We start from the raw sequence: 127,919 nt of genomic DNA on the forward strand, positions 1-127,919 counted from the left end.
AAACAGGTGCATAGCCAGGATTTTTAGTGTTGGGGGGAGGGGGGTATCTATCAATAAAGTGTAAACAATTTCTCTTGGGTAAGGCTTCCTAGCACGCAGTGTTTCTCAAGTTTATCTCAAGGGTCTTTTCTCTCACGGAATACTCTTATCACAACCTTTTCTTACTTCATCGACATAATGTTCAATTCCGGATATGTTTGTAGTCTCATTCTGACTTCTAGCATCCTTCCGTTAAAAAAATTAAATTCGTTGCGGGCTTCAAACTCGCTGTACTGACATTCTATGATCAAAGGGGATATTGTTTAGCTTCTTCCTATCTTTAGGAGTCACATTTCTAGACAGAACGGACAATATAGTTTGATTCCAGTCCTGCCAGAGCTGCATGTAAGTCCGTAGTTCATTGTAAATTTACCAACTGTAAAATTCGTCGTTTGCATGTTTCAACTTGCACTGTATCTGAAATTAATTTAAATTCTAACAATAAATTAGAACGCAAGATGCCTTTTTGTTTTTCCTTCACATTTATTTGGTGGATAAGATTTTATCCGAACTCTATCATCCGGATAACTTTAATCGCTGAATAACTTTAATTCGGGCGTTGTGCAACCGAATCACGCCACTCGGATACGTTTTATCCGCTGGAGAAGGATTTAACCGGTGGATAAGGTTTATCCAAGCTTTGTGCAACCGGCCCCTGAAATCTACACACCATTGTCATCAACAGATACCACAGATAGGTATGCTAAGGTACTAGTTTCCACCAGAGGGTGAAGGAATTCACCAGGCCTGCTCTGTACTGTGAGCTCAAAGAGTGCCCTAAATGTCACACTTTTGTACCGCAAGTGAGACATGTTTCTGTTGTCTTTCTGTACCTGATTTGTTCCAATTTTACATCAGGAGTACTAAAACTACAGAAAGTATTTATTTGCATACTTTTGATGCCCTCTACCAATCAACTATACAAGTTTTATTAGAACGGCAATATAGAGGACAAAAACAAGCCAATGAATTGAGTAGGGGAATGTGAGAATACGTTTCTCAGTTGCATTTCATCAAAGACTGGTTTCATTGTCTTTCGACAACCTAAAAGTTTGTGCTTATAATCTGCCCAATATACGCCTGGTGCTGGTATAATTTGTCATTCTCTTTCATTGCCAATTTAGAACGTGTAGAACAAACTTAATTTAATAATAATTAATTCAGATACTTGTATGTCTGGTTGAACCCACAAAAGCATGCAAATATATTAAAACAAGTCCATAGGTTCCTTACACTGCAATAGCATAATGAAACTATCAGAAAAAAACTGGCAAATTTAATTTGGTTTGTGTTATTTTTAGCTCATTACACTCTCTGTAGCACAGAGACACTGGGGACATGTACTCCCTATTCTTTTTTTCTTAATGTTTCTGCTCCCCTCCAGTTTTAAGGCCTTCTACAGGTCTCCCCTAGAGTAAAATCTTTTTTCAAGACTATATTCTCACAATTTAAACATGTATACCTACATAACCTATTAGTCAACAATGGAACAAAACTAAACCAGCTGCATGAGGAAACCTCCATTTAATAGTTTTAATCCCTAGAAGCAATTTCAACAAATATGGGTGGTCAGAAAATCTGATCAATTAAATATCGAGTTGTTATGTTATGTACCTAGTTTAAATACAAATTTTTCTTAAGTTTCAAAGTTCCATTGAAAAAAAGATGACAATTTCACTGAGGTTTGACAGTTTTAGTTTAATAGTGTGATCAGAAAAGCTGACAGTATTTGTACCAGCAATTTTGAAAAGACAATATTTCAGATTTTGGCTTTTTAAAGGAGCACCTACACATTTGTATCCAGAAATGTGACCACCTGATCTGACCTGAGACGAAAAAGTGTACTTGTCTGACTGACCAAAGGTCATATCTATGCAGCCAGTGCTGAAAAACGCAAGACTAGTTCCAGTACCGCGCGGTTAAGCCAGCCTTTTGGTTTTGAAATGGCACTTAAGCACTGTCATCTATGCATTATTTCAAAATGGTTTCTTCCCTGTTTAAACTTGACCCTTACAGCCGCATTTTCACCAGTTTACTTCCAGAGGCCCGAAACCTCAACTGACAAAATACAAAAGAATATTAGAATCCGCGCTATTAAACAGACACCAGTCACATCCTTGAAGAAACTCCCAATAGACACACTGCCACTGCCTTTATTTTGATCATCGGAGATTGTTACATACTCAACCGGAAGTAAACTGGTGAAGATGCGGCTTTAAAATCCTTTTTGAACCAACAAGCTCCCTTTTTTATTCTTTATCTTGTTCAAAATGCCACAAACAGATTTTTACTGACAAAGGCTGATGTTGTACTGTGTTGTTTTGAAGTTGTACCCACTGTGTAAACTAAAAATATCAGCAAGAACTACAATGATTTTGAGCATTCAGTGAACACAGGCTGCCGGGATTCCTTTACAAAACTTCATTTTTGTTATTTAAGGCAACTCTAAGATTGTTTCCAGTCACACCATCTTACTTCAAGCATTAATCTATTAGCCCAGCAAAGAGCTTAAAATGCAATTTCATTTGAAAGAAAGCCAAAAAGCAATAAACAGGCTGGGGTTTGTCTACGAGTGTTCACAGCATACTCGAAATTGCAGGAGCAATGTTCATTGCTTCAAAGGTAAATCAAATCCTAGGTAGAACTTGCCTTATGCAACATCTGAGAGCCTAAAGCCACCCTCAACTACCCTCCACAATTGTTCCTCTTCCTCGTCATCTACACCCTCAGCAACTATTCCAGCATTCTCCAGGCGCTCACTAGTCTCTTTTTCCTTATTACCCATCAGAGATTCAGTCTTTCTCCATTGCTGGCACTCCTCGTCACTGCTGTCACACCGAGTGCAGTCACCTTGGTTATGCAGCCTCTTGGAAACAAAATGGAACTTAGAAAGTGTGTTGTGGGTGGGGCAAAACTAGCACATATTTATATGTTGTGGGCTTTGTAAAAACGCTGTTCTTTTCATGACTCAAAATGCAAATTCATGCAAATGTAGCAAGTCAATTGTTTTGTGTTCATTTGTATGTACAGTGGAATTCCCCACTAATTTGAACTGATTTTTGCATCCCTTCAGAGTTTGAGTTAGCGGGGTTCTAGTGTATTTGCAGCTGTCATGAAAACAAGGTTCCCTTGAACCTAATTTAATTTTGAATCATTTTTACTCTGCTAACTCGAATTCCCTGCTAACTCGAACTGATTTTTGCTTCCCTTCAGAGTTTGAGTTAGCAGGGTTCTACTGCATTTGCATCTGTGTATGAAAACAAACAGGATTTGTTCAAGAGTTACCAAGGGTTCAGGTTGTAGTCAAGTGTAATACTTCAGGAGGAGTTCCAGAAAAAGGTGTGGGGAGGGGAGTAAAGGTTTCATGAAAGGGGGTGGGGATTCATTGTTCGTCTGTGGATTACTTATATTTCTTGTCATTTTTAAGCAAAATATCTAATAGGCCCGTTAGCCCCACCCCAGATCTGTCCCTGCACTTTAATAAAACAGGTACATTCTAAACCCACTTACCACATCTGTGATCTCCCTCTGTTCGACACCAATAACAGAAGTGCTGTCCGAATAAGAATTGTTTCCATCCACACTATCAACCACTATCGATGGGGCGTCCACTACATGCTCACTATCCACTTCAATAGACTGAACATCTACTTTATCGTTCTCTTTGTCCATCTCTATACCATGTCCATTCTTTTCACTAAGATTCTGTTGCACTTCTTTTCCATTCACGTGGACTTGGGTCTTAGTCTCTGAAATTTTCACTCTAACTTTGACAACAGTGTCATCAGAACAAGTGTCTGTTTCAGCTTTTGGCTTTGTGCTCTCGCTTTGAACTCCTATTGTCTTTAAGATGTTCTCAGCACTATCAATAGGCCGCATAAGGCCAGGGGAGGGGGCCACTTCTTCATCGTCTTCGTGGTTAGAGTCGCCATCTACGGATGAAGTGGGAGTTGCAGACTCTGGTTTCGACAATTCTTGATGGGGACTGCTTGACCGGACTTTCTGTAGAATCTCACTCACTTTACGTTTGGTGCTTTCTACATCCATGTCATTTAATTCCTATAGAGATAAAAACATATATCATACACAAGATAAGTATGTTTCCACAGAAAACCCATCCTACTAGAGAAAGGCCTTTCCAATACTCTAAAAAAAAATTATGAATGGTATTGTCTAAAACAATTGAGGCCACTGTACAGAGCATCTTAGAGAAGAAGGTAAACAATGGAAGGGAACAATGCCATGCATAAATCTGTCAGAGTAGTATGGGAATTCATACTATGAAAACTAAGGTGTTTTTGAGAAATGGCGGGAGCATAGCCAGGGCTTCCCCTTCTAGTAGCCAAAAATACAATACATATGAGGCATTATCTAAAATACAGGAGAAAATGAAAGGGCCTTGAAAAGGCCCTTGAAAGGGCCTTTTGGCCCCCCTCCTGTTGGTGAGCTAATAAATGCACAAGAGGACTCACACCAGCTTATAAACTCAAAGCACATGCTGAGGCTTTTGTAATGCAAACGGTATAGCTCCTTGTTTCTTTACTATGTTTTTTTTTCAAACAGAACTTGCATCGCAGATACAGTGTCTATTTGAAGGTGATAGCCATCAAGTGCAGCATTTATTCTGAGGAAGTAACCTTGCAGCGCATGCACATTGTTCTGAAGCGGATCTAGGGCGACAGCCCCCTACCATATTTTTCAGATATTTGGTTTAAAAATAAGAAAATTCAATCCTCAAGATATATGATAGATAAATGCATCTGGCCCCCCTTTCAGGTAACCCCATCTGGCCCCCCTTTTTGGAACTCCTGGATCCGCCCCCTGTTGTTTGATGGAATACAGCAACCCACCTGTGTTGGACTAGTCAAGGGCTCTGCCTCACTACCAGGAGATCCTGTCCGACCATGCCTCGTACGGCTCATGATCTGTTCGACACGCTGTATGAAGAAGTCAGAGAGGAGTGATCAGATTTAACAGTATTCTCCCTCTACTTTGACTGAATATTGGTTATGTTTAGTTTATAAACATGGGTAGATCTAGGGGGTGGACTGAGCAGAGGGCGAGAGATTTTGCTTACGAAGGATACCCTCCACCCAATTTCCTAAAATTTTTATTGGCCCCCTCCTGGATCAGCCCCTGATAAAAACAAGAATACACTGAGCCACAAATAGTTAACGATACCATAGACCCAAATGGCTTTATTTCGGGTGAATTTTTTATTATGCCATCCTATGACAGGCACACTCTAGATGTTAGCAAGAAAAAACACCAAAATCTTAAATACTCCGCCACATATTCAAGAAAAAACGAATTCGAGCGAGTGTTGCGTTATTCTTGAACGCATCAACAATCCCATAAAATTCTTGTTACTTAGCTCAAAGTCCCACAATCAACATCAGGGGGACTTAGTTTTACGGCTTTTCCATCTAATTAGCATACTAGCACGACTAGCGCTATGACATTTGAGCGCAGGGTTTTCCTGCTGCATGTAGAGCGTGCAATGTGATTGGTGGCAAACGCGGCTCTATTTGCTCTTCGTCTGTCATTACTGTCATGCTGCCCCTAATGTTTACACAACTACAATCCCCGGTATCTCGCAATCAAATTTCACCCCAACTTACTCTAAATATGTGAATAAAAGGTACACTTCTAACCGCCCAATTCCTGCGCAACATGGCAAGCGTCTAGTATAGATATTGTTCTGTCACACTGTGCTGCGGATAATCAATAGCTTTTTTCGCTACAGATATAGTTAGCATGTTTAGCCAAAGAAGCAAAATTATTCCACGCCTAATTTTGAGCCTTGATTATTAATCAACGAGGCTGTGTGACGTCAAATGTAGACAGGGTTTGTCAGTTCAGTAGATGACAAATGATATAAAGCAGATCCCGGAAGTTTACAAGCTTTTGGTGTGTATAAATAATTCGCATTTAAAAGTGGTCGATTTCGCACTTCGGACCAGACAAAAGCACTCAAAATAAAGTGTGTATAAAAAATGATTATTTTAGGAGGAAAGTGCAATCATTAAAGCTTTAAATTGATATATAGTTTCTTGGCATTTGCTTTAATCCGACACGGGCACGAGCAATTTTGCCGGGGTAAATACCACATGGGTCTACGGTAACCTTAAAATCTACAAAGTTCTTATAGATTAGAAAAGCTTTTGTCAGCCACATCTTAATAATTTTTAAACATCTAATATTGGAAAGCAAATGTTGAAGAAAAAAAAAATCTAAAAACAAAGTTTTTTAATTTTTTTACCAAAAGCAAATGAAATGCATTAAGCTTCAGCTTTGCTAAACAACCAATGAGAATTTGAACAGAGACTAAATTAAAGCCCATAGATCCGACTTGCATGATGCGTGGTTTTGAAACCCTATGCAAATGAGATGTTCATCTCAGTAAGTGAATTAAATCCGCTTGAATCACAATGAATTCCAATCCATCCTATAACTAAAACAGCTCAGTTATATTTTTAAAGTATCAAAAGATACAGGGAAAGTTGTATTTTGAAAAATGATGCAAGTTTTGTAAAGTCAGTAAGTTGGACACTGTGCAATCTACAGTTATATAGATTATAAGGAGATCCCTGCAAAAATAATACCTAAAACTTGTGAAAGTGTTTTACTCATTGATACATGTCATCAACAAAAAAAAATAAGAACTAAATCAATGTTGCCTTTTAAATTTTAAATTCAACCTATAACACCCAAATGTAACTAATGGATAAAAATTGATAATCAAAAGGCAATTGATAAAATTGATGATTGATATCAATCATTGGTAACAAATGATACTCAATGAAATTGTTTCCTTTATCAATTGTTATTATTTGAATTGATATGTATAAAGCTCCAAAGTATTTTAAACAGCAAGTTGTTAACTCTTTGCCAGTATTTTATCTTTACACAAATTCCAGCTCTAAATTACTTGTTGATTTATATCAATTAAATTGACTTGATTATCAATTGTCATCAATAAGATTACTTAACAATTTCTATCAATAAGAATTTTTATTATCAATTGTTATTCAGTTTCTATCAACTGTTAACAATTTTTCAATTAGACTCACCCAAATTTTGATTACCAATTTCATCATTTCTTTTTGAAAATTGATAATCTTAGTAAAAAGGGGACTTGCACTAAGAGATCGCTGTTTGGGTGGCAAACTAGCGCGGGCTTCGGCTTTTAGCGGCAAAATAACAGCAACAAAAAGCAAATTGTTCAGAGCTTTAAAAAAAAGCCAGAATTTTTTTTCAGAAAGGGTTTAGTTCAATTTAAAGATTTTTTTCGTCATTCTCTGGTGTGACGGGCATAGTGATTTCTAATATTTTTGTTTGATTATTTTGGCTTGAATTTGCCACCCAGAAAGGTCATGTGATCTCTTAGCCCAGTTACTCTATTGATATCAATCATTAGCAATAGGGGATGCTTAGAGATCACGTGACCTTTTTGGGTGGCTAATTCAAAACAAGATGATCAAACAAAAAAAAATTCAGAAATTACTTTACCCGTCACACCAGAGAACGACGAAGAAATAAAATCTTTAAATGAAACTAAACACTTTCTGAAAAAAGTGCTGAATAAGTTGCTTTTCTTTTGCTGTTATTTTGCCTGAGCGCAGGCTAGTTTGCCACCCAAACAGTCACATAATCCCTTAGCACAAGTCCTTTATTGATGCCAATGACCAATTAGTTACATTATGTTTGGTATAACCTAACTTAAACTCAGTAAAAGTTTTATTATTATGTCATGAGTTTCTAGTTATAAACAAATAAAGTTGTAATGTATATATAACCGGAATTCAAGAAATTTAATTCATCCTCAGAGACAAGCAATTATCATTATCTAAACGCAAAGGAATTTCTAGTCACAAAAAATCCAAAATAATTTAACATTCATATAAAAATAGCTTATAAATCAGAAACCAATCTATAAAAAAATAGTCTATCATTGCATTCACTATACAGCAGGGTAAATTTAGAAGTAAGCACAGGTTTAAAAATCAAAATACTCATTCTAGCAAAACACAATTCTGTCTAGACATTGCTTGAATCTCAAGGTCATCTTGCCCTACATGTGATCACAGTTATGTTAATCTGAAGCGAGTGATGGCCAATTAATGACCAGCCCACTACTTTGTAGTTAAGATAGGTTTAACTCAGGGTTAACTGCTCCTTAACTCTGTGGAGATAATATGTGTTTATAGTTGAATACTATACAGTCAACATCAAGTAAGATATTTGAGCCTAGGCTTAAGGTAAATAAATTATAATTGAAACATCCAAAGACTAAATTAGCTAAAGTCAAAACATCAGGAAATGTATAGTGAGCAGTGAAATAAAACAGTTTCCCTTTTTGATACTTAACTACTGAATTTACTAAAAATCGATAAAACAAAGAACCTATAGCATCGGGACACATAACAAAAACAGCAGGAGATGCTGAGGTGCTAATATTATGTTTTATAACATTCTTTTAAGCTTCATGCAGGGTTTTTGCAAGTATCGTTCATGGGGTAACTGCTGAGAAAGCCACAGGGCAAAATATCAATCACAGCATGTTGTCTACTGAGTGAACAAAGTGAATTTGACTGTAAAAACAAGAAGGCTGTGCAATAGAAATATCAGGAAATGGGTCACATAATTGTCTAAAAGTTTCAATAGAATAAGCAGATGACAAACAAAAAGAATTATCTTGAAGGGGATACATACATGAAAGTATAGCGATATCATGCTTTTACCACTGATATATTGCAAAAAAGAAAAAAAAAACACAGCAAAGACCTAAAAAATCTGTTATTACAAACATTAGACAAAAACATTAAAATAAACAGATTAGGGAGCCAATCACTCTCCTTGCAGCTGAAAAGGTGTTTTATTAAAAGGCCACGGATTCAGATTTCTAGTAGATGGCATAGATTTGCACATCTAGTAGCCATATGACTATTTTCTTCATTTTTTTCTTACTTATGCTGACTAGTTTGATTACTCTTTTTTCAAGAGATAAAACATGGAAAGTCTTAAGACTAAGTAGGGTAGTAAACTGAACTTTATTGGTGCAATAATAATCAAAATACTAAGAAAGCCAAAAACTCCAGAGACACTCTACTCTGGGCAAGATATGTAGAATCTCAGACCGTTTCTTTTTTAATGAAGAGATACCCGTGCCTTTCTAACCGACTAAACGTACTAAAGACAGATAGAGAACTACAGAGAAGAGATACCCGTGCCTTACTAACTGACTAACGTACTAAAGACAGATAGAGAACTACAGAGAAGAGATACCCGTGCCTTACTAACTGACTAACGTACTAAGGACAGATAGAGAACTACAGAGAAGAGATATCCGTGTCATACTAGCTAACTAAAAAGAGGAAAATCCAGAGAAAAAAAAAACTAGGAGTGAGGATAAGAATTAAAAAAGGAATCTTGTGGCAACTGGATCAACCAGGCCCTTCTGAATGAAAATAACACCATTGAAGAAAAGCTGAAGACCTGATTACACATAATACCATCATAAGCTGAATTATATACAATATTCAGAACATAAATTTTGCCATGTATTTTTATCTTTTTACTGGAGTTGAGGGCATCTATCTTACATAAATTAGATCTATAATGGAATAACAGATATTCTTTCTCTAGAGACATTCTTGATAAAATGTCTATGCTATTGAAATACTAAAAGTTGGAGGTTTATAAAAACAACAACATTTGGTTGGGCCAAGAGCCTCTGGTAAAACTTTGGCCTAACTTTACATCTTTTTTATTCTCTGACAAAAAAAAGATATCTTTGCTTTATATGAGTTCTCACGCCAATGCAATGAATGATTATGGTCTATTTCTACTTCTTAGAGATTTAAATATGCTGTAAGTGTTTACAAATACTTAAAAGTGAAGAGATCTGGGTTTGTTATTGGATCAAAATGTACCATGGGGGCTGTCACATCTCAAAAGGATTAAAATTTAACAGGGCTGTTGTTGATTTACACATTTTAAGGTTTAGAAAACTTATGTAAAACTAGGACTGCTTAATTTTGAAGATAATACTAGAGTTTCCCAAAGGAAAGGCATATACAGTATCAGAACACTAAAATTCAAAATACTACTTCAGGAATAATGCATTCATCTGATTTTGGTTACCAAAATCAAAAGTCTGTCACAAAAATACATTAAAATCAATTCTTATCCTTCTTTGTTGTTATTGTTTCTACCAGCATTTATACTTATGGTTCTATTTTTATAGCAAAATAAAACTTATTCTTATTTTGTAGAGCTGACAATAGAATCCTTAAAGTCAGCTGGACAAATATGTAAATCATAAAAAAATATAAATATGTAAAAAGTAAAACTTAAACTGAAAATGTAAGTTTAGCAGAGAGAGGATGTGTGGATCTCATACAAAAATCTGGTATGGTGGTCTGAGTATTATATCTTACCCTTCGCCTCTCTTGGCGCTCGATCTCCTCCTGTTTACGCCTTTCTTCATCCTCAATTGCTTTCTTCTCTGCTTCCTCGCGAGCTATTCTTTCCTGTTCTTCACGCTCCTTGCGTTCCTCCTCTTTCATCCTTTGTTCCTCAGCTAACCTTTCCGCTTCCTCACGATCGTGTCTTTCCTTCTCTTCCATGGCCTTCTGCATTCTTTCCTCTTCCTGTTGCCGTAGTAACTCGGCTAGTTCTCTTTGCCTTTCTTCTTCCTTTCTCATTTCTTCAGCCAACCTCTTTTCCTCTTCTTCTTTGCATTTCCTCTCCTCTTCTGCTTTTTCTTTATCTAACTTAGCCTGTCTCTCTGCCTCCTCTCTTGCCTTTTTACGCCGTTCTGCTAAAGCCTGCTTAGCAGTGGCCTCATCTAACATACCAGCCTTAGGCTTGGGTGCTTCTTTAGCATGCTTTTTAGGTGAATGCAAAGTAGAGCGTTCCAGTCCGATGTTGTGCAATGCACTTGTTGATTGTGCCTTTTTCACAGTTCTAGTCCCAGGAGCCAAAGAGTCACAACTTTTAGCAGTAGATGGTCTGGAATGATTATATAATGAGGATGGCCTTGATTTAGAGTTTGATGCTGACGTAGGTCTTAATAAATTACCTGAACTAGACCTACGTGAAGCTGAATCCAAATTAGTAGTTGAAGTGGCCTTTCCTAAGGATGCTTTACTCCTTGTTGTAGATGGCGTTGCTGATGGTGAATGCTTTGGACTTGACTCGGACGATAAACTTGAACTAGAATGTCCAGGACTTTTCACTGGACTAGGTGTTCTCCCACTAGTTTGCCCTGCCCCTAGATTTGCACTTGCTTTTAATGGCTTAGGCAGTCCAGTCGGCCTGGATTGTGCACTGGAAGGTCTAGAAGTAGGGACAATTGGCAACTTTCTCCCAGTTCCTGGGCGCTGTTTAGCAGTTTGATCCTTCAAAGTTTCCCATTTTAACTTTTCCTCCGCCTCTTTCTGCCGTTTTCTCTCCTCAAATGCAAGCCGCCGTTCCTCGTTTTTACGTTTTCTCTCCTCCGCCTGTTTCTCTCGCATTTGCTTTACCTTATCCTGTCGTTGCTGCAGAGACATATCTAAATTCTCCACTGATGCAGACCTGGTGCGTGAATTCGACTGTTTTGAAGCACTACTTGGCCTTGCATTTGACGTTTGTGTTATCGAATCGGTAGAGCTTGCAAGAGACGAACGACCGGGTCGACTTGATTTTGGGCTACTTGTTGAAGAAGTCCCTGCTATAAGAACAACAACACCAAAAATTACGCCTTTATCTACATCATACTAGGAAATTTTACCTAATACAATACGGCCTGGTTAAGGTTGTGCATAATCTACCTTTCTTAGCACGGAAAGAATCCATCGACATTGCTGCCGGTTTAGTGTTTTTTGCTTCCTCCGACATAGCAACTTGCTTAGGTGTGCCGTATACCTATCGAGGAAATTCGACCCAAAATTTCATTCGCATTTGGAAACCCTGGGTAAATTATTTATGCCATATGATTGCTAGCTATTCCCAGGGACCTTTCGTGTCATTTCTGGGTTGCTGTAGTGATTTTCTGACACCAAAAACATGCATTGACTGCGGCTCGGCAATAGCTAGGAATTTTGAATGAATTTTCTTTTCTGCGGTAATATACTGCTCAACTTCCTCACAGCCAATCAAAACTCAGGAAATCTATCATGTGATTCCGTAAACAAGACTGCTGTGCATAAAGATCGCGGTATCTAACTTTCTCAGACGCCATTTTGCACTTGTTGCCTGAGAAACAAAACTATTTTTGCTGTTAAAATTGTTTTCCGAATCTCCAGTAAGTTTGACCTTTTATAGCCTTTCATTTACATTACTTTCCATGCCTTAGCTTTTCGCAGACGTAAATTTACCTTATTAAATGCACAATATATAATGTCACAATTCAACCAATAATCGTGTCCGATTTGGTCACAAGGACACTTTGCCGCTGGAGCTCGCAGGCTCATTTGTCTGACTACCATTTTGAATTTACGTTCGAAGCGCGTGTGAAAGATTTTCTTAAATTTGTCAAGTTTGAAATTGTTTATTGTTTCTATGCGCTGAAAAGAATCTACGCGGAGACATGGAGACAATTTTGGAGCAGCAGAGACGTCTCCATGAAGAACGGGAAAGGCTAGAAGACGCAATGTCTCAGGAAATACTACACAAAATCAGCAGGAAAGCAACCGTGAGTACTTAAATGTTTAGATAACTGTTGGTATTATAAAAGTTTGGGGGATTTGTCAGCGATATCTGGTGGTCTGGTGATCGTTTCTGGCCATATTGACTTTTCCTGTCCAAATGAACCCCATATATGCACCGCAAAGGACACGACATGGTCAGTCAATCAGAAGGCTGTTGTAATGCCATAATTTCCAAATAAACTAGTGAGCAATTCAAGCACAACGGTAAAGTCATAAGTAAAACGTGGCATAATAACAGGAATGTTATAGTATGTTTGAGAATGGCCTGTTATGATGGCTTTGAACAAGCCTGCAAGTTTGATTCATACTTAAAGAGTGTCGATCAACCAGGACTCTTTTGTTATTGTAAATAGTTATAAATACAAAGTTTTATTCGCAAGGAAACTTCTAAATAATTATCTACGAATGAAGTCTAATTAGTTATTGACGATATTTGATTGAAAGTATCTTGGTTACATGCTTGAATTTAGCCAATAGAAATGGATGTTTTGAGTCACTTGGCATAAAATGGCGGTGTGTTTGACTTTCTTTGATAAAAGACTGATTGCCATTTATTAAAAATACTGCTGGGTGGACCGAAATTAATTGGCTTTCAATTTAATTGGAAGTGGGGGGTTGCCAGGTTCTCCCCCCCCAGTTGCCCCCCTCCCCACCCCCCCAGTGTCTTGACCCCTGCTACTGATTTTTGGTGGCTGACATCTGTATTGCAAGGAAATCAAAATAAGTAATTTATTATTTATTTTTTTTCATCATATACATGCACAAGGTTTTCTTTACAAGGAAATCAAAATAAGTAGTTTATTATTATTATTTTTTTCATCATATACATGCACAAGGTTTTCTTTACATTTGCAACTAATTCCAAATATCATTTCAGGGCAAAGAGCAGATCAATGCTGACCATAGAACACGTAATTTGCTAGAGGTAAGTACATGCTTGTTAAAAATTGTGGGTGTTTTGAGGATCAATCAAGTACTTCCTTTTCACCCTCACCAAACTCATTCCTTTTATGATGACAATTGTGATCAGCTTCTTTTAATATGTAATGTTTTTAGGTTTTGATACATCTTGTTTTCTTTTTTAAGAGGTCAGTCATTGCAGCAGAGTCAATGGCAAACTTGTATGAAGACCAAGATGGGTAAGTCCTGGCAAATTAACCAGCCAGAAATCAATTAGGGAGGCAATTATTATGTTTGATGAGCCAGAGAATCAGTCACAGGTCAAGCAGGCAATCACTCAGCCAGTTGTTTTCTAATCATCTTACACAATTCTAATGACATGGTTTAAGCCGCATTGTTACCAGTTTACTTTCGGTCCATCACGTTACAATCCCTGATGATTTTTAATGAAAAATGTGAAAAAAGTTTCAAAATTGTAAATTAAAGTGGGTCTATTGGAAGTTTCTTTGAGGATGTAACTGATAATTTAGAGCAGATGGCCTGATAAATAGTGCGGACTCAAATAGATTCTTTTGTCTCTTGTCAGTTGAGGTTTTCATTGACTCACATCAGTTTATTATCTGTGTTTTATCTCATCTTTTTATTATCTCTTTCTCTCCCATCAGTTTATTATCCTCTGTATCTCTTCTTATCTGTTTATTATCTGCTTCTCTTCTTACCTGTTTATTATCTGTGTCTCTTATCTGTTTATTATCTGTCTCTTTTCACCAGTCTGAGGAAGGAAGAGGTATCATCCCTCTCAGGTCCCAATGAGTTTGCTGAGTTCTACAGCAGGCTGCGGAGTCTAAAAGAGTACCATCGCAAATACCCTAATGAGGTTAGTTTAACTTAAGAAGAAGTCTTTCAAATTGTTTTACACCCATGAGGATATCAGATAGCTGCACTTCTTAAATTAAGTATAGTTTTAGATAAATTATACATAATCTTCTAAGAATGTTATTTTCTTCCACAATTTTATCGTATACTATGTATATTATCAGGGTCAAGAGCCTACAGGGATAACAAGTCATCTCATGCCCTGTTTTGCCTTGTTTGCATATTATAAAGTTAACTTTGTTTGTATGCAAGACACACCTAGGCAAAACAGAATCATCATTTGATGCTGCTGCTTTATCATTTGATGACAGGAATCCCTGCTTTATCAATCTAAACTGTTCCGACTTTATCATTATTTTCTTTTTTTAAAGAATTTATAGACAATTCCTTGATGCAGTACCTTCTCTATCCCTTTTTTGCTTGAAATGCCAGTTGCATTCTCGTTGACTATTGACTTGGTCCTACATTTTCTTCTGCATTGTTTGTGATTGTTTATATGCATTGTTTGTGATTGCTTATGCATTGTTTGTGATTGCTCATGCATTGTTTATGATTGCTTATGCATTATTTATGATTGCTTATCCATTGTTTGTGATTGCTTTCAGGTAGCTGAGCCCATGCAGATGGAATTTCTTCGAATGAAAGAGAACAGAGAAAACAACATTGAGGATAATTTACGTGAGAAAAATATTCTACTTACTAATGTTGAAAGCGATATTTGTACTTTTAATACCAAAGCCATGGCAGCCATGTCACGTCACACTGTAATTAATACAAATACGTCACACTTAAAATTGTACATAAATAATGTATGTTGTTGTGTTTTTTTTTTGTTGTTATATGTTTTACACGGTGTACTTTTTCAAATTTAGCGCTGGTAGAGTTCACCGATGAAGAGGGTTATGGCAAGTACTTGGATCTCCATGAAGTCTATGACAAGTACCTCAACCTTAAGGGAATTGAGGTAAATTCTCAAGACAACGTGTGGGAATCATGAGGAAATAAGGTCTATGGGGAGGGGTGAGGTGGTTTAATTAATAATAATACTCGTTTATTAGTCCTCTCGTAGCCTTAAATGCTAAATTACATGATTCCAATATCAAATATAATAAATAATGATTAATTGATACAATATAATAAATATAAAGGTAGTATGGGCAGTCAGATAGCCAAGGTCAGCGCGTGTTTGTTTGTGAAAAGTTGCCAAATCTATTGGTACGAGTGTTACCATGTTCCTATACAGTCCTTTGACAAAAGGTTGTCGTGAACTGGCTTGGCGACTAAGCAACAAGCCCGCATGTAAGCATGGGTAAAAACCACTGAAGCGCTTAGCTGCACATATCAGTCACCGCATCGGCTTGAAGATATGTGGTAGCTAATATATGAGCTACAACTGTATACTCTTGTATTCCCTTAAGGATTGTTCCAATGTCTTTTTCGTTTGTTTTGTATTTTGTAGAAAATCGACTACTTGACATACTTAGACACCTTTGATCGACTTTTTGATATCCCAAAAGACAAGAAAAACATGGATTATAAAAGGTATTGTTGAGTACAATTTTTTTTCAATATTTTCCTTGATAAAGTGGTAGTTGAAGCAAACATAATTATGAGTAGCACCCACTTATTAATGTTGGAGTTATCCCTTTAAAAATCCCCCTTCCATGTATACTTCATTTTGTCAGTAGCAAGGTTATTCTATATTCCCTTATCCCTTATTAAACTGAATAAGCTTTGGATCAGATTGAGAAGGCATCTTTGAAGGCATTTTTTATAAACAACTCAAAACAGTGCATTTGACATCGCATTTTGCACTGCGAAATTGTCTAGATACCTTGATGATAGTGGGATGACGTTTTACTAATGATTATTGTGTTTTGTTTTAGATATCTAGAGTCCCTTCTTGATTACCTATATGGATTCTGTGAGCGTGTTCAGCCCCTTTATGATCTTACCAAGGTAAAAACAAAAACAATCAGTGGTACAGAAATCTTGTTCAGTTGGGAGCGAATTTCTAAACCCAAACATTATTTCTCTGAATGACTCTAAATCCCTAAACTTTCTCTCACAAACACATTTTAAAACTCTCCCACGTGACTAGTCCACACATCCAAATGTCAATCAACATTGATGTCAAATCGTCAAATGACATTGATGTCGTTTATAATACAACAAAATATACAATTTTCATTTCTCACACTCGAACAGTGTCCATGTGACAGTTAGCTGTGTGAATCCTCCTGACACAATTCCTGAAGACTTAGCAATGACGGACTAACAATTTCCCAAAGGGATGGGTTTTTTTTTATTGAGGTGAACATGTTTTTTTTTTCTAACATTTCAAACTGAGAGGGGGGGACGGCCTCTTTTGACCCTCCCCCTGGATCTGCTCTCCTTCAAAGCCTGCTGTTTTGTTGACAATGATTGATTAATAGATTCTAACTTACAGTCATGTTGTATGTCCTCTGTGAATTTTTAGGAACTCTCCAAGGTGGGGGAAGAGTTTGAAGGGCAGTGGGCTCAAGGAAACTTTCCCGGATGGCAAGTAAGTAGTGTGAAGAGAACAAAAAAAAAAATGTAAATTAGACATGCTTATTGATGCTATATAAACTCATAACTAACAAAAAGGGACTTAACGATCTCGTCAAAAGCTACATCACTTTAGATTGTTTTTTTTTTCAACAATACAATGCCATGTTTCACAGATAACTGAGAAAATACTGAACCACAACATTTTTTGGCCAGGGGGCATAGATTTTGGTAAAATACATCATAAACTTCTGTTAGTTGAATTCCTTTACAATTTGATTTGATTATTCCTAAAAAAGTAAATGCAGCTGAGATGCTGAGCCTTAAAAATGCACTATAAACACAGCTCTGTTTTGCAGTGCTGAAGAAGTCACCTTGAATAGTTTTTTAATTCAATCCATTCTACAATGAAAGTGGCTTCTTTGTATTACTGAAGCATGAAACAATATGGATAAGGATGTTTTCTAAAGGTATTATACTTTATTTTTTTACTTCTTGTTGTTTCAGAAAGATGCAAGCAGCGCCCTTGCTCACACAGGAGCGCATCTCGACCTGTCAGCTTTCTCATCGCCTGAGGTACATGCAGTAACTTCATATAAGTTATTCTCATAAAATAATGTTTTTCTTAAAAAGTTAGAATGTATTTGCTGTCCCAAAAAATCTGGTTGGCTAAGGGTTTATATTTAACCTAGGAACCTTTCAATTTAATCACTTAGTAAGTAAGCCATGTGCCAAAGGTGTCGTTGGTGGATTTTTCAAACCCACTCTGTTTCAGCTTGGCTGATCTTATTAATATTTTCCCCTCTGCATTTGCATGTGCAGAGAGTATATGGTTATAGTCCATTCCATTTTTCATTATAATAACAATGATAAGTGCTTGGCTGTTGCTGAAGTGAAGTGTTTGTCCGTTTTGTAGGAGCTGGCATCATTAGGTCTTGACCGGCTCAAGCAAGCTTTGCAGGCCTTAGGGCTCAAGTGTGGAGGGTGAGTACAGTAGAACTAGACACAGAAATAATTGAGTTGAAACATGTAATGCAGGCCTGCAGCCAGGATGTTGAGCAGGGTGGTTCATTTTTCCATTTAATCGGACCAAATTTCCGGTATATCCCTCTATGTTATTAATAGGGTACTTTTTAATAAAGGGTCGATAATAATCAAGATAATTATTATAAAAAGATTTTTATAGTCATTTTAAAGACATATTGATGTGCACTGTATGTCTCCAGCCAAACGTTATATATTTTTGTTTGCTCCGAGCGGACCTTCAAGCTGGGTGGGGGCTCACAAACCTAATTTAAAAAAATGATAATACATTTCTTACTGCGATGAGGTGTGAAATGCATGCACAGGCCTTTGAAAACGCTTCTGCAAGCCCACAAGTGGCATCGTGGCATCCTCAAATGATTAAGGTGTATGCCACTAGGAAAAAAATGCCATGGTAAATGTCATTTGTGAATTATCAATCATGGCAAAGTGCTGTCAGTGCAAACAACAATTAATGGTGATATGAAATGGCAGTTCTACAACTGAATAAAACCATGGATCTCATTTTGTTCCTACCAAATTCTGAAAAGATATGTGCAAATGTCAACAATACACACAATTAATGGTCAAAGCAAATAGAGCCTCCTCAAAGAAGGCGAATCCTTCCACCATTCTATGTCTATTCTCCCGAACAAATACCAAGTCACACAAAGCATCAATTGTCTTTGGCTAATTGAAGACTTAATCTTAGATTATTATTGATTCATTCATTCATCCATCCGTCCGTCCGCCCATTCATCCATTCATTTATTTAGGCAAATAAACCATTGCATTTTCAATTGTAAACAAAAACCAAGTAGCTGTTGATCAACATTCTTTCAATGCCTCTTTTCCTTGTTCTAGAACCCTTGAGGAGAGGGCCCAGAGACTGTTTTCGACCAAGGGTGTCCCCTTGGAAAAACTTGACCCCTCAGTATTTGCCAAGTCAAGAGCAGGCAAAGGAAGGTATGTATAAACTCTGTAATGCTGTTCACCAGCATGCATTTTCTCTGCCCTCCAAACCACATGGTGGCACAGGCCTTGTCAAATCCTAATGATTACATACTCACATGGTCAACTCCATCTATGAAATATTTACCAAATCAAATTTTCAAGGCCTGGCAGGGAGATAGCTATGACCTCTTTCCTTACTTCCCAGCTATGGCCGGTTATGAATGTTCCTTTTTTTTTTCTTGCAGGGAAAGCTCAGAGCGACAGAAAGATATTGCATCTTATGAAGCTCAAGTCTACCACCTCAGTGAATTACTAGGGGTATGTATAATGTTTTGGGCTGATAAATTTGTATCAGACATTTCGGATGCTAGAAAGTATTTGCATGTTTTTTTTTTACAAGCTTTTGAAAAGGAATTGCATAACATACTAAATTAGAACTTTCGTCAACGCCTTCATTTGTCAACACTTTTAAAGTTGACTGAATGAATGTTCAAGGTGTGTTGGATGGAATTAAACTGTTTGCTGAATAGAAACTGGTTATAGTTTCCATAAGTCAACAATTGTAAGTGAAAAAAAGTGAAGAAAGTGAGGTAACAATACAAAAAAAAATATTTTTTTCCCAGGAACAAAGACAAGCCACAAGAGAAAATGTAGAGAGGAAACAAGCTAGAACTTCAGATGAATTAGAGGTGATTGTTTTATTGATTGACTTGACATAGATAGATATTATTGATATTAATGATCATGATTTTATGATGGTAGTGGTTGTGATGAGGATAGTGGTTATAAATGATGCAGTGGTGATAGTGTTGGCGGCGATAGTGGTTTTGGTTATGGTGGCCTTGATGATGGTATTGGTAACGATGATAATGAGGGGTGGTGGTGGGGGTGGTGGTGGTGGGGGTGGTGGTGGTGGGGGTGGTGGTGGTGGGGGTGGTGGTGGTGGGGGTGGTGGTGGTGGGGGTGGTGGTGGTGGGGGTGGTGGTGGGGGTGGTGGTGGGGGTGGTGGTGGGGGTGGTGGTGGGGGTGGGGGTGGGGGTGGGGGTGGTGGTGGTGGTGGTGGTGGTGGTGGTGGTGGTGGTGGTGGTGGTGGTGGTGATAATGATGGTGATGGTGATAATGATGGTGATGGTGGTGGTGGTGGTGGTGGTGATAATGATGGTGATGGTGATAATGATGGTGATGGTGATAATGATGATGTTAGTGATGGTGATAATGATGATGTTAGTGATGGTGATAATGATGATGTTAGTGATGGTGATAATGATGATGTTAGTGATGGTGATAATGATGATGTTAGTGATGGTGATAATGATGATGTTAGTGATGGTGATAATGATGATGTTAGTGATGGTGATAATGATGATGTTAGTGATGGTGATAATGATGATGTTAGTGATGGTGATAATGATGATGTTAGTGATGGTGATAATGATGATGTTAGTGATGGTGATAATGATGATGTTAGTGATGGTGATGGTTATGATGATGTTAGTGATGGTGATGGTTATGATGATGGCTCAATATCTGCTTCCTAGGAAGAGGAAGAACAGGATGTAGGCCATGATTCAGATTCTGATGATGAGGAAACGGTGCTCTACAACCCTAAAAATCTTCCGTTAGGCTGGGATGGAAAGGTAACCATCTTACAAAATGTGAAACACTGGCCCTCTTACTAATACTACTTAAGAATATATTAGTATAAAGTTACACGGAATACTTGTGTAGCTTGCATAACTGGTGGTTTTCTTGGGTTAATAGGCAGTCCTCATTTTTTAAGACTATATTCCTTTTTGTTAGCTACAAATGCTTTTTAGTGCCAAATTTCAAAAAATTGCCCCACTTCGAATTACCCCTAACCCCCTTTCCGTAAGGCTTAAAATATTGAATTAGTGCTCTCCTTCAAATAAGCACCCCTCTTTAGCACTAGAAAGAGTTATTTTTTTTTTAATATCTATCAACCAAAGACGTGGGCTGAACTATTTATGTATGATTGTCTTGCTTGTTATGATTTCTGACCCTCGCTTTGGCCCTTAGCCCATCCCTTACTGGTTATATAAACTCCATGGCTTGAATATCAGCTACACATGTGAGATCTGTGGCAAGTTTACTTACAGGTATGTGGTGCTGGAGAAAAACTTACTATGAGTATATCTGTGTATAATGTACGTGTATGTACGAATGCACAATGTACGTGTATGTACGAATGCATAATGTACGTGTATGTACGAATGCATAATGTACGTGTGTATGTACGAATGCATAATGTACGTGTGTATGTACGAATGCATAATGTACGTGTGTATGTACGAATGCATAATGTACGTGTGTATGTACGAATGCATAATGTACGTGTGTATGTACGAATGCATAATGTACGTGTGTATGTACGAATGCATAATGTACGTGTGTATGTACGAATGCATAATGTACGTGTGTATGTACGAATGCATAATGTACGTGTGTATGTACGAATGCATAATGTACGTGTGTATGTACGAATGCATAATGTACGTGTGTATGTACGAATGCATATTGTACGTGTGTATGTACGAATGCATAATGTACGTGTGTATGTACGAATGCATATTGTACGTGTGTATGTACGAATGCATAATGTACGTGTGTATGTACGAATGCATAATGTACGTGTGTATGTACGAATGCATATTGTACGTGTGTATGTACGAATGCATAATGTACGTGTATGTATGTACGAATGCATGTGCATGTGTATGCGTTTATGCATAATGTATATGTGTATGCATCTATGCATAATGTATGTGTATGTATTTATGCATAATGTATGTGTATGAACGATTGCATAATGTATGTGTAAGTGTAAATGTGTAATGTATGTGTATGTATAATGTATATCTACTGCGTAAGACAGCCTCCCCTGTTTTTCCGTCCCATTTGGAGGTATGGCAAGTTGTGAGAATAACAATTTTATATGTGTGTAGTGTAAAGTAACATCGAGAGAGTGGATGGAGCAATCAAAAATAGACCAACAAACATTGGTCTTATTTCTTTTTTCAAGAATCCGTTCACAATATATTTGTACCTGCGTAGCGTCATTAATTTCCCAATCACTACCCGTTTGGTTTCATTTATCTACTGCAATTTAAACGCCAATTTCTAAGCCAGAAATAAGGTTCTATATTGATGCTTACCTTGGATTTCTTGCTAAAAACGACGCGTTCTCGTCGTCGTGGTCTTTGCTCAAGTCCCATAATCACTTTATCTTAGCAGAGGAGCGTCGCAAAGTATATTTTTCCACATTTCACTCGGCATCATTTCACAGCCACTCACGCAGGGAAATAGATAATAGGGGACATCTGTTGATCTGTTGTTATTCATTATACGTATTTGGTTATTTATATTACAGGGGTCCCAAGGCATTCCAGCGGCATTTCGCTGTAAGTACTGTAGAACATGTTCAACTTTATACAGCGGCGTAGCCAGGGTTTTTAACAGGAGGGGGCCCAGAAGGCCTCTTTTAGGCATTGTCTCTTGTGTTTAGATAATATCTCATACATTTGCTGTATTTTTGGCTGCTGGAAGGGGGGGGGGGGGGGCCTGGCGGGCCCTGGGCCAACCCCCTGCCAACGCCCCTGTTATACCAATTGCGCTCAACTCGATTTTATTGTAATTACTTGAATACAATTCTACGAAAATCATTGAATTTCTACTAATACAAGGGGTTTATCAGAACTCTAGTCTGTTACTGAGAGTAGGCCCGATCTTCCTATTTCCCGGAATTTCATTATCTTGGAATTGGCCAAAATACAGTGTTGCTAAGAAAAATGGGAACTTGAAATGTTCCAGTACTGGAAGAATCAACCATCCTTGGAATTTCTAATTCCCTCCGTAGGCGAATCTTTTCTGGCTTCAAACATTTCCAAGTAGCCTTTCGCTGATAAGTCTTTTACCAACGACTTCTTTGTTTTGTGTTCTCAGGAGTGGCGACACGCACACGGTATGCGATGTCTGGGAATCCCCAACACCGCTCACTTTGCCAACGTCACTTTGATCGAGGACGCCGTCGCACGTGAGTATTATAATGCACGCGCGAATTGCATTGTGGCATAACGGTATGTGCGGGGTTGATTCGCGGAACCCCCCCCCCCCCCCCCCCCAAAAAAAAAAAAAAAAAACAACTATGATAAATTGATGAAACAAGTCGCTAGTGGGAAGGTGACAAACAAACCAAAAGCGTGAGATTGCTTGCACACCCGTATTAAAGCCGCATTGTCACCAGTTCACTTCCGGTCGATTACGTAGCAATCTCCGATGATTTTTAACGAAAAACGCGAAAAATATTTCAAAATATTGAAAGCAGTGTGTCTATTGGAAGTTTCTTCGAGGATGTGATCGAGAATTTACAGCGGATAGCCTGTTAAATATCTCGGAATCTAATAGATTCTTTTGTCTTTTAATGGTTGAGGTTTGCGTCGCACCTCCGGAAGTAAACTGTTGACAATGCGGCTTTAAGCGATCGTCCGTTTCTTGAGCCTTGAAATCTCTATGTGTACAGCGGGAAGTACCCTGCGTAGCAATTACTTCCGTGGTTTGGAGATGAAAGTGTAACAGAGCGAAAAATAAGGAGGGAGCAAACATTTTTTTGCGAATTTTAACTCACTGATATATTCGATGACTGGTATGATTGTGTTTGCTCGCAGTATGGCAGAAGCTGAAGTCCAGCAAGGCCAGAGAAAGATGGCTACCGGAACAAGAGGTTGGTGTTTTATTGCTCAGGAAAAGTAAGCCCACCAAATAATTTTTTGGCAATCACTTGCAAGCACCCCGCTTTCTCGTGCTATAGAGTCAAGCGATTTGTATTTTAAACACCCAAGCACATTTGAATTATTTTTTGGCGTGGTTGAAAACATGTTGTGAAAATCGCTTGAGCAATGATACGAAGTGCGACGTACGCTTTCGTGGCCAGGGCCGGGTTGCTAGATAACAGGTTAATGCTAACCTAGGGATTATTCCCCTTTTTATCCAATGAAATTTTAGTTTAGCCATATTAATCCCTGCTTTTCTGCTTCCGAGCAACCGGCCCCAGCAAAAACAAAGTTCGAAGAAAAAGAAAGTTAGCATGCGAGAATCACTATTGATTGACAAAACCTTCAAAGCTAGGCAGATTCCGTTGTGCTGATGTGATCTGAAATATTTCTTTACCAAGCTGGTTGACTTGTGACATTGTTGCCAATCAGATGGCACGTTTCTCGCGTCCTAATTAGCTTAATTCACAAACTATCAATGTGGCCACGGTAGCGCGCGTCGTATCAGATAGCACGTTTCTCGCATTCTTATTGGCTTACTTCACAAACTATCAATGTGGCCACGGTAGCGCGCGTCGTATCAGATAGCACGTTCCTCGCATTCTTATTGGCTCAATTCACAAACTATCAATGTGGCCACGGTGGCGCGCGTCGTATCAGATAGCACGTTCCTCGCATTCTTATTGGCTTAATTCACAAACTATCAATGTGGCCACGGTAGCGCGCGTCGTATCAGATAGCACGTTTCTCGCATTCTTATTGGCTTACTTCACAAACTATCAAGGTGGCCACGGTAGCGCGCGTCGCACCTCATTTGAACACTGCAAATTATGGAATGCGAACACGCCTTAAAATGCGAGCATGATAAGCCTAATACGAGCTACGAGCACTTTGAATTCTGAGGGGGGATGTACGCCTACCTGTAGCCTCGCTTGAGGAAGGCTCATCTCCCTGTAGCCGCTTAGCCGCTTACTCGTGATCACTCGCGAGACAAATCCCCTCCGGAGGGGGGGGGGGGGGGGGATACTAGCCAATATCCATCGGACGTATCTTTTAGGATGTAAATTTGGAGCCTTTGGGTATCTTTTAAGGGGTAAAATGAGAATTCGCAAATTTTTCATTTTACCTTTGTATGTTGTAGGGTGCTTTTATAGCTATCGCTCATCTAACTTGTAGCTCATGAAAGAGCGTTAAAACGTGTCAATCGGTGATTTTAGATCACTAACCATCGAAAAAATCACACAACCCACGGTATCTTTTAGGGGGTAGATTCATGCCTAACCACGCCCACTTTAGTATCATTTTGGGTTAAAATATAGCCAAACCACACCCACTTTAGTTTTTTTTTTTTTTTTTTTTGGGGGGGGGGGGGTAGGTTGATTAAAAATAAAAAATAAAAACGAGGATCCCTGTCCCTTTGATATCGGAGTACCCGGAGTATCCTCTATTTGTTTCGATTGAGCGATTAAAGCTCGCTTTTTTTGAGTTGCCCCAAGTCGCCTTCTTTGATATTCTCTAAAAAGAGCGCCCGATCTAATGGGTGTTTATCTCAGTAAGCGAAGCAAACAAAAATGGTTTCGCGGCGAGGTCAGCAAAAGCCGAAAAGACGCTAAAATAAAGTGTCATCAGGTAGTTTTCTTATTTCCCCCACCGTGTATTCTTTCATATATTTTATCTGATGCTATAAGAGTCAGTTCAACGAGCGACAACAACAAATATGACACGATCACTCATGTCACAATTTGATTGTTTGACAGGAAGAGTTCGAGGACTCGGCTGGCAACGTCGTCAACAAGAAAACGTACGAAGATCTTAGTCGACAGGGCTTGCTCTGAATGACGGGAACATGTCACACAACACCATCGACGACGTCGCATCCTTCAAACACCAAACACGCCTCGCAGACATCAAAACTGGCGTTCAAAATTTTATTCCGCTTTTCCTTTTTACGTGACAGACGGTTATATCTTAAGCTGTATTTACACCAAAACCATGTTTAGTTAAACAAGGTTTTTCTTTGCCTGATAACTTGCCAAGTTTCTCATTGTGTTGAATTCTTATACTAGCTTAATGATCGCTTAGTAACATGTACAGCACAGCCTATTCAGTTTTGTTCTTGGTTCTCTCCACTCTTGGGAGTTGAGATTTAAACCAGTTCAATTAAACCACCTTAAAACTGGTGCTGGTGTGAATGCGGTATTACTGTGATTTGTCACACAATCTTATTTCTCACTCTAGTGCTCGTGTTGCGTGACTGTGACAATGCTGAAGGTTCCATGCCATGTATTATTGTATGTGAGTTTATCTTGTATTTTACTTAATAAAGGCCTCACCTTCCATAATGGCTCAAACAATTTCCAGTTGTGGGAGGAGAGCGCTCTCAGATTTTAGACTTTAGACACTTGTAGTGTTAGCATCCGCTATTAAATGAAAAAACGGGAAGTTCCGCCGCTAACAGTAAAAGACACCGATAATTTGATATCTTGCGGGTGGATATTCACAAAACCAATTCTAGCAAACCATTCAAAGAAAAAAAACCCGCACACCTCGCTTGGGATTTCGTCCCTTAGGCTTCGGAGATTACCGTAAAACCGTAATGCACCAGTCAATTGAAACCACGGCGCCCCGACCCCGGGACATAGCGGGGAAATTAACATTCATCTGATGTTAAATGCCCGTTACTTTCCCGGCTACCGGAGCCTGTGACGCTGTTAAAACCCCCGGTTCATGGCCCTGGTGTTTTCCGATAACGTCCCACTATAGAAAGCCATACTTCAATTGTACACAGGAACAGCGGAGCATGTTGAAAAGTAGGGGGCTGACGATTGAGTTGTTTAGTCTTTCTATCTATGATTTTTTTTTCTAAGCGGTGCGGCCTCCCCCTCCTCCCAGCCCCTCCCCCTCCGCGGTGCCTAAGAATAACTCCGCTTACCTACAGACGCAACTTACGGTAAAGCGTTAATTCACCGCCCCCTTTCCCGGACTGTTGAGGGCTTCTGTTAAATCCCCCCCCCCCCCCCCCCCCCCCCCCGGTGGATTAAAGGTGTTAAATCCCCCGCGTGACCGCGTTATTTCCCTGGTATGCCCCGGGGGTCGGGGGGCCGGGCTGTCAATTGACTGGTCCATAAAGAGTTAGTAAATATTATAAACCTCTATACATCTTTAGCGGACAAAAATTCTCTACACGGGCAGTCCAAAACAAAGCGTCTTATCCTATTTGCGTGTATAGTTTACTCTTCTCGATAAAATTTGTTATGTGAGTCTACAAACGAAATCCGGCAAAAGAGCCGATTGATTGACGACTGATGTCTATACAAAGGACGTCCGGTCTCGGCTATTGAATTTCCAAATGTCGTAAGTTAATTAGATTAGCGCCTGGACAGTACGGGGCGGAATTGGGAATACCATTGGTACCAGAAAACTGCCTAACGTCGGCAGTAAATACATAGCATACCGCCTTATGCTGTGAAGCTTTTAAGGTCAAGAGTTTGTCTCTCGCAAGAGTGTTTATGCCTCGAGAGCGTTTTAAAGTGTCTCGATTGGGATTTCAAATGGAGTTTGGTCGACGCATGAAAGGAGATAAAGGCAAGAAGACGAGAGAACTGATGTACACGCACGTAAACAAAGCCAACAGCAATGCCTCTCATCTCCTCTCTAATCAACTCGAACGTCTGGAAGATCAGAAACGAAAGGCTCAGGCTAGGATGGAAGCGGAAACAGCGAGAATTCGACGGCTCAGCTTGCCTAACCTGAGCGTGGTACCAGAACACACAACGTCTTTACCCGGGTCACCAGTTACAAGTCCACATGTAACAAGACGCTATCAGAGTGACGCCCACCGCCTTTCTTTGCCCCTAGCGAGACACGGAACACGATCGCTTCCCTGCTCTCCGCTGACAAGTCCTCAAGCAGTGAGACGCCGCCATAGTGGCTTCAGTAGGTTCTCTCTATCAAGTGCACAACCCGCTCAAATTGATGTTAATAACAATGGCATGCTCAGCCCAAGAACAGTTACTCTTGAGGAGATAACTGTGGTTGATCGAGGAAAAGTGTATATAAAAGCAGGCATCAGTCCGAGAATACTTCGCAGGTCGATGTCACAGACTGTGAGGTCAATTAAAAAACATGTACCCACAGGGGGTAGGGTGAGGAATTTGACTGTGGGGGGTGTTGTGAATAACTCATTGTCTCCTCCTGTCACATTGGATAGCTTGGAAACAAGGCTGAAAATGTTCAACGCTAAACTTGAAGAGTTTAAAAATAGAAAGTCAAGTGATGAGGAAAACAAAATTGCAGAGAATGCTGATAATGGCGATGATGAAGATGATGTTTTCCAGGAAGAACAAGAAGCCCCAAGGCGTGTCCCCAGCGTGCGAACCCAGTCTCTACCCTGCCTGCTTCCAAGTGTAAGCTACTTTAGGGTCCTTGACAGGTCCACCCACTCAGAGAAGCCTACTGGGTTGTTTGATGAGATGAAGAGCTGTACCTATCTACGCATCCCACCACATGCCCAAAAGGGCACTCTTGCACCCATGAGCATCAAAGAAGTGTTCAAAAGTTAAGAATTCAACACTTACAGTACAACACACTTTAGTGTGGCCATAATCCTGATCTGTGCGCGCACCCCCCCCCCCCCCCCTTGACCAAAACTTGGGTCATTCCTTATTAAGGAATTAAATACTATGATTTTTCCATATGATACCTGTGACTGCGCCCCCACCCCCTCTAGGCCAATCCTGGATAAAACTTGGTAAATGTGACCATAGCAAGGGCGGTAGGAACAGAGTTTAAAAATACCTTCTAGCTTGGCTGAAATGTGCCTTGTTTTATTAGTCAGGCACGTTTTGGCTAGCCTATCAGGGGCAGTTCATGCGCCATGGGGTAGCTGCTCAGATTACGCAACGAAACTTGACCAGGTTTTTCTAGTCAAACATGGATAGCATGTTGCAAACAACATTTCAGCCAAATTAGAGGGAATTATCAAACTCTGTTCCTACCGCCCTTGCCGTAGTAGCACGCTTTGCAATATTAATACCCTGAGGGGGAGGAGAGATTTTGAATCTGGGCCAGCATGAGAGGCACTCGCCTCCCTAAAAAAATTGATGTTAGTGTTTCACAATTGAAAAGTATTGGATAAAAAAGCTGCTTTTAATGGATTTATCATCCAGTGGCTAGCTTTGCCTCTGTAAATTTTGATTCAGGCTACAGGCCTGTTCCCTTCAGTGAAAAAATTATTTTGCTGCCCCCTCCCCCCTTCAAAACCCCCAGGATTTCAGTAGGGTTCATGAGAACATTCATACTCCCCCCCCCCCCCCCCCCAGTTTATTTAATGGACACTCCCTGCCATCTGAACCTACGACAAGTTTTTGTAATGGATAATGATAAATCTTAAAGAAATTATAAGGTTATTTTATTTGTTATATAGTTAGACGAATGTTCTGTGACTGTTCAAGAAAACACACAGAGCATGATTCAGACAACAATCCAACATTTATAGGGGGTGGGGGTATTTTGCCCTGCCTAATCTATAAACTCCATTTTTTGCTGATTGCAAGAATACCATGATCATAACTGTATTGTCATTTTATCACAAGTATATCTGAAACACCAAAAATCTTGTTTTATTGTACATTATAAAATACACTAGATAGTTATAATAATAAAACATCAATACTTGAATGTAAATAACATCATTTGCAATAAAAAAAACTAAATTAAAAATCAGGAGAGTCGCTCTGGTATCGTATTGGTTGATTTGATAAATGTGCGCTTCACTTCACTGTTTGCATATAGACCTGACTCCTCATGCCAAGTGTTGTTACCATGGCGACGATAATCATCAACATCTGTGAATTGAGAGTGGCACTTTCTCCACAGAGGGGACATGTCAGGCTCTGGTGGTGGCGTCTTATGAGAAAAATAAATTACATAAGAAAAGATTTGACAACACAAGAGAATATATCCAACCCAATTTATGATTCTTACTAAGATTTTCATCATAGGGAACATAGCTAGAATTTGTCGACAATGGGTGGTCGTGGCTTCCTTGTAGTTGTAGTTAAATACCAAGATGTGTCTACTCACCTTTGCAGGTTCATAATGATGAGGGGAGGTGTAGTCTACTTTGTAAGTGGTGTCTAAGTATCTACACAAAGAGGAATAGATAAATATGAGTATAATCAAATAAGGAATTGTCTTTTTGTTCAGCAATTTGTGATTTAGAGGATTAGCTAGAACAGTAGCTTCTGTTCACTGAGATATTTTCGGCCAAGAAGCAAGGAGTCAGACTTAGCTTGTCACAAAACTGGGAGACTCTATCATCTTGAGTTGGCAGGTATGTACTTTCCTACTGACCTTTTATCATGGTTTGGAGGATGTCTTGGAAGAACACTCCCAAATCCTCTATCTGGAGCTCCTGTGTCCCTGAAAACAATATCACAACTGGAATAAGTTTCACTGACACACACACATATATTCTATATATATATATGATAGAGAGAGAAAGGGAGAGATGGCAAATTGTCTATTTTAACACCATACACTATTTCTTGGACTTTCAATTGACTTTTTCTTGGAATTTATTAGATTAACATTCTGAGTCTCCATCTGGAATTTCTTTCCATAACGTCACAAAAAACCTTTTGAACACCACAAAACAAAGCTAACATAATACCTGTTAAAGTTGGTGTTATAGTAAGAAGACATGTCAACCATTTGACGGCGAGTATCCCGTGTCTGGAAATCTGACTTGAGCTTGACTGCCTGTTCCATCTGGTCATGACTAGAAGTTTTTGGCAGCGACTGGAAATGTTACAAAAAACGTGACAAAAATCATTGGGATAGGTCAATGTCTTCTTTGGCATTTGAGATGAAAATTATTTCTTCTAGATTGGGCAAACTCTCAAACCCCTAGCGTCACAACATGGTAGTCTAGGTGAATGCCTTATCTCCAGATCGACCAACCCATCTTTCTTACCCACGGAGATACTGTAAATTTCGGGAAACAAGACAGTATGATGTACATTATGCCAATATATGTCTCAATCTAGATGTCAAAAAGTCGGCTCTGAGAGAACTCTTGCAACAACATTGCATCTAATGTTTAAAACTTTAAGTCTAAAAGTCTAGCTAGTCCATCCCTGATATAAACCTCTCGTTTTCCTGATTTCTTCTGCCCATCTCTCGTTTTCCTGATTTCGTCTGCCCTTTCCATGCTTCAAGAATAACAGCACCGTATCCTGGATTTTAAGCCATTTTCCCTTCAGTATTTCATTCTACTGCACGCTGCTCTTCTATGTTCTTTCATTTACTTACCCCGTCAGTTACGTCTCCGATCCTTTTGTAGGTCGAATTGTGGAGGTTTCTCTTTTCCGGTAAATAATCCTTGATGTCATATGTTTTAGGCTCTGCTTCCCTTGCTTGGTGCCTGTGCCACAAAAAGAAACATGAATCAAACGTTTACGAAAAGCCTCAACAAAGGTTATCGCCATTATATCTCGAAAGTAAACAACAGAGTAGCTAGAGGTAAACCTACCAGTTGGAAACTAAAGCTGGTCTACTGTAGTCCATGTGATCTGAGCGAAGAAATAGGGATCCTTTACGCTCGGTTCCATCTGGAATATAAGGATTTGTTTTCCCGGACATTGCAAAAATTGCGCTAAAAGCTTGTGAACAGTAAAATCAACGCAACACTAAGAAGGCTTTTGCTGTGAGAGGGTTTTCGAATTTGATTACATTGCGTCCATGACAACGCCTCGATCTCATGTTATCGGAGAGACCGCTGATAGAGACCGCGGATTCAAACATGGCAAACGTGCTGGAAAATCATTTGATGCACAAATAATGTTCTATTGAAGATGAACGGTTCTCGAAGCGCCAAGCATTTAAAACACCTACGAGCTGGCCGGGCCTGCCTCCAAAATGAGAAATATGGCGATGCTTTGGCTCATTTTGTCTTTCTTGGAAATGTCGCTCCCTCGTGGAAGCCCGATATGGAGTCTGACTTTCTGATAGCTTTGTGCAAATGGGTCGACGTTTTGCAATCGCATAAAGAAGTTGGTAAAATAATGACTTGTTTCCAGCAAGCTTTGCAGCTTTACCCAAACAACGAGACTCTGTTGACTAACATCGGCGCGACCCTTCTCAAACTCGGTCTAACGGATGAAGCAGCCTGCATGTTCAGACGCGCAATTCAGCTAAATCCTTCAAGCACAATTGCGAGAGAAGGCCTAGAGAGCGTAGCAAGTGCCCTTGTTGAGCGTTGGCACTTTCGCATGTTAAACGACCGACAGCGCAATCTTGCCTACAAGAAAGCTATCAGTAATGCTGTCTCTAATGGCTGTGATATTGTGCTAGACATTGGAAGCGGATCAGGTATACTGAGTATGTTTGCTGTCCAGGCTGGGGCCAAAAAGGTCTACGCATGTGAGATGTCAAAGACAATGTATGAGCTATCCAAAGATGTATTACTAGGCAATCAGATGGAAAGTTTTATTGAGGTTATACATAAGAAGTCAACTGATTTGCTCATTGGCAAAGACTTACCAGGGAGGGTCTCGTTAGTATGTACAGAAACGTTAGATTGTGGGCTGTTAGGTGAGGGAATCCTGAAGACGATTTCTCATGCATGGGAGGCTCTGCTTCAGGAAAAGAAAAGCATTACATCAACGGAGCAACAGATAGATGGGGTTGTCAGGACTTCAGGTATATCTCCTATGGTCATACCTAGAGGTGCAAAACTGTATGGTCAGGTCATAGAGTCTTCAGACATTAGACATCAGAGCTATTGTCGTCCAAATGTTGCAGGCTTTAATGTGAGAATTGTAAAAGTTATTGGTGGTGAGCAGCTAGAACAAGAAAACACTCACTTGGACCAAGAGGCTATAGAACCCTACACCACAGAATGCCTGGACTCACTGCAAGGGGGTTACAAGCCCCTCACTGAGCCATTTGTTATAACAGAATATGACTTTACTAAACCAAGTACACTGTGCTCAGAGCGCAAACCTCAAGTCATAGTCCCAGTGTCTCAGCCAGGAAATATGGATGCAATTGCAGTGTGGTTTGACTTACACTTAGATGAGACTACAACCATAAGTACTGCACCAGGTAAAGGCTCTCTGTGCTGGGAACAAGCTGTGTTTCCTGTTTATCCTCATCATTTGCCTGGGAAAATGGTGGAGACAGATAATGAATGGCTTGTAAGTGTTGATAAGGGGCAGTCTATTGTTATCAAAGGTAGACTGAATGAAGAGTTTGTAAGCCTTCAGTGCACCAGTATTGAGCCTTCAAATACCAGAAAAGGCAGTTGTGTTGGGGTATTAAACTCAAGGGCTGAGGTCACAGCTATGGAAATCGAGGGAGGCGAGTCTCTGTTAGATTCAAATGTAAAGACCGAAGTGATGGTTGATCAGAGAGGTTGTCTAGCCATTATCCCCCCTCCTCTTATGCTTAAAGCAAATGATGATATCTACCATACAACATGGCGAGATGCCATTGATAGATCAATCAAAGAAATTCTTAAGCAAGGAAATGGGTGCAAAGTAGTCTGCCTGTCTCATGGGGGACTCCAACTACAAGCTCTTGTTGCTGCGCGAGCTGGTGCAACAGAGATCATACTTCCTCATTCTACTAACTGCCTTGCAACAAAGGCCATTAGTGTTGCCAATGGGATCCCTGATAAAGTATTTTATGGTGACATGGAGCTAGAGGATATTGCAACAAGGGGCCAGTCATGGGATTTGCTACTAACTGATCTAGTGGAGCCATCTGGTGTGCTTCAGCCACAAGCTGTTGAAGATATTGTGTTCTCCAAAGGCTGCTTGCTAAGAAAAGATATGAGCATGGTGATCCCTAGTGTGATAACTGTCTACTGCATGTTCATTGAGTCACCAGCTCTGATGAACATTTGCAAGGTTGTTAGTGATGAGAACACTTTAGGGTTAAAGATAACTGATTACATGAATGCTTTTCATGTTTCCACCCAAGTGAATGTAGAGCTCTCATCTCTGCCGTATACACGACTCTCAGAGGAATTCACTCTCTTCACTCTTGATTTCATGAAGCCATCCCAGAAAGATGAGGACTTACTTCAGATGTTAGAGCTGAGTTCTAAACACAAGGTGAAGATAACAAATGATGGAGTTATCCAAGCTCTCCCGTATTGGTTCAACATGGCACTGGATGGTTCCCACACATTGTCCACATATAGCAGGGGTTACCCTGGCTCACACTGGCGACAAGCAGTGTGTGTCGTTACCAAACCAATCAAAGTCTCTAAAGGTGATGAGGTAGTTGTAGAGGTTATGCTAAAAGGAAGCTGCATATCGCTTGTGGTAACCAAGCCCAGTGCTCAGTGATACCACAAACAAGAATTGACATATTTTTGTACAAGTTTAATCAAATATTTGTAAAAAAAAAAACATCACTTTTGCATTTGCATGGGATTATGAACCCATAACCTCGAACCCAGGGGTACCCTGCTAACAGAGCTTTCTTCCGTTTTTTTTCTGCCGGTTCTCTTATTAGTGTCTCGTTTGTAAAATGAGATCAGAATAGAGACGCAACATGGATTAGTGAACTGATAAAAAATAAAAAAAAAACAGGAAGAAAGCTCTGCTAACAGGGTACCCCAGGTGTTACTCAGACTTGCTCACCAGGGAGGTCTTGCATATTTTCTGTAATGAAATCTCAACCATATATTTTTTATTTTTATTATTTTATTATATATGTAGAAGTTCAGTCACATTGTTATTTACTTGATACTTGAGAAAGTTTATTCAAACTAAAAATCAGGTGGGTGGGGTGACATTTTGAGGGATTGAAAATTTTTAGCATGGGTACCGTGAATGATCTAATAAACTCCTTAGTTCTGAAAAGCCTGCTTGCAGGCAGTACTCTGTGTTATTATTGCGAAAAACGCTCTCCGTTTGGTGATCGGGGGCCATCTTGTATTTTAAGCTGCATGGTTCCTGGGGCGAGCGCAAAAACGGACGCAGGGTAGGGGGGGAACCACATGGCTTAAAATACAAGATGGCGCCTGATCACTGAACGGAGAGGGTTTTCCGCGATAATAACACCAAGTACTGCATGCAAGCAGGCTAGAAAAACCCCTATCTTTAATGAACCCTGCCCCTAAGCTTAAAAATTTGTAATGAACACCCTTCTCTAATAAATGCCCCCCATACACTCCCTCCCAGCTTAAAAAAAGTGACAGGAATTTCGGTAATATAAATCAAATTTAATCTGAGTTTGGCTTCTACTGGGTGATACTTATGTCGAGAAACGCTTGCTATGCAGGCTATAATATAGGTGATCCGATTCATAAAGAACGCCCCTTTCTAATAAACGCCTCCTATCTATTGAACACCCCCCTTGGACCATCGAAATCATTTACATTAGGAGGGTGCTGCCAGACCCCACCCCTGCCAATAGGTATCCTAGTTTTTATTTGGTGCCATATACACAGATGTATGCTACAGTCCCAAAATTGCAGATCAACCAAAGGCTGAGTAAATGAGTTTGTTAAGCCAAATTCTGATAGTAAATCATGAAATTCCCTAAATTTGATTGAATGTGCCTTGTTTTGCAATGCGCTGTATGTCGGGCTACAGACAATCCCCGATTTTCTAGTCAAAACCTAACAATACATCTTGCCTGTGCACCCACACTCTCAGCAACTACTGGCTTTCCACATGTATGTTAAGTTATAGCTAGCCCTCCAGTGATATACAAATGAGTTTTATTAACTCAGGTATGTATAATCAAGTAGAAAGTAATGATGCAGAACAGTTATTAGTGTATCACATAGTGCAGCATGCCTTCTCACACAACTAGATTCTTTGTAACAAGCAGTTGAGCCCCCTCCCCTATTGCATCATCGATACCAAGAACGGCTTCATGGGTGTAGCCAGGAGGGTGGCCAAGGCCCCCCTTCTAGCAGCCAAAAATACAATAAATGTAAGAGACAACTAAAATACAGGAGAAAATGCCTTGAAAAGGCCTTTTGGGTCCCCCCCTGTTAAATATCCTGGCTATGTCGCTGGGCTTCTCATGAGAACTGGTGGCAATGCTATTACCAGTTAACCCTAAAAAACCAAGGCACCTTAGCCAAGTACCAGAGCCTCATACATCTATCAATTACCTACAAGCCCAGCTCAATGCTACAATAACTGTGCACAAGAAGATAGTTCATAAAATCTTGCTAGCTACGTTTAGGGCTCTGGAAGCAGGGCCCAGCACCATACATCTGAAAGCATGCAATTCCCCTCTCAGTAAATCAATCACAACAATTGCTCCAATATTTCAATTTATTCCACAAAAGCTACAAGGGCATCTCAGTAGCCATAGCCTGCAAGCGTCTTGTTGACAGACTTGAGCTCATCGGCCTTGTTGAGCTCAGCAGTTTGCTTGAGCTTCTGGACTTTCTTCTTGTGTTCGAAGTACAGTTTAGATTTTGCCTTGCGCTTCTCTTCAAGAGTCTCCAGGATGTCCTGAGAAAAACAAACAGAGGTTAGAACTTGTGGTACTACTGGGTAGATAGTACTTCTATGGTACTAGTCTCGGTTCTTGAGTGGGCTCAGGTGTATGATAAAATGAATAAAATGTACTGCAAATGCCTGTTTCAGAACTCTGGGTGCTTATTTCATTTTTCAGTTATAAAAAGAGACAACATACCTGGTATTTCCATCCGACCTCGTGTGATAGTCTTCCAAGGACACAGAACTAGAAAAAAAACAGGGACAACACTCAGTGTATTGAATAGGGACTATGGAATACACAGATGACAACAAGGATGACAATGGAAATAATTATTTTCAATTATTTTGAGAATTAATTTAAGAACTCAAAGGCATCACATGAAAATCATTTTGCCACATAGATTTTGACAGTCCCCTGATAAACTATAATTAGGAAATCTAAGTTTAATGGTATGGCAAGAACATGAGCAATTGGAATATAAATTTGTATTATTCTGTTAACTTTTGTTTCCAGTTAATATTTGTCAGTTTCTTAAATGCAAACAAAGCAACACCACCATGTTTACCTTGCGTCCAGGCTTCAACCTGATGACCTTGAGAGCCGATGGAACCACCATACGCTTTTCCTGCAGATACAAAACACTGCCATCAGGACACTACACAATACTAGATAATGGCTTAATTATTTATTAAAGCACCCTTCATAAAATGAAAACAGGTGTTTGGGCATTACAGGAGTAAACGGTTTATAGCCCTCTTCATAAAATGCCTATCAATCCGGCACTAAACACCCGTCTAAATGAACACTGAAATGTTAAAGTGTATACCATATATCATATAATAATGCCAACATTATATCTAATAACAGGGCCCATTTACCTGCATAATACATAACATGGTACATTATAAATGGCACATGATGAGTGTTACACAGTTTGCTTGTTCGGTGTAAAAAGTTAGCTGGTTAATTATTACTTGAAATTACTGTATAATCAGCACATATTTCTGGCACAACAGGTGTCCATTGTGGAAACGTTTAAACTATGCAGAGAGGCACCTTTAGGATAGGAAAAAAATGCATAGTAATTCATTAATAGTCGTACGAGTGACTAGTTTACCTTGTCGTATGGGGGAGGGACACCATCAAACACCTTCATACGGTTCATGGCCTCAGTGCCTTTCTTTGTCTTGTGGGGGATCATGCCTTCAGAACATCAACATTAAGGTTACAACTATCAGCCACATCAGTAGAATGTTGCTACAAATATTACTATAAACATAAAGTTTCATGTATAGTTTTATAGCAATAAAAATCAATGGTGGTCAAAGCAAGTTTAAAGTTTTACTTTTTGCCCAGGCATTTTAAACATTTTCCCTGTATCTAAGTGGCCAAACAAAGTCAAAATATAAAAGAAACATCATGTGTGCAGTATTCAGCATTTTTTTTTATCATCTAGTAAAAAATTAGAACTAAAATAAACACAAATTCTAATGCCTGCCGAATAACTTATCTCTTTTGGGTTCTTTCAACTCAAGTAAGAGTTTTTATAAAGAGATTTTGACCACAAAACAGAAATGCTTACTGTAGCAACCACTCTCTTTATATAGTGATCATGGTTAACTGTTATTACATGCTTACCACGGACTGTTCTCCAGAATATTCTGCTGGGTGCCCTGAAGTGGAACGGGCCATGAGAGGGCTTTGTGTTGGTTCGCTTCCGCAAGAAGTCAAGGTACTTCACTGTCAATGTGTAAAATATATTTAAAGTTAGCTAGCCAATTTGTAAGGTCTCATAGAAATAAAAAAATAACATTTAAGAATTCGCTGTAAGCTAAAAAGAACAATCTTAAATTACAAATTTCTAACATAGTAAACAAAAAAAATGTTTATTTTGAACAGAGAAATGAAGCCTGTTATAAAATTTGTACAACCATAACCCAAGTCATTCCCCCCTCTGCAAATATCCCAATTCTCTGACTCTTTTTCTTTCTGGGGGGGGGGGGGGGAGGGGGGTTAATGCTGGACATGTAATTTTGGGTATGAAAGTTATACTTACGTTTGTTTCTGTAGAAGTTTCCACTGATGCAGATTTTTTCACATCTGACAACAACAACACGCTGACCTACATAAACAGAAAATTGTCATGAATAAGCATTTTAAAATGCATATATCAGAGGTTACTGTGTTACAATTATAGAGACAAAGGGTTTATTCTTGAAACAACAACAACAAACTATAATGAAAAGCATGTATAGAAGCACAATTCAAGAAAAAATCACCCATTAGCCTCTGAACTTTCTAAAACTACCTACATAAAATCAAATTGAACATCCCATTTGGTGAGAGAGAATTTGTATCAGGCTATGGAAACAATAACACAGGGGCGGTAAGGGCGGTCCTTGCACGTTTCACAAGTTTCAAAAATCGTAAATCACATTTCACGATACACTGACGACAAGGATCAGTCTTTACTTGGAAATCACAATTCACAATTTTTAAAGAGCAAAGATCACGATTCACGCTGATCAAATTTCGCCAATCACGAATCATGGTTTTCAATTTGTCCTTTTCATGATTTACGATTAACAAGAAAGGCCATTCAAGGATAACAAAAATAACCATTACTACCCCTGATACAGGCCATAGATACTGGTCTACATCACCTATGCAAGTGGCAATACAAGCTACAGACCTGACAGGATGCTCTTGGCTACGGTTGAGGCTAGCCGACCGAGCAAGTGGCCTGCGCCATCAATAACAATTTGCTGAAAAGAGAAATTAAAATTAGGAACCAATTAGATGACAAGCTTTAACCCAGGCTGAGGGGTATAATTTGTCGTGTTATTGAGAATTTGGGAAGAGAAATTTTACCAAGGTTACCTTGAGACATCATTTAAATCAAAATTTTGGCTAAGCTTGGAACACTATTACATACACCTATTTCACAAAAGGTTGTCAGTGCAAATGGCACATGGCGATAGGCATGTGGCAGTTCTACGACCGAAAGTAACTATGTATCTCGAAGAATATGGATAAATCAAAATATTTATCAATTAAAGGTTACCAATGCTTTGCTCTGACATTGCTGGACTTCATTTAACACCTTTTATTTTACAAATAATTAGTACCCATAAGCCATTTGCACTGACAACCTTTTGTGAAATAGGTGTATACATAACAAGAATTAAAACATATTATGGCCAAACATTGTCCATAGTCATGGGAATGGTGCAACTGGGACGGTTAGAGCCAGTTTCAGAGTTTATAAAGCTCACTTATTAGTAACATTCTACATATCCTTACTATTTTTCCAGTGAAAACATAAACATTGACAATAGAAAAGCCATTGAAAACATATAAATATATTCTACGGATATGACTTTCGAGTAATGTCAAAGAAATAAAAGATTTCGAGAAGAACTTGTTACTTTACTATCGAACTAGTTTCATCACATGGCCATCTCAACGAAAAACCGGTTTCAAATACAGCAAACTTAAACTCATATTTTCACCCCATTAGAATTAGTAACTTAACTTTTATTCATCTGTATACGAGCCTTGATAAGTATTTAACCGTATTGAGTGTGAAGAGTGGGTATTATTATCGTTTTCGCGTGTTTCGAAGAGGTTTATTTGCGCCATTTTACCTTTTCGAAGCCCATGGCTGCAAGCGGTGGAAGAAAGAGAGAGAACTTACACATGGGCCGCGAACATGAGGGGCGGCCCGCGGACGAGCCAGGGTCGGAACCTGGGACCACACAGGGAGCACGTGACATAAGAAATAGTTATTGCTGTTTGTTTGTTTATTCTATTCTGAGTTGTTGATGTTATTTTACTTAATTTATGTATTATACATATTATGTTCACCTGGAAATTGCTCAGATCGTATAATTATAGAAATATTGAATACGCTCATGCAATAGAAATACTGATAGCTTTGTTTTTCCCGTCAAACAAATAGCTACACAGAAAAAATCCATATTTTTGCATTCATCGCAAATCCACAGGTTTCATGATAAAAATGAACACATCTAGAGCCTCAAAATTATTCTAGCTTTGCTTGGGGTCGCTGTGTAGTCAGTGACGTCACTCAAGTGCGTATTATGGTCTATTTTCACATCTCACGTTGCATTTCACGTCTTCATAGTTGAACCTTGATAGGGCTGGGAGAAAAACTTGCATTGTTCTACACGCTAAACAAGCCTAAAAATAATGTCTTTTGTTGCTAGAGCAGGAATTTGTGCATCACGGAGAATTCTTCAGTCTACTACAACTGCTAGAGCAACCGTTCCGGCCTCAAACTACCATAAAAATGTGAGTAATCGCGACAGAAATCGAAGGAGTAGTTGCATAACTGCACTGCTAAGTGCCCTTCCTAATCACGTAAGAAATTTCCGATCTTGAGCTATGCCGTGTCAACATGAGGCTAGTCGGATATCGGTTAAGAGGCTGATTTGATTCGCTTTTTATTATCAGTGTTCTTTAATCCTGTGAGTTTTCGGGTTCAGTGTGATTTCGCAGTTACAATCGGCAAACACAAACAGTTCAAAGACACGCGTTGATCACGTCCCTTCGTGCATGTCAGTCAAAGGGTGATTTGGTTCGTGCCGTTTGTCTTTCACTCTCGTATTTTGAATGAGAAGCGGCCGTGGATTCAGTGCTTTTCAGAGCTTTTTTTGTTGCACGCAATAACATTTCTATCCCTCCTCCATGCTATATGAACAGATTTCTTCTCAGGATGTTGTGGTGTCATGAGTTGACTATCTGATTATTATACAGCTTGGTCCTACATGTGCTCTCATTGGTTGATTAACAAACCATAAATCCTTATCCCGCTTAGAAGAAACCTCAACGCTTTTGTATACAAAATATTTTTATTTATTCATTTATCGTAATGTTTTGAATAACCGCCCAGGGCAGTTTTTTTAATTTTTTGGGTCTTTAGGGGGGTAGGGGTGGGGGGGCTTATTGGGGAGGGGTGCTTATTTCATTTCTGTAAAAAAAAAATCAAGCTTCTGAATTGACTGATAACAAAACTTGCCCTTATATGGATAAAGAAGTTGAAAGATTAATAAATAGGCCTGTGTTGTAATATGAACATGTCAATGTGAGCTAAATTTTCAATGCTCAAGGGGTGTATTTTTTACATTTATTTAGAGGGGATGGGAGCTTTATTTATTCCAAAATCAAAAGGTTTAAACTTTGAGTAGTGACTTGCATATTTAATTTAAATCTTTTGTTTTTGCATGTCAGAATCAATAATGACATTCCAAAACCTTTTTTGTTTGATGCACCTATCTTAACCTTTATTTCTTTGTGGGTGTGACATATACTGAAATATCTACTATCTGCATTTGTAGGTAATAGAGCATTATGAGAATCCTAAGAATGTGGGATCACTGGATAAAGATGATGCAACAGTTGGTACAGGACTTGTTGGTGCACCGGCCTGTGGTGATGTCATGAAACTACAGGTATTTATACTGGCTTCTCAAAAGCTATGGGGGGTGGGGCATCATCCACAGGAAAGCTTTGTACTCTCTTTGCAATTCTGTGCCATCTTGAAAATGTTCACTTATTTGCATGAACTTCCGCTAAGTAGCCAATCAATGAGGCAAAGAAGCAATTGAGTACTCATCAGAGCACAACAGAATTCTTATAGTTTTGATGGTTGTTTGTCAATCAGAACCATAATTTATAATTGTTTTATTATTGAAGTGGCTAAAGTTTCCTAAAACTTCTGCCATTTTTTATTCCAGATTAAAGTTGATGAGCAAGGCAAGATAATTGATGCAAAGTTCAAGACATTTGGATGTGGATCTGCCATTGCTTCTAGCTCACTAGCAACTGAGTGGGTCAAAGGGAAATCAGTAAGTGACTCCAATACAATGCAACTACAGAGCTGTAGCAGGCCTAGAAATATTGGGGGGGGGGGGGGGGGAGTTACAGCCCTACCCTACTGGTAATTTCCTTTAAATTTTTGAGAATATTGGGGATAGGGCACATCACTGCTTCAGCCCTTAACTTAATGCTTAAGTGAAATAACTTTGGCAGAGGCAGCTGATGGTTTTCTGACTTTTTGTTGTTGACATTTCTGATGGCTGTTTTACTTGACAGCCCTTTTTCTCAAACATGATTTGGTCAAGTCTTAATTTGAGGTATACCCTGATACCATCCACAGTTGTCATTTTAATGATTTTCTTGACTGTTGCATTTAGGTAGATGAAGCACAGCTGATAAAGAACACAGATATTGCCAAGGAGCTCTGCCTCCCGCCTGTCAAACTACACTGCTCTAGTAAGTACATGCCAAAAAATCACATCTTTTCCCAGACTCCTAATTATGTTCTCGTCCCCAAGTATTCTGGTACTGTAAAATTTTGAAAATGCCTAATTAACATGCTGTCTATTGCCGAAGTGCTGGATTAATTCTTCTATGTATCTCTGCCTAAATTTAGCCTACGAAGCAAGTGTTTCTGTTGGGTTTCAGTGCACAGCCAAAACATCAAAAACCTTGGTCTTTCTCTGCACTGAAACCTAACAGAAACGCTTGCTTTGCAGGCTAACCTAAATTGCTTTGGCTAACTTTTTCAGAAGAATTTGCTAATGGTCTAATCTTCATTGCTATTTTGTAGTGCTTGCAGAAGATGCTATCAGAGCAGCATTGAATGACTACAAAGTGAAAAAAGGCAAGGCAAAGGCATAAGGATGTCATGCATTGTCAAGTCCTTTGGATGTATAAAAAGTAGGAAAAGTAGACCCTTTGGGTAATCATGGAAGTAGCAGATACTCTTCCAGGGACTTTGCAAAAGTCTTATAATGTAATCTCCTATAGCACCTGTATCATTCAGTTCCCTCTCCGAGGGAATAACATTTAAAGGGATTACCACTTTCTACAAATATTGGAGACTCTTCAGGTAAAAAAGGGTGAATTTGCTACATCAATGGAAAGAAAAATACAAATACTGAAAAATGCTTACAGGAGACTAATTTTGATTTTTTCTCGTTAGTAAAATAAGTAAAGGTTAACAAACCAGTAACATGCAGATTTACTTTGAGTAAGTAGAATGGTCATACTCCTTGTCTTGATATAGGTGTCAGAGGGCCAAATAATATTTATAATGATGTGAATAGAATGTACATATGAATTTGACACATCTGACTGTAAAAAAACAGTAGTGTGTTATTACCATTTTGGGATTTACCATTCCACTATGCTAAACCATGTAACAGTAGTGAAAGCCCTGAATAATAGTTAGTAAAAAGCCAAGAACTGACAACAACGTAGGGAATTCATTTTTTATATTTTATCAGGATGGTAGTAGATTTGGTCAAGTTAGAAAAAGGCTGTATTTAGGACATTAAAGAGAAATTGAAATAAAACAATATTATGGAGAAGGTGTTCTTGTTGTTAGAGAATAAAATTGAAACTTCCATTTAATGTACACACTGGGAAACGAAGGATATTCAAAGCCTTAAGATCAAAACAAAACATATTTCATGAGGTGTTTCAATGGTTCCCCCCATTAATATAAGTTATGTATAAACATTCACAAATGGCCTGTTCAGACCTTAGTTACAGAGGGCTCACCTCAATGCTTTGGTTTGAATAAATTAAATGGTTTCTGAGCTTTGTGTTTCATATCTTTTGTCTTTTTTTCTGTCTAGCACATTGATTGCTCCCTTACACAGCCATTACACTGCTTACCAGTGTGTTAAATAATCAGACAAAAGATAAGTTAAAACTAAAAATCGAAATCAACAGCAATGCTAGACTCGAAACTATTTTTCATCTCCCCATGCCCTAGGTACAAATTACAAATGCCAGTGATTTTTTTGGGCTCCTGAGGTTGTATTCATCTGGCAATCGCAAGAAGTCCTGCATCAATTAACACTCTAAGCTTGCTCTGCACTTCTGGAGATGCTTTCTGGAGTTGTCTGTAAAAATAGATATTTTGTCTCGTTAGGGACAAACCATAAGCTAGTTGAGGGAGGGGTGAGCAAAAACACCAAAAACGTTCAAACACTTTGCATAAAAAATCTTGTGCATGAAGAAATCGCCAATCACCCCTAGAAAATGCAATGGCCCCTAAACTACTAAACAGTATTTGTACCATGAAATAAATATTAGACAGCCAAATAGTACATCAAGCCATAGTACATTTTGCTGCACATTAAAGCCATTATTTTGGTTTGTTTAGATTCTTATCATAATTTCCTTTTTTTGTTATTACATCCTTTTCAATGATTCTTTCAAAACAACAACAATACATTAACATTACTATGTAATACAGTTCACAATCATGCATGGACTTTTTTTTCAGACTATTTTAAGTGAGAAATGCAATCATTTTCAAAGCTTTATTTTAAAAATTGTTTAACATTTCCCCACTTCAAACTCTGTTCAGCCAAAATTCCTAAGCTCCACAACAAAAAGTGAGTGAGGGCGAATCCAGAGAGGGGATCAGATTGGGTAGGTACATATCCCCATTTTGATGAATTTGTATTCTCTTCGTCTTATCAACCATATGCCTTTCATTTAATATTTTCAACTTTGTCCACCTCTTTTTTTGGAGTGTCAGCATGATAAGTGCTGGCTAGGAAAAAGATTTATACCTGTGTGCCGCTTCAGGGTTACTTCTTAGCAGGCCAATTATCCCCTGTATCTGTTGATCCTGTAGTGTGAGCTTTACATCAGGTCTTGAGAGAATTTCTTTCATTTGCTTTTCATCGGCTGCTGAAGGCTGTTGTGAGGAAGAGGCTGTAGGATTTTTTGTACCATGTACTGTTGACGTTCTTTCCACAAGGCCAATAGCTTCTTCTTGAGCCTCTCTCTATATTAACAGGAACACAAAGAATGAGTAATTATAAGATTTTGGTCATTAAATATTTGAGAGGGAGTTTGGGTTGATTTTTCAATGGTGATGAAAAAAACTTACCTCCCTTATCAAAAATGGATTTTTTCTTAAATTTATGTTCTTTATGAATAGCAATACCTCACAGCCTAAAATTCTAAGAGACTGTTTACTTCCCTACAAACCTAGAATGACAACAAGGCAGAGAATTCGACAGTTTTATAATAGACTCAAAGGCACACAAACTGTTTGGCAAGTGTTTGCAGAACATTGAAAACAACAGGTGCACAAAGACAGCTAAAACAGATGAAAAACAAGGGGAAACACCAAACATATAAAACGCCAACCTCATTAGCAACAGAATGGTCATCTTTATCACCAAGTTGAGTGAAATGCTGTCCCATCAGAGAACAAAACTCCTGCAAAGCCACCTGCATCTCTGGGTCTCCTTGTAGCGAAGCAAAGGCTTCCCATGGGTTGGACTGCAACTGGGCAAGAGCCTGGGAGAACCGTGGATCCATCAGCTTCTTGAAAAGAGCTGGGTTGCTCTGGAGTTTCTCAAGAAGATCTCCTGTTATCCAATCTAATATTGGTTAAAAGGAGGGACAAATAAGAAATGGTTATGAGCAACAATTTGGGCCTGCTAAACACAGCAGAGAAAAGGATCAAAGCTAATCAATATGAAACATTTTACAGTTTATATTAATTCATCCTAGATACTTCACTTAGGATAAGTTCAAATGTTTTATTATCCATGAGCCATATTCAATGTAAATCCTTGCAAATGAATCAAGTCGATTGTGTCATCTTCATTTGCATGCATTTGCATTGAATATGGCGCATTGATAAAATGCTGTTTGAACTTAGTTTTAGTCTTGAGATTGCAAAAATATTTTTATGAAATGGTGTTACCCTTGTGATTCTACTAAGCAAGCAAATCTTCTTGTGACAACAGTTTGTATACCTTTGTTATCAAGGAGTGGAATACCACTCTTCATAGCTTCCTGAACCTCAGGTATTTGCCGCTCATTCTTAGCAGCTTCTGTATTTGGTTTAATGAATGGTATATCATCACATTTTTGTGTTGCTTCAGATGTAGCCAGAGGTATCTTCTGTTGTGATTTGCTAGGCTTTGAGGAAAGCAGAAAACCTTTTTTGAACCCGCCAAATGTGTCTGTTGTTGAATCTGATGCCTTGGAATGCTTTGAGGTTGATTTTGAAGCTGCTGTCTGGATAGTACATGTAAGAATGACAAAAGAAAAAATAGGACAAACAGACAAGAAGGGTTTTCTGTAAAACAAAAAAAAAATCCCTATATATTTACAGAATATCTTCCAGCTGAATTTAACACAATTTTCTAATTAAGTATTTATTAATTGAGTGTATTTGAATTACAATATCAGGTTTTCATTGGATTTTATGGTTATCATATATGGGACAGACAGACATGGCTTTACGGACAGATTGACAACTGTATGGACAGATAGGCTATTTATGGGACAGATGGACACAGCATACGGACAGACAGACTGAAGAAAAAAAACAGACAGACACAGCATACTGACAGACAGACACAACTACATGGACAGACAGACAGAATGAAGGAAAAAAAACAGACGGACAGTACTCACATTTAATCCAGAATCACTTGCTTCAGGCTGTGTTCTACATGTAGTTGTGGGGGTCGAGTGTGGCTTACTATCAAACTTGATGTCACGTATATTATTGATTTTCTCCACAAGATCGGACATATCTTCCAATGGGGGAATATCTGAGTCAAAGTGGGAAACAGCCATTTAGTGCTCAAAAAGTACAGTGAAAGTAAGGCAGCTAAAAACACATTTAACAAGCAAAAAAAAATGCTGCATTAGATTCCAAAAATTAAAACATACCTTCATCGTCACTAGACATTGTGTTGTTGAATAGGATGCTCCTCTGTCTTATAAGCCTAATTAGATGTGTGAGGTTTTGAAAGAAGAGAGTTCCTTCGGTAATAGTATTTGTTGTCGTTGTCAACTTGTGTTGTTCTGTTAGCCGAGCGCCTTTTTATCCTGGGACTGATTACCAGGATCTCTCACCATCGACTTTCACAGGTAGACTACTATTTTTGCTTTATTCACTTTTATGAGTTGACCGTTAAAAGCCTCTTATCTATCGTAGCGTGTAGGAAATTCATTTTAACTTTACAAGAATTAAGTACAACTTTTTCTTGGCTATTTGTTATCGTTAACTTCTTGGCTTTGACCAATGTGTTTCTTATCACGTCTGTGAGCCAAACAAACAAAAACAAGGACGATTGGCTCAGTAGCCTATCAGCTAAGTCATTATTAAATGTATCCACGCGGTCAAGCCCTCAATCCCTTTAGATATGATCTCAGTCATCGCTTTTGTTCATGATTGTTTGTTGGAAGCACCCCGTAACTGCGCAATGGATTCTTTCCATCAATTAGAATCAATTACCTGCGCCGCTGACCACTTACTGCCAAGTTACCATAGAAACGATTATTGGTGGCAAGAACAAGTTCGCGCTAATGCACTAATATACTGGGAGTTTTTAGAAAAATCTCCGTTTTTAGAGGTCGGAAGATCTAGAACTCAGCCAAGATGGCTGAAGTTATGCATGGCCTGGTGTCGGAAGCCAAAAAGAATCGGTTTTCCGCGATTCCGAAGCTGACAGAAGAAGGTTTGTCTCGAGCGTGTGTTCGAATGCCGATGCGAACTGAATATTGACTTCGTGACTTTCTTTGTATTTTTTGCTTCCAGATATTGTCAGTGTTTGGGACAATCTGTCGGACTATATTGCAAGGCAAATGGGATCTCAGAAGGCAAGTTTGTTTATCTAGATTCCGATCGCCCAAGGCACAATCAAACATAAAACAGCAAAGCGAGAATACTGTACGAAGCCGGCAAAGTTTACACAAACATTCTAGCTATTGTTCAACATGTCTTGCCTTTTTTCCTTCTAGGGCGTCAGTGTTCCTGGTCTAGGGATATTTACATTTTCTCAGAAGAAACTAGACGTTGGAAATAACAAGTATATTTTAATTCAGCGGCCGGTGTTTGTATTATCAGAAAAGTTTGCCATGACTCATGGACTAAGTTACACCAAACACTACACAACAGGTGAGAACGTTCGTATTACATTAACGATTACAAACAGTATACACCATTAGTACCGGCTTATATTATTTAAAAGCTTTTATTCAAGAGTGTAAAAGCTGCGTTATCATGGTGTTATTTGAACTTTTAATGCTTAGTAATATAAGGACATTATAATTGCTGTTTCTTATCTCTCGTCACGGGGCGACCAAATTAGCTTATCATAGCGCGTGATTTGATCACGTCTGGGATCTTTTAGCTTCCCATTTCCTCATTTTTGGTAATACATACTATCCGTATTGTAGGTGGGATTTGCTTGGGGCATTTCAGGCACATTAATATTCCAAATTGTGTAAATTCAGAGTAGACCGCATTTTGTTAAGAAAGGGGGGTGTGCGCGCGACCCATCGCTTACCACTAAAGCGACGCGCCGCTTTCTAAATGAATTAGATAAATAGATTGCAAAGGGTATCATCTGTTAATATGTGTGGATTTGGGGGGTCAGATATTCGAAAAATAAAGTTAAGATATTGACCTCCCTCAAAGCACTAGGGTGTACTACAAATATACCAGCGATATAGTGTACAATCTTTTTTTTAATTTGCAGTTGAAGCTGGGCCGTTCTTTTATGGGGGACATTTTTAGGATGATTATGTTTTACGATATTCTTAAATTTTAGTGTACATAAGAATATAATACCAAATGAATTATTAAGAAGAGAATTACACTAATAATTAATAGCAACAATAACAGGTTGTTACTATTAGCACAATTTGATCCCGCATTTTAAAACACATGAGGACTAAAATTTGGTGAAATCTCAGGCTGGATGCTCTTTTAAATAACAGATACCCAATCAATACTTTGTGTTGCCACACAGATAGACCACAGAGATTATATCCTGAACTCCAGTCCCTGTCCACTTCCTAGATAATTATTAAAAAAGAAATAATGAAAAGAGCCTTTGATCATGTAAAGAAAACCACATCCACTCAGAAAAGTCATGGGACACTGAACCCCATAGGAAAGAAAAGTCATGGGACACTGCCCCCCATAGGAAAGAAAAGTCATGGGACACTGCCCCCCATAGGAAAGAAAAGTCATGGGACACTGCCCCCCATAGGAAAAGAAAAGTCATGGGACACTGCCCCCCATAGGAAAGAAAAGTCATGGGACGCTGCCCCCCATAGGAAAAGAAAAGTTATGGGACGCTGCCCCCCATAGGAAAGAAAAGTCATGGGACACTGCCCCCCATAGGAAAGAAAAGTTATGGGACGCTGCCCCCCATAGGAAAGAAAAGTCATGGGACACTGAACCCCATAGGAAAGAAAAGTCATGGGACACTGCCCCCCATAGGAAAGAAAAGTCATGGGACACTGCCCCCCATAGGAAAGAAAAGTCATGGGACACTGCCCCCCATAGGAAAAGAAAAGTCATGGGACACTGCCCCCCATAGGAAAAGAAAAGTCATGGGACACTGCCCCCCATAGGAAAGAAAAGTCATGGGACGCTGCCCCCCATAGGAAAAGAAAAGTTATGGGACGCTGCCCCCCATAGGAAAGAAAAGTTATGGGACGCTGCCCCCCATAGGAAAGAAAAGTCATGGGACACTGCCCCCCATAGGAAAGAAAAGTCATGGGACACTGCCCCCCATAGGAAAGAAAAGTCATGGGACACTGCCCCCCATAGGAAAGAAAATTCATGGGACACTGCCCCCCATAGGAAAGAAAAGTCATGGGACACTGCCCCCCATAGGAAAGAAAAGTCATGGGACACTGCCCCCCATAGGAAAGAAAAGTCATGGGACACTGCCCCCCATAGGAAAGAAAAGTCATGGGACACTGCCCCCCATAGGAAAGAAAAGTCATGGGACGCTGCCCCCCCATAGGAAAGAAAAGTTATGGGACACTGCCCCCCATAGGAAAGAAAAGTCATGGGACACTGCCCCCCATAGGAAAGAAAAGTTATGGGACACTGCCCCCCATAGGAAAGAAAAGTTATGAGACACTGCCCCCCATAGGAAATAAAAGTCATGGGACACTGCCCCCCATAGGAAAGAAAAGTCATGGGACACTCTCCCCTATAGGTAGGGAGGGAGGGAGGGGCTTTTTAAGGTGAGGACACTCCTCTCCCCATCTGCTGCCTTTGTTTAATTATAGACTTACAATTAGTTGTACAATTTATTTTGCTTGCAGGTCAGATACCTGTCGTCCAACTGAATTTTGTAGCATTATCCAATAACACCTCATTTGATCGTGACACTGTTGAAAGCTGTGTAAAGGAAGTCCTTCAGGCGCTGAACAGATCCATCCAATCCAAGCGGAATGTAGAGTTCCAGTTTACAGGGATTGGACGTTTGTCGATTAGAGACTCAAAAGTTAAAATGAAATTTTACAAAGATTTCCTTAGAAGTATGGATGGCTCTGGTAGTTTGCTGCAAGCCCTTTCAAATGTAAGTACTTTCACAATCCTCTCCACTTTTTTCATTGGCCTCAGCTTCCCTGTGTTTTGTTAACACAGGAATTCCATACCAATACCAAGCACTGTATTGTTTTATTTACATGCCCATTGCTGAAAAAAAAAACTGTTGTTGTTGTTGGTCTTTTTTTGGGGGGTGGGTCTTTTTAAAGACACAATCTGACTCTAATGCTTCACTTCTGCCTTATTGCTACAGTTAAACATTCACCACAACTTAGATTTTGAATCACACGACACTATACAGTATACATGGTTGCTTTCCTATTTCAGCGCCCTGGGACTGCCGATTCTGTGATTTCAGAAGCATTCACTCCAAGACCTCACACAAGCAACACTCTTATTTTACCAAGGTTTGGAACATGCCCATTTGCCTTGAATACAATTGTTCTGTCTGCTTTTTTAATTATGGTTAAATAAAAAGGAGTTCACATTGTTTTTCTTTTCTTTTCCATAACCCAACAATCTATAATCACACAAAATAACAAAATAAACTAATTTTAATGATAACCATTAACAATGCATGAAAACTACAGCAATCATATTTTTAGGATCCAGCCTGGTAGTGGCATCGATGGAGCCCCTCTTAAGGTTGGACGGGAACAGACCATGCCGACCATTGAAGAAGAGGATAGAGGCACCACTGTGAGGGGTGGCCAAGACAATACCGGACAAGATGACTTGCCGCCTAGGGTGGAGCCCATCCCAAGAGTCGAACCCATTCTTGGTAACCCTAACGAAGAAGAAGGTGGGAGTGGGCTTGACATAAAAAGCTTCGAGGTTAACGTTGTGTCAGTGGTCAGAGTGCTGGGGTAGGGCCTTAGCAGGGGAAAAATAAAAGGGAATGACCAGTAGGGGTGTGGCCGTGCCCTCAAATATTTTCTTAATGTTTCTGTATTGTGCCCCCAATATTTCCAGGTCTGCTACTGCACGGTGGAGTCTTGGAGTTTTCTGTATTAAGCTAGTTGCAATGACGTAGCTTTTCATTGCGATGTTTAGCGTGATCTCACGTGATGGTTTTGATTTGACGCATCATGTCAAGAAGTGTTGTAATGTTACGTGGTGCGTTTGACTTAAAAGCTGGCCTCAAGTTGCGTGTAGCTTGTCACTATGTGTCGCTTCATTATTATTTCTGCTTTTGGACACTTTAGGCGCGCAAGTGAAAGCGCGTACGCATTCGCTGTTTGAAGCAAAAAGAACCACAGCACTGTTTTCGCTTTGTAGTGCGATATTTTTTAAAACGCTTTCTGCAATTACTTGGTTAAAAATGTACACCTGTTCCAAACGAGCAATAAGATTTTTTTCGTTTCTATTTTTTGCTTTCTTTTTTTCTAAATATTTTAAGATCATTTTGTTAAAAACTTCGAAGTCTTTGTTTAGTTTAAAATCCAAGTTTGCGTCAATTTACATACCAATTGCAAAGATTTTTTTTTATTTTAACGACCCTATAGTCTGATAAAGGAGCTTGATTGGTTTTGCTCCACCGAAGCCACAATAACTTCAGCTGCTCAAAGGCCTAAAGTATTAAATATTTACTACAAACACTGTCTCTTTTGGTTACTTGGAAAATTACCTTGGGAACCTAAAAGTAAACCGTGTACACTTAACTAAGACACTGGCTGTAGATAAGCAGGAAGTTTCGGTTTTTATCTGGCCTCGTAAAAAAGTCTTGTGACGAAATTGCACAGTTTGGTATCAGATAATCAGATAGTCGAAGATGGCTGCGGTTGCATCTTTATCTCCAAATACATTTGCAAGGGTTCTTAATCTCTTTGAATACACTTTTAAAGATCCCGAAACTACAAAAGTCCAGAGAAGTCGAAGCGTTCGAGGCATTCTTCTTCCAACTTGTATGTACTTATGAATTTTTCTACTTAGATTTTTTTTTCATATTTGAATTAGTTTGATACATCCTCCTCCATTCCACAAATGCCATTTAATCACACTTGTTCCGTACTCACCCCACGATTTACTTTGTTTAAATTTTTATCTTCCTTTTATTATATCGCGCGGATATAAGCTATATCTATTAAGACCTTTATTTGTATGCATGCTTTGGGTATGTGGGATTTTGTCTGTTTTTCATCGTTGAGAATTGTATATATTTGTATTGAAATGAAACAACGCTTAGCAACAATTTTTTTTTCAAAAAAAGTTTCCGTTTCTTGTGTAGTTGCAGGTATTCTCATCTTTTCGAGTTCTCAAAAGCATCAAGGACACCATTTTTGACAGGTGTTTTTTGTTTCTCAAAACGATTTTGACTTCTGTAGTTTCAGTTTCACTTTTCACACTTTGTCCCCAGGGTTTCCTCATTCGTCTTCATGCAACCTTTCAGGTGTCAAACTTTAGAGACGAAATTTTTCTTTATAGTTATTATATGCTATTAGTGCATTTATTACGTGAGCAAAAATTAAAGATACAAAGAAACATATAATGAGTATTCGTGTCTAAGACTTCTAAAGACTTCCTAGGGGAAACGTTAGATACATTACATCACAAACTTTACTGGCTGGTCGAGACGCCAACGCATTATAATTTGGCAAAGTGTGTGTTTATTTGATGCACCGCTATGACCAAACGTTTTTTCTCGTCCCTAGAGCTTTTAAATACAGTCGAACCTCTATTAAGCGGCCCTCTATTGAGCGGCCCCCCTTTATTCAACGGTCATTTACCAAAGTCCCGAATTTTCCCCCTTATGTTTACTGTAAATTTGACCTCTATTGAGCGGTCACCTCTATTAAGCGGACGCGGTCACCAAAGGAGGGTCCCAATTGGTTGATTTCATTGTTTTACACCTCTATTAAACGGTCATCAACAATATTTGTCAGCATGACAACAGATAGTGCACGTCATATTTCGTCATATTTTTAACTGTCTAATCTAATTACTATGGCTAATCGCCTTGTGAGACTTGTGTGGTCTTGTGCGGATCAGTCGCATCAAATTCCTCGATTACCAATTTCCGCTTTAGCCAGCTAGAAGAAAAACTGTCACCTTCAAATATGTATTCACAAGGAATCTCGAGTCCATAGCCACCACCTCTGTTCACCCACTTCCCTTTGACTGCGACTTTCTCACAGTTTGTAGGTCTCTTGAGATATTTGGTAAACCACGTTGACATCAGTTTGGAAATATGCCTGATAACTTCGTAATCGTCAACTAGAGTATTCGGGTGACCGTCTCCATCCATCACTGTTTTGTCGGCTTTTTCTCTTACGATTGCAACAGCATTTGGATCCTTTATGTTAGTTGGTTCCCGCATATGTTTGTAAACATCTTTAATGCTGGTTCCAACTCAGTCATGTACTCATGATATCCCAACTGAATGCAACTGGGTCAGATTTGTGAGTTTTTGGGTACGGCAACGCACTGCGAGTTTTTGATTCGACTTCCAAAATCGCGCAAACGCTTTAATGACGGATATCGACGGAAACGACGCGTGTAACATCACCTTAACGCACTCATTTACTTTACATAACGCAAGCGAAAGTAGCTCATGCCCATAGAATTGGGCAAAGCCGCAAGAGCCGTATAGGCAAAAACAAACTGACTAGGCGGTTTCAAACATTTCTGGATCAAATTGGAATGCACCAGGCCCCGTCTTAGGGCTAACATGATTGTTACTGTTGTTTATTATAATAAAAAGTTCTTACGTATAATTACAGCCCGATTTACGCTAATAGCGAAACCTCTATTAAGCGGTCAACCTCTATTAAGCGGTCACTAAGCTAAGTCCCGAGGGTGACCGCTTAATAGAGGTTCGACTGTAGCTATTTTATCCATCGAGTTCATTAAGAATTCAATATAATCGATTTTGCATATCCAGAAGTCTTTTACTCTACATACTAGGTGTTTTATTATTCCGTGCTTACAGGTTAACGTGCCGTGCCGTGACGTGCAATAATGATAACCTGACCCGTGTTAAACACCACCGTGACGTGTTCCATCTTGACACGATACGTTGGTCGTTTTTAACCGTGACGTGTTGTACTGATATGTGTTGTATTGTCACGTAAACTGCCACGTACAGTGTCGTGACTTGACGTGCTCCACCCTGACATGTTTTTGTGACATGTTTTTAATGCGTGTTGTGACGTGTACATGGACGACGTGGCTGTGTGTGCCTGGTTTGCCATTTTTCATTGTGACACAGTTATCCGTGGCGCTTACTTTGCGTATTTTGCCATGTTACTTATCGTGTTCTGACGTCACACTTTACGTGCCTTTGCTAGACGTGACATATCGTGACTCGTTACGTGACGAGGACACCACGTGACGTTATTTTACCAGGATACGTTCGCATCAAACTGCGCCGCGCCCGGAATGAAAAAATATGGAATATAGTTCTTAACCCGATGGAACGCTCGCGAAAACACCGCGAGCGAAATCTGCGCAAATGTTAATACCAAAAAGAAGATTTAGCGTTTCTCTGTACCGTATGTTTCTAAGGATTACGACTCCGCCAAATACTAACGCTGAACTAATTCGTTATGAATCAAACTTCGAGTCAAATTCCTTTCCGAAAAGATGGTCACTAGAGACTCATTAACACGTGCCTAGCACGTCAAACCCATCCAATCAACACGTGATATTGGCTTCCGATCACGTGGACACATCTCCATAGTAACTTCATTTGTAGAAAGTTTCTGATTCCGCTACCATCTGTAAAAAGATATAAAGCTCCCCGGAGCGGAGGCAATCATGACTGAAATGGCCGCGTTGTTAACTAGCCATCCTTCCGTGTCGAATATGCCCTCAAAACGTGCAAGCTCATTTCGGTTGCCGGCAATTGCGCCCGCAGTACCTCAGCAGTCACCTGGCATAGTTCTTCGCAAGTTGGCATCCTGTCAAGTGAAATGTAAGAAATATGTCAATAAGGCCGCGGAAATGTTTTACGCTAAGAAGAGAATTATACTAATTTGTATCGTAGTAGAGGGGAAATGAACCTTTATAAATGATGAAAAGATCTCTTCAAGTCATGATTTTTCTCTTGCATCGTGATGAATACATACAACTTCTGTCTGCGTCAAGGACGCAAGTTTACTGTACTGACTACACGTTTCTAAAGTATAGTTTTGGCCTATCTCTTTATCCGGTGGATTCGAAAAATAACCGAGTTTTGACCGATCATTTGCCGAATAAATGCCGATAGCTTTGCTTTAGACAGTCTTTGGTTTCTAGGGTTTCTGGAACTGATAACGATATTGGCTTCAAAGCGCCAGATTTTTCTTCGATCGCGGATTGATGTGCATGAACACACAACAATAATAATAAAGCGTTTTCAAAAGAGGGAAAGCAAATTGTTTTTTCTTGCTCCTCGTACCCTTGGTGCCAGGGCAAGTGGTGCCGCTTGTCTTCTCGTCGGCATTCGCTCGCCGCGTTTACGGGTTCACATCGGTATTTGTTCGCCACGTTTACGGGTGTTCGACGGTGCGATTCATCCCGTCCGAAAACCCCTTACAAAGCTAGAATGTCGAGCACAACGAGAGTCCCAGGTCTGGTTTAACCTAGAATATGTTCCTAAAAACATGCTAAAACTCATTTGTCAAGTTTGTGGGTGATGAGAGAGGAGAAGCTAACTTTTCTTGAATTTTCTTTTTTCTCTTTTTATTGCCTAAAAGTCAGTGCAAAACTGGGGTAAAATAGGAAAAGCTACGGAGTGTTATTGACTTTTTCTTGTCCCCCTGTACCTCGTTATTGCCCTCTGCTACGCAAGCGATAAAAGAGGAAACGCTGATTGTGCTTTTTTATTTCCCATGTTCCTCAGTACCGCCAAAAAGTCCTCCGCGACAGGCCCTGCACAGCTCACAGGGTCTCAGGCCGGCTCTGTCGCCAGCGAAAGCGGTGGCGGTCAGCTACGGAGGGAATGGGCCCGAGCCGGTACCCACACCCCCGAAGTCAGCGAGTCCGCGAAGACGTGCTCCAGAGACGCCCCAGGCCCCCGCAGACACGCAGACACAGGGACAAGAAATGGAGGCTGAGCCCCTTGGAAGAAGTAACAGCGGTATGCTCGCGTCGCACAGTTTTAGTCAGCTCCAGCCTCCTAAGCCTCCGCGGTCAGCTATGAACAGCAGGTAGGTTTATGTAAATAAACGTGTGTGAACGTCACATAGATTGAATATAATTGTTCTGGCTCTCACACATGTTTGATTTAGCCTCCTCCGCAGGGCTCTCTTATGCTCGAAAGAAGGACTTCTGGAATCGTTTCGTAATGACGCGCATCTTTTTCTACAACAAAGCTTGATCATCCTTAATTGCACGAAACATGTAACAAGGCTACCCTACTCGTTTTTACGCAACAATCCGTCATTAGAAAAGTAACAGAAGCTAGCCTGAAAACCCCACATTTGTTTTTTTGGTTATCCGCTTAGATATAACACAAGAGCACAAGAGCCGCGGCTCTTAACATAGTCTGCTTAGCAGCCTCATTTAGTGTCACACACTAAGCCTACTCTTAACGTGTCGCAAGGAAAACTTAAAACCCCATGCGCAAACAAGGTGCGCAGTTGACCGTGTCACAGCTCCTTTAAGCTGTTATCTATTTCTCAGGTGCACACTGCTTGGTGACCGTGGCGGTCAAGAGATCTGCTACTTGTGCAACCAATGTGCAAAATAGGTGCGCAGTTGACCGTAACACAGCTCCTTTAAGCTGTTATCTATTTCTTAGGTGCACGCTGCATGGCGACCGTGGCGGCCAAGAGCTCTGCTACTTGTGTCACCAACGCGCTGAGAAGAACGTCCCCGTGTACTTCTCTGAGGAGCGACGGCGTAAAGAGCTTGAGCAGGACCGACTACTGCAGCATTACCAGCATCAGAAGGACTCGGAGGCTATAATAATGGAACAGGTATGGGTAGGAAGAACATCACGCCGCAATTACACGCTTCAGGTCAATATACCTAGTCAACAACAAAGTCATAGCAGGCATCGCATTATTGAGAGAGGGGGGCACGATATAGAAACATTAAGAAAGCATTTGGAGGGGGGCAAAGCCACGCCCCTACCGATCATTTCATTAAAATTTTGAAAATATTTGGGGAGGGACACATGCTCCCAGTGCCCCAAACCCTGCTTAGGCCCTGCACAAAGCATCTTCAATCCCATCGGCCATTTCAAGCGAGTAAATGAGATACTTTCAATAAATAAAAGGCTTTTATTTTGAAGATTTCTTGAGGACGCCGAGACAGTTGTTGTATTTTCAAGTAAAAGAAACTAACATGTGAATGGATGATCGTTATTTTTTAAGGGACGTCTGCCCTTAGAGTGATTCATTCAACGATTAAGCCGCAATTTCGCCACCCTAGCAAATTGCTAAGTGAGAAAAAATTATTTCCATCGGCTTGTTCAGTAAATCTAATTTATATGTTCGATTAAATTTCATAAATTAACCTTTTTGTTTATATCATTTTTTTAAAGATTCCCTCAAATAATTTGTCTTCAATAAAAACAAAAACAGGATGATCGAAAGCAATATTTGTGCGCAGCAATTCTTTTAGTAATGCATATCTGCAGTGCTGTACTTTAACATTACTCTAACACTGAGGTTGTCTTTAGGCCAAAAACATGGAGAACAGACGATATAACCAGAAAGTGGCGGCCTTCAACTTGGGCGTGTCAGAGGGAATCAAGGTATGGCACCACAGGAATTTACTCATTCTGTTTACTCATTCTCTTTTGTTTTCTTGTCTGATTGCGCCATTTTATTCATTATTATTCATTTTATTTTTAATTTGAATTTTCTGCACATTACTTTCAGACTAAGAAATCTACCCGTCCAACCGAATTTTGTGTAAGTATCATTTTCATGACTGAATAACTTATTCGATGAAATTATTGCGTCACTTCAATTTTGCGATTTTGAAAATATCGCGAAAGAAAAGTCACGCAAAAATTAATTACGCACAGATTCAAAGCGCTTATAGTGCGATTTGTAGCACAGATAAGTCTGGTAACTTATTCTGTTATTTATTAATTTTTTTTTACTACAGAGATCTTACGTCTTCCAAAACAGACCGCTGACTCCGCCACGATATATCAAACAAAACGAGTACTCGCAAACGCTAGCAGATCAGGTAACACAACACCGCACGCTAATCTACACACTGGACTATTAGATTTGTAACACATTTGCTTTCCTTGTATCATACGATGCAAACAAGAAATTCAGCCACACTAGCTTTGTCAATTCGGCCATTTCGCCAAATTTTTAGTTGTCACGCGTCACGCCAGTAACGCAATATTGTTTCTAATGTCTCTGTGACATGATCGCCTATATTATGTTTGATGTCACGGTAAATAACATGTCACGTCAATGTTTGTCAGGCCAACGCAAAGTAGCACCCCTATGTCTTTGCGTGACGGATTTGATCGCCGTAGTAACGCATTGTATTGTTAAGGTCACTTCGAAGAGTAACAAGCTGACTCGGTTGAACCGTGAGAAAGAGTTCCTGGAGAGACTGGAGCAAGTCCAGCTTGCCGAAGAGTAAGTATTTGTTATCCAACGCACCACGCTTTATTCGGTAACTCATCGCTTCGATCGTCAAGCCCAGAAATCTTGGCTTTGATTTTGTTAAGCCTACTTAAGGCCGCTAGTATATCCCATAATCCTTTCACTTGGCTATTGGACCCATTGCCTTCTCCTGTTTTCCGTAGGAATCTCTCACCACAGGAAGCCCAATTACCCCAGTTCACTTTACCAAATGCCCTAAAATCAAGATGTCGTTTGACCTAGGGCCAGGAAATAAAAACGTATCGCATAACCGACGATGATATTACATTAAGACGCACTTTATCTTTATAATGAAATATGTCCAACGTTTTTTTTTTCGCCGTATGGTGCAAACAGCAACGTGAATGGACTAATTTGTGCGTTTATCAAACTTTTTGCAAGTCTCACATTTTATTTAGAAAGATAGAAAAATTGAAACAGAAATACCAGGGATTAGAATATTCCTTTTTGAGATAGACCTCCCCCTTTCTAGGATAAACACCAATAGCATGTGCGTTTGTCTTTCTAGTCTAGCTCTTCAAAGGGAGCAGTATATGCGAGAGAAAAAACTCGCCAACGAACTCTACAAAAAGGCACTTGATACACAGGTAAGACTTTTTCATGCAACTGAGATAGTTTAAAAACATCAGTTAAACCAAGTTTGGAAGAATTTTAAGGAGCTTTGACAGAGTGGAAAAACAGAAAGGATCGCTTGGGAGAGTGCAAATGTAGTTAAACAAAGATTAGCAGACATTTTAAGGAGCTTTGAGAGAGTGCAAAGCAGTTAAACAAAGATTGGTAGGATTTTTGAGGAGCCTTGAGGGAGGGCAAAGCAGTTAAACAAAGATTGGTAGAATTTTTAAAGGAGCTTTGAGAGAGGGCAAAGCAGTTAAACAAATATTGGTAGCATTTTTGGGGAGCTTTCAGAGAGGGCGAAGCAGTTAAACAAAGATTGGAAGCATTTTTGAGGAGCTTTGAGAGAGTTCAAAAACAGTTAAACAAAGATAGTTAGAAGTTTTACGGGGCTTTGAGATTGGTAGAGTTTTTATGGAGCTTCGAGAGATTGCAAAATCATTGAACAGAGATTGGTAGTGAAGTTTGAGTCATGGGTACCCTGTTCATAAGTGGCACAGTTACCCTGTTTGTTGCCAATTTGAAAATCTCTGCATACAGGACATGGTTGTTTTACACGTTTAGCTTGGGAATCCTGTGTCTGTCACTAAATCATGCTTATTACATGTGAGGTAGATTGAGATCAGGAACACGATAGAGAGTACACTTCACGCTAACATCAAGCCGCCTTTCGCCCTAATGCGCATGTCCATGTCGAGAATGATCACACCATTCGCAGACTCACTCCTCCTCAAGCCCCGAATCCTGATAGGAAGCGAGCCGGGCAGACGGGTTAGTTAGAAAGATAAATAGCTAGAGGTCCTGGGAACTACTCGACAGATTTGGCCAAGGACGGGTTAGTTAGATAGATAAATAGCTCGAGGTCCTGGGTTATCGGAACTACTCGACATATTTGGTCAAGGACGGGTTAGTTAGTTAGATAACATAGCTAGAGGTCCTGGGTTATCGGAACTACTCGACATATTTGGCCAAGGACGGGTTAGTTAGATAGATAAATAGCTAGAGGTCCTGGGTTATCGGAACTACTCGACATATTTGGCCAAGGACGGGTTAGTTAGATAGATAACATAGCTAGAGGTCCTGGGTTATCGGAACTACTCGACATATTTGGCCAAGGAAGGGTTAGTTAGATAGATAACATAGCTATAGAGGTCCCCAGCGAGCGGGAAATCGGAACCACTCGAGAGACTTGCTCAAGGACGGGTTAGTTAGATAGATAACATAGGTAGGGGTCCCCCTCGCTATTCTCGACAGATTGGTCAGGTTAGGTAATACACGAATGTCTGCAATTAAGTGATATCCCTTGGTATCGGGCTATCTAGGTAGAGAGTAATCCTTCAGGGTATTGTTTGCACAAACCTGTATAGCTCATGCTAGAAGGGGCTAAAACGGCCCAAACGCTGACGAATTATAAACAAAAAGCGGTGCATTATATCCCATTAATAACTATCAACACACATATTCTCCCTAGGTACGATTAAAAAATATGCCTATACCCTTTCTCTGATACATTTCCTTATTTTCTTAGGTACGCCTTAAAGCCTCTGCCTATTCCATTTTTCTTATATATTTCCATATTCTCCCTAGGTACGGTTTAAGCCTCTGCCTATCCCCGCCCTGGAGCCAGACAGTATTGGACCAATATTTGGGATCCATGATGCAACGGAGGAAAAACTTGAAGAACAGCGTAACCGGAACCGGAAGTTGTACAAGGAACAGCTCGATATGGTGTCCCAGAAAAAGCGTGAGGCTATTCTACGCGACTTGAAAAGCCAGAAGGAAGAGTCTGACATGCTAGAGCGCACCAAGAGGGAGTAAGTCAACAAACCCTTTATCAACTTAGGGTTTTTGTGGGTGTTATTGTCGGACGAACCACTGAAGAAGGCAGAGTCCATCTTCATGTTTAAGCCGCATTGTCACCAGTTTACTTCCGGTCGATTACGTTACAATCTCCGATGATTTTTAACGGAAAACGCGAAAAATATTTCAAAATATTGAAAGCATTGTGTTTATTGGAAGTTTCTTTGAGGATGTGATTTATAATTTCGAGCGGATGGCCTATTTAATATCTTGGATTTTAATAGATTCTTTTGTCTTTTAACGGTTGAGGTTTCCGTCTGACCTCCGGAAGTAAACTGGTGACAATGCAGCCTTAACTGCGTGGCAGGCAGCACTGTGCGCCTTATATAGCAGTCCGAAAAAGACCCCGTTTAATGTAAATCCGGAGTAATGCGGGTCGTGTAGCAGCTTTTAGAAGATTTCACCTGATTTTATTGGTACACCACAGACAAAACAATGGAAAACAATATAACAATGAGGTAATCCAGCCAATCCTGTTAGGCCTTACGAGCGGGCTGCTGCATGACTGAGTAATTCTGCCTATGGCTGAATTCTGGATAAAGTCGGCCTCAGCTTCCTTCCTTTCCTTTCCTCCTACTATGCGATAAGAGCAGAAACGAAACGCAATTATAAGCAATCACAACAACAAAAGAGGCTGATTTTCCTTAGACAGGGCAAGCGTAACATAATTGAGGCTCAGCCACACTCAAGCGTATGTTCACGAAAATCAAGTATTTGCATTATCCTGTGACTTTTTTCTTTTAAGATTTATACTTCAAGTTTCCTAATCCCCTAAGTGGGGTATTTTCTGGAATCACATATTGCAAATCTAGTTTTACTTAAATTGCGCTTATTTGAGAAGGCCTACGACGCCGCCATTTTATGTTCCAGTTCAATGCCGAGTCACACAAAGAATCCATTTCTATCGGCTAATTCAAGCGAGTTTCCAAGATATTTTCAATCAAATATCGTCAAGTTTTCTTGCGAATTAGCCGTTGTATTTTCAACGATAATCAATAACAAAGGAGTGGTTGATGGGCATTCTTTAACAGCATTTCACATTATTTTGTAGCATAATCTTGGACCGGACATTGCGTCATCAAGAAATGCTGGACACCCGACGAAAGCTGGAGAACTCCTGGGCCGAGCACGTGACTCGGAAGAAAGACCGCGAGGAAGAGGAGCGCATGCGAGCCCAGTCCCCCGGGATGCTCATTCACGAGCAGTGTGAAAAGTATCGCCGCTGCAATCAGTGCAGGCGCAGACCCCATAACTGCGGAGAGTCAAACGTCTGGAGCGAATCACGATACATCCCTGGATCGAGGATCATGGTCTAGGAATAACCGCTGATCTTTTATCATTTTTAAGATAATACAAAAAAAACTGGCACAGACACAGTTGTGCTTTGGAATAAAGCTTTTATTATGAGGATCTAGAACTATATTTTATTTGTTGGCACAAGTATTCAACTTGGTCTCAAATAACATTTATCTTGAGAAAGTAGGGGGTAAAATACGAGAGACCAGAACTAAACACCGTGAAATAAGATAGATCTTTCAGCTCTTCTCTTTTATCTTTTTGAGTGATAATATAATAGTACCTTCACAATTCTAATATAAGTGTGTGGAAAGTGTGTTATGTCTAACTTCTCTGCATTTCTAATAAAGATTTTGTAAATATATATAAATTCTTATGTGTCCTTTGTTATTGGGTTTTATCATTTAAACAGCCTCTGACAGCCGCCATTTTGTCATCCTAGCAAAATACCAAGTGTGAAAAAGCATCCATTTCCATCGGCTGATTTGGGGAAACCAATGCGATAATTTCGATTGTATTTGGTAAATAAAGTATTCAACTTTAAAATTTACCAGGCGGCTGCGGTTACAAAGCGCGTCGTTTGAAAAGGTGGTAACGCGTAGGGAACCAACCCAGCTTAGGTAGATGCTGTATTCAACACTAACAAGACATTAGACGTCGTTTCGGAGTAAAATTATCCTATAGCCCGTGGTTTCATCGGTTACAATCCGCCCGAATATATCGGATACGCGTAATGTCGGCCTGAATTCATAGATCCGACATGTCAATTACGCGGGCACGAATAGCCAATAAGGAAAGAGATTATACAATAAGAGCCATGTGATCCCACAAAAAGTCGGCAATCAAAGGCAAAAAGATTGGTTTGAGATATTTTTCTGCGAATCTGGGTGAGCAGAATAATCATCTTCCGGTCAGCGTAGAAAGTGATAGTCCTGTTTTCTTTGACCGGCCACTTTTAGGGTAGAGTTGGGACTCAAATTGCAGAAAAACACGTAAAATTTCTGCGAAAAAACACAAAGGCTATCTCTAAAACAGGGAACGGGGAACGACAAAACGGGGAATACTAAAACGGGGAATACTAAAACGGGGAATCTCTAAAACGGGGAATACTAAAACAGGGAATCTCTAAAACGGGGAATACTAAAACGAGGAATCTCTAAAATGGGGAATACTAAAACGGGGAATCTCTAAAACGGGGAATGCTAAAACGGGGAATGCTAAAACGGGGAATATCTAAAACGGGGAATACTAAAACGGGGAATCTCTAAAACGGGGAATACTAAAACGGGGAATCTCTAAAACAGGCAATACTAAAACGGGGAATACTAAAACGAGGAATCTCTAAAACGGGGAATACTAAAACGGGAATCTCTAAAACAGGAAATACTAAAACGGGGAATATCTAAAACGGGGAATACTAAAACGGGGAATCTCTAAAACGGGGAATACTAAAACGAGGAATCTCTAAAACGTGGAATACTAAAACGGGGAATCTCTAAAACGGGGAATACTAAAACGGGGAATACTAAAACGAGGAATCTCTAAAACGGGGAATACTAAAACGGGGAATCTCTAAAACAGGGAATACTAAAACGGGAGACAAACAAAAGGCCGAGTTAGGAACCGAGGCAGGAACCGAGTTATAGGAACCGAGTCAGGAACCTAGCTTAACAGAGCTTGGAAAAGGTCTTAGAAGTTGATAATAGGCGACGGGCACTTTGAGTCTGAGTTTTATTATCCTGACAAGATTGTGTAAAAGAAAATTTTGACGAAGAAGAAAATTAAAACAATCTGATAAGACGGCGAGCGCCACCGATAGCCAAGAAATACATAGCTTATTTATATCGGAGAAACAAACAAAAGAATAAATAACAAGGGATGCAAACACCCAAAAAAGTCTGTAAATGCAATATTCTACCAAATCGTCATAAAGCAGCACAGTGTTTGGTGTTTTCATTTATATACTTAAAAGTTTACATCAAAAGTCTGTTCTCTACAAACCGTGGAGTTTTCACACCAAACAGTCCATTTATGCCGTGAAGACGGACATCTGAGCTTTCTTTGTCATTGTTTAGACTATAGCACCTTTGGGATGAAGCCTGTAGCTTCCAAAAGACTAAAACAGAAATAAATAGCCCGAAAAGTCGTTGAATTATATAACGATGAAAACAACGCCGAACGGTAAATAAACCAAGTAAGTTAAACCTTTTTGCTTCGCTTTCCATTCATTTGGGCCCATGGATCATTCTAACACCAACATCTCTCATTCCAAGGTCTTTTTGGTATATCTTGTCTTCGTCTTAGTTGAATGTTTTCACTCTTTTACACTTTTTTAGTTGATCGTGCGCGAGTGTTTCTTGTTTTCCCGCCTTTTTGAATTCGATCGATAAACTAATCGATATTCGTTGATTTGTTTTCTCTTCTTTTTAAATTTTAAAAGCCATATAGTAAAACTTTTATTGATTTATTATTGTCAGCGAATGCATACCAGGAAAACACGATTCCTAACTCTGTTACCGTTTTAGTATTCCCCGTTTTAGAGATTCCCGGTTTTAGTATTCCCAGAGATTCCCCGTTTTAGTATTCCCCGTTTTAGAGATTCCCCGTTTTTTTAGTATTCCCCGTTTTAGAGATTCCCCGTTTTAGAGATTCCCCGTTTTAGTATTCCCCGTTTGAGAGATTCCCCGTTTTAGTATTCCCCGTTTTAGAGATTCCCCGTTTTAGTATTCCCCGTTTTAGAGATTCCCCGTTTTAGTATTCCCCGTTTTAGAGATTCCCCGTTTTAGAGATTCCCCGTTTTAGAGATTCCCCGTTTTAGAGATTCCCCGTTTTAGTATTCCCCGTTTTAGAGATTCCCCGTTTTAGAGATTCCCCGTTTTAGTATTCCCCGTTTTAGAGATTCCCCGTTTTAGAGATTCCCCGTTTTAGTATTCCCCGTTTTATCGTTCCCCGTTCCCCGTTTAAGAGATAGCCGAAACGAAAAACAAAAAACAAACAAACCACATATACAAGAACAGTGTAAGCCCTACCTTAAAATTTTGTTTGATATTATCTTAGGTTACTTCAATTACATATAAGAATGATGAGAATGATGTCGTTTGTATTATTGCTGTAAATCTTGACATTTGCCGATAAAACTTGTATTAAAAGTCAGGCGTAAACAGCAAATTCGGCATTCTATCCACTTTTCCCCGAACTTAAATCACTGCAAGTTGACAAAAATAGCTTTGAAAGCACATAAACACAGTAGTAGTACCTACCGAAGAGAGCACCGCTTTATCCTATCATTTCCAAGTTTTCGTATTTCGAGCTGGATTCCGGGTCGTTTCCATTCCATACTTCGCTACAAGATTTTTACCAAGCTTGGACAACAAATCAATTTCTATCATGTTAGGTGACCGTCTATAAACGTCTATATTTTAGATAAACCCGAGCAGGATTCACAGACCTCATCCGACATGTTGTACAATTTGTGGGACTTTTGTGGGACATTTGGGTTGCACTTCGCTGGCTTCTATTTGCTGCATTCTGATTGGTTATTCGTGCGCTCGTCGGATCTATGAATTGCGACGAAAGATGCCCCAAATAAAGACCCTGTTGAAAAACAAAATACAATTCAGTAATCCGTGCCCCAAACAGCGCAACTAATAACTCCCCTTACAAAACAAACATGCATGACGCGTTGATTTTCGTAACAATATCAATGGCGCGTTAAACGCGAAAATTGAAATATGCCATGTATGCTGTATTTTAATTTTGAAGATCTCTTGAGGACGCGGAGACTGTTGTTGTTGTGTGTGTTTTTTTTTTCTAGTAAATAAAAGAAACGAGTATCATGTATGATCGCAGAAGTCTTTCTGGCTATTTTCAGCCACCACACAAATATTGCGGTGTTAATTTTGTCCTGTGGTTTCGGTAAATCAGGATCCGTGTTTGTAAGATGTTAAACTCTTGTAAACGTGGAACCCGCCGTGGTTTCTATATACTACGCTTGTCATTTGCGTTATTTTACCAATACGCAATAAAGACTCGAACAATGGCGTATATCAGGCGCAAATGCTTTTTTTTCTGATCTTTTTGTGTCATTTTCGAAAATTTTATTCAGTAATGAAATCCCCTTTCAAGCTTTGCTTGAATTTATTTATTGAAGTCAAATTTAATATACGTTAAAATGTAAAACAAATCCTAACTGCAAAAAATGCACTTTTAGAGATGAGTTAAGAATACTCATTTATTTGAGTAAATCGACATAACTCAAAATATCGAGTAACGGTAACTAAAGATACTGAGTAAAAGTGGTACTCAATTTATTGAGTTAGCTTAACTCAAGACGAAGTTCTCAATTAAGTAACGATATCTCAAATTATTGAGTTTGAGTAACACTGGTACTCATTTATTTGAGTTAGCTTTACTCATATATGGGTAACTAAAGTCTCCTAACTGAGTAAATATTGCCTAACCATAACTTACACTAAGGCATGATGGGGATCATAGTGGCGAGTCTAAACCGACCATGTAGTTTTCTTTTGTCCGCATACTCCATTTTCTACCTTTGCTTAGAGCGGGTATATCTGCTTTCTCTACAACAAATTGAAGGATAACGCAACGTTGCCCAAAGCAAAGGTAGAAAATGGAGTATGCGAACATAAAATTTTACATGGTCGGTTTAGACTCGCCACTATGATCCCCATCATGCCTAAGTATAAGTTATGTCTCTCCGCAAATTTAAAGAAAAAGCATCGGTTATTTTTTGGAAATATATTAGAAATTCATAAACTACTGGTGTGTTCATATGTTGAATAACTTTAAATCGGTTACCGATGAATAAAATAAAACAGTAGCACATCAAATACGGATGATTAAATATCATCCTTCGGAAACATTAATGAAATCGGACGAGATTTGAGACTACTAGACGTCAATTTTACAACGAGTAAATTGAAAAAAAAAAAAGGCTATAAAGAATTGCTAACGAGCCTCCTTAAATCTGGCGCGAATATTTCGGTTTTCATATTATATTCCGCGGTATTGCGGTTTCTCTAGACTGCGCGGTTTACGGTTATTGATTATTTGGACGGTTTTGCGGGTTTTGAAGTTTTTCTTTGCCGTTTCTGTGGGTTTTTCTGTGCGGTTTTCGCACCCCCCTTACAACCACTTATTGAGGATAACCAAAAGCTCCCTTCAACAATTATTACTTTTTTAGATACCTTAAACAAATATAATTAAAAAAAAGTAGTGCATTGTTAAGCGTGAGCGTGACTCGCACTTTGTAAACTTCCTTTCTTTGAACAAAACCAAGGACCAACACACTCGTAACATCGGTGCACTAAATAAGTAAAGGGAATGCGCGAAATAATCAAACATCGGAACAAGCTCTGAATATTCAAGAGACCATGTATATAACCCTTGCATGAAGTTGAATTGAACTATTATTATTATTTTGATGTTGTTTTTACTGTATGAATAAGAGTGGTTGTGGGTACATTTCTTGCGAGTAGTGTTAACACTAAAATGAGCAGTCTTGACTCGCTGTTATGCGTTATAATAACTCAGAATAAAGAGTAAGAATACTCTATTGAGTTGTAGTTACTCAAAGGCATGAGTTAATGTTAACCCCGTGCGCTCGAGTAACTCATTTTGTTGAGTTATCGTTACCCAGAATGTGTTGCTATTACGCGTTATTTTGAGTTACCGTTACTCGGTGTCCAAGTAACTCATTTTGTTGAGTTAACGTCACTCAAGGTGTCTACCATTAACTCATTATTTTGAGTTAACGTTACTCACTGCGTTCGAGTAACTCATTATATTGAGTTACAGCTATCACCTTTATTTGAGTTACCTTAACTCAACATAGAGTGGCTGTGAACGCATTTGCTTTACTCATTATTTTGAGTTAAGTTAACTCGGTATTTTTTGCAGTGCTTTTTTACATTTCATAGATAACTACAAAATATATTGTGCACATCTAATGCTATACATGGTCCGTCGGTAGGTAAATACGAATCACTCCTGGGTCAGAACAGTTCTTCAAGGCTGTGTCTTTACAGAGAGGTAGTGACGGGGCAAGGTGAGGAGGAATGAGAATTTTCCTGGCGAATGTCGCGGCCCCGAACAGCTAGAAGGGTTTTCATGTTGTTGTCTTGGCGCACATTCACCTAATTTCAAGAACATGCTAAGAACATGCCGAGTATGCGATAGCAACAAAATGTCGAGTTTTATTTGGGTGATGTGTTCTAAAATGCAGAATCGATTTGTGTTCATAATAACATCCTTCGATAATATTGCTAGTGATCATTGGGTAATCCTCTTCCTAATAATTCATTTTGTATTATATCTTCAATTAAACTATAACTTTTAAGATTTTTAAGAACATTTTCAGCCTTAGAATGCCTAATTGACGTTCTTGTGACAAGTACGACTTGTACAAGTGTGTACCCAAACGTCTTGTCAATTGTACGGGGGGGAAGAGACCACAGACCAAACTGTTGAAGACAACTGCTTTACTATGGAAGAACTGGAACTAAGAACTAAATACAATTTTACGGTTTCTCCTTTTATAGGCAGGGTGCATCTACGTGCGTATGCCTGCAGGCACTCATGGGTTTCGTGTACCATTACATCATAAATGAAGAAGTTCATTGGTTACCACAGGCAGCCCAAGGCTACTGTCAGTGATTTATAAAGGAATATATAGGGGAATTTATATGTTAGCGGAAAAATACTTTATCGTGAAAAATAAAACTTTAGACCATGTAATATTGTGTTTGAGTCTTCTTTTTCTTTTTCAATTTTGCCGATAGAATGTCAGTAGAGCGAGTTTCAAGCCGGCCAAGAATTGTGTTTATACAGAGAGAGAAACCAAGAACACATAGATGTACACAAAGCGACATACGACATGCTATCAGCCTACAGAGACACACCACACCCAGCTACAAAGAAGACACCCTATGAATTGATGATGAACAGAGAAGTAAGAACGAAATTGGAACATTTTCAACAGACAAAACGACAGGACGTGACCGTTGTATTACCAAATTGAGACGCCTAGGTACGAGGCAGGTGTTCGTTTCCACCAGCCTCTTCAAAGAGCTGATGACAAGTGGGTCGAGTACATGTGCAACAAAAAGGCAAGCCACAGCTTATACCAGGCCCGTACCTAGGGTGGTGCAGAGGGTGCACCCAGATCAGTGAGTTGTTTTTCCAAATTTTCATCAGAGATTTTTATCAGAGAACTCACTCTCCACCCCCCCCCCCCCCCCCCCAAATTAGGTCCACTTTTTCGGATTTAGCACCCCCTCAAGAAAAATCCTGGGTACGGGCCTGTAAACAACGAAAAATCTATCAATATTATTGATAAAGATGATCATAGAAACACTAATGATATGAAATTCACATTGTATTGTTAGCTCTTCTCTGAAAACGAGAATAAAATATAATAAAAAAGAGATCAGTGAGTTGTTTTCCAAATTTTTGCCTAACCGAAATCCATCACTAATGCTATTGATTTACGACCTCTCTCATCCCCGCCCTGGCTACTCTTAGCGCAAGTATCTGATTGGAAAAGCCGCATTGTCACCAATTTACTTCCGGAGGGCCGATGGAAACCTCAACCAATAAGAGACAAAAGAATCTATTAGAATCGCCACAATAAAATAGGCCATCCGCTCTAAATTATCAGTCAAATCCTCGAAGAAACTTTCGATAGACACACTGCTTTTACAATTTTTAATTATTTTCCCCTTTTTCTTTTAAAAATCATAGGATGTTGTTTAATCGACCGGAAGTAAACACGGCTGGCTAATGGTAATGACGAATGTCATTCACCATTGGCTAAGATTAACCAGGCCTTGTAAGGCAAACAGTCTTAAAAGTCCTCGATTGCCCAAGCCGTAAGATAAATCTTGTTTTCTTATCCTCTGAGAAATTCTCCTACAGCTTCTCAGCTCCTATCTCAACGTCTTTTCAGCTCCTATCTCAACGTCTTCTCAGCCTATCCCAACGTCTTCTCAGCTCCTATCTCAACGTCTTCAATGTCTTTTCCTAAACTCGACTTTTTAGGGGTATGGTTAATAAGTAGGGGAACCGTACTTTGTTTGGAGCCATGGGTGTTCAGACACCTCGTCGCTTGGTCACAAGACTGTACATTGAATATGATAATCAGATTGCCTAAAAGCCAAACCACTTGATTGAGTGAGCTCTGATTGGTCGAGAAGAGTTGGTGTCCAACCCTTGTTTGGGGCTCAATTTTCGGTAGTGCCCATGGATCCATATTATCAGTTGATTAGTTAACAGTTGATATAAGAAACGCTTAAGTTGTATCAATTTAAAATTATTATCTATAGGTCGCCCCATGACAGGTTTGCCCAATAGGGTTCTAGATTTAGGATCCTTGTGTGTGGATTCCAAATTCCATGTGGGTTTTCCCGCGGATTCCGGATTCTATTTTTGTTTTCCAGGATTCCTGTATTCCAGCTTAAATTCCAGCTCAAATCTTGGATTCCGGATCCTAGTGTGTGGATTCCGGATTCCAGTAGCTTGGATTCCGTATCCCAAGTCTTATTTTTTCATGGAAACCGGATTCCTATGTCATGTGGCGATATATGCCTTCGTGCTGCCCTCAATAATCAAAACTTGTTACCAGCCCTACTCTCTACATATCACTGCTTGTGACCGGTTTTTATGATGAGCTAGCAGCGTAGTAGCGTAGCAAAGTTAGATAATTAACTTCTAATTAAAAGACGATAGTTTAAAATCCCATAAGCTTACCAAATGGTGCATCAAATCTCTCCATGGTTGCCTCGCTGCTTACGGTTTTTAATTTGCTTAGTAACGTTGATTTCTCATGAAAAGACTATCGAAATCTAAAACCTTGTGGACAGGGTCGCTATGGTTTATCTTTGTGGAAACATTCGATTCCTCTTGAGCAGAAAATTAATGTGTTATATTAAAAATGTTACTCGTTTTTGACGAACAATAATAAGTCTTTAAAGTTATACCCCCAAAAAGGCTTATAAAATCAATATCATCCTAGTTAAATGTTTTTTCCTTATAGAGGAGCATATACTTTTTTAATGAGAGATTTATCTCCCCTCGTAGTGTTTAATTAGAATTAGCTCATAGAATATTAATCGGTGGAGTTGCCATACAAAGGGTTGGTGCCACTGCCAAAGTGCACAAAATATGGGTTCCAGAATGTACATTCTTGCTTTTCTGCTCCAGCTTCGATTTCCGGGTATGTATAACCCTACTTTTCACAATCCTACCTCTATAAATGTTAAAATCAGGAGGAAATATGTGCCCAGAGTTCACTCGGATTAAGTAAAATAACAGTTTTAGCTATGCTGTGAGTCTAGGCTTTTAACTTTGCTTATGACTGGATGTACCAAAAATGTGAAATTTAGTGAGTTAGAACTTTTCTCATGTGATTCATTCTCTTCAAAATATCGCTAAAATCTGATTCCTTAAAGACTTCTTAGGAAGTTAATTTGCTAAGATGAGATAAGTTGACCCTTATACTGTCATGATATTTTTTTGTTTAAAAAGTATAACAGGCGAGCATACTATTTAATGTTATAAATGTAATAAAACTTCGCAACACATCGCCTTCGTCAAAGCGTGGGCTGTTGTCATGACAAATGGCTGAAAATGGCGTCGCATGGAATCGAGGACGCCGGACAGTGGCTTGTGCAAATGAGCATCTGTTCCGTAGACTGGACACTCGATGGGCCGTTCGAGGATAAAAAGACAATACACGCCATTCCAAATTCTACCAGCCGGGGTAGGGTGCTTCGCATCAGTTTGACCTTGCCTTGTATCTCTGAGTCTTTACCGACGTCCCTCAAATCTAATTACCACCCCAACTTATAGAAAATTTCGAAATAAAATCTGTCTATCTATGATTAACCCATTTATTCATTTGTTTGTTTATTTTTCTTTCCTTGTTTTATGCAATCAATTCTATCTATAAACGCAACGGACATCCTCGGTACCGTATATCTTACAATAAGATAAAATGCATTTTTTTTTTCATTTCATTGGGATTGAAATGTACCAGACAGAGTGTATTTCACGTCTGGCATTTTGAATTTTCAATTGATTTCTACCGCGGATCGTCCGAAATTGTCGCCGTAGCTAATTAACACAATTTTAATTTTTATAACCATGAGGATTTTGTCGTGTTCTGATTTATTTGCCAAGCTGGTTAATTGCTAAGTTGCGAAGTTGATGTCAATGAGTACGTTAATGAAAATAAAATGAAGTAAACATGAAATAGATTTAAAAGAGTATCGCTAGACTAGCATTCGTCTGGCTTCCAGCTATAAAAGAAATAAACTTTTATTTTTTCTTTTGCTGCTATAAGCAACGTTTCAGTGCGAACCTACGCGGCAAACCTTTAGCAGTTTGGCACCAGATTACGTGCTTGAGGGCGCTGACGTCATTGACGTCGTTACCACAGCAACCGAACAGAAGTGCCAGATGGCGTGCACTCTGAAATTTCGTTGCAACATGTTGAACTATCACAAGACAAGTCGCCAGTGTGATCTGTTAGATGGACGTGGTAAAAGCCAGATTAAACTCGGCCCGTTACTTTGCCTGTGCCATTGAGGAGTTTTTTAACCGTTTAATAGCGAGTTTGCAAGACATGATCCTCCCTTCCTTCCTAGGCCTCCAAAAATCAGTGTCTTATAAAGGACAAATCTTTAGAATTCAGGCAAACGATTTCAAATAAATGGAACGACTCCTCGTGGAAAGAACCCCTAGAAATAGGGAACAACCAAGTAAACTTATGAAACATTTCAAAACATCTGGAAAGCAAAGCATTATCTATATAGAGTCAACGTGAAAGTTCTTACCTTGGTTTAACACAATAATTGTTTTGTCTGATCTGATTAGATAGCACAACTTTGATTGACTCCAGTTATCCGGCAAGCTGGGCTAAGTCTACTAGGGTAGCAGAATACTAAAGCGCTCTATGTACTTAAACGGTTAATGAAAATGTGAAGCAATAGGTCACATGTGGATTTATTTGAAGTAGCAAAATGATGCCACCGCATTTAATAACATATCATCTGTCAAGTAAAAAACACGTTTTACAGAGAAGGTTCAGTTTAATAATTAAAGAACGAGGCGGTAGGAGGCACTACTTAGCAAGAAATAACTGAAATCGCTTTTTTTTTGCAAACACCTCTTTTTTATTGTTCTGTATATAAGGCAAATTACACGCGACGATTTTCTCAATTATTCCCTTTCAGCCCGACATGTGAACATTTGACGCTTGGCTATAAACAAACGCTGGTATAGGGCCCAATTTCTATTAATTCACTTATCTGTTAGAGAACAGAGACACGACACGCATAAGTGAATAGATAAAAACAAACAGGAAGAAAGTTCTGTTAGCAGGGTGGTTATTTGGAATTTAAATTTTTTGTTTTCAAACTATGGGAACCCTGTGGCTGTGGGGGGGTTTGGCTCAGTGACAAATGTCACATCAGTGACAAAGGGAGGAGGGGGTAATTATCTTCTGTTACTTATGGCTTTCTGGCAGTCCAAGGAGGAGGGGGTTAAGCCCCCTAGCCCCCCCCCCCCCCCTCCCCTAGATCCGTTTCTTATATTTAATATGTCATGTCATGTCACTTTTAAATAAGTGTCTGGTTTTGATATGTTCCAGTGTGAGCCTCCACTCATATGTCCGGGTGGGCCCAAGTCTTGCCTTGGGCTGCTTGATGAGGAGCGAGGCCAGGTCTGTCTTTGTGCCCTCGACTACAAAGGCCAGCACTGCGAGAAAGGTAAAGGTTTTCTAGCGGATACTCTAGTAAGCGGCAAACTAAAATTAACTTCTATCCTACAAGAGAACGGGCCCGTGTACCCAGGGGCGTTGGGGTGGGGAGAGTGCGAACGCCCCCCCCCCCCCCCTCCCCCATATCAATATTTGGGTGACCTTAAAACTCGCTCGGCCAATCTCTTGGAGGCCTGGGTCTAAGGGCTTTTCAAGGCTTGTGTGATAAAGATTTGACCAAGCGATAAAGTTTTTTTGAAACATTTTTGCCTCGAGTCTCAAATTGACAGGAATCAGCATTTCTCACCATGTTTTCTGGAGATCAGGGAGCGGGAAAATTTTAGCTCTTCTAAATATGGGCATCAATGCCCATATAAGGCAATGCATACGAAGGACACTATCCGTGGGGAATATGTTTGATATGCCCCCCTCCCCCCCCCCCCCCCACACACACAACGGCCAAAGGTCCACTTTCGGTTCTCAATAGACGTGCTATTATTTGTAGACAAAACTCACTATGGTATGTTGCCAAATCCGACAATAAACGTCCCGTGGGGATACTGCAAAGGCATTGTCAGATTTGAATCAGAGAACTCTCCCCCCCCCCCACCCCCCGCAAATATTAGGTCCACTTATTCGGATTTCGCACCCCCTCCACCCCAAGAAAAATCCTGGGTGAGGCCTGAATGGAAGTCTCAATTTTGATTTGTATTTATTTGCTCGTGGCGTTGCGTTACATCATGGGCGTTGCGTGTCTTTGTGGGTTTTGTGTGATATCATAGGCGTTATTTGATTCCTAGTCGTAATGTTCTTAAAGGCTTTGCATGGTATCGAGGGTGTTGTGTGACACCTCTGGTGCTGCGTTGAATGACATCATATAATGAGTGTTGCGTGACAACAAATGCGTTGCTTGATTCCATATATGCGTTGCATGACCTGGCAATATGCGTGTTGTGTGACATAATATGCGTTGTATGATTCCGATGTCGTTGCGTGACATTATTTCTTCGGTTTAGCGTGTAAGGTTGGCCCACTGGGTTTGAGTGATTATCGTATACCGGATGCCAGTATGACTGCCAGCTCGATATGGGGTCCATGGTTGGCGGCACGTTGTGGAAGGGTGAACCGGACCTATGACGATATTTGCAATGGTGCATGGAACGCCAGAAATAACAACCAAAAACAGTACCTCCAAATCGACCTCGGTAAAGCAAGGGTTTAATATTACTAGCTTGGTAAACAATGTTAAGATAAAGAGACGGGACCCCGAAGGCGGATTTGTGAGCAGCTCAGGGATGGATGATAATTGTATTTTAAGGGGTTCCCAGAATTTTACGAGGCGCTAGCGCTACTAGTCAAATTGTTGATTATATGATACTGCCTTTTAAACAAAGCATTTTGAGAATTTTTTTTACTCTTGTCTATTTGTTTGGAAAGGAATTGGTGTGTAGGTATTTTTAGGGGTAATTTTATAATTTCCAGCATACCTTCCACTTTAACCCTCACCCCCCCCCCCCCTCCGCCCTGTGTGTATGTGTTCGTATCAGTTATGCTTCCACCAGTTCTTTTTAAGTACAATTCTCCCTTCTAGCTTCTTATTTCATGATTATGTCATATATTTCTTTTGTATCTCTTTTAAACTATAAAATGTCTCTTGTTGCTCTATATTAACATGTATTCCTTAAGGTGGCTTAACCTTGGTGAGGAAAGTGGCGACACAAGGTCGTGCACCAAACCCTAAACAGCAAACTTTACAGTATGTAAAATCGTACAGTCTCGACCACAGCTTGGACGGGATGACTTGGGAATCATACACAGAGAATGGAGTTGTGAAGGTGAGAAGGGTTACACTTACAACCCTTGGGGGTGGGACTGGGGGGCCGTAAATGTTAGAGATTAGAAGAGAGAGTACCGACACATAGAACAGAGTCGTTAAAAGTTCAGAGAGAAGCTCTACTTTATACCCCCTAGAGTGAAAACTGGGAGACTGCATAGAAAATAGATAACACTTATGGGGGGTTGGGCTCTATTTGACCCACATAAATAATGGAGCCCGTGAATGTGAGAAAGGGCGCGGTCTGCACCCCAAAAGGGGGGGATTTGGATTGGCTGGGAAACCTAGAGTGTACTAATTTGTGTTGGAATGTATGGTGTACTGGCCTCTGTCGTTGTATCGTTTTTGTTTGTGTCGTTGTATTTGTTTGTGTCGTTGTATCGCGTATCGATAATGTGTGTCGTTGTATCGTGTACTGATGTGTGTCGTTAAATCGTGTACTGATGTGTGTCGTTGAATCGTGTACTGATGTGTGTCTTTTGTATCGTGTATCGATAATGTGTGTCGTTGTATCGTGTACTGATGTGTGTCGTTGCATCGTGTACTGATGTGTGTCTTGTATCGTGTATCGATAATGTGTGTCGTTGTATCGTGTACTGATGTGTGTCGTTGTATCGTGTACTGTTGTATGTCGTATTGTGTATCGATAATGTGTGTCGTTAAATCGTGTACTGATGTGTGTCGTAAAATCGTGTAATGATGTGTGTCGTTGTATCGTGTACTGTTGTATGTCGTATTGTGTATCGATAATGTGTGTCGTTAAATCGTGTACTGATGTGTGTCGTAAAATCGTGTACTGATGCGTGTCGTTGAATCGTGTATTGATGTGTGTCGTTGAATCATGTACTTGGCGTGTGTCGTTGTATCGTGTATCGCTAATGTGGAATGCGTGCCATTGTATCGTGTACTGCTGTGTGTCGTTGAATCGTGTACTGATGTGTGTCGTTGAATCGTGTATTGATGTTTGTCGTTGAATCGTGTACTTGGTGTGTGTCGCTGTATCGTGTATAGCTAATGTGTGTCGTTGTATCTTGTACTGATGTGTGTCGTTGTATCGTGTATTTATGTGTGTCGTTGTATCGTGTATCGGTGTGTGTCGCTAAATATGTCAGCATATATTGCATGGTTGGGTCGTGTATCGTAACACTCATCAATGTAAGACGCTGCTTTCCATCTTCTCTTTTGTTACCCGAGCCATAAGAAGTTCAATCTAAAAAACACGGAGTAGATGCTAGTAAATTTGCTATATATCTTATAGACTTGCTTCTTTTCAAATCTTTCTTGTAGATCTTTCCCTGAAATTTTGACTTGGATACTATTGTAACAAACACTTTGAGCGAGAGATTGGAAGCACGTTTCGTCCGAATCAAGCCGATGAGCTGGAACGCAGCGATTCTCTTGAGAGCCGAGTTGTATGGCTCCAATGATTGTTTTTAGAAGCGAAATAGTTTAATCGGAGCAGAGCAGGAAGTGGGGGAGGGGTAGCATTGTTATATTTTGAATTAATGGTGCCAATATTGCCATTTGTACACTCTTTCTTCTTTTAAAGCCGCATTATGTCACCGGTTTACTTTTTGTCGATAAAGAATCACGGAAAACGCGATAGATATTTCAGAATTGTTAAAGCGGTAAAGAGTGTCTATTGGAAGTTTGATAATTTTATGTTTGATAATTTAGAGCGGATGGCCTGTTGAATAGCGCGGGCTCCAATAGATTTTTATGAGAAAAAAATAAAAATAAAAACTAGAAACTAAAGAGAGGTCTTTATGCTAAAGACAAATTGTTTCGCGCATAAAAAAGCATCTAGCATGTAACCAAAGTAACAAGTGAAGTAATATCAAAACAAAATTTTAACAAGCAATTGTAATCACGAAAGGCACATAACCCGTTAATTTTCAATAAGCTTCTTATATTTCATTTTTACCTTGATGTTCGAGATGGCAGTATAGGTTGTCTACGAAGATAAAAGTCTAATAGCTGTCGATAAGTGCTAATATTTATCCCCTTATTGCGCTAAGTCTCGCTATGGTATACAGTACAAATGGTGACAATAAACAGAACAACCCAGTTGTAATAAAAGATGGGGAGTTCTCTATTGGAAACTTCTCAACGAGCATTCAGACTCCTACCTTACTGTACAAGCCCTAGCTGTAAGTATGGAACCCAGTATCATGGCTTGTTTGATGAAGTGCTTGGCTCATCGCCCGTTCTTTGTCTCTACCAACACTGCCGCTTCACCTGATTCGGGCTCTAAGTTCTGGTGTGAGCTTCTTTTTGACGACAAATTCAACGCTTCGGATGACAAGTTCGTGCTTAATACTACCTCTAAACATTACAGTATTACGGTAAGTATTATATACAAGTATTTGAAGAGGACCCTCAATTGGAAAGTGACTGTTTTTACTTTAAAATGTTTTTTATTCATATTCTTGGTAACTTTCGTACTATATTATCTCATAATTGTACTTTCTTATTCAGGAGTGCTTACCATATGCTTTCATCTTCAAAAACATAACAACATTGTGTTTGCGGGGAGCACTAATAGATGATTGGCTTTAAAAAAAAAAAGGAGTAGATTGTAGATGAGTAGATGAATAGAAGAATAAATAAATAGATGAATAAATAAACGAATGTTAAGTTAAATGAAAAACTGATTTTTCAGTCCATAAAAACAATATAGAAGCACCAGGCGGGTGGTTTGAATTTTTCATTTTAAATTTTTTAATCATTTCCTTCCAGTCATAAAATTAGGCTTCAGAAAACACTTCAGAGAACTTCAGAGTTCCCCGAGCACGACTTTTGATGTATGACGCGATTTGATGTTTATCTTGCCATTTCTTGTTATCAAGAGCGCAAAACTCTCATGATTAGAGGTGTCAATGTAAGATTTAAAATGAAAAAATCAATAAAAAAAGGTTGCATGCATCACAAATTCTTGACGCGAGCTGCGACCAGAAACGATTTGTTTTTGTGACAGAGAAGTTGTGCTGACGTTTCGAGACATTCTTTTTCAACCTTGTGTTGAGTTATACCTTGTCTCCACCATGCCCAAGCAGACCATCTAGTTTTTTCACAGATTGTCTTTAGTCTTCCTAGTTATCCCTTTCTCATGTGGCCTTATGTGTTGTGCTGTAGAACCCTTGTGACCATAACACCGGGAAGTGCGCGTGCGCACCAGGCTTCACCGGGGACACGTGCGAAGGTGAAACTCTTTTATGGACCTTTTGGCAAACAATAGGGGACTAAAATGTTTGTTTAATATTTATTTATTTTTAAAGGTAACTTGACCCTGATCAGCGGATTGGCTACACAAGGTCGTGCCGCGAACCTTTCACAGCAAACTCACCAGTATGTAAAATCATACAGTCTCGACCACAGCTTGGACGGGATGAACTGGGAATCATACACAGAGAATGAAGTTGTGAAGGTGAGAGAGGATTACATTCACATTCCCTAGGGGAAGGGATGGAGGAGGTGGGCATACACAGAGAATGGAGCTGTAAAAGTTATAAATGATTACAAGGGGGAGGGGAGGACTTTGGGGCTTGGAGCTATAAAGTTAAGAAATGATTATAATGTACATCCCCTAGGGAAAGAGGGGGGAATTTGGGGGACTAAGCAGAGAGTGAAGTTGTGAAGGTGACGGAGGATTCCATTTACATCCCCTAGGGGTAGAATTGGTAACGTAATTGGTAACGTAAGAGAGGATTGCACTTGCCTTAGTTTCGAGGGGGAATATGTGCGGGGAATACAGTTACATCCCCTTGAAGAGGAAGAAAGGGGGAGGGACTGGGGGACCTACACATAGAATGAAGCCGTGAGCGTCAAAAAAAAATCACACTTTCATCCCCAGATTCGTAATTCGTATATTTCTGTGTCGGGTATCAGTGTTTTGTATGACGATGTGTCGTGTTTAGTTTTCGTGAATCGGTGTATCGTATGTCTCTCATCGTTCTGTATCGTGCACCAAACGTAGGCACTTGCATTGTGTATTGTTTGTTATACTGTATGACGTTTGTGTATCGGTGTGTTGTGTATCGGTGTGTGTAGTGTATCGGTGTTTCGTGAATCGGTGTGTCGTTTATCGGTGTGTCGTGTATCGGTGTCAATGTATCGCATGTCAATTGTTTTATCTTATATTGCAGACCTTCCCCGGAAATGTAGACTTGGAGTCCATTGTCAAAAACATCTTGAATGAGAAACTTGTAACGCGTTTCGTCCGCATCAAGCCTAGTTCCTGGGAGAGCGCCATTGTCATGAGAGCCGAATTGTACGGCTCAGCTGGCTGCGTCAAGAGAAGCTATAAAAAACTGCCCCGCTTCCTATAAAGTCCCCCCCCCCCCCCCAGTGAAGAGACCAGATACTTTAAATCCCCCCTTTTAGCGCCAAGCTATCAAAAACTGCCCCGCTTCCCAACCGCCCCCATCCCCCCTCATCCACTGAAGGCACACAGTCAATATGAATTTCGCCCTACCTAATACCCCCAAGACATTTCCTTGCTTGTTATTCCTAATGAGGAAGGCATTGCCGAGACGTCGTAAATTAATTCTCAAAGATAGAAAATAATAATTTATATAATTTCCCGCCTAAAATAATACGACAATGCCTTTCAGAACCCACAAAGTTCTCTTTGTTATATTCTAAGAATATAACAAAGAATATTTGTTATATTCTAAGAAAAAAAAAGAACAGAGGGAGTACTTGTAAGGGGTTTGTTCTTGTTTGATTTCCAACTGTTCGATCATTTAGAATGGATAGTTTACTCAAGAGAAAGGGAGTATCCCTTCACATATCAAACATATTCCCCACGGATAGTGTCCTTCGTATGCATTGCCTTATATGGGCATTGATGCCCATATTTAGAAGAGCTAAAGTTTTCCCGCTCCCTGATCTCCAGAAAACATGGTGAAAAATGCTGATTCCTTTCAATTTGAGACTCGAGGCAAAAATGTGTCAAAAAAACTTTATCGCTTGATCAAATCTTTATCACACAAGTATTGAAAAGCCCTTAGACCCAGGCCTCCAAGAGATTGGCCGAGCGAGATTTAAGGTCACCTAAATATTGATATGTCTTGAGCGAAAAAACTCAACAAGCACAAACCCTCTTTAAACGAATTCTTTTTTTCGAGAGTAAAGATATTATTATTGCTCAAGTATTAGCATTACCATCATACACTGGTAAATATAGTCTGCTTCGACAGTGCTGAATAACGTATGCGCATGCGTGTGTTCTGGCAAAAACAAACAAAATCTCAGTGTTGAATCATTCGAGTAAAGGTACGAAAAGCTGACTTCAGTCGCTGTTTTGACTAACTGTACAGCATTAAAACCATACTGCACAAAAGATGACAGATTTGTTTGATAATGAGGAAGTCATAAAGAAAATTATAGCCTTTTAAATTTGATTTAATTTTCTTAGCATTCGACAAAATGTGACAGTTCACCGGTTAAACGCCGCCATTTTCAAAACAAAAAAAATGGTTTAACCGCGCGGTACTGGAACTAGTCTTGCACTTTTTTTAGCCCTGCTGTCTGCATGTAGTCCAATTTTCTATGCACCAATGATCCCAAAGGTTACAATTATTCAAGGCAGGTGTCTTTATGTCACCTTTGGTTCCACAGATGACTAAAATTAAGATGACAAGATTTTTTATTAATATTTATTCACATCGACCTTTATTTTCTACATTTGTGTCTTAATGGAGTGAAAGTAGAATTATAAGTATTTTGTTTTGGCTTAGAAAAACAGAGTTTGTGTTTATTTTGTTATGGCGGATATGGCAGTCCCTATCCTGACTTCTCGGCGACCTGAAAGAAAAAAATACGTTCAGTTATTTGTATAGCCATAACTCATAATTATGTGATTACATATTTTATAAACCTAAACCCAAGTCTTTCTCCTGTTTTTGTTATGTGTGACTTTGTTCTGTTTTTCAGTTTGTATCTTGTCTCGAATCAAACAGTAGAATATAATATGAGTATTGGCCACAAAGATGCTGGATGAGAATTCGGATTAAAAAATAGCTTGAATGGTTTCCTACCTTATCTTTTAAGGCACGAAGCGCCAGTACAACCTGAAAACAAACAGTAAGAATGTAATGCGTGAATGCAGTACAGTTATTAGTCGCATGTACCAGATTATATGCACTAGAAATGTTGATGTGCGCTGTAAGAATAATAAAAGAAAACATTCAGATTTATTTTGATTTACATTTTGTTTTTTTCGAGTATAAATAGCTTCCCTTCCGGATAATGGCTTTCGTTTTTCTAAATGCTCTAAAAGAGCCTGGGGTGAGCGCGCGGGATACCTTTTCTAAAACGTTAGGGACTAGGCTCCATTTCCTAGATGGCTGGCAGCAAAATCGTAGTAAACTCGAATTTCTCGACTTACAAAGCTCTAGAGCGATAAAAAAGCGAAAAACAGATTGAAGCTGACTTCCAAATATGGTATGTAATGGCTAATAAGGAAATGACCGAGCGAGCTAGAAAAACGACAGTTTTTTAAAACAAGGTTGACTGAAAAAACTAAAAACAAGTAGTCAAGAGGACAATTAATCAATCTAGTCGTTCTGGGCTTCATGTGGCGCTTCAGGTTTCCTGTGGTTTTTTGAGTTGATTCTCCCCAGTTCCCCTTATCTTATGGCGCCAGCCACAGGGAACCCGAACGTCAAAACCTATGGTAGTGCAGTACCTGAGCTCCCCTACGCGGCTCTGTCTACCTGTGGTAGCAACAGGGAGACCGGGCGACGAAGGAGAGCCTATGTACTGGACTAGGGGCTAGCATTCCAGGGTCTTCTGGGTAATTTTCAATATGGCGTCTAGCTGAAGACGCCATATTGAAAAGTACCCAGAACACCGTGGTGACGAGGTTGAGCATGCAATTGAGTGCTTTTCTTACCCCCCATACATTCCTCTTCTCGTACAGATCAACCGTCACAAAGATGTACTCCTCCTGGACGCCGTAGGACTTGATGAAGTTAACAAACCACCCTATGTTTTCCATCTAGAATATCACGAATCAAAAATAAAGCTTCGATGCATTCAGACGTCAAGAACTATGACATTTTCGACAGAAAGCTAAGATGACTTGAACGTTTGCAGTGGCAGATTGTTACTTTACTTTGGAAATTCCTGTATCCAGGGGCGGTCTTGAGAAGGGTCGAACGCCCCCCTCCTCCCCCCAAAGCTCATATATTTGGAGGACAATGAGGACAAGGACAGTAAATCCGACCTCCCCTCCCCGTTTCTAGAACGTCCGGATCCGCCCTGGTCCAATTGCCCACGCCTTCCTCATACTCACCATCTTGAAGCCCATCTTTCCTGGATTCAGATGTGGTTTCTTTATGACACCTGGTTGTATTGCGTTCGCCAGCCTGAATAGAGATGAGATAGACATGACGGAAAAACATGACGTGACGCTTCATATAAGCCCATTTCACAATGAATTAGGCGGAAAATGCCTCTAAGTACTTAGTAACTTAAAGCAAACAAAATATCAAGTGCAACTTTTTTTGAATTGATGCGAATTTTTGTAGTGTCATTGAAATTTGAGCTTTTCGTCCCTGAGCTGATACACAGGGCAATGATGATCAAGAAAAAATTATCTTAAAAAGCTAAAATCTGGCTATGTGCACTTCGACCTATAGCCACTGAAAAAAAAAATGTCTTTTCTCTCTATCTGGAATTGCGCGTTTTCCAGGTTTTTCCGTCACGTCGATGAGATATGGAACAAATATTTCATCATTCTTAACATTAACATGATATTAGCGCGCATCATCAACTTCACCACCATAACCAACCAAGTAACAAATGTCACCAAATTCACCATATCACAACCACGACTATCATCATTATTATCTTACACTGGGGGCAAGCCCCGATAAGGAAGTGGTGGCTGTTTCTCTAATATTTTCTTCATGCCATATCACAAATTTAGCCCCAAATTGTCGTTTTTTGCCAAACGCGGTGGTATAATTACTCACTTCTCCCTTCTTACACTAGATTCTTTTCTCGAGATTCAAGGAATTCGGAACAGACCAAGAAGACGGGATTTGTGAGAAAAAAAGGGAACCCAATATTAGCTTGTTATAAGCAGCTTCCATTGTATTTGTTCTTTTTGCTTACTTGCATAGTGTGGTACCGGTTTTAAGGGACTTTGCAAATTCGTCTTGATCCCCATGAGCAAGTGAGTCACCAGTCATCTTAGTGATCCACGCGCACACATCTGACACGACTTCATCGTCCCACTTAGCGCCGATCTGAACACAAAAAGCAGAGACAGTGTTACTTGGGAAGTTGGGCAGAGACGGTGTTACTTGGGGACTGGGGCGTGGGGAAGGGGGTAGGGGAGGGTTCATATTCGAAGATGAGATCAGGGAAAGGGTCTGGGACGAGGTGTTTATGGCGATGGGGGGGGGGGGGGGGAATGGGTCTGGAATGAGCGTTAAGGGCGGGGAGAGGGTAATGGATGTTAGGGTAAGAATTCTTGAGGGGGGGGGGGGGTTCTTATGGGACAAAGACTAGGGAAGAGGGCGGGGGAAGGGGGTTAGGGGGAGTAGCCTTGGGTTAGGGGGGATTGGACGGATAGCATCTAGGAAAACAGGACAGGACAGACATGACGGAAAAACATGACGTGACGCTTCAAATAAGCCCATTTCACATCGAATAAGGCGAAAAACTTCTCTTTTAGTAATTAGTGAGTAATAGCCAACAAAATATCAAATGCGACTTTTTTTTAAATTGATGCGACTTTTTGTAAAGTGTCATTGAAATTTGAGCTTTTCGTCCATGAGCCCATACATAGCGCAAGGGTGATCAAGGAAAACATATCTTAAAAAGACAAAATCTGGGTATATGAATTTCGGTCTCACGTTATTTGTGTTTTGAAAATCATTCCGGAATACAAGGAACCAAAGGCTATTGTAAGAAATGGTGTTTTCTTTATCTATCTCGAATTGCGAATTTCCATGTTTTTCCGTCATGTGTACAGGACATAGTTGGGGATTGACATATGAGTTGAGAACTGTTCAAGCCCTAAACCTTAACTGCGTTCCAATTTACTGAGGGACAACCAAAAAGGAGTACAGTTAGCAACCCAAAAATTACGGAGTAATGGCCAAAATAGGAAATGTTAGCATGTGGAAAATATTGTTAGCTTCTAAAACGAAGTACAGATAAGAATTATGTCAAAGTTGTGCGAGCAATTTCACTGAGGATAAATTATGAAAAAACGCGCTATACAGCTACCATCTATTTCTTTGTTTATAGCGAAACACTAATCAAACGCAACGAGAGTGAGTCTCAGGGAATTGGTAGGTCATGTTTTTCGGAGCATGTGCAAAAACCTACCTTCAGTTTGGTATTTTGCGTCGTTGGTAAGCTATCTGTCATCTTGAGTCGTATATGAATGTTATATCGTTTTAGAATAAGAGTAACCGAGCGCAAAGGTTCAGACCACGAACCAACAGAAGTGGAATAAAATCGTTATCTTTTTTATGAATAGTTACCAAAATAGCCACCAACCAGAGGAGGAATGCGGCGTAATTCAGTCATGCAAAAAAATCATTATGTTTAGTCTACGGACGAAATGATGTCGAAATGAGAAATATGTCTTGAGAAAATGTTTTCTCTTTCTTGAAAGGTGATGTTTTATGTTTAATATTAAACAAAAACACTCCTCCCAAGCTATAGCAAAATTTTTAAAGTCTCCGCTTAAAAGGAGAATTTACATTTTGATCATACTGCCTGCAAGAGCTCGATAGGCGGGTGAATCAACTGATCACTCTAGGTGTGTTATGTTAGTGGTTACGCGTATAGCTCTTCACTTCTATGGGGGTAATATTGTTTTATCTTGTGCAGACAATGTAATATAATATCCTCTGCAGTGTTTTAGTGCGTTTGACGTTTTCGCCTCGATGCTAAAGAAAACAGACTCTGCTTATCATAAACTAGGTTGTTATTATGCAAAATATAGCTTAGATGAAGATAGCCTAGTTCCAGGCCGTTATTGCCGAGCCACAGTCGGGTCGCGTCCGCCCTCCCCTTCCACCTCCCCCCCGAACAAACGAGGTAACCCAGGAAGAGCACCAGGTATTTTTGAAAATAAATGGTTCTTATCCAGTTATGGGTGGAATTACGCGCCATAGTGCTTGGGCAGGTCAGCGTTTGTTTGCCAACCTATGTACTTCATGTAGCCATTATACTACGACGGCAGAACACAATGGGATTTGATTCGGAATTCAATAGCAGCACGTGAAAATGCGTTCTGTCTGATACATTTCAGCCGTTTTCCATAAAACCACGACGTTAAAAATCCAACTTTCACGGTCAATTGAGGACGCGGACATTTGCAGTGTGAACTCTTCTAGCCACGTTCGCTACTGTAGAAATAATGTCCTTAGTTTATTTTTATCTATCTCTGACTATAATGTTTTGCTAATTCCATAGCAATTAAATTAAAATAATTGATCGCCAAGCGCGAACACGTCTTTTTCGATCTCGTTTATGTAAAAATCTCCGGTTATTTTTAACGGAAAACGCGAAAAATATTTCAAAATATTGAAAGCAGTGTGTCTATTGGAAGTTTTTTGAGGATGTGATTGATAATTTAGAGCGGATGGCCTGTTAAATATCCCGGATTTTAATAGATTCTTTTGTCTTTTAACGGTAGAGGTTTCCGTCGGACCTCCGGAAGTGAACTGGTGACAATGCGGCTTTAATATTTAATTGATTAAATATTTTATATTTAATTATATTGATGGCTGCATGAAGTACCCAATCCGTCTTGCAACATTTTGAATATAGTAATTTCTATGCATCTAAAATATTTATCTCTGAATTCCAGTGAATCATCATTTTATATATATTACATTGATGACCGTTGCCAGGGAAACTTTTATCAGCCATTTACATGCCTGGCTATCTATCATTGATATGTATTCATTACTTCTCATCTACTGAGAGGGATTACTTTCGCTTATATTATTGCATGACCTTTGGAGTACTAAAGCCGGCTTGATTAAACACATACAGTGCATGCTTGATGCATTTGTTGAAGCACATTCATTTATACAAAACTTAAGACCCTTTGAAATATTGTGTGAAATACTGATATTTACTTGTTATTGGACGTGCATTTATTTCCTCCCTGTAGTCTATTCATCATTCTGATTAAGGAAACAGATTTTGGGACATTCCATAAGCGTATTATTATTGTTGTGTTATAATTGATTTACCCAGACGCAAACATTGAATAATCGTGTATGCTATTGTTATTGGTTGACAATTCTTCGTAATATGTCCCCGAGATGTCACTTTTTTCGCTTTGATATGTGCTCATATAAAAAATATATTCTCACATAAAAACTATTCTCAAAGCATCTTTCTTTTATTTGAAAATAAGCTGATCATAAAAAGATTTTGATTATATAATAGTATACTTGGGATCAGGGCAACCGATTGTGCGTTTTGTTCTAGCTATGCACAAAACTAATGAAAGGGTTATGGTCGATTTACTTTAACAAATTAAACTATTACTCGTATCTTAATTGCTAATTGCAGTATTAGTAGGAATGCTTTTAAGCCTAAAAAATATAGCATCCACATATAATTAATAAATTAAATTCTAATTAAATAAGCGTCAAAAAGGAATCTAAGGTTATACAAGAAGTAGCATAGTTTCACTTTTTTTTGTGTTTGTAGAGCGTCATTTTGTTCTATTTGAACATTCACTGCTCGTTTAAGATAAAAGTGTCCTGAACGAGATTTGGATATATATAAAGCAAAGCTCGCAAATCATACAGAATTTTTCAATTGCTTGAATTTCATATTGCTAACGCTTGTTTGCAATTTCATGGATAACTTTCATAATTTACACGCAGTTTCATGGCCTTAAAGCTTATTCCTTCTGTGCCCCCTGACGAAAATTTTACATTGCCTCACCTTCCCCAATGCTGCATTTCCACCAGGGCGACGCGACATACTACACTTCAGATAAGATAGCAACCAAGGAGAGAGTTTAGGGAGAGTAGACACAAGAGTCCGGAGTTAAGACGCGCTCGAATACAATAATTGCCTTAGGCCTTTGGTGTTGCTTTCGTCGATCCTGATGGAATAAGGGGTAATTAGCTCAATCGTGTGTGTATCTAGGGCAATATGTGCCTGTCACACAACGAGTAAAGCTTGCGTGACGTAAAATTGTCACGGCAGATGGAATATGACGTGGTTAGGGACGGACCATTAGAAATTTTATGTAGGGGGGTAGGGAGGGGGTGGGTGAGGGGGGGGGGGTGCCTGAGAAGAAACAAGAAAACAAAAGCAAACAAACAAAATACACACATACTAACGAAAAAATATCTATAGCGATTTTTGCTTGTCACACAACGTGCAAAGTTTGCGTGACGTTGCTTTGTCAGGGCAGATAAGATATGTGTTTTATTGGCCCAATCGTGAAGACCTGCGTGACGTCGCTGTGCCATAGCCTGCGTAGCAAGCGTTTCTGTGGAGTTTCGAGACGAGAACCTAGCCATTACACATATACCAGACTGTTGTTAGCCTGGATTTGTTGGGTATTGGATTGGTTGCAGGTATTTTTGATATGATATGCCATAACACTGCCCTGATTTCGTGATTGCTCTTTTGGATCCGATCTTTTTGTGGTCGAGAGAGTGCGCGTCCATCCTTCTCCTGCTCGTTCTTGTGGCTTTATGAAAAAATAAATAAAATAAAATAAGGCAAGAGTCAATTTTTTTTTTAATTCGAAAGTTATCACATTTTAGTTCTTCTATTCGAGCATCGAGCATTATTTGCTTAATGCACAAGTAAATTGTAATTTGTTTGTTGTTGTAGACACGCTTATTGCCGCACACTCGAGCATTGCAAAACTTATATACAACGCGAGCACTGTGCAATCTTAAAGTGCAGGGAGCATTGATCCAATCTGTCCGCCGCCATTTTGTCATACTAGTACGTGTGAAAAAAAATCCATTTCCATCGGCGGATTTGGAGAAGCCAATGCGATATTTTCGATTGAATTTGGCAAATAAAGTATCCAACTTTATTTTTAGATGGCTATTTCGCGATTTTAGTACATTACGTGTCTTGCAATAATAAGTAAAAACAATAACAAAGGTGTGGCTGACAAGGGCTCTTTAAAGCCGCATTCTCACCAGTTTACTTCCGGAGGTTCGACGGAAACCTCAACCGTAAAAGACAAAAGAATCTATTAAAATCCGAGTTATTAAAAGGCCATCCGCTCTTAATTAGCAACCACATCCTCAAAGAAACTTCCAATAAACACACTGCCTTAAGTCTGTCTGAAGTAAACTGGTGATAATGCGGCTTTAAGTTGACCAATTTACTTACGTGCGATTGCAAAGAAATTTTTGGTTATCGGAAAATGATCGTGCTAGCGTGCTGACACTTGCTTATGGGTATAGCACTTCAGTTTCTGTCGAATGATGATGCCAGGCTTTTTCATATGTGCCAAATTAGGGGTCATGAGAGCTATCAAAAGAATCTCTGGAACAGTATTCCACCTGACATGCGTGATCTTTCCAAACCAAACTTTAAGAAATATATACAATTATTATTGCTGTCGTTAGGCAGCAACACTATTCAGGTTGCCTGTGTTGCCCAGTTAGTAGATGGATCTTTGGATCCATGGTTGGTCGCCTCGATTGCATGTTCGTAGTCAAAGATATTCCATATATGGAACCTCTACTACTCGTCAATATTCCATATATGGAATAGTTTTCCATAGGGGCTGTGTCAGCGTAAATTTCAACTTTGTGTTGGAGGATTTTCGGTGAAGAAAGAGCAAGATTTATATCAAGAGAGGTGAGTGTTTGCAATATTTGTCGTTCCTATCGTATCGAAAACTTACCGCAGTATGGTGGCCCAGTGTTATAATAGTAAAACCAATCACAATACTGGAAATCAACTAAAAAAAGTTATAAAATAAAACAAATTAAAATCCTAATTCCTTTATTTTATATTTATTTTCTTTTATTTTTTTATTATTTGAAAAAAATACAAAAAAATATTGTGACAAAAAAAAATTGGCAAAAAAATTGCAAACATAAAATATTAATTGAAACATCCCGCACGAAATTTATTCACACGACAAAATTATATAAAACTGATAAAAAAATCTGGACGTCCAAAAATAAAATGCATTGAAAAACAACATTGAAAATAAACATTGAAAAACAACATTGAAAATCAACATTGAAAAACAACATTGAAAATAAACATTAAAAAACCAACATTGAAAACCAAAGGTAAATTTCACCAACATAGAAATTCGGAAATGAAAATGAATTTCGCGTTTTCTCTACGCGGCCCATCGTTATAATAACAAAGGGATCTGGTGACACAATAAGGACGATGGCCTAGTGTTATACACGGCAAAAAAGTCGAGTTTGCCACTTGCGATTACCCGTGGATTACCCGAGGAATAAACCAAGTAATCTCCACGTCTTCCCTCTTCTTTCCGTTAAGATTACTCCCAGATAATCCACGGTGCGATTACGCTAGTATAAGTGCACTATTCTCTGGTTATCCACGCCGGGATTACCCAAAGAGAACTTGAGTAATCTTGGGTTTTCCATGGCGGGATTACTTTAGTAAACCGCTGGTATTCTCGGGTCTTCCACTGGGCGGGATTATTTAAGTAAACCGCTGGTATTCTCGGGTTTTCCAGGGCGGGATTATTTTAGTAAACCGCTGGTATTCTCGGGTCTACCAGGGCGGGATTATTTAAGTAAACTGCTGGTATTCTCGGGTTTTCCTGGGCGGGATTATTTTAGTAAACCGCTTGTATCCTCGGGCTTTCCAGGGCGGGATTATATAAGCAAACCGCGAAAGCGAACACAATGGAACATAGAATATAAATATTGCATTGTAATTTGTTTATTTTAATGTATTTACTATATCAATAGTTCAATAAATAATCAATAGAATATACGCATTCGCAAACCTCAACAGTAACATATTTACATTTTTGTGTCAATAAACATTTGACCATATTATCAATGTGGGATCATTAGAAATCTAGTGGCCCTATTTTTAAACCTTTATACCATAGAATATTTCAATAATAATATACCATAGAATATATCAATGATAATTTTCTTTAAATGTTAGATTTTCAAAACGTTAACCTAACCTCCCATTCGGGGGTTTAAAATTCAAATCACAGTGTCATGATAAAAAGAAAAAATCTGCAGAGGGTGGCAATTGGCGTTAGCCATTGTGTTAAGCCATTTATAACCATCCTGGTAAAAGAAGCCAACTTACCCCAAAGGTAAGAAGGCCCATTTCACAAGCTGAAATAGCAGGTGTATCATTTTTGTTTTACTTATTTCTAACAATTTGTCAATTGCAATTACAAGATTGATAACAGTCGTAGCAAATGTGATCACTGAATGAGGCTCAAAATGATTTTCAGTAATTTAAAGAGCACTTGTACGGTTGGTTGAAATTTCATTGTTTTTATCTTCTTATATAAGAAGACTGAAAAACCACTTAAAGCCTCCTTAATTAAGTGACCCAACTTTCTAGTCCTCAGATACTGCAACCTCTCTTAGTTCATATGGGACAGCCTCACTTGTGTGATCACTGCTGTCCCCTACCACTCTTCTGTTTGTCTCTTCTGTTGTGGGGTCTGTAAATGCCCACGCCTTCTATCAAGTTCACTAAAGAAATTATTTACTTCCATAGAGCGCCACTTAAGTGGTCTCACTCTGTATCTCTCCTCGCCATCTGATTCCTCTGATGACATCAGCTCTAGGATGACTGTCTTTCCGAGTTCCGTTTCTCTTTCTTCATCTCTCATCATTTCACCTCTAAACTTCAATTTCTAAAACATGAATAATAGAAGTAAAGTTACTATGCCACACTGTGTTATTTAAGACTGTGTTTTATTTTGACAAGGGGCATATCATTTTAAGAAGTTAAGATATTTCAGTTGGAATTTAATCAAAAGAACAGATATTGTATTTTTAAGGTGACGTGGGTTCGATGTTTTATAATTTGTTTATGAAATTTAAACCAAGACTTGTTGCGCTGCTATTTGTAATCCAATCCGCATTTGGCATTTCATTGAAAGCACCATTTTCGATAAAACATATACTTTTTAGTATATATATAATATTGCTTTCACATCCTCTTAATATTTTGCATCGGTAGTAGAAGGGTTGTTCGAGTGTATTACTCAGTGTGCTTGTGTCATTCCATCTTCTCGGCCAAACCGGCTGCCTAAAATGTGTCGGTAAATATTCGCTCGTGTGAAAAAGGATTTCGTGGTGAAATACACGTTTGGTTGTCAGATGAATATTAATTTTTAGGGGTGATGTTTACCGGAAATGAGATTTATAGTGTCGGAGTCATGTGTCGGAACCTCAAAATGTTAAGAGTGTGATGGAAGGTCAAAAGTTTGGTTGATCTAACCACCAGAGTGAAGTTAGTTCCTTATTCGCAGTTCCTTTTTCATATCAAACTTTTGGTGTTATTCAAACTCGCTCGGCCGCTTTTTTAGAGACTGAGACTAGGAGCTGTGTAACCTGGCAAATTACAAATGGGTTTTCTCTGAGCTATCCAAGATGGCGGACGAAGAGCGATTATTTTTGGAAAACAGGGCTATTTAACCTGAGATTTCTGCTTATAGAAGCGAAAAATACCTATTTTTCTCATCAAATACCCCTGTAGGGGCTAGATCTTTCTTCTGCCAGCCTAACTTGTGGAAAAAAGCCCTCGTAGGTATTTTAATCGACTACGTCCTTGTGTGATCCTGATGCTGAAGAGTACAGAAACACCCGAAGGACGAGAAGCTAAGTATTCCTTTCTAATATTTCCGTTTTTTGTTTGTATAATTTTGGCGCAATTCTTATCTAGATAATCTTCACGGGTTGTTTTTTGGGGATCATCTTGCAGAATCTCGGTAAACTTAGGCGGGAAGAGGTTCAAAAGTTTAGTCGTCTCGTTTGCTTGTTCATGATAGATATCTACTAAAATGATGGTGCAAGGGTATTTGACAAATTTTTCACAAGGTCCTCCATTGAAAAAACAAAGATTGGCTTACATGCTACCTCAAGTCCGTGAAATCGGGCTGTGTGATTCTCGGGACTCGAGAATCGGAGAGCTCGAGAATCAGCTGTCAGAGCTAAAACATCGACTCGCTGATGTTGTCAAAGAGAGAGATGGCATGAGAAAGGAGCTAGGCAAGGAAAAAAAGCCCTTTCTTCAGCCGAGAAAGCCTTTTTGTGACCTTGAGCCAAAAGCTCAATTTCACAAAAAGTCAGAGATTAAAAAATGGCTTGAGAAGCAATTTGAGAAGCTTCCAACAGATTGGAAAGTTGTTGAGGTTTGTTTAGAATTTTTGTACACATGGAAACAACCTAAATTTACCAATTCTGTTATAATGGCATTTGTTTATCATAAAATGTTTCCTTATCTCTAGGTTCAACTTGAAGTTGGTCAGTTTTGCCCTACATTTCAATGTTTCCTTATCTCTAGGTTCAACTTGAAGTTGGTATGGTCAGTTTTGCCCTACATTTCAATGAGAGGGTTGAGCCTGAGGAGATTGACCATAAAAAGATCCAAAGAGCTCTCAAGGTAGGTATTATAGAAGTACATGTACAGTACTGTAGGTTTCTTATTTTTTCTATATTTAGATTATTTTTATAATCTCAGGCCAAAGATGATGGTGATGTTTCTGACTCAGCATACCATGAGCTAAAGATGGTAGCTGGGTCCAGCTTGCCATCACTGTATGGGATACAGAAAGAGAGAAAAGCTCAAAATGCAATCATTCCTATTACAGAATTTGAAGGGGTTAGTCTGTTGATAGTCTTAATTCTGATTTGCTTTGTGCACAGCACATTTTGCATCCTTTAAAACAAGCAAATACTGTACAAACCCAATAATTCATTAAACAAAGTTTCTCCTTTCAGAATGCAAAAGGATGTTCAAGATCCATCAAGGACATTCTAAGTTATAGTTCAGATGTCATTGGAAATGCAGGGGGCAATGTTATAACCCTTCGGTTTTCTGGTGATGGTAGAAAAACCACCAAAAAACTCGGGAGTGTTATGACAACCTTCTGCTTTCCAGCAGAAAACTCTGTTAAAAGAAGCCCAGAAAGGGAATACTGTATATCTATATATGATGGTGAGTTGGTTGCAGCTAATTTATTGCAGCTGTAAGCGAGAACAAATCTTCCTAATGATATAGTCAACTAAAGCCATATATCTGTGAACACTTTTTATTATAGGCAAGGAGTCATATGACATCCTAAAGGCGACCTTGAGAGGGGTTTTTGATGAGATGAAGGCCCTAGGGAGAACTGGCATTCTTGTTAATGGCCTTGAATACACTATTGATTGGTAGGTTTCATTTTTTTTGCAACCAATAATCTTATGATCTGGCATTAAACAGGACATATGTAACTTTTATCCCTTTTTTAAGGGTGATGTGTGCTGACTGGAAGTTCATGGCGTGTATTCTCGGAATTAATAGTCCCTGTGCCTTGTACTTCTGCATTTGGTGCGAATGCAGCAAAAGGATGATCAGAGACTTTTCTAGTAAGTTTTTTAATTTTGTTACTTATATAATGAATGTTATGTAATGAATTAAATGATTTTTGTTTTTATGAATTATTCCATTGTCAGCTATATTATAAATAACTAGATAAATTTGATAAAAATTTCAGTCCCACAATGGCCCATAACCAGAACCTTAAACCAGTGCCGTGCACGTGTTGGGTGTCCAAATGCCAAGGGAGTTCAATGTTTACCTCTCGTGGACATTGAATTTACCAAGGTCATACCCGACACCCTGCACCTCAAATTGAGGATCATGGGAAAACTTCTCAACCAGGTAAAATTATGCTTATTTAACAAATTCAAATCTCCATTGAGCCATTTTTTAAAAAAGTTCCTGGTATATATTAAACTTCTAGGTTGCTTGCTGGGCTATAGAGCAGAATGTTAAAAAAGCCATGGAAGAAGCAATAGAAGCTTTGGGTAAATAAAAATTTCATGTATAGGGTAAATGGGTATAGGGGATGTCTTATGGTGATTATCATTTTGTTTTCTTGCCATATTGTATTTGCAGGTGTGAGGTTTTGTTTCTATGATGTCCAGGATGACAGTGGCAAAACCACAACCAAGTGGAGCTCTTTGGATTGTAAGTAAATAACTGACTAATAGAAAAGACTGTTATAATAACTGAAACTAATATGAAATTACTATAAAGTTTCGTTATTTATTTTCTTTGAATCCTCTTTTCCTTATAAAGGTGATGATTTGGAAACTATCATTAGGGGGCTTGATATCCATGCCTTCCTAGGAGACATGGAGAACAAGTCCATCACCAGCCTTGACTGTCTGACCAAAGCCCAGCTAGTGGAGGAATGTAGGAAGTTCCATCTGAGGTCGACAGGCACCAAGGACTTCCTACGTGCCACACTCAAGGATCATCTTGACCGCAACAACATAGTGTTTGAGGTATGATTTTTATTTTCATTATAAAAAAGACCAGCACACCCAGGATACTACTGTGTATAAAGCTAATTTAACAATTGCTTTGTGTTTTGTAGCCATCGTCCACTCCCACTTGTGAGAAAACAGTTCTTAGCATATCAGAGCTGACACAAGTGTGGAAAAGTTTGATGGTCCTCACTGATGCTCTTGGGGCAAATCCTGGAGATGAAGCATATCTTCGAGCAGATGCTTTTCAAGAAAAGGCCCGCCAATGGGGAACCAAATTTAGAAAAGCCACGTTTGATGAGGTAATTCTACATCCCTGTGGTTAGTTGAACTGGCAGGACACAAGCCTCATTTGATCATATGTCACTGAAAAAATAAAATCAGTAGATATATTATTTTAATTGTGCTTTCTTTTATCTCTCCACAGGATGTAATTCCATATATACATGGTAAGATTAAAATGAGATTCCTTAATTGACTTGGGATCTCCGAGACCAAGTAATTTTATGCATTTTTTTCTCTACAGTTCTTGTTTATCATGTCCCCCAATTTTTGGAGATTCATGGCACGATCCACCAGTTCAATTGCCAGACAGTGGAAAAGAAAAACCACATGCAGAACAAGACATTCCACAGGGGTAGCCAGAAAGGGGGGAAAAATAGCAACTACACTGTACAGGTAATTCCAAGTGAAAAAAACGTCATGTTATCTAGACTAATCGCTTGCTACAACTGTGTATTTTTATCTCTATAGATCATGGAGAGGGAAAACAGAAAACTGTTCAGTAGGGAAAATAATTTGGAAAGGGTCAAGAGAAAATATCAAAAGCAGTGAAGACAAAGAAAAAATGTATTTATTTATTTATTATATTTTTGGTGCTATTTATTACTGTTGTAAATATCACTATTTATAACTTGTATAACTATTTGTACCCACATTATTATATAAAGGCATTAAAACCATCAAAACAATCTGTATCATTCCCTGGATCTAAATTCCCCCTCTTTATTTTCGACTGGAAATACAGTGAAATCGGTTGAAACAGATGTCAACAATTAGTTTATATAGAGAGATTTTAACTTACCGAGCCATAGTTGTGAAGCATATTCCGTCTACGCCGTACGAAGCTGATCTCCAAAAAGCTCAGCGGGGGATACTTGCGCTCTAGCGGTCGACACATACTAGGCCTTTCTTCCTCTGACCCATATTCAGAGATGTAAGTACAACGGGGGCACGAACTATGATCATAATTAATCCTTAGCTCGTATCCTCATGATATCCACATCTTCGAAGATGAGTCAACTTCACATATTGTACTCGAATCTGGCAGTTGCCGAGCCATAAACTCCGTACCAATAACGGTGCCAAACTCGACAGCAGTGCACGGGAACCGAATATTACGGGTCCCTGAAAAATCCAGCTTTCGTGAGGTAGCAAAAGAAAATGTCCCTTTACCAAACAAAGCGGAAAAACCCCCCTTTGAAAGTGGGACTTTCACTTGTACTCTCCGAATGAGTCCCGTGTCATTCTCGGGTGTACGAAATTGGAGCTCATCGAACAGTGCATGTCGAATCAGCCACAATTCCTTATCCTCGGAGCAAAGAATGGGAAGCTTTTCTCTTGCTACCTCACTACTGTCGGGGTTCCCAGCATTCACGGCTAAATAGCATGACAACTGCGGATTCAATGAAAGAGAAACCGTAGAATTATATCTATCGCTGTAGCCTTTCCATTTCACAAAGGCATAGTCTCCCTCAACGTTTAAAACTCTCTCTATCTCCCAGACTTTTTCTTCTTCCTCTTTCTCTTCTTTCACGTACGTATCAACTGAGGAATGGTCTAAATATTTGACCAAGCGATCCGGTTTCTTTATAATTCTTCCACTACGAGTCTTTAGAGAATCAGTGTTTGCCGCCATGTTTGTTGGAGAAGCGCGAAAGGGGAAACTCCAGTACTTCTAAATATGGGCATATATGACCATATAAGGCACAGCGAACGAAGGACACTATCCGTGGGGAATATGTTTGATATGCGTCTGTTTCCTTATTCGCTCAGTTCCTTATTCAAATCCGGGGGGGGGGGAATTACATGATACCTTTTAATTCCAGTTGAAACAGTATTTAGGCATAACATTTTATTCAGAACAAGTCCAACAGCATTTTCGTCGGGTAAATTTGGATGCTTTAACGTGCTCGCTGCTAAGCGAAGCTGTGAACATGAGACTCTATCTGCTACAAAAGGTCAAATTACGCAATGCGTGCAATCGCTTTCACAAATGAATCTAGCCACACCACACCACACCACATCCTACATACAGCCCAACCCCCCTCCCACCACACACACATCTACCCCTCCACACATAGCCTACTACATACACACCATAGCATCCCACGACTATATCAATCAACCCACAACACACCAACTAGCCACACCCTACACCAGACACTACCCCACAACCAATTCCCCCCCCCTACAAACACCTACATACAGCCCCCTCCCCCACCATACAAACATTTACCCCACAGCACAAAACCCAACTACAAACGACCACACCCTATGACCTACCCTACCTACCGACAAACCAACACCTCACGATCACCTAACATCGCAACGATACATTATCACCCACATTTACACCATAACCTCACAAATTTTAAATCGACCTCCGCACCACCACCATTTTAACACACACAGACCCATCACGCTAAATTATAAGCCTTATCTACTCCACATCTCCCTCACCACCACCCTTACCTATACACCGTACCAATTTTTCCCCACCAACACAGACATTAGCCATCTCCATACCACACCATAATATTATTATTTTTTTCTCTCTCACCTACCCACCACACACTACCACAACCTATTCTATAGTCCCACTTTATCTCTTCACCACCCCCACCACCTACTAGTCGAACCTATCCACCTTTTCACGCCGTAATTACATTACTACCATCTCCACTCTACATTACCTTACTAGCCATCCTTCACCATCACCCTCCAACATCACCATACCATATGATCACACCCACCTCACTACCACACCACGATTATTCCAAGCCCTAACACAACACCAACACCCACCTAAGCCCCCACACACCTACACATACACTTCCTTCCCCCCCTTACACTTTCCTACACTCTCACCTACAATATACACACCTAACACACCCTACACAAGCCAGACCCCTGCCAACACCAAAACCACACACCCCTCCCCCCCCCCATGGCCACAACACTACTCACCCTACAACACACCAAACCAACCACACCCTACAGCAGCCACTAGTCCTACAACCAGCGCTCCCTCCAACACCACACCCTACACACAGCGCAACCCCCTCCCACCACACGCACATCTACCCCTCCACACATAGCCTACTACATACACACCATAGCATCCCACGACTATATCAACCAACCCACAACACACCAACCAGCCACACCCTACACCAGACACTACCCCACAACCAATTCCCCCCCCTACAAACACCTACATACAGCCCCCTCCCCACCATACAAACATTTACCCCACAGCACAAAACCCAACTACAAACGACCACACCCTATGAGCCACCCTATCTACCCACAAACCAACACCTTACGATCACTTAACACCATAACGATACATTATCACCCACATTTACACCATAACCTCACAAATTTAAAATCGACCTCCGCACCACTACCATTTTAAAACACCTACAGACCCATCACGCTAAATTATAAGCCTTATCTACTCCACATCTCCCTCACCACCACTCTTACCTGTACACCGTACCAATTTTCCCCCACCAACACAGCCATAAGCCATCTCCCTACCACACCATATTATTATTATTTTTTTCTTTTTCACCTACCCACCACACACTACCACAACCTATTCTATAGTCCCACTTTATCTTTTCACCACCCTCCACCACCTACTAGTCGAACCTATCCACCTTTTCACCGTAATTACATTACTACCATCTCCACTCTACATTACCTTACTAGCCATCCTTCACCATCACCCTCCAACATCACCATACCATATGATCACACCCACCTCACTACCACACCACGATTATTCCAAGCCCTAACACAACACCAACACCCACCTAAGCCCCACACACCTACACATACACTTCCTTCCCCCCCTCACACTTTCCTACACTCTCACCTAAAATATACACACCTAACACACCCTACACAAGCCATGATCACACCCACCTCACTATCACACCACTTTAGGCCCCTACGTCTTGGTACGAATACCCGATCCAAACCAAAAAGTTATGTACCATACGGGGAAAGTGCTGTATCACAATCTGTGATCCCAAGACGTACCCCCTCCCACACCTCACCTCCTTCCCACTCTCCCTCTGATAACAACACACAACCCCCCTCCCTCCCATATTGCTTAAACTCATCATTATAATCTCTCCACAGCCTTCACCCGCCGTCGCTATGGCACAACAGGACCTGTTGTACGCCCACACGTGTTAACCACTACTGCCACAACCCAATCCACCCACACGCCCACACTCTAACACCTCAACACCCAACACCCCTTATCATACAGACCCCTCCTACATTGAAGATGATATTTTACTCCAACATGCCTCACCCCCTCACACAACATCTCCTACCCATAATTTTCTTGATGACCTCTCCCCCACGCAACTCGATGCCCTACTCGTCATGAGTAGGGCCTTTTAAGACATCCACTCCAAGCCAGCCAATCATCGAAGATGATTCACCACTACCAAGACCCTCAAGAACCGACAAACAGCCCCTCTACAGAAATATAACTGATATATATACACTGGATAAAAACTCAGAAGCCAGCCATCTACAACCATAAACCTACAGGCCCTAACAGAACCGCAAAAGGAATCCTACGAGTCTCCTGTACCACACAGCATATCCACACCAATAAAAACAGTCCTTCTACAGAAGTACATTCCCGATCCATCGACAACAAGCCACCATCTCCAGCTATAGGCATACCGGCCTCAACAATGACCGTAGAAATACTTCCAAGAGACTCCTACGTAACACACGCTACTGCCCTGAATATCCTAACCGGGCTCCTCACCAACACTCTATCCTCCCAGCGTATGTCACCCCGTCATCCTATCTGGCACAGAACACTTCCAAAATATTCCCGTACAATAGTATAGCCATTCATTGTATTCATCCGCCATATTTTGCCAATTTTGTAAACCAAACCGCAACCAATTTAATAAATACCCGGATGTACAATAACCGGAACCGGAAACAGCGATATCTATTTTCATCTAATACTCGTATAACCACGGGCGCAATCCCCTCATAACCCCTCACTTCGCTACATACGGAATACCTCCAAGACAGGCAATCTAAGCTCCGCCAATACACATCTCGGGTATGTACACCCTCCTTTCCACACATCCTATATACTACCCACCACATCAAGACACCCGTATTCTCTCCCCTTCCCGCTACATGCATAAGTTCCCACACTTATTTATCATTTAGTCCACCCCATAAGGCCGCTAGCCAGGACCATCACATGCACCATTTTGTCCACTACACACTTCTCACTCCTAGCTTAGCCTCTATCCACTTTTTTTCTCTTTACCTCATTCCCCTGCGCGCTACTTTTTACTCATTGCATGCATACGCTTCACTAGAGGCATTACTAACGAGCGTGTAGGGGCGGGTGATGAAGCGTGTTATCATTCGAAACACGCTTCATATACGAATCGTCTCCCTAGTTTTTCCCCTTTTTACTCCCACCATCATCGCCGCTTCTCCCCTAACTTTCCCCTAAGTTTCCCCGCTTTATTCTCCAGGTTCGTATATGACCAACCAATAGACCTCGCCCCCTGATGAGAAGTCTTGGTTGGCGTTATATGCCTTTAGTTCTACATTTCGCAGAGCTCTTTGAAATGACCTAAACACTTTTGTCTTATTGGTTTGTTTTGTTATGTTTATTTTGCATATACATGCCAGTTGTTTTCTTCATGCCTTTGCCTTTTCCCCTTATCTCTTACCACTGATTATCGCTTCATCTGGGGTAAACTATCCTTCCTGTCTTGTTAACGTTTCAGCGTCATCTCCACTCTCACCGCGCTCCCTTTGTCTTCATCTTCTTCTCGCCGTTTTACTAGCATCATTTTCCATTGTCCGCAATACTTCCTTTTACCGCTACAGTATTTTATATTTTTTCTCTGCGTTTTCGCAACACTCATTCAATCTCTATTATTATTTAATTTCGCCTGTCAATCATACCACTTACACACTTCATTAGATACATACATCCACACATACCTCACCCTCTCCATTACCGCTCACCATTTCCTCTCTACAATCTAAACACTTTTCTTTCTCTTATCCTACATATTACTTTCCTACCCTACACACAACACACTTTCTCAAAAACACTACACAGTCTCGTCACAATATCCCTGCTCATCATTCTGTTCACACTCGCATTATCCCCCTTCATCAGATTTCACTAATGCCGCCATCACCTCTTCACATCCGCTACACAACACTCGCCACAAGTTACCGATTTTAACTGTTTCAATCTCCACATAATACCATATTTACTAACTACCTTCTCCATTCAACAACAAAAAAAACCCCGAAGTATTGTGTTCGAATTTAATATTTTTAAGTCACGTTGTTTAGAAATCGAGTCGCTGTTAACCCTTTATTATGCTTCAAGAATTGCAAGTATTTCTTCTGCTTTCCCTTTGTCCATTACCGCAATTCCGTGGGGTTGATTTCGGGGACTCCTCGGTATCGTTTCGGGTCCGTGGATCAGTTGGGGTACTTTTGAGGATCATTTCGGGTCCTGGGATCGTTTTCGGGTCCTGGGATCATTACGGCTCCTGTACAAAGAACTTTTCTAGCATGAAGATAATGCTTTTCAGAATTAGTCGTTTTCCAGATGATGGACAAATTGAGCGCGTATGCAAGGCTTTGATCGGTTTAAAGGTGCCGACCATTTGACTTTTGAGGGGGGGGGGATTGATGTTTTTGGCTGCGCAGGGTATTTTCAAAGTATTTGGAGTGCAATAATTTTTTTTTACCGATGCAGGATATTTTTTTTCGTCCACCAATTGGTGCAGGATATATTTTTTTTTTTGTAAAATCATCCCCCCCCCCCTCAATAGTCAAATGGTCGGCCCCTAAATTTACAACCTTCTTGCAAATATATGCAGCTGTTCAAACTACAGGCTTTATTGTAAAATGTGCAAAAGAGGTTCAGAAACTTGCAAGGCGGCTGTAAACTAACTTGTCAAACGACCTTCAGAGGTAGCAAATGGTATTGGCGGCCATTGGCGAGCATGGGTGGACTTCGAGTTTGTATCATCTTCGAGCATTTTGATAAAAAAAATGGCGAGCAACAAGCAACAAACAAATAAAAAATATTTGGCGAGCATTTTTAAAAACAAAAACACAAAACAAATATTCCCAATTTTAATAAAGGATCGATTAGGTATCGCCGAGGTAAAGTTGAGTGAGGCTGCCATTGACCTGCTTGCTTTAGTTATTTTTAACATGAAACAGTTGGTCGTGTTGCCAGACAGATTAAGACACACATAAATTCAGTGACTTAAAAAAGAGAGAATTGGAGCATTCTCTTTTTCAGAAAACGAACATTGCGAGAGCCGAAATTACGGCTAAAATTTGATAGATGCTTCGAAGATTCTAGGGATCTTTTGCACCCCCTGCTTCCCGAATCCTTGCTACACGCTCCATCATCAGTAACAATGAGCATATGCATGAACTTGAAAATAAACTTGATTATCGTGTATGCATCCCCGTTCCAAAAATTCGGGTTTCTCTTTCGTAAGAACAAGTCGTACAAGGTTCAAGGCTGATGTGCTCACGTAATTATTGTCAAAGTGCGCAATAACATTATATTTCAACCTCAATATTTTTACGGTAACTCTATAAAATAGGTAAAGCAAGAACTTACATCAACTCTACACCTCTATTTTGATGGCCTGACAAACTATATTCATGGTGTAAGCTACATTGTTTCTATTTCGGGTATTGGTAACCTCGCCTGCTAGACTAAAGAGGTCAGGTCGTGCTATCATGTACTAAGTCACGTACTTACAGGAACAACACCCCTTTGAAGATTATGGAAGTGTTTTAAATTTATCTCTCGTATATGGTTCTGTGGTTCCTGCGGTCACATGAATCCCGTTTTCTCGGCCACTTTTAACCACAAATCCAGTTTCCCTTTTTTCACAAAAATCTCGTTTCCAGGTCTTAAATTAAGACGAGCTGTTTCCGTTTTAAACATTCGGGATCCTGTCATACAGAAAATCTCGCTGTTTTTCAGGGTTATATATGTTCTTTGATTGCGGCAATTGATCCCCCATTGTTCTTTCCACAGAATGAACATCAGAATTCTAGCGGTCACCGTCCTACTGGCGTTACTCGCCCCATCCGTCACACATGCTATCATCAAATCATGGGACACAGGAAGTGGGACAATTTACCGTCTCCATGTCACGCAAGATGTGGCCATAGAAAGTCCCTCTGGCAACCACAATAACCTGCCTTACCTTCTCGTCGGCAAGCACCCACGATACCCCAACAAGCGCTCTCTGTTGCAGTTTGAAAGCCCCCCGAGATCTGGTTGCCAAATCCAATGGGCAAAGATGTACATGTACTTTGTATACGCGCACAAGGCTAGCTGGCATTCACCTCATCAGGCACCCTACCTTAACCGGGACATCATGATTCACCGAGTGCTGAAGCCATGGAACGAGGGTCAAGCGAATACCAGATACAGGTATGCCCTTCTCAACCACCTTTGAAATATCAACAAATCGCAGACTCTGTTGTGTGTAACGCAATGCATGCACGTAATTAGGGAGGGGGTCAGTTTATTTTCTAGGCAGCGTAATCTTGGCCAGTGTTTTTCAGTTTTCAGTAAGAAAATAAAAAATAAAAACATTTATTGTTTGATCAAATTTCGTTAAGTAGCACCTCTTATAAAATTAAAGATACTCGTCTTAGGATGCTCAATAGCCATTATACTAAGATGTTCCCAAGATTATTAGCGGGCTTAAAGCCCCATCTACACTAACAATATTTAGTTGACAACTAGATTTGTTGGCTTCTACACTAGCAATTTTTCATGAGTGACAATTTTAAATTGCCGAGAAAAAGCAAACCTGCTAGCTTTTGAGCAACTATAGTTGCCATATAAAAATTGCCGACTTTGCTCCTTCTACACTAGCAAATAAAAATTGTCACATAAAAATTGTCAACTAAAAGTTGCTAGTGTAGATGGAGCTTAAGATTTATGACAGGATGAGGACGACGCACACGCGGGATGCGGAATCTCTCCGCGCGTTGAAAAAGAAACATGGTATTGCACGTTGGAATCTAGCGTGCTATCAGTAAATTTTGAAGTCCCTATTATTTGTGTTGGCAATGGCACTCATTAACTTTTATATCAAAATTCTGACTTTCTTTTTAGGATGTCAAATTATCCCTGGAGCCAACTTTACCTTGGTTTAGACGGCACTGATGCAGAGAACATGCCCCAGTCTCCCTCAACCACCATGTTCTCGTACAGACCAAGTGGCTTTGTAGAGTTTGACGTCACAAGAGCCGTGAAGGACTGGGCGGGAGGGTCGCCCAATTACGGCTTGGTTGTCAGAGTAAAAGATGAAAGTGTTGACGGCAGAGGGCTGAGGTTTGCAAGTAATGCTGATCCAGATAGCCAGCATCACGCCTTCATTCATGTGAAGTGTGCTTAAGATTAGAGAGCCACTGTAACGAAATGTTACTTGTCACGCAATTTAGCGATTCGAGTAATGCTGACCGAAATAGCAAGCATGTGAAGTGTGCTTAAACAGCCTCTGACAGCCGCCACTTTGTCATCCTAGCAAAACACCAAGTGCGATAAAGCTTATTTTCGATTGAATTTGATGAATAAAGTGAATAAAGTAAAAAACTTTGTGCGTTTTTTTTTTTTTTTTTTTTTTTTTTTGAGATTTTATTACAATATGTGCAATGAAAACAATAACAGAGGTGTGGCTCACAAGGGCTATTTAATATTATGTAGTCCCGGTCACGAAATGTTTCTTGTTACGCGAGTTGTGTCAGGCAATTTAGCAATTCGATCACGGAAGCGCATAATAATAATACATTGTAAATACAGGGACTATGGCGTTTCCAAGGACCAGGCTATTTTTAGACGCGCGGGCACAAACGGGCCAATCAGCTACGTTGACGTTGGTCGCGCGCGCGAGTGACGTGAGGCTGCACGCGAAAATGCAGTTAGCAAGAATACTTTTTTTAATCCATCATCCGTCGGTTTTGTTTTGTTTTGTTTACCTTAATAATTGCAAGCTAAAATTTAAAGTCGTAGATAGGGTTAGATTTAAAATAAAGAGAAGAGCAACAAAAGTCAAAGTACCAAAGGTAGCTTTTCTTTTGTCTGAGACTGCACATGCAGCTGAGCTCAGCCGTTTGTGATTATAAATAAAAAGAAGACCAAACAGCGACGTTTCTGGATCAGAAGTAGATGCAATTGTCCATGGAGAAAATGTTAATTAATAAAATGAAGGACAAAAACAGAAGCGAGATTTTGTCAACGTTTCGGACTTTATTGAGTCCTTCTTCAGGGCGGTTACATAAAGTCAGTCGCATCACGCGTATAAATGTAGTTGTGAACGATGCGCGCGTGCTCACGCTCTGAAGAATACATGAGATGATTCTTTTCTAAGTTGGAAAAGGGGGAATGTACAAATGAAAGTTATGGATAACTAAATAACTATTGAACTAGAGGACTACCTAGTAAATGTTTAAAAAAAAAACGTATTGTTTCCCTACTCTACTAATAAAAGGGGGGGGGGGGGGGGGGGGGAGATTAGAGTTCAGAAAGCGCCTAGAGTTCTTCCCGCAGGTTGAGACTTTTAGATGTGACTGTTTTCAGCTTGTCAATCCAGTATCCTTGGACGTTGATCAGATCTTCTGCGCGGGATACTTTCTTGGTGCCCTTGATGGTAACATCCTGGAGGCCGCCAGTCCTATGCTCGGGTTGAAATGGGCGGCAACAGGGTCGCTCTCTCCGTACTTCTGCCAGTTGTTTATGGTGCACTTGGGGGTGCGAATACATGAAGAGGCTTACTTGTTTCTCCAACGTATTGTTTCTAGCAACGTTTGCACGCAATCAGGTGCACCATATTGCAAGTTTTACAGCTGAGAGCACTGTTGATGTTATATTGCTTGCCGGTAGAAGTACTGGAGAATACCCTGTTGTGTGTACAAAAGCACACATTCCACACCTTTTGTCGCCACATGGTGTCAAGCCCGGTGGATCTTTGTTCTTCCTGTGGAAGACGTGTCCTTACAAAAATATCACGTAGGCTGGGAGGGCGTCTGAACGCCACCACCATTGGAGATTCTTGTACAATGTTTCGCATGCGCTCTGACACCCACAAGATAGGGAGGGCGTCTCGTGTGATCTTGTGAGCATTCCTAAATGCAGGGTGGTATGTTGCCGCCTATTTCAACCCGAGCAATGCACATAGCCTCCAGGGGCCGGGGCCTGAAAGGTCAGAAGATTTCATCTGTCGATAGGAGTTATACGTATGATAAATTCGCTTAGTGGTGAATACCCGACCAATAAAATCTGGTGCATGAAAGCAAAGTTATCCCTCCGATAGCTATCGGTAGATGAGCGACAAGAAAACTGGTTTGACGAGTAAATTGTACACAGGAAACCCGGTAAATCTGTACAGGACCCGAAATGATCCCAGGACCCGAAACGATCCCAGGACCCGAAATGATCCCCAAAAGTACCCCAACTGATCCCGGGACCCGAAACGATCCCCAAGAGTTCCCGAAATGAACCCCAAGGAATTGCAGTAATGGACAAACAAAAGGAATGTGAAAGGATTGGCTTTCAGTTTTAACAACATATGAAACATTTTAGCGTCATTTTTGTTACTTATTTTGTTACCAGAAATTTGAATTAACTAAAACCATAGTATTGAGATTTTTATATACGACTGCGCGGGAAATACAGCTTTCGACAGCTTGGTTGAGTCAGCAGTTGGGGTCAAATAAAAATTCTCGTGATGGTAATTTGAAGAACCAGGCGTGAATAAATAATTTATAAATAACAAGTCATAAAAGAAAGTCTCCACAGATTAGACATGCCTTTGCTTTCCCGTAGAAAAATGTTTGTTTGTGTTCGGTGAATGAAAGACCTATCATAAAGAGAGATAGAGAGAAATCATGCAGTGGTGTACGCACTACTACAGAAATTCAAAACTCACATATTGCTTTCAACAAAAGCCACATCTCTTAATATTTTGCAACGGTAGTAAAAGGGTTGTTCGAGTGCATTACTCAGTCTGCTTTTGTCATTCCATCTTCTCGGCCAAACCGGCTGTCGGTAAATATTCGCCCGTGTGAACATGGATTTCGTGGTGAAAAACACGTTTGGTTGCCAAATTAATATAGGTATTTTTAGGGATGATGTTTACCGGGAACGAGATTTATAGTGTCAGAGTCATGTGTTGGGACTGCAAATGTTTCGAAGGTCAAAAGTTTGGTTGTTCTGAGCAAGGCTGTGCTTTGGCTGTGCTATGTTTATTTTGTACTCCTTTCAGTAGCAATTTAAAGTTGTGTATTTGTTTTGGACTCTGTTTATGGGTTTAACGCCGGGCAATGTAATAAATAGAAGTATTGTGTTCGAATTTAATATTTTTAAGTCACGTTGTTTAGAAATCGAGTCGCTGTTAACCCTTTATTATGCTTCAAGAATTGCAAGTATTTCTTCTGCTTTCCCTTTGTCCATTACCGCAATTCCGTGGGGTTGATTTCGGGGACTCCTCGGTACCGTTTCGGGTCCCGGGATCAGTTGGGGTACTTTTGGGGATCACTTCGGGTCCTGGGATCGTTTCGGGTTCTGGGATCATTTCGGGTCCTGTACAAATCAGCAAATATGAGCCCAGCTTTACCTTGAGTTTCGTTTTATTTCACCGGAGAATCTTCATAACATCTCTTTAGGTGGTCTGCAATCGCCTCAAATTCAGCCCCAAATTTGTTTTCAACTGGTTAAAAAAGCGCAAGTTTGACTTGCATGCAAGTTCCGCAGTGCGATATCATCAAACAAATTCTCTTGGAATGCGGGTTGATTTTCGATTTTTGTCAATTATCATTCTTATTTCGCTCCCCCAAAAAATTCAAATAAATATTTCGTGTCGCACTCCGGCTAGATTTTATTTAAAATAACTAAGGAATGTGCGTAGCAATTTTTATATCGGTAGCTTGCAAAGTCGCGGAGAAATTCGCCACGAAGTCGACTTGACTCGATTTGACAAGTTCGCGTGTTCGCGGGTATCAGATTTCGCATTTTCCCACGGATTGGCTCGAAAATATTTTTTCTATAAACCTGAGTAACTTCCTTAACTTATCCTAAAGTTTCAAAGGAATTCGGCTATTTGTGAAGATATTATTGCAGCTTGGTAAACTTGGTAAACAGAGAATATAGTCTCCGGTAGTAACTAGTAACTAAAGCAAGCAGATCAATGACAGCCTTACCTCGATACCACACTCGATCCTTTAGTAAAATTGGAAATATTTTTGTGTTTTTGTTTTTAAAAATGCTCGCCAAATATTTTTTGTTTGTTTGTTGCTCGTTGCTCGCCATTTTTTTTTTTTTTTTTTCAAAATGCTCGCTGCTCGAAGATAATCCAAATTTAACGTCACCGCTAGGGACGGTAATTTCAGTTAATGGAGCCGGAACAAGGCTCAAAGGTCACTCATAAATTATATCGTACGGGTACACGTATCATGCTACGATAGCACAGGTATTACTCAATATGTTTCAAGTGAGATACCTTACTATACACGTTCTTAATTCTTATTGGTCGCTCTCTACCTATATAAAGGGCCACACCTAAAGTAAAGTCATTCGCTCTTTCGCTCAATAAGCTACGAGTACTGAAAAGAAACAGTTGCCTACCCTCCCTCCCTTTTACTGACAGGTTTCTTGGTGTGTACAGGCAGTGTTAGCTTGGAGATCAACTGTAAACAAGCATTAACTTAGTCATTGCTTTATTATTGAAATAAACCGGGGAGTATCTCCGAGAGTCTGCGGCTAGTTCTGTCTGACGACTTCCCCAAGCGGGGTTTGTTTGCTATAAAGTGTGCTTGTGCGTTTGTGGACCAGCCAATACTCTCGTCCGATCCTTCACGCGGAGTGAGGGGAGATGAGTGAGGCCTAAAGGTCATATGCTTACACTACAGTTGCTACGTCACGCGCTAGTCGTCACGTCACGCTAACTCGTTTTCGATCGGTCTGGCTCCCTCCCCCCCCCCCCCCCCCCCCCCCCATATTCTGCCATAATCCTGCCTAGTGTATTTATTGCGTTGCAAAGCGGGCATTTCCTTTTCACGCGTAAAGCGACATTAACAAAAAGTCAAAGTACTCGTACTCGCAAACAATTATGGCCGTGCACCCAAGTTCGCCAATGATCGCCAAGACTATTTGCTACCCCTGCAGGTCGTTTGGCAAATTAGTTTACAGCCGCCTTGCAAGTTTCTGAACCTCTTTTGCACATTTTACAGTAAAGCATGTAGCTTATTGCTATTTGCAAGAAGGTTGTAAAGTCAAATACCTATCAAAGCCTTGCTTACGCGCTCAATGCCCATCATCTGGGAAAGGACTAATTCTGGAAAAAAACATCTCCTGATTGCTGGCAGTATTTGCTGCTGCTTGCATGCTGAAAACTTTTTCTGCAAGAACTATTCGTGGCCTTATTTCTGTAAATTTGCTACAGGCTTCTCCCTATAGGGAGTTTGTTTCTTGTTTGTTCGTTTGTTTCGCCTTTGGGTTGTAAGTCGCTCGTGAATGAAATCTAAGGAGACATATGACGAAGGCAAAGTCCAGAAGGGCAAGTGCCCCATTGACATACGTTTATCCTATTCTGTTTTGTTTTAAGGTCGAAAACACGCAAGAATACTTTAAAATATCACTTTCAAATGAAATCAGGAATACAACCAGCAAAACACAGGATACACCTATAGTATTCAAACTGATATTATAAAAGAAAAAGAGAGAAAACTTTCGAACCACTAATCAACCCTCCGCATGAAACAATTGCGAAGCCCATTAACTTAGAAGTGCTTTACGTGTCTCTGTACCCTCGAAGGTTAAGGGCTTGTCGAAATAAGCTCAAATGCTCACCCCCTCCCCCCTTACCAAATACTTGGCAAATGTGACATTTAACTAAACTAGGCTTTGACAGACACATTTCCGATCCCACTCATGCAATACCGAAGGAAGTTCATACTTTTATAGATCTAACCCCATTCCTGAAAAGCACGTCTTTTAAAATCAGTCCTATGTACATAGAATACACGTAAAATAAAGAAGGCAGAAGTCTTTTTTTATTGTTTCGTAAAGTAGACTGGTTGTAATAGATAGTTGCACTGTATAAATATAATGAATTTTATAACTTTTTTCAGCAATGATTCTTCAACTCCGCACTCATAGCCCAATAAATTTGTGGTGCAAAAGCATACCTGACAGCCCCAGATAACCTCAAGGCTTGAATAATTTTTTTTGGGTTGGGAGGGGGGAAAGGATCGGGTATTCCTCACGAATAAAGCATCTTGTGTCCATGGAGCCGCACGTAGTCATTCGTACTTGGACGGAAAAAATGGCGCTTCACAAAGATTTCTTTTTTTTATTACTCATAGGAAAAAGGTAAAGGGTCGTTCTGAATGCTTAAAAGCGGGAGATTTGGTCCCAGCGCGGAAGAGCGGGAGAAGAGGTCCAAAATCAATCTTGAGACTACCGTCTAATGTAAGGAATTTGGCAGATTTGAAAAAAAAAACTGGCATCATTATTCGACAGAAACTGGAAGTGCTATACCTATAAGCGAGTGTCCGCACGCTAGCACGATCATTTTCCGATAACCAAAAATTTCTCTTACGATAGGGCTATATATTTTTTTGAAGCTCACATTATTCTTGAATTCGAGCGAAAAACCCGATTTTAAATTCGCTTTTTCGAGCATAATAAAAAGGTGGAATTTCTTGAAAATCGACGACAACAAATATTTTAGTACAATCTTTGGTATGGATATACTTTTAGGCGATTTCCGTCCACAACGACCGACCGGTATTACCTTAGCAAACAGTTGGTCGTGTCGCGGGACAGATTAAAATACACATTACTTCAGTAGAAGTAAAAGTGACTTCAATAAAAATAAATAAATAAAAACAAGCATTCGAGGATTTTTTTTTTTTCAGAAAATAAGTATGTTGAATAATACTTTATTTTGCTAGAACCTTAGAACCTACGAAGCTTCTAGGGACCTTTTGCAACCTGCATAGCAGCCCGGAGGATATGTTTGCTCTTGAAAGTATAATAAATTGTATAAACTGGGTGATCCCCGTTCCCAAAAAATCGGGTTTCTATTTCGTAACAACAAGTCACAAGGTTCACGGGCTCGCGCAATCATTGTCAAAAGTGCGCATTCTCCTATCAAGCAATGGGATAGGTGCTCTCTCTATCATATTTCAACCTCAATATTTTTACGGTAACTCTATATAATAGTTATAAAAACAACTTACATCAATTCTACATCTCTCTTTTTTGATCTGACAAAATTTTCTCATGTTATAAGCTATTTCTACTTTCGTTTCTATTCCCAGGTCTTGCATTGCAGGCATTGCTAAAGAGGAAGTCCACGTACTTAGTCACGTACTTGATACAGGAACTACGCACCTTTGGAGATTATGGAAGTGTTTTCCATTGATCGGCTTCCTGTAAACGTGCTCAAAGCACCAGTTTTATGGGTTTCCTGTTTACTGGAGGGCCCTATAAATACGGGAGCTTCGTGGAGGGTTTTATTATTTGTGCAAGCATCAAGAAAAAAGCAGATTTTACACCAGCAATCAAGAACATTTCAGGTCGGTAAAAGTGATTCATTATCCTTTTTTATTTCTCTAGTTCAAATTTTGTTAGCTTGATATCTAACTCATTTTTTTGCGGTTATATTTCACTGTGAAGTGGGTCATCTGAATCCCGTTTTAACATAAATCCTGTTTAGTGAACACAAATCTCGGCCTGAAATCAAGTCGACTCCCCCCGGCTTATTCCATTTTAACCCTTCTGGATCCTGTTGTACGCTTCAGAAAATCCGGCTACAGTTTTTAAGGATTATATTTTCTTTGTTATGTTCTTTGGTTACGACATAACTTTAGCTTTCTCGCGTTGATTTGTGAATTTGATCCCCTGTTGTCTTTTCCTCAGAATGCACATCAGAATTCTAGCAGTCGCCCTACTGGCGTTACTTGCCCCTTCCGTCACGCATGCTATCAAATCATGGAACACAGGAAGAGGGAGACTTTACCGTCTCCATGTCACGCAAGATGTGGCCATAGAAAGTCCCTCAGGCAACCACAATAACCTGCCTTACCTTCTCGTCGGCAAGCACCCGCAATACCCCAACAAGCGTTCTCTGTTGCAGTTTGAAAGCCCCCCGAGATCTGGTTGCCAAATCCAATGGGCAAAGATGTACATGTACTTTGTATACGCGCACAAGGCTAGCTGGCATTCACACCAGCTGACACCCTATCTCAACCGGGACATCATGATTCACCGAGTGCTGAAGCCATGGAACGAGCGTCAAGCGAATAGCGGATACAGGTATGACTCATCTGTACCTTTGAAATATCAACACGGTGCAGACTCATGTGAAACGCAATCCATCCACGTAATTAGAAAAGGGGGGGGGTGAGTTTATTTATACATTGCAAGCGTTATTTTGTGCATCTTCAGTGTTTTTTATGTTTTCGGTAAGAAAGAATAAAATCTAGCACTTTCGCATTATCAGTAGGAACTTTTTTGAGCAGTGAGACGACGGCAGGGTGAACGGCAACAGCAGAAAACAATTAAACTCCAAAGAACTAGACATGAAATGCACTCTGAAATGGATTCTGTCTGATACAATTCAGGCGTTTCTTTCAAACTACAACGCGAAACCCGTAGAATACAGTAACTGTTAAGGAAAAAGAGCATTTTATCCCCCCTCCCCTCTGGAAATTCCTGGGCGTTTTAACCCCCCACCCCCCGGAATTTCCAATCTTCCTCAATGGGGGGGGGGGGGGGGGTATGGATATTTTCTGGAACTACACAATCTTCTCTAGCATTGAGCGCTTAGCAAGAACTTATTTTTTTTTTCAGCCGTTGCCGTCGTAGTTGCTTAAATTCCCTAATTACCTTAATCCTGCCGTCGTTCCTATTATTTGTCTTAACAATGACATTCATACTTTATATCAAAATTCTACTTTCCTTATTAGATTATCGAGAATCCGCTGGAGTCAAATGTACCTTGGTTTAAACAACATTGATGCAGAGGCTAGGCCCCAGTCTCCATCGACCACAATGTTCTCTTTCCGACCAAGTGGTTTTGTAGAGTTCGACGTCACAAGAGCCGTGAGAGACTGGGCGCGAGGGTCGCCCAATTACGGCGTGGTTGTCAGAGTCCAAAATGAGAGTGTCGAGGGTAGAGGGTTGAGGTTTGCGAGTAATGCTGACCGAGATAGCAAGCGTCACGCCTACATTCATGTGAAGTGTGCTTAGGATTAGGTAGCCCCGTCACGAAATGTTAATTGTTACGCAAGTTGTGTCACGCAATATAGCAATCCGATCACGTGACGCATTCGTTTATGTACTTGAATACCGCTTAATAAGAATAATTTGTAGATAAAAGCCTTAAGAAATAAAAGCGAATAAACAGCATTAAAAACAGTTAATGCGTTTTATTTCTTTTTCCAAAAAAACAACAAGTAATGACTTTATTGAAGAGCGTCCAAAAGGTATCGAGGGGGAGGGAGAATGCTAATTGCAGAGGGGGGTGGGGGATGGGGGGAGGGTTGAATAGATAGAGGGGGCTCTAGAGATGGGGGGGTGCCCTTAAGGCATCAAGTGATGAGACTGTAAAGACTGCGGAAAATGCCTGTGGTAATTGAAAACGAGGGCTTTCAATTGGAAACGCACAAATCTACACACTAAAGCTTTTGTTTGCATCATTGCAACATTTTTCACAGAAACAGACACCAAATGGATCAGGGCAGACATGTCTTAATATGCATTTGTTAGTCTAAGAAAATGAACTGATGACAGCCGTGACTGAATTTGGCTATCTTCAATATTCACTTCTAAGTCTTCAAGAGAAACCTCTCCGTGAGTTATTTGTTCCTGCCTTCTCTTCGACAGTTCCCGCTGTTTGCTTCATGATAACTCGAATTAATGGTAACTCGAAACTTTGGTCACTCGAGCCTCCCACTAGCTCGAACAAATTGCAAACAATTTCCATGGAATTTTATTCGCTTCATATGAAGAATCAACTGCGTTTTCCTTTGAATTATGGGCCAGTTTTGAGGAGGTATGCGATACATTTCCCTCAACGCTAAGAATTTTAAGGGTGGAGTGAATATACAAATACGTAATCCATACCACCTGACATGAATATATTATTACGTTTAAAACGTCTTATTCTCCTAATTCTAATCAATCACAAAATAGACCATTGATCACTCTTTTGGTGCTCATTGACTTTTCGAAGAAAGAGAGGGTCTCTTCTACACCCGTAAAAGGGACAGAGAACACGCGTTTGTCGAGACAGAAGCTCTCAATTTGTGACAAAGCTTCGGGACCACCTGTGGAGTGGATTCCAAAAGGACTAAATGTAAAATTGCTGGCGCTTTGAATTTCAATACTGGAGAAAATTTTGTTGCCCCGGAGGAATTTTGATAACATTTAGGCTTTCAGTGGAGACCTTAGAGGCTTTACAATCGCTTGTTTTTCTTTGTGTGGCTGCCTCTGTTGGGAAAAAGTAATACAATCAAACAACAATTCCATCCAACAAAAATTGTTGTCCATCCAAGACAAATGATCTATGATGTTAAGGAATTGTTAAGTCATAACTGGATGCTTAAGCGCCCAGAGAAAATGGGACTTGTTTGCTGGGGATTGTTGATGCTGGTGGTGTATTTCAACAGAGGTAACTTGACAGTCGTTTCTCCAGACATCATCAACTTATTTATTAGATTAATGTAATCACAAACTTGCTGGGGAATCGCTGGGGATCAGCTCGCCTTTGAAGTAGTTCGATATGAAGTTTCGGGGCATCTTTCTGCACTTGATCCTTCGGTCTTTTTTCATTTTCCATTGTTAAAAAATAACAGTTCATTTGCTAAGTTATTCGACAGACGTTAATATTGTAGTCGCTCTATTTGATTCTTATTTTATTACCGTATTGTTTCTTGGTAATTGCTGCTACAACTCATTACACTTTAAATTACTCAATAACAAAATACTTAAGTAAATTACTTAATGACAAAAAAACCATACTATATTTTGGCCTTTGATACAACATAATTATCTGTTAGTCGACTCTTTTATTTCTTTCTTCCAGCATTTGCCAATTTCCCCCACTCAAACAGCTTGATTTGTTTGCTTCCTAAGGTGTATTATAATACCTTTTGCACATAAACTTGTCCTCGTTCGATTTGAACAGCTCTATAATCAATCATCCTCCGATTTAAATAATCACAAATTAAATTCTAACACGGTGCCTTTTTGTAGAAAGGTTAATACGATGTTTACTAGGATTCTAGCTCGCTAGGGGATGCTTTTGTTGATGTTGCTGACACTAAATCAAGTCTTAATTTTCCGACACGTTGCATAACCGTACTAGAAAGCTCCACTCAGAACTGAAGCGCGCGCTGCCGCTGAGATTCAAAATGGCCGACGCAGAATCACTGCGGACTACTCACAGAAGCGTCTGCACAATTTTCAATTTCCCCTTTTTAATTCAGTTATTCATGGTATTCTCCCTACAATATTGTATCTGACTAGGTTATTCTAAAATCTAGTAATTAAAAGTTTAGGGTTCTCCCCTACAATACTGTATCTGACTAGGTTATTCTAAAATCTAGTAATTAAAAGTTTAGGGTTTTATATCTAAATCCGAATTCAATCTTTTTGTTTTATAAGAACCTTTTTTATAAGAATGTGACGCCTGAGATTTCACCAAATTCTAAGAACATACTAAGAACATGCCGAGGCTCATATAACTGCAAAGTACTATTTTTTTAGTGTTCTGTGTTCTATGCAAAATAATATTATTGTGTTCATAACAACAAAACCATAAGTATCGTGTATATATATTATTTTTTTTTCTTCTAACAATTCATGTAGTCATATACACGGAAATTCAAGAATAGCCTCAAAATAGCTTTAACATGCTTCAAGAATAAGAACGGCCCAGTTTCAAATGAAAATTTAATGTTCTTATATTTGTATAAAAAAGATGAGTGCAGGCATTATTTTTCAAAGGAGATAGTACCGTACTAATTTTTGTACCTTTTTTTCCCAGAATGCTCTTCTGTCCGTGTAGACAATCATGAACAGCGATTGGTGGATCATTTGTTTAAAGGCTATGATCCAACAGTGAGACCGGTATACAAAAAATCAGACACCGTCCTCGTGAGACTGGGGATTACTTTACATCAACTAATCGATGTGGTACGTTAATTCTTCTTTCAAAGACACTAATATTTCCCATGTGTTTATAATCTAGGCTTGCAGTTTTCATCAGTATCAGTCCCGAGAATAGTTTATGAAAATAATTTAAATTTTCTATAAAAGTTCTGATATTTTTTTTCTTCTGTAGGAATTCAAAAATCAAGTGGTGAAGTCAAGCATATTTATTCGTCAGGTACTTAAACAGCTTCTGTCAGCCGCCATTTTGTTACACTAGTAAAGTATCGAGTGTGAAAGCATTCATTTCCATCGGCTGATTTACGGAAGCCAATGCGATATTTTCGATTGAATTTGGTAAAAAAAGTATTAAACTTTGTTTTTAAATTGTTATTTCGAGATTCTAACACATTATGTTCCTTCCAATATTAAATAAAAACGATAACAAAGATAAGGCTGACAGAGGCTCTTTATGCCCGTGCGGACAGCGCCGGTAAAGCTGTTTCAACAGAGCAGTGCCATGATTAAGCTTTAGCTGATGCTGGAGCTATTTGTATGGGTTCTACACGAGCTTGCCATCCTTTCTTCCCCTCTCTGAGCTTGGAATTCATTTTTTTTCCGCTTCTTTCTCTTCATCCTCCTTTTTTTTCTTATTTTCTTCGTTTAAATTTCTGTACGTCCTAATAAGTCTCACTACGATTCAACTCTATAATTCATTTTTTTCACTCTTAAATGGGCTGAGGAAAGTTACCTATATATATATATATTTTTTATGCATTTTATGCCGATTTTATTTCCATCAAGTCCCAAGCGTTCTTTTATCTGGATTTCTGATTGGGTTCTCTGTGGCTAGTAAGAGCTGTGACGTCACAGGAAACCATCTCCCTGAGCTCTGGGTTGGCTCTAACCAGCCCCTCGTGCCTCACGTCTAGCCACAGGAATGTGGCTTTTTTTCATTGTTTGAAAATAAGCTAATAATGTTTTTTTTTTCTATTATAGGCTTGGCTAAATCCGTTCTTGAAGTGGAATGCCTCGGCATTCGGTGGAATAACGACGATAAATGTTGATCCTAAGAGAATATGGAAGCCTGATATCTACCTCTACAATAAGTTAGTGAATGGATTTTTAAAGACGCACTGGAAAGTATGGACAGTAAACAAACTTTTTGGTGATAGGAGGATGGGTACAATGAACACGTAAATAACCAGTGAATACTTTTGTGGCGAACCTTTCCTAAGCATAGTAATATTAAAAGATTGGAAGCATATTAGAAAAGATTGGCGTTGACATGACGGAAAAACATGACGTGACGCTCCAAATAAGTCCATTTCTTATCGAATAAGGCGGATTTCTCTGAGTATATAGTAACTTATAGCTAACAAAAAATCAAGTGCGACTTTTTTTAAATTGATGCGACTTTTTGTAAAGTGTCATTGAAATTTGAGCTTTTCCATATCAAACATATTCCCCACGGATAGTGGGGAATTGCCTTATATGGGCATTGATGCCTATATTTAGAAGAGCTAAAGTTTTCCCGCTCCCTGATCTCCAGAAAACATGGTGAAAAAAGCTGATTCCTGTCAATTTGAGACTCGAGGCAAAAATGTGTCAAAAAAATCTTTATCGCTTGGTCAAATCTTTATCACACAAGCCTTGAAAAGCCCTTAGACCCAGGCCTCCAAGAGATTGGCCGAGCGAGTTTTAAGGTCACCCAAATATTGATATGGCCCCTGAGCTGATACACAGCGCAATGATGATCAAGGAAAAGTTATCTTAAAAAGACAAAATCTGGTGAAGTGCACTTCGGCACGTGTTTTAAAAATCAGTCCGTAATACAAGGAACCTATAGCCACTGAAGAAATTGTGTCTTCTTTCTATACCTGGAATTGCGCGTTTTCCAGGTTTTTCCGTCATGTCATTCGCGTTACATTATGAACAAAGGGAGCATTGCCTTCATATTGCGTGTACACCCCTTTTTAGGGCCATTTCTCCATTCGGGGGCCTTTATACTTACGTTTTTCGAAATTATAGGTTTCTAGCACTTTTCTTGAAAGCTGAGCTTTGACTATACCCCCCTTGAATAAACAAATTTTTTTAGTACGTAACTTGTTGTAGGATACCACCATATCAAGAAAATTTAGCCAAAATTGTCGTTTTTCCCAGACACGGTTACTTCCATATAAGCAAACTAATAATTCATTATTTGGAAAACCTGCACAATTCTTGTCGGCGACAAAATAACTTTTCGATAAGCCCATTTTCAGTAATTACTAAGGACTTTTGTTGATATAATAAAAGAGTTGGTTTTATAATTCGTATGACATGTACATAAAGCTGGACTAAAGATAACCCTACAAGGAAACGCAGTACTTCGGAATACTCCTTCACGCAGTGAACTAATATGGTCGTTTCTTGATTTTCTCTCCTTCTCTAGCGTCGATGACCAAACAGGTGCTATGAATCAGTTTGATACTCACGTGACTCTGTCATTTACCGGACAAAGCATGTGGCTAGCGCCGAAAATACTCAAGTCTTCGTGCAAGTTTGACGTCACGCATTTCCCTTTTGACGAACAGGTTAGTCACGGGCGATAGGATGATTCATTTTCAGGGTCATGACAATGTGGCACTGGGGTCACGTGACCCCCGTCCCCAATATTTGAAAAAAAAATACAAGGAAACAACTGGAAGGGCCCCAATTGTTTCTTAATGTTTATGTATCGTGCCATCCCCCCATATTTCTAGGCCAGCTTTAGCACTGCATTTATAGTTCAAGGGATAAACATAGTCCTCATGGATAGCGTCGCCCTAGTAAACTCATTATAAATAAGGTACTTCTTTCAGAAATGCGACCTCAAGTTCGGATCATGGACTTATGACGGCTTTCATCTCGACATTGCGTCTGAACACCCTGCTAAGTGCGAAGGGGACTACAAGAAGTTTATCAAAGGAGGCGAATGGGACCTTATCGGGTTACCCTGTCGGCGTAACGAGCTTGTGTACATCTGTTGCCCCGAGCCCTATCCTGATCTCACATACACCATCATCCTCAGACGGAAATCCATGTTTTATTTTGTGAACATGATTGCACCGTGTTTTCTTATAACAGGTAAGAAGGTCACTGCTAAAGGGAATGAAATAAACGTTTGTCGGCATTCAAAGAGACTCAGTCACGTATCCAGCGGGGGGGGGGGGGGGGGGGGGGTGCAAGGGGTTCGGACGCCACCCTGCTCATGTGACGAAGTGGGTTCGAGTCCGGTTGACACCTTTGTTGGTAAATAAGAAGATAGTTTATTCGGATAGAAAAAAGTTTCAAGATGGATCTAGTGACCTATTACCAGAGCTGAGGATGCCAATCGAGGCAAGTGATTTACTACTCTGGACCCCACCCTGGGTTTTTTCTCTAGACACGCCCCTGCGTCCTACTCTGGACCCCACCCTGGGTTTTTTCTTTAGACACGCCCCTGCGTCCTACTCTGGACCCCACCCTGGGTTTTTTCTTTAGACACACCCCTGCGTCCTACTCTGGACCCCACCCTGGTTTTTTTTCTCTAGACACACCCCTGCGTCCTACTCTGGACCCCACCCTGGGTTTTTTTCTTTAGACACGCCCCTGCCCTGAGAGGTATGGGTGATGCGTCGGGTCACAGCCGCCAACGACGTGAAAGTAAATTGTGGTAGTGGTGAAAAGAAGATAAGATGATAAGAATTATGGTGATGATGATACTGTCGCTGATGTTGTTGGGATTTGTGGGGTTGATGCTGGCTGCAGCCGGAAGCCCTGGAAAATGATGCCACTGAAAAATTTGGGCAAAATGCGGTTCCACTCAAACAAAAATTAGAGAAATTGGACATGCTCCTTCTTGAAGCAAAGGACAAAATCTGTATAATCAAGTTCGCATTCAATAAGACGCAAAAAAATTTAACAAAACAGGAAAAAGTAAAATGATATTTCAAAATGCCAAAAAAGCTGCCAAATGTTCCGGATATCCAAAACTTTGCAAAAAAAAAAAAAAAAGAAAATACCAAAAAATTGCCGAGAAACTTGTGGCTAGGCCAATCCATCACCCACCATCCATCCGTACTTACTCTCTTATCCGGTCCTATGTGTACTTTCTCTAAGTCTAGTTTCCATTCTAGCGTTGACTCTGTTATCGTTCTATCTTCCGTCCGAGTCCGGCGAGCGTTTAACTCTGGTCATCACAAATCTGTTGGCACTGACAGTCTTCATGCTGCTGGTGGCGGAAATGATTCCACCGACTTCAGAGACTGTACCACTTGTGTTGATATACTTCTACGGTAGCTTCTTCGAGGTAAGGACCTTTATGTGACTTATACGTGTGCAAGGATAAGGTTATTTATACCATAATAGATTAAAAGAGTTTGACAAGGGTATTGAAATTTTGTCTCTGTGATTCAGGTGGCGTTGGCGCTTGTCGCCACCTGCGTTGTGCTACGTTGTTATTTCAACGATCCTTCCCACACTCCAATCCCAGCGTGGATTCGCATTTTCGTACTCGGATGTCTAGCAAAAATCCTTCGGATACACGTCCCTAAGTTTAAGGTCAATAAAAAGGTTTGTAATCATGCTATTCAAATTCGGACCAAGGCTGGTAGTCAAATATGTGCTTCCATTTTTTCTTCTTTGCAGCTAAAGCGATAGGTATCTGATTTTTACAATGTCTAACAGTAGAGTATTTCTAAAAATAATGCCGACATAAGGCATTGCAATATGCATCTAATGAATTCTCAATCAAATTCATTGTTTCCGTCCTTGTTCAGGATGTCGTCGTCGTCGCTTAAGGTCCCTATTACTTTACTCGACATCTCCCTCCCTTTCACAGAGCCTTGCATGCCAGACGGATACTCTGTGGTCGCTCACAAAAGAACTTGAGCCCCAGGCGTATTTGTAGCAATCATGAACTATTGCCGATAAACTGACGAAGTTGTGTTTGATCTACTTTGATTTTTTTCAGCCTGTTGAAAACAACGAGAACAGCGAGGTGCCAAAGCTCGATGAAACAAGCACGGTTACATTTAGGGGCTTTCCAAACAGAAGACGAGCCGGCTCAAGACCAGTATCTATTATCGAGACGGATGCGCAGTCTCATCTGGGAAAATCGCTGGAAAACGGCTCCGTTCGTCGTAGCATGCTTTTGAGCCCAACTGACGCCCAAAAGCGCCACTCAAGTATCAACCCACGATTCAGTATCTATGGCATCGATGGCGTAGTACCGAACATCCCTCAGGCTTCAAACCTCGAGAAAAGACAATCGTTCATTCAGTCGAGTCGGTATGATCTTAGGCTCAACGAGTCACGTGACCATACATGTGACCATCCACGTGAAGATCACGTGGGGAGAGCAATGCTTAATGCGCAGACTCGAATTGCAGATGGTGTCAGCGAACTCGTGCAGTATCGACACGAACTTGAGATGGAAGAAGAAATGAGAAATGAGTGGAAACTGATTGCCAAGATAGTGGATAAATTTTTCTTGTGGGTATTTCTGATGCTTGTGTCGATAACAACCGTCATCATATTCCTACAAGCGCCGATGTACAAAGAAGCGTTTAAGGAAAAGGAATGAGCTTCCTTGGTTTGACATCCTCGGGGACCCAGGCCGTCGCGGAGATCGGGCACACAGGGAGCGCGCGAGAAAGAAAGAGCACTTTCAGCCTGTTTCTTTTTCGCGCCGCAATCCCTGTGTGCCCGATCTCCGCGACGCCCTGGGTCCCCGAGGATGTTGGTTTGAGCGCTTTTGTAAAAAAGTGCTTATCTGATACCCTTGAGATATTTGTCTGAATGGACGCAAGTGAAAGTGGCGAACTCAACACGTCACTGGAAACGATGCCCCAGAAGACAGCGTAGACTCACGATTCTATGGGATACCATTTCGTTGACCGTCTTTATTCAACTAAAAGGAACTGAAAGTATTGTTGCTTCAGGAATTTCAGATGGAAAAGAATTCCAAAGTAAACTTTTTCACCCAATTGGGGCTTACGATCAAAACATTTTTACAGAGATGCTCGTCGGATAAATAAAAAGTAAAAAAAAAAACTTAAAATAACCAAATGGGCGTGTATAATGGTGCCCCTATTATGGGGCCACCTGTCTAGCGGGCCACTTCAAAAATGCCGAAATACTGGTCATTCAAACACAGTATTTTATACCTTCATTATGCTCCCACCTATTAATAAGAGATCTCGGCCGCTTAATCTATTATCCATTTGTTACATACCCCTATTAAAGCTATAAAGACATTTCGCGACGGCTTTATCGTAAGGTATTGCAAACAGCGGCCTTTGTATTCATAATTTGTTACTATACCTCTGTTAAAGCAACCAATTTAGACATTTTTCCTTTTATTAGCCACATGGGGCACGGCCCAACAGTCCTAGTTTCCGTTTGATCCCAGAGCGATACTGGATACCGTGTCTCTCTAAGGTACTTATTGATTTGAAATTGGAAGCTTATATTAATTGAAGAAGGAGTTTAGGGGGTTCCCTATGGGGATAGGCGACTTGCATTAAGCAATCACTTGACTTTTTAATGGAAAATTCACGCCAAAATATACACAGTAATGTCTGCGCCATCACTCCAAAGAGAGCGACGAAAACAGAAAGACTTTTGATAAAAAAAAGCCAAAGAAGAGAAATTGACAAAGAGCTGAATAAGTTTTTTGTAAAGTATTTTGCAGCTAAAAGCCGGAGTCAATTGTTTTATTTAAAACTGCTTGTATTTGCATTTTGTTCAAAGCTTTAAAGCATGTTAACTCAATAATTAAGAATAAGCGTAACGCTAGTGTTTGTTGCTGTGGGCAGATTAGGAATATATAACCTCTAAAATGTCTTGTGAATTTTTATCCTAATAAGGTTTGGACTATGTACAAACATTTTTTAAGCAGCTATATTAAACTTTACAGCTTTATTTGCTACAACTGCGGATATTTGGCAGGAGCATAGTAAATATTTAAATATGCTGAGAAAACATCTGTGTTTCTCTTTTCTATAAATATTGTATGTTCTTGCTGTTCTATGGGCGCATCACTGCAGCCTGGCTTGGCTACGTAATAAGATGGTGTTGGCTGACCAGGGGATGTTCTAATCCCACACGCTGATTGGCCGAAAGCTGATTAAGATTGACAACGTCAATCACATGAGGGCATAATTAATGCCGTCTTGTCGCCTGCCTGGTCAGATATCGCGACTCGCACACCCTTTTATTCTTCTAACTTTCACTAAAAAACAATTAAAAAAAACAAGTAGAAATGCCTCTTTTCGCAGTTCTTTCGCCATCTCGATAGGTAATATTTAATGAAACTTTGGGTGAGACTAGATATTTGGTGAACCAATAGCTGTTACAGCGCGAGTAACCTTGTACTTCTAAGCACTTACATCGATAGTCTTGGTATACGGTATAATTTTTCTGGACCATCAAGTAATATCTTTTTTCATATGATACTTATGTCTGAGCACCCATCTCAGCGAGTTCTGGAGTACGCGCCTGCTATGTTACTCTGCTTAGTCTGTGAAGTTACTTAATTCTCTATAGAATCTCGGCCCGATTCGTAATTTTCGCTATATATCACTCGTAACCTCTTTGGTAGTCAGTCGGGAATTACTCGCATTTTACTCTTTTAACTCTTCGTAGTCAGCCTAATGTTTCTTGGCATTATCCCTTAACGTCTTGTCACTACTCGGAGTAACTATTCGACGCTATATGCGTCTCGTAGCCTGCTATGTAGCCTGGCTTACGTTAAAATTTTCTCATTCCAACGTTGTACGCTTGACGCAAACCCAAGATTTCAGGTATGACTTCCTTGCGCAAATAACACAAACGTCGATAGACACAGAAGGAATAGAAACACCATGAAAAACACTTTATCTATGATGCTCGCAGCAAGAATCCATTCATACTTTTGGTCTGAAATAGAGTCTCTGTGAGTGGCTTTCCTCACCATTCTGTAGACACTGTGCAATAGAGCGTTCTGAGAGCCCAGCATGCGGTTCATTGGTTCCTGGAAGTTACAGTGACAACAGCAGGGTGCATTTGTACTTGAAACATGAAATTCATGGGAACCCTTTAGGTTTTCTTCTTGCTTAGGGTGCATACTTGACTGGTGATTTCTGCTGAACATTGCGGTTGCAGTCTCTGGGTGGATCCTCCTTGCATCGCCGTTACCAAGGCAAAGTCCGTTAGGTGGAAACTCGAATAATGTCGTCGTTTCTGTAATAGAACATATTTCACGTGACACTTTATTGTTATCGTTTGCTTTATCATGGCGCTTTCACCCAGACGCGTACATAGGGGTACAGAGGGTGCGCGCGCACCTCTTTTGGCGGCCAAAAAGTGGGTTATTTCTTAAGGCCCTGTCACACGTGCGTTTTTTCTCTTGCGACCTGTCTCCCAAAAAAATTGTTGCAGGTCGCACGCGCATTTTTTTTTTTGTGCGTGTGACACCCCCTTTGCAACTTGTTTTGCATTTCTCAATGTCGCACGAAAAGTAGAACGCTCTTCTACTTTCTGCAATAAATTGTTTAAAGTCGCAGGAAAAAACTAAGGAAAAAACACAGGGCGCGTGCGACCCTCAACAATTTTTTTGCGAGACAAGTCGCAAGAGAAAAAACGTACGTGCGACAGGGCCTTTATTAAGAAATAACTGCGCATTTCTTATTATGACTTATTATTATTGCGCACACCCTCAGCCAATCCTGAGTACGTACGCCTTACCCCCAGTCAAATCGTATGAAATGACTAAAAAATGTTGTTGTCAGCGCAAACATAAGATCTCTTCACTGTGAGCAGAGCACAAACTGAGGGGACCGGGACCACCTTGCCTATCCTACAACATCAAATAACAGAGGTTATACCCGTACTTATAAGCCCGCATTGTCATCAGTTTACTTACGGAGGTCCGACGAAACCGCATCAAACGTTAAAATACAATAAAATCTATTAGAATCCGCGCTATTAAACACGCCAAAGCTCTAAATCCTTAATCACACCCTCAAAACTTCCTAAAGACACACTTGCTTTCACAATTTTAAACATTTTTCGCGTTTCGACGGGAAGTTATTAAAGTCTTACTTTTGTCATCAAGAATGGAAACAAAAAATCCCAAAAGACAATAGCAAACCGATGTTTTGAAAATGCGGAGTCGCGATACAACGGATTCGACAGTAAAATCATCGACCGGAAGTTAACTGGTGGAAATGCAGCTTTAACTTCTACTCAAGTCTCACCTTTGTCATCAAGAATAGAGAAACTATGGAGATAACCTATACTTTTAATAATCATAGCTTATACATTTAATAACCAGAGCTTATACCTGTACTTAAGTCCGCATCTTTGTCGTCAAGAAGAGATGGAGTTTTTGGTAGACATGAACTCCGTCTCTTGAAGTCGAGCTTTCTTTGTTTCACGTTGATCCTTAATAACCTCGCCAGCCAGCCAAGCACCACCAGGCGAACACAAGGCGACATGTCCGACAAGTTGGGGTCGTGGAAATAGAACTTGAGCACAATGCACGTGGCCACAAGGGCAATGCCCACCTGGATTGGAATTGAATTGGATGGATGGGTTAGACTGTTTAATTAATTTATGGCGGCTCGGCAGATATAAAAGCAAGAAACAGTAATGCATTGGATGTATGGCATGTTAAGTGGACCCGGGTTTTTATTTTCTTTTAACCTATTTAATAAGATGAAAGTCTCTGTTTTTCCGTCTTTCCGTCAATCCTACACCCACACACCTATCAGTCTGTCCGTCCGTTCTTTCCTCGGTCCTTTCGTTCGTCTATCAGTCCGTTTTTCTGTCAGTGTGTCTGTATGTCTGTCCAGCAGAGTACTAGATATTTCTCTTAAATAACAAGGATTATATCTAGTTTACCTCGATGATAGTACACATGTAGTATATACTTATGGGGAAGGGGGGATATCTTATTCATCTCGATTGTAGTAACAGTATATTAGATACCTCGTTTACATTCATGATAGTATACGTACAGGAAATACTTATGGGTTGGGGGTATATCTCATTTACCTCGATGATAGTATACGTATAATAGATACTGATGGGGAGGGGGTATATCCCATTTACCTCAATGATAGTACACGTATAGTAGATACTGATATGGTGGTGGTATACCTCATTTATCTTGATAATAGTACACGTATAGTAGATACTAATGGGGTGGGGTATATCTCATTTACCTCAATGATAGTACACGAATAGTAGATACTGATGGGGTGGGGTATATCTCATTTACCTCGATGATAGTACACGTGTAGTAGATACTGATGAGGTGGGGT

The 127,919-nt window shown here is 39.9% G+C and overlaps 14 protein-coding genes and 1 long non-coding RNA gene across 30 annotated transcripts in view; 8 read left to right on the top strand and 7 right to left on the bottom strand.

Annotated features, from left to right (window-relative positions):
* Positions 1–502: 502 nt before the first annotated feature.
* On the bottom strand, positions 503–12,154 carry LOC5500610 (MAP7 domain-containing protein 1). 2 transcript variants are annotated; one of them, XM_032369003.2, is made up of 5 exons: positions 11,859–12,154; positions 10,482–11,755; positions 4,890–4,976; positions 3,550–4,098; positions 503–2,905 (listed from the first exon to the last, which is right to left on the bottom strand). In XM_032369003.2, the coding sequence occupies exons 1-5, from the start codon at positions 11,923–11,925 to the stop codon at positions 2,690–2,692; spliced, it is 2,193 nt and encodes a 730-aa protein (XP_032224894.2). In that variant the 5' UTR covers positions 11,926–12,154; the 3' UTR covers positions 503–2,689. The 2 variants fall into 2 exon arrangements, with proteins under 2 accessions (XP_032224894.2, XP_032224893.2); XM_032369002.2 differs by having other exon boundaries at positions 10,482–11,758; positions 11,859–12,153.
* An 80-nt stretch (positions 12,155–12,234) lies between these two features.
* On the top strand, positions 12,235–26,145 carry LOC5500608 (splicing factor 3A subunit 3). The gene is made up of 21 exons (XM_048721900.1): positions 12,235–12,331; positions 12,602–12,721; positions 13,615–13,662; positions 13,824–13,876; positions 14,409–14,514; positions 15,119–15,191; positions 15,386–15,477; positions 15,973–16,055; positions 16,400–16,472; positions 16,993–17,058; positions 17,550–17,618; positions 17,959–18,026; positions 18,930–19,031; positions 19,265–19,337; positions 19,643–19,708; positions 20,558–20,656; positions 21,057–21,136; positions 22,408–22,438; positions 22,980–23,070; positions 23,702–23,757; positions 25,564–26,145. Exons 2-21 carry the CDS (start codon positions 12,617–12,619, stop codon positions 25,639–25,641), a joined length of 1,512 nt encoding a protein of 503 aa, XP_048577857.1. The 5' UTR covers positions 12,235–12,331; positions 12,602–12,616; the 3' UTR covers positions 25,642–26,145.
* A 3,261-nt stretch (positions 26,146–29,406) lies between these two features.
* Positions 29,407–31,542, bottom strand: LOC5510313 (protein CFAP95). The gene is made up of 6 exons (XM_001630761.3): positions 31,341–31,542; positions 31,121–31,232; positions 30,480–30,607; positions 30,161–30,229; positions 29,891–29,951; positions 29,407–29,713 (listed from the first exon to the last, which is right to left on the bottom strand). Exons 1-6 carry the CDS (start codon positions 31,448–31,450, stop codon positions 29,528–29,530), a joined length of 666 nt encoding a protein of 221 aa, XP_001630811.1. The 5' UTR covers positions 31,451–31,542; the 3' UTR covers positions 29,407–29,527.
* Positions 31,543–31,585: 43 nt separating this feature from the next.
* On the top strand, positions 31,586–35,369 carry LOC5510314 (protein arginine N-methyltransferase 9). The gene has a single exon (XM_001630731.3). It carries the CDS (start codon positions 31,663–31,665, stop codon positions 34,162–34,164), a length of 2,502 nt encoding a protein of 833 aa, XP_001630781.1. The 5' UTR covers positions 31,586–31,662; the 3' UTR covers positions 34,165–35,369.
* Positions 35,370–36,100: 731 nt separating this feature from the next.
* Positions 36,101–40,024, bottom strand: LOC5510328 (60S ribosomal protein L13a). The gene is made up of 8 exons (XM_001630762.3): positions 39,934–40,024; positions 38,979–39,051; positions 38,343–38,408; positions 37,925–38,026; positions 37,404–37,489; positions 36,852–36,911; positions 36,482–36,529; positions 36,101–36,297 (listed from the first exon to the last, which is right to left on the bottom strand). Exons 1-8 carry the CDS (start codon positions 39,985–39,987, stop codon positions 36,142–36,144), a joined length of 645 nt encoding a protein of 214 aa, XP_001630812.2. The 5' UTR covers positions 39,988–40,024; the 3' UTR covers positions 36,101–36,141.
* A 376-nt stretch (positions 40,025–40,400) lies between these two features.
* Positions 40,401–43,680, top strand: LOC5510329 (iron-sulfur cluster assembly scaffold protein IscU). Its single transcript, XM_001630732.3, has 5 exons — positions 40,401–40,600; positions 41,647–41,760; positions 42,046–42,156; positions 42,505–42,583; positions 42,921–43,680. The coding sequence occupies exons 1-5, from the start codon at positions 40,499–40,501 to the stop codon at positions 42,989–42,991; spliced, it is 477 nt and encodes a 158-aa protein (XP_001630782.1). The 5' UTR covers positions 40,401–40,498; the 3' UTR covers positions 42,992–43,680.
* On the bottom strand, positions 43,571–47,583 carry LOC5510336. The gene is made up of 6 exons (XM_032379495.2): positions 47,033–47,583; positions 46,772–46,911; positions 46,105–46,369; positions 45,488–45,723; positions 44,902–45,119; positions 43,571–44,223 (listed from the first exon to the last, which is right to left on the bottom strand). Exons 1-6 carry the CDS (start codon positions 47,049–47,051, stop codon positions 44,142–44,144), a joined length of 960 nt encoding a protein of 319 aa, XP_032235386.2. The 5' UTR covers positions 47,052–47,583; the 3' UTR covers positions 43,571–44,141.
* Positions 47,584–47,617: 34 nt separating this feature from the next.
* On the top strand, positions 47,618–63,353 carry LOC5510319 (coiled-coil domain-containing protein 81). 4 transcript variants are annotated; one of them, XM_048721901.1, is made up of 17 exons: positions 47,618–47,823; positions 47,904–47,965; positions 48,107–48,263; positions 50,435–50,691; positions 50,988–51,067; positions 51,266–51,462; positions 52,505–52,564; positions 56,482–56,788; positions 57,382–57,559; positions 58,267–58,341; positions 58,469–58,501; positions 58,701–58,784; positions 59,109–59,194; positions 59,730–59,808; positions 60,449–60,604; positions 61,421–61,647; positions 62,745–63,353. In XM_048721901.1, exons 1-17 carry the CDS (start codon positions 47,745–47,747, stop codon positions 63,007–63,009), a joined length of 2,382 nt encoding a protein of 793 aa, XP_048577858.1. In that variant the 5' UTR covers positions 47,618–47,744; the 3' UTR covers positions 63,010–63,353. The 4 variants fall into 4 exon arrangements, with proteins under 4 accessions (XP_048577858.1, XP_032235383.1, XP_048577859.1 ...); XM_032379492.2 differs by lacking the exon at positions 52,505–52,564 and having other exon boundaries at positions 51,251–51,462; XM_048721902.1 differs by lacking the exon at positions 60,449–60,604 and having other exon boundaries at positions 47,619–47,823; positions 51,251–51,462.
* An 18,892-nt stretch (positions 63,354–82,245) lies between these two features.
* On the bottom strand, positions 82,246–88,739 carry LOC5510330 (myophilin). Of its 2 annotated transcripts, none has more exons than XM_032379491.2 (6): positions 88,540–88,739; positions 84,724–84,857; positions 83,900–83,972; positions 83,498–83,602; positions 82,641–82,673; positions 82,246–82,407 (listed from the first exon to the last, which is right to left on the bottom strand). In XM_032379491.2, exons 1-6 carry the CDS (start codon positions 88,576–88,578, stop codon positions 82,387–82,389), a joined length of 405 nt encoding a protein of 134 aa, XP_032235382.1. In that variant the 5' UTR covers positions 88,579–88,739; the 3' UTR covers positions 82,246–82,386. The 2 variants fall into 2 exon arrangements, with proteins under 2 accessions (XP_032235382.1, XP_001630814.1); XM_001630764.3 differs by lacking the exon at positions 88,540–88,739 and adding an exon at positions 85,948–86,105.
* Positions 88,740–91,480: 2,741 nt separating this feature from the next.
* On the bottom strand, positions 91,481–101,376 carry LOC125559804. 2 transcript variants are annotated; one of them, XR_007306473.1, is made up of 2 exons: positions 101,170–101,376; positions 91,481–92,458 (listed from the first exon to the last, which is right to left on the bottom strand). It is a non-coding gene; the product is annotated as an uncharacterized LOC125559804 (long non-coding RNA). The 2 variants fall into 2 exon arrangements; XR_007306472.1 differs by having other exon boundaries at positions 101,158–101,376.
* Positions 93,096–97,795, top strand: LOC125559803. Of its 3 annotated transcripts, none has more exons than XM_048721587.1 (13): positions 93,098–94,212; positions 94,291–94,431; positions 94,551–94,767; positions 94,871–94,982; positions 95,065–95,180; positions 95,309–95,475; positions 95,558–95,621; positions 95,713–95,784; positions 95,896–96,104; positions 96,197–96,388; positions 96,514–96,535; positions 96,613–96,764; positions 97,603–97,795. In XM_048721587.1, exons 1-13 carry the CDS (start codon positions 94,132–94,134, stop codon positions 97,747–97,749), a joined length of 1,692 nt encoding a protein of 563 aa, XP_048577544.1. In that variant the 5' UTR covers positions 93,098–94,131; the 3' UTR covers positions 97,750–97,795. The 3 variants fall into 3 exon arrangements, with proteins under 3 accessions (XP_048577546.1, XP_048577544.1, XP_048577545.1); XM_048721588.1 differs by lacking the exon at positions 97,603–97,795 and adding an exon at positions 96,840–97,057 and having other exon boundaries at positions 93,102–94,212; XM_048721589.1 differs by lacking the exon at positions 94,291–94,431 and having other exon boundaries at positions 93,096–94,212.
* A 7-nt stretch (positions 101,377–101,383) lies between the features above and the next one.
* LOC116617085 lies at positions 101,384–106,051 on the top strand. The gene is made up of 3 exons (XM_032379496.2): positions 101,384–101,478; positions 104,473–104,874; positions 105,568–106,051. The coding sequence occupies exons 2-3, from the start codon at positions 104,474–104,476 to the stop codon at positions 105,848–105,850; spliced, it is 684 nt and encodes a 227-aa protein (XP_032235387.1). The 5' UTR covers positions 101,384–101,478; position 104,473; the 3' UTR covers positions 105,851–106,051.
* A 6,854-nt stretch (positions 106,052–112,905) lies between these two features.
* On the top strand, positions 112,906–114,873 carry LOC116617081. The gene is made up of 3 exons (XM_032379490.1): positions 112,906–113,030; positions 113,374–113,769; positions 114,423–114,873. Exons 2-3 carry the CDS (start codon positions 113,375–113,377, stop codon positions 114,703–114,705), a joined length of 678 nt encoding a protein of 225 aa, XP_032235381.1. The 5' UTR covers positions 112,906–113,030; position 113,374; the 3' UTR covers positions 114,706–114,873.
* A 173-nt stretch (positions 114,874–115,046) lies between these two features.
* Positions 115,047–123,653, top strand: LOC5510326 (neuronal acetylcholine receptor subunit alpha-10-like). Of its 4 annotated transcripts, XM_048721640.1 has the most exons (10): positions 115,650–116,128; positions 117,506–117,654; positions 117,803–117,847; positions 118,609–118,805; positions 120,044–120,185; positions 120,453–120,717; positions 121,749–121,921; positions 122,029–122,184; positions 122,585–123,201; positions 123,345–123,653. In XM_048721640.1, exons 1-9 carry the CDS (start codon positions 116,017–116,019, stop codon positions 123,194–123,196), a joined length of 1,851 nt encoding a protein of 616 aa, XP_048577597.1. In that variant the 5' UTR covers positions 115,650–116,016; the 3' UTR covers positions 123,197–123,201; positions 123,345–123,653. The 4 variants fall into 4 exon arrangements, with proteins under 4 accessions (XP_048577598.1, XP_048577597.1, XP_048577596.1 ...); XM_048721641.1 differs by lacking the exon at positions 115,650–116,128 and adding an exon at positions 115,047–115,308 and having other exon boundaries at positions 122,585–123,653; XM_048721639.1 differs by having other exon boundaries at positions 122,585–123,653.
* Positions 123,654–124,312: 659 nt separating this feature from the next.
* The window catches only part of LOC5510324 (neuronal acetylcholine receptor subunit alpha-7), a 19,578-nt gene continuing 15,971 nt past the window's right edge, over positions 124,313–127,919 (bottom strand). For all 5 annotated transcript variants that reach the window (XM_048721646.1, XM_048721643.1, XM_048721645.1 and 2 more), the window contains 2 exons: positions 126,938–127,160; positions 124,313–125,835 (listed from right to left, as the gene is read on the bottom strand). In XM_048721646.1, the coding sequence (XP_048577603.1) occupies positions 125,414–125,835; positions 126,938–127,160 (645 nt within the window). In that variant the 3' untranslated portion in view covers positions 124,313–125,413. The remainder of the gene's footprint in view (positions 125,836–126,937; positions 127,161–127,919) is intronic.

This window comes from Nematostella vectensis, chromosome 14 (genome assembly GCF_932526225.1).
Source record: "Nematostella vectensis chromosome 14, jaNemVect1.1, whole genome shotgun sequence".
Classification (NCBI taxonomy): Eukaryota; Metazoa; Cnidaria; class Anthozoa; order Actiniaria; family Edwardsiidae; genus Nematostella; species Nematostella vectensis.

What these genes read in the sequence shown, in the direction of transcription:
- LOC5510326 (XM_048721639.1), top strand. Translation starts at nt 116,017, where the DNA reads ATGATCTATGATGTTAAGGAATTGTTAAGTCATAACTGGATGCTTAAG. An exon ending in CAAGCATATTTATTCGTCAG is followed by an intron (nt 117,848 to 118,608) that starts GTACTTAAACAG and finishes TTTCTATTATAG; the next exon opens with GCTTGGCTAAATCCGTTCTT. An exon ending in ATTTCCCTTTTGACGAACAG is followed by an intron (nt 120,186 to 120,452) that starts GTTAGTCACGGG and finishes TACTTCTTTCAG; the next exon opens with AAATGCGACCTCAAGTTCGG.
- LOC5510330 (XM_001630764.3), bottom strand. Translation starts at nt 85,989, where the DNA reads ATGACAGATAGCTTACCAACGACGCAAAATACCAAACTGAAG. An exon ending in CGCAAAATACCAAACTGAAG is followed by an intron (nt 84,858 to 85,947) that starts GTAGGTTTTTGC and finishes TTTTGTGTTCAG; the next exon opens with ATCGGCGCTAAGTGGGACGA. An exon ending in AGAAGAGGAATGTATGGGGG is followed by an intron (nt 82,674 to 83,497) that starts GTAAGAAAAGCA and finishes GTTTGTTTTCAG; the next exon opens with GTTGTACTGGCGCTTCGTGC.
- LOC125559803 (XM_048721587.1), top strand. Translation starts at nt 94,132, where the DNA reads ATGGTCAGTTTTGCCCTACATTTCAATGAGAGGGTTGAGCCTGAGGAG. An exon ending in CTGTATATCTATATATGATG is followed by an intron (nt 94,768 to 94,870) that starts GTGAGTTGGTTG and finishes TTTTTATTATAG; the next exon opens with GCAAGGAGTCATATGACATC. An exon ending in GCAACAACATAGTGTTTGAG is followed by an intron (nt 96,105 to 96,196) that starts GTATGATTTTTA and finishes TGTGTTTTGTAG; the next exon opens with CCATCGTCCACTCCCACTTG.
- LOC5510319 (XM_048721901.1), top strand. Translation starts at nt 47,745, where the DNA reads ATGGCTGAAGTTATGCATGGCCTGGTGTCGGAAGCCAAAAAGAATCGG. An exon ending in TCCGAAGCTGACAGAAGAAG is followed by an intron (nt 47,824 to 47,903) that starts GTTTGTCTCGAG and finishes TTTTGCTTCCAG; the next exon opens with ATATTGTCAGTGTTTGGGAC. An exon ending in GAAGCGAGCCGGGCAGACGG is followed by an intron (nt 60,605 to 61,420) that starts GTTAGTTAGAAA and finishes TATTCTCCCTAG; the next exon opens with GTACGGTTTAAGCCTCTGCC.
- LOC5510328 (XM_001630762.3), bottom strand. Translation starts at nt 39,987, where the DNA reads ATGTGTAAGTTCTCTCTCTTTCTTCCACCGCTTGCAGCCATGGGCTTC. An exon ending in AAACTTCTACAGAAACAAAC is followed by an intron (nt 38,027 to 38,342) that starts GTAAGTATAACT and finishes ACACATTGACAG; the next exon opens with TGAAGTACCTTGACTTCTTG. An exon ending in GGTTGAAGCCTGGACGCAAG is followed by an intron (nt 36,530 to 36,851) that starts GTAAACATGGTG and finishes TTTTTTTTCTAG; the next exon opens with TTCTGTGTCCTTGGAAGACT.
- LOC5500608 (XM_048721900.1), top strand. Translation starts at nt 12,617, where the DNA reads ATGGAGACAATTTTGGAGCAGCAGAGACGTCTCCATGAAGAACGGGAA. An exon ending in AAATCAGCAGGAAAGCAACC is followed by an intron (nt 12,722 to 13,614) that starts GTGAGTACTTAA and finishes ATATCATTTCAG; the next exon opens with GGCAAAGAGCAGATCAATGC. An exon ending in GATGGCTACCGGAACAAGAG is followed by an intron (nt 23,758 to 25,563) that starts GTTGGTGTTTTA and finishes ATTGTTTGACAG; the next exon opens with GAAGAGTTCGAGGACTCGGC.
- LOC5500610 (XM_032369002.2), bottom strand. Translation starts at nt 11,925, where the DNA reads ATGTCGGAGGAAGCAAAAAACACTAAACCGGCAGCAATGTCGATGGAT. An exon ending in TTCTTTCCGTGCTAAGAAAG is followed by an intron (nt 11,759 to 11,858) that starts GTAGATTATGCA and finishes TTGTTCTTATAG; the next exon opens with CAGGGACTTCTTCAACAAGT. An exon ending in AGCGCCAAGAGAGGCGAAGG is followed by an intron (nt 4,977 to 10,481) that starts GTAAGATATAAT and finishes TTCTTCATACAG; the next exon opens with CGTGTCGAACAGATCATGAG.
- LOC5510313 (XM_001630761.3), bottom strand. Translation starts at nt 31,450, where the DNA reads ATGTCCGGGAAAACAAATCCTTATATTCCAGATGGAACCGAGCGTAAA. An exon ending in CCAGCTTTAGTTTCCAACTG is followed by an intron (nt 31,233 to 31,340) that starts GTAGGTTTACCT and finishes TTTGTGGCACAG; the next exon opens with GCACCAAGCAAGGGAAGCAG. An exon ending in ATCATTATGAACCTGCAAAG is followed by an intron (nt 29,714 to 29,890) that starts GTGAGTAGACAC and finishes TTTTCTCATAAG; the next exon opens with ACGCCACCACCAGAGCCTGA.
- LOC5510329 (XM_001630732.3), top strand. Translation starts at nt 40,499, where the DNA reads ATGTCTTTTGTTGCTAGAGCAGGAATTTGTGCATCACGGAGAATTCTT. An exon ending in GTGATGTCATGAAACTACAG is followed by an intron (nt 41,761 to 42,045) that starts GTATTTATACTG and finishes TTTTTATTCCAG; the next exon opens with ATTAAAGTTGATGAGCAAGG. An exon ending in AGTGGGTCAAAGGGAAATCA is followed by an intron (nt 42,157 to 42,504) that starts GTAAGTGACTCC and finishes TGTTGCATTTAG; the next exon opens with GTAGATGAAGCACAGCTGAT.
- LOC116617085 (XM_032379496.2), top strand. Translation starts at nt 104,474, where the DNA reads ATGAACATCAGAATTCTAGCGGTCACCGTCCTACTGGCGTTACTCGCC. An exon ending in CAAGCGAATACCAGATACAG is followed by an intron (nt 104,875 to 105,567) that starts GTATGCCCTTCT and finishes CTTTCTTTTTAG; the next exon opens with GATGTCAAATTATCCCTGGA.
- LOC5510336 (XM_032379495.2), bottom strand. An exon ending in CAAGTGATTCTGGATTAAAT is followed by an intron (nt 46,370 to 46,771) that starts GTGAGTACTGTC and finishes TGTACTATCCAG; the next exon opens with ACAGCAGCTTCAAAATCAAC. An exon ending in AACCCTGAAGCGGCACACAG is followed by an intron (nt 44,224 to 44,901) that starts GTATAAATCTTT and finishes CTATTTTTACAG; the next exon opens with ACAACTCCAGAAAGCATCTC.
- LOC116617081 (XM_032379490.1), top strand. Translation starts at nt 113,375, where the DNA reads ATGCACATCAGAATTCTAGCAGTCGCCCTACTGGCGTTACTTGCCCCT. An exon ending in CAAGCGAATAGCGGATACAG is followed by an intron (nt 113,770 to 114,422) that starts GTATGACTCATC and finishes TTTCCTTATTAG; the next exon opens with ATTATCGAGAATCCGCTGGA.
- LOC5510314 (XM_001630731.3), top strand. Translation starts at nt 31,663, where the DNA reads ATGAACGGTTCTCGAAGCGCCAAGCATTTAAAACACCTACGAGCTGGC.